The sequence below is a fragment of the Vitis riparia genome, chromosome 13, assembly GCF_004353265.1.
Source record: "Vitis riparia cultivar Riparia Gloire de Montpellier isolate 1030 chromosome 13, EGFV_Vit.rip_1.0, whole genome shotgun sequence".
Taxonomy (NCBI): Eukaryota; Viridiplantae; Streptophyta; class Magnoliopsida; order Vitales; family Vitaceae; genus Vitis; species Vitis riparia.
This window is the reverse complement of record NC_048443.1, coordinates 4,716,118-4,835,407: the sequence shown is the minus strand read 5'-3', so window position 1 is coordinate 4,835,407 and position 119,290 is coordinate 4,716,118. Positions and strand designations below refer to the sequence as shown.

At 33.0% G+C, this 119,290-nt stretch overlaps 6 protein-coding genes across 10 annotated transcripts; 4 read left to right on the top strand and 2 right to left on the bottom strand.

Annotated features, from left to right (window-relative positions):
* Positions 1-2,868: 2,868 nt before the first annotated feature.
* Positions 2,869-7,375, bottom strand: LOC117929136 (F-box protein SKIP5). Of its 2 annotated transcripts, none has more exons than XM_034849354.1 (5): positions 7,099-7,375; positions 5,155-5,299; positions 4,992-5,070; positions 3,818-3,876; positions 2,869-3,373 (listed from the first exon to the last, which is right to left on the bottom strand). In XM_034849354.1, the coding sequence occupies exons 1-5, from the start codon at positions 7,232-7,234 to the stop codon at positions 3,025-3,027; spliced, it is 768 nt and encodes a 255-aa protein (XP_034705245.1). In that variant the 5' UTR covers positions 7,235-7,375; the 3' UTR covers positions 2,869-3,024. The 2 variants fall into 2 exon arrangements, with proteins under 2 accessions (XP_034705245.1, XP_034705247.1); XM_034849356.1 differs by having other exon boundaries at positions 5,155-5,330; positions 7,099-7,241.
* Positions 7,376-20,350: 12,975 nt separating this feature from the next.
* On the top strand, positions 20,351-24,826 carry LOC117929020 (putative disease resistance RPP13-like protein 1). The gene has a single exon (XM_034849207.1). The coding sequence runs from the start codon at positions 20,680-20,682 to the stop codon at positions 24,652-24,654; it is 3,975 nt and encodes a 1,324-aa protein (XP_034705098.1). The 5' UTR covers positions 20,351-20,679; the 3' UTR covers positions 24,655-24,826.
* Positions 24,827-26,378: 1,552 nt separating this feature from the next.
* LOC117928728 (DNA-directed RNA polymerase V subunit 5C) lies at positions 26,379-39,251 on the top strand. 3 transcript variants are annotated; one of them, XM_034848722.1, is made up of 5 exons: positions 26,379-26,734; positions 30,162-30,269; positions 31,735-31,848; positions 32,288-32,369; positions 39,189-39,251. In XM_034848722.1, the coding sequence occupies exons 1-5, from the start codon at positions 26,483-26,485 to the stop codon at positions 39,230-39,232; spliced, it is 600 nt and encodes a 199-aa protein (XP_034704613.1). In that variant the 5' UTR covers positions 26,379-26,482; the 3' UTR covers positions 39,233-39,251. The 3 variants fall into 3 exon arrangements, with proteins under 3 accessions (XP_034704613.1, XP_034704611.1, XP_034704612.1); XM_034848720.1 differs by having other exon boundaries at positions 26,382-26,734; positions 30,096-30,269; XM_034848721.1 differs by lacking the exon at positions 39,189-39,251 and having other exon boundaries at positions 26,383-26,734; positions 30,096-30,269; positions 32,288-32,562.
* LOC117928727 (putative disease resistance protein RGA3) lies at positions 34,196-37,758 on the top strand. The gene has a single exon (XM_034848719.1). The coding sequence runs from the start codon at positions 34,337-34,339 to the stop codon at positions 37,610-37,612; it is 3,276 nt and encodes a 1,091-aa protein (XP_034704610.1). The 5' UTR covers positions 34,196-34,336; the 3' UTR covers positions 37,613-37,758.
* Positions 39,252-42,266: 3,015 nt separating the features above from the next.
* On the top strand, positions 42,267-45,944 carry LOC117928115 (putative disease resistance protein RGA3). Its single transcript, XM_034847971.1, has one exon. It carries the CDS (start codon positions 42,282-42,284, stop codon positions 45,702-45,704), a length of 3,423 nt encoding a protein of 1,140 aa, XP_034703862.1. The 5' UTR covers positions 42,267-42,281; the 3' UTR covers positions 45,705-45,944.
* A 10,475-nt stretch (positions 45,945-56,419) lies between these two features.
* On the bottom strand, positions 56,420-110,288 carry LOC117928116 (protein LNK2). Of its 2 annotated transcripts, XM_034847972.1 has the most exons (9): positions 110,011-110,287; positions 78,578-78,884; positions 78,316-78,445; positions 77,548-77,857; positions 77,356-77,445; positions 75,122-75,850; positions 74,878-75,035; positions 56,829-57,219; positions 56,420-56,732 (listed from the first exon to the last, which is right to left on the bottom strand). In XM_034847972.1, the coding sequence occupies exons 1-8, from the start codon at positions 110,032-110,034 to the stop codon at positions 56,853-56,855; spliced, it is 2,115 nt and encodes a 704-aa protein (XP_034703863.1). In that variant the 5' UTR covers positions 110,035-110,287; the 3' UTR covers positions 56,420-56,732; positions 56,829-56,852. The 2 variants fall into 2 exon arrangements, with proteins under 2 accessions (XP_034703863.1, XP_034703864.1); XM_034847973.1 differs by lacking the exons at positions 56,420-56,732; positions 56,829-57,219 and adding an exon at positions 73,491-73,956 and having other exon boundaries at positions 110,011-110,288.
* Positions 110,289-119,290: the final 9,002 nt, after the last annotated feature.

Genomic DNA, 119,290 nt, shown 5'->3' with positions numbered 1-119,290 from the left:
CTCTTGCACATAGGAAGACATCTTAGTTTTCCCAGTTTCACGTAGTACATAAAATGTACAAAATAGGTTTCACCATATCATGTAATCCACAAAAACATACCTAACCCATCCTACAAAGATTAGGGGTGTGACTGCTCAGTAATATTTTTTAGTTTGCATTACTTTTTGTTGGGGATGACAAAGTTTGATATAATTCATTCTCAAAATCAACGCACTTTTATTCAGTTTGGGTTGAGTATAATTGTATTTGGATCAAATTCATGTCAATTTGCATAATCATACACACCCCTTGCTTCCTATCCTATATCATCTCTTACACATAGACAAACATCTAAGTTTTCCTTGTTTCCACACAGTACATAAAACGTGTAAATGTAATCCATAAAGACATACTTAACCCATCATATAAAGAATAGGGGTGTGACTGTCTACTCATACTTTTGAGTTTTGAGTTTGTATCACTTTCTTGTGGGGACGGTAAAGTTTGATATAATCCATACTCAAACTCAATGCACTTTTATTGGGTTTTGGTTGAATATAGTTGTAATTGAGTCAAATTCATGTTGACTTTTATAACTGTACATGCATACCCCTTGCTCTTCCCATCCAACATCATCTCTTGCATGTAGACAAGCATCTCCATTTTCCTTGTTTCCATGCAGTACATAAAACATACAAAATGGGTGTCACCATATCATGTAATCCACAAAAACATACATAACCCATCATATGAAGATTAGAGGTGTGATTGCCTACTAATACTTTTGAGTTTTGAGTTTTTATCACTTTCTCATAGGGATGGAAAAGTTTGATATAATTCATTCCTAAACCCCAAGACACTTTTATCAGGTTTGGGTTAAGTATGATTGTATTTGGGTCAAATTCATATTGACCTACATAATCATACATACCCCTTGCTTTCCATCCAACATCATCTCTTGCACATAGACAAGCATCATCATTTTCCCTATTTCCACACAGTACATAAAACGTACAAATGTAATCCATAGAACCATACCTAACCCATCATATGAAGATTAGGGATGTGACTACCTATCAATACTTTTGAGCTTGTATCACTTTCTCATTGGTGTAGCAATGTTTGATATAATTCATACTCAAACCTAACGTACTTTTATCAAGTTTAAGTTGAGTATAATTATATGAGTCAAATTTGCATTCACTTCCATAATTCATATTGACTCCTTGCTTCCTGTCCAACATCATCTCTTGCACATAGTCAAACATCCTAGTTTTCCCTATTTCCATGTAATGCATAAAACGTACAAGATAGTGGTCACCATATCATGTAATTCACATAAATATACCTAACCCATCATATGAAGATTAAGGGTGTGATTGTTCATTGATAGTTTGTATCACTTTCTGGTGGGGGTGGCAAAGTTTAATATAATTCATACTCAACCCAACACACTTTTATTCTATTTGGATTGAGTATAATTGTATTTAGGCCAAATTCATGTTGACTTGCATAACTGTACATACCCATTGCTTCCCATCTTATATCTCTTGCACATAGACAAACATCTCAATTTTCCATGTTTTCTCACAATACATAAAACGTACAAAATGGGTGTCAACATATTATGTAATTCACATAAACATACCTAACCCATTATATGAAGATTAGGGGTGTGAATACCCACTGATACTTTTAGTTTATATTACTTTCTAGTGGGGTAACAAAGTTTGATACAATTCACACTCAAACCCATCTATTTTCATGCCGTTGGAGTTGAGTATAATTGTACATGGGTAAATTCTTGTTGAATTGCATAATCTATACAAACCCCTTGCTTCACATCCAACATCATCTCTTGCATGAAGACAAGCATCTCAATTTTCCCTATTTTCACGCAGTATATAAAACATATAAAATAGGTTTCATCATATCATGTAATCCACAGAAACATACCCAACCCATTATATGAAGATTAAGGGTGTGATTGTCTACTATTACTTTTGAGTTTTGAATTTCTATCATTTTCTCGTTGGTATGACAAAGTTTGATATAATTCATACTCAAACGCAATGCACTTTTATTGGATTTGAATGAAGTATAATTATATTTGAGCCAAATTCATGTCAACCCGCATAACTATACATATCCCTTGCCTCCTATCTGATATCATCTCTTGCACACACATAAGTATCTTAGATTTCCTCGTTTTCATGCAATACATAAAACCTAAATGGGTTTTACCATATCATATAATCCATAGAAATATACCTAACCCATCATATGAAAATTAGAGTTGTGATTGCCCACTAATACTTTTTGAGTTTGTATCACTTCCTAAGTTTGATACAATTCATACTCAAACCCAACATATTTTTATAGAATTTGGGTAGAGTATAATTATATTTGGATCAAATTCGTATCAACCTATATAACCCTTTTCATAAATAAGTTATTTTTGCATCTATATGTATAACACGAATTTGACCTAAATTGACCTATTTAATAATCACGTTAATTAACCTAATTACAATTATAAAATATTGAACTCGTATAACTTATTTTAAATTTACTTTTGAATAAATATGTCGATTGAATCATAAACACTTCAAATTAAAAAATTAATCACTTAAACTTATACAATACTTAATCCAATTATTAAATAAGAGAACCTTATTATTGAATATGTTAAATAAATTACAAGATGTGTTATCTATTTAATAATTGGACAACATTTAGGTTTATATTTTTAACCGGATTATTATTCATATCGTGTTTGAATTGACTTATTTAATAAAATGTGAAACGGATATGGCTCATCAACATGAATTACCCCCTTCTTCATCAGAACTGACTTGAAGCCGCTACCCAGGAAAACAGACACTAGGTTTGCAGTGATAATCACTTGGATCCATGCTTATAAACTCATAAAAATCCATAAATTTTCAACCATGAGAGAACCAATACAACATTAACAAGAAGAAACACAGGTAAATTGGTCTAGGTAGTTCACAACTCTACAATTTTAGGACAAATATTAATAATCATCTACGATCCACATCAAACCAGAAAAAGATAGAAGTTCGAGCATAAATGACTCGGACTCGTTGCAATGCCAGAGATCCACTTGTCACAACAGCCTTTGCACCTCCTTCAATCCGAGTTCGAGAAACAGAAACACTATCACCATGACTCTTCACAGATGAAGTTAGTATCTCAGGGCCAGCTGCTGTACTCACAATTGGGCATGATAAATAGTCCAAGGGGTTTGACTCACACTGAAGTATGCACCCATCTATAGTCAGCCTTCCGCTCCTATGCAGCAAGCAGCAACCAAGCTCGGCCTTCACCGTTAAGTTTGCTACTTTGCAGGTGGACAGGAACTCCAGTGCACTGCTCAAAGACAAGGAAAAAGGCATTACAAACTACTTGTTTTGTGGTAAAAAGCTGGGATGGTTATTTTCTAGGAGTCCACTCTACAATGTGGATGGCTATTTCTATGATTGGATTGAAATGGAGATGAATTCAATTTCAAATTTGAAGGGAAACTTTGAAACTGAGAGATCAGGCCTCTACAGCCATTGTGCACCAAATAAGGTGCTCCAGGAGTTTAGCCATGGATAGCAACATGTTAAAACTATATATTATAATTTCATTTCAATTGGACGCCTTCTTATTTTTCAAGAAACACAGTTATAGAAGCCTCTTAATTTAGGCGATGCAATATTTAATACAATGAAATCCTTGTTTATTATCAAAAGAAAAAAATTATTGTAAAGAGGACTCCCATAAAATCACCAACTCTAAAAGGTGGAACATATTGAAATTTTTGCAAACCTGTCTGAACCCCGAGAACAGAGGAGGGTGGTATCATCTGGCAGCTCACCTCCACCAATCTGAAGAAAAGAAGTTTAAATAGAAAAAGGCAAACGTTGACTGCCATTAAAATAGATTTTTTATTCGTTAGTAAAATGACTCGTGAGATTAGGTCGGATATCCTAATCTGAATAGCAATCTACCATTAGCGTGTTTGGTATGGACACAAAACCAGAATGCCAGCACATGTGTTGCTTTTGTTCAACTCACCAATGCTAAAAGCAATTTTGTAGGTTCGGACTGGAGGCTAACTTCTTATCAAAACAAAATAGAATAAAATAAATTACTGCAGTTAACTCTCTAACTTCATTTTAATATCCACAGAATTAATAGGAAAGGTTTTTTCAGCTGTAAATATTCAGGGCAAATGCAATATCGTTTTCTACAATTTCATAAAGATTCATTAACTAAACTTGGAAAATTGACTTCAACAGGATTGCAATTGATATGCAAGTAGAATCAGAATAATTTTTCTCGATGTTACCCACATAAAAATAATAAACCTATGATGAAAGTAGAAAGGTCAGGTAGTAGCAATTGGCAAGAATAGGTATAAACTCAATATGGGAAAGAAATTAAAATAAAATATAGACAAAGTGAAGACATTACTTTTCTTTTAATCAGCAAAATAAAATTGAAATGCATCTTATATAAAAAATAAATAAAAATAAATACATAAACAAATACATAAATTGAACACTGGAAAATTACCTAGACCAAATCATTTGTTGGTCTTAACTATGCACACAAAATGAAGTAACCCCTTGCCACTTGAACCCGGACATCAAAATGTAAAAATATACCCTCTCGCTAGCCATATTTATAAAATAAAGGGTAACTTGCACCCTCCACAACAATGTCTAATAGGAGTATTCCCTTCTTAAAGATTAGAAATTTCTCTTTTTTTTTTTTTTTTTGATGAGTAATTTTTTTTTTTTTTTGGATCCCTGTTGAGACTCAAACCTGAAAGCCCCCACAGCCCCATCCCAATCCCAATCCCTTGCCACTTGAGGCAGGCCTCAAACACCAATGGCCATATTAAACTTGAGTGCGTTTCCCTTAGTGTTTATAGATAGCTTTGCATGGGCAACAACTGAAACTGAAACATCTCATGGAAAAGAAAACATTGACATACCAGGCAAAGGGGCTTTTTTATCTGAATATTAGAGGCCAGATGACTCCCACCTGCTGCAATAAGAATGGTATCGCCAGGCCTACATGGAACAAACCCTCAATCAGTTTATATTGCCTACCATATGATAAAGGGAATCAGATATGTGCAAATGTAATTTACTGACCTAGCAGCAGAAACAGCCATTTCAATGCTTGGGAAAACTCCAGGCTCAGATGAATCTTTGACAGACCGATCTACTCGCAGCCATAGACGTGGGTGACATGCCAGGTAATGCCATCTGTGGCAAACGAGGGCGGTGTTATACCGATCTGCAAACTCAATGGCAATCCATGACAGAGACTGTATGATATCATATATGCATGGGGCAACAACATCTCTCAGGGAGGGTTAATGCAACAGCAGTATCGAGAATGAACTCATCTAAAAGTTACAAAATCATTGAGATCAACTGACATTGAAAATTTAAACAACTAAAGCACATAAAAATTTGAAAGAGACAGAAATAATAAAAGGTATCCCAAAGTGTTATGGTCAAATTGTCTATTTCCACAGGTCTTATTGAACAAGGCAACTCCTCTACAATTTTAAGAAAAGAAACCCATAAATTAACAGTATCACTCTAATTTAAACATAGTATCATCAATAGAAGGAAAGAACACACCATTTAAGACAAAGAGAACCCATTTAGTTGATCAACCTAACCAATGGGTAAGAAGAATAATTGATGGAATTTATCGAGTAGATTTTCATCAAATCTTAAAAATTATAAAACAATTAAATAATATAGATATGCAATTAGACAGTAAAATGACCTGATTACGCTGAAATATTTGTTAAAATTGATCTGATGTAGGACTGCATGATTTTTGTAATGTAATTATGGTGATATTTAAGGGGATATAGAAATCATTATTCATTAGAGGCATTTTACGACATAGGAGCCAATCTTGGCTTTATTCAAACCAACCCATCACAACCAACAACAACCACTCACCCCCAAACCCCTTAACACCACCCCTCTCTCCCCAACCTAAGTGCCTATTCTTCAAGAAAAGAGGCAAATCTATAATTAAAAGTGATCAATGTAGTTAGTTGGCTTATACTTAAAATGTTACAGATCCACTTTTATACATTATATTCCCCCCTTATAAGGGCCATACATCCACTCTTCAAAATCCCAATTACCCAATATTTGAGACCATAAATATTGAACATCACACTGCTATTCATGGATAATATTTAGTCTCCAATCATCTCAAGAAAGAAAGTGCATAAAACTTATATGTGACAGGAAAATGCTTCGATGCGAACTAGCAGAGCTTTATCACCACAGAAGCACATGGTCAGGACTATTATTAACATAAGCAAGATACACTCCTTGACTAAAGGTGTGCATAATGCAATTACATTAGCTGATTTACAGATTCAACCAAATTCAATTTAATAATTAACATTAGATTATGATTATAAGTCAAAGAATACTTGATGGCAGCTCCAGTTATCTCTCTTACATTTTAGTGTTACCCTAGTCTCTGTTTCAACACCTATCATCCTAACGTCCATCTTGTCACTTCGCAAGAACATATCACCATATACATGTTTCTTCAGTAAGGTAATCAAATCCAGAACACACAAGTTACAAAATATCAGTTCTCCCCTCTTTCCACTCCCATCCCCCATAATATCTAGGGTTCCTAAATTTCACTAAGACCCACTAAAGTTTTGAAATTCTAAAAAAATTGGGCATTCAGAAACAAAATAGAGAAACAAAAAGTTCCAGAATTTCATAAAATTTCCCCAAATTTCTTCCCATCCAAACGGCACAACACAGTAATTGACACTTCCACTCAAAAACATTCTTCTTCCACCCTAAGAATTTTCCCTTGGGTTGCTGAGAAACTGCTTAAAACAAAAGACAACAGAAACCAAAACCCCATTTTCACCTCAACTAAGCCTCACAGTCGCTGGACCCATGTACAGCTTCACATACAACGAGAAATTCACGACGGAAACACGCTTTCCCCGCAACCCAGTAGAGAAGAAAGGAAAAAAGAAAAAGAAAAGAAGGAATCAGAATTAGGGTTGGGATTAGGTTAGAAGGAAGTACCTGGAATAGGGGATAAGAAGCTGAAGATGTGCATGAGACAACCATCATCAAGATTGTGTATGGAAGAAGAATTTGAATTTGGAATTGAAGAAGAAGTGGATGATTTTCTATGCTTCCACTTTCTCTTCTCTTCCATTCTTCTTCACTCCTCCCTGGTCTCTGTTTCTCTGTGCAATATGAATGTTATCATACGATATCATCACCCTTCCAAGGGAAACGCCTTCTTTTATTTTACCTCAATATCTGATACCATAGATTGATAATAAAGGAAAATATTTTTCTTTCCAAATTTTTTTCAGGGTTAGGGCTAATCACATGCCAACCAATTTTTTTGGGAATGGCGCTTTTCTATACACTCAAATAAAAAAAATCATAAAAAAAATCTAAAATTTATAAAATAAAATTTTCATAATAATCTAAAAATAATTAGCATTTCAATATTATTTTTAAAAACTCAAATTTATAAAATACAAATTTCATACTATAATTTAAAAATAATTAGTATTTCATATATTTTATTTTAGTTAAATAGAGTGTCTTTAACCATCACATACCATCTTACAATGATATATGTATTACCTTTGATCATCTTAAATGCACTATATTTTATTTAGTGGATATGTAGAACTTGAATTATTTTTAAAATTTTTTTATTTTATGATTAATTTTATATGAGTGTATGAAAACTAATTTTAATTTTTTTTTTTACATATAAAATATGATTTATATACAATGAGTGATTGTATTTTTTTTAAGGAGAATTATGTTTTCAACCCGCTTGGGTTTGATAATTAAGGTAAGGTCCTCCAACTACCCATAATTGATTACAATGATATGAGATAGTAATTTACTAAAATACCCTTTGACTCATTTTTGTCTTTATTCTACCACTCTTCACATGCCATTGCTAGCAAATTCTCTTTTATATTAACCATTTTTAATTTTTTCGTTATTTTTTTAAACTCTTTCATAAATAATTGAAAAATCAATATTATTTGCTATTTTTAAATTATAAATAAACAAAAATTATACTAATGATTCAAATACTATTTTGGAAAATACATTTTTAAAAAATATTAATTTAAATAAATAAAAATTATATTACATTTTAGAAGTGAATAATTTAATGATTAAAACACTATTTTAAATAAATATATTCACTATTTTCTTTTGTTTTATACTAAAAAGTATTTTAAAGTTTTTTTTTACTATTATAAAATAAAAAGTTCAATTTTTTTTAATGTTCTTTCTTCCTTATTTTAATAACTTTTTGAGCATGACTTTTAATAATAAGTTATATGAAATGTTGCAAATTTGTTTACTAAATATTTTTTTAATGATTTGAATTACTTGAAAATTTATTAAAATAAGAAAAATAAAAAGAAAGAAAAATGATGGATGAATAGTTTTTATTTTAGATACCCAATTAAAATGTTAATGTATATTTACTCATTTTAGATGAAAACAAGTAGTTAAAAATTATATAGATTATATTTGAATTTGGTTTGAAAATATTTTTCTAGTTTTTATTTTTTATTTATTTTTAAAAATAATTTTTATTTTTATATTGTCTCTTTTTGAAAATACATTTAATTAAAAAATGAAAACCTTGTTTAGTACTATTTTTTTATATGAAATTAATAAAAAGAATTAAATTTTATTTATTTTTTTATTGTATTATTGTACAATGGTATTACACTAATTGTACAAGGAAAATGTACTAAGTGTACAAGGGTATACAAAACTACTCTTTATGAAAGATTTTAATCAATTCTAAACCATTCTTTTATTTTTCTTATCATCCACGAATTGTACACATATGTTATGCACTTTATTTAATTCTCATATGGAAATTCCAATAACTTTTTCAATAATGATATTTGGGAAAAAAAATTTGATCTTAAGTCATCCATCATTTTTTCAACTAAACCGTTGGAAATATAATTAAACACATGAAAATTTCAATACTTTCCTCATATTTGAGGAAAAAAAAATTGATCCTAAGTCATCCACCATTTTTTCGACTAAACCATTGGAAATATAATTAAACACAAAAAAATTTGATCATAAATCATCCACAATTTTCTCAACTAAACCATTGGAAATATGATTAAACACACTATATGGACACATAACTTACAAGGGATATGAAATTTGTGCCACTGTACAAGGGTATTACACTAACTGTACAAGAGAAATGTATTAAGTGTATAAGAGTGTACAAGACCATCATTTGTAAAAGATTTCAATTGATTTTGAACAACTCCTTTATTTTTCTTGTCACCCAAGGGTCGTACACTTATGTCATGCACTTTATTTAACTTTCACATGAAAATTCCAATATTTTCCCCAATAATGATATTCAGGGAATTTTTTTTTTTACCCTAAGTCATCTACCATTTTTTCAACCAAATCATTGAAAACATAGTTAACACATCTGCATGGACACATAATTTAGGAAGGATATGAAATTTGTGCCAAGGTATTACACTAATTGTATAAGGGAAATGTGTCAAATATACAATGGTGTACAAAACTCCTAATAGGTTTTGTACGATTTTTAAATAACTTGAGTTTGATATTAAGATAATTATTGATAGGATTTTTTTTTTTTTTTTTTTACCAAACTATGCCATTAACACATTCCCCACAAAAATTAATACATAGAAATAAAATTAAAATCAATTATGTTTGAAATGTTCATTATAATTAAACTAAATGAAATATATATTTTTACTATTTTGTTTTTATAAACATAATTTCATTGTTATCAATAGAGATTAAAAATTATATTTAAATGGAATTAAAATAAACAAAAATTATTTTCATAACATTTTTATTTTTTTAAATCATTAATTTAAATTATGAAATTAGTTTTAAAAGTAAAAATATTTATTGTAATTAGAGGTTTGAAGATTTCATGATTTTTATCTTATTACTTTTAAAAAATCGCTTTAATAAGAAAATATTATAATAGTTTTCAATATTTAAATCTTTATTTAAAAATATTTAGGATTAGTGTGGGAAGCAATTAGGTAATTTTGGAATGGAAAAATTTTGAATATCTTGAAGACTTTAATTATGCCCATTACTAGAAATATTGTCTTCTTGATTAATATTATATATATATATATATATATATATATATATATATATATATATATATGCATGTGAGTGTTTACATTATTTCTAAAATAATATGAGAAATAATAAACATCATCGGTCTAATTTGCAAGTTAGAAATAATAATAATAATAATAATAATAATAATAATAATAATAATAATAATAATATTTTATGAGGTATTTAAAAATTATTTATTATATATATTATATAAGTTTGAAAAAAAAAATTTGATGTCTAATTTGCAAGTTAGAACAAATAAAGAATAATAATATTTTACGAGGTGTTTAAAAATTGTTTAATATATATGAGAAATAATATAAGTTTGAAATAAAAAATAATATTTATTATATATTATGTAAGTTTGAAAAAAAAGAATAATATTTGATGAGGTATTTAAAAATTATTTACTTCAAAAATGCATTTGGCAATAATAATTTTTAACAATTTATTTTTCATATTTAATTTAATGGAGAAAAATGATTGGGAAATAATTCAACTTAATCCCACTAATAAATAGGTGAGAGAAGGATAAAAGAGTTAAAAGAGAGAATGAGAAAGATAAGGTGACCTAGTTTTTTTATTTAATAGTTAAGAGTATTTTAGGTATTATTTAAAGGTAATATCATTTCTCTCAATTTCTACTCTTTCATTGGGTTTTGAGTTTAATTATGGGTTAAAGGAGGATCTTAACTCAATTACCAAGCCTAGTTGGGTTAAAAACACAATTTTTTTTTTTATTGTATTTTATAAAGGAAAATGCATGTATCCTTTCACTTCAAATTTGAAAAAATAAAATAAAAATAAAATAAAATAAAATAAAAAGAGAAAAGGTCGAAGGGACAACATCATTGGTGACTAGGCCCCATAAATTTGAAAGGAGGCATGTGGGTGTGAGAATTTCTCACACTGGTTTAATTTTTAATTTTTTTAATTATATTAAGAATAAAAATATTTAATAAATAAATAAAATATTATAATTTTTATAACTTATTTTCTAGAAAATATTTTTATTATTATTTTATATGTATTAAAATGGAAAAATAAAAAACTTTAAATCAATAAAACCTTTATAAAATAATACTAATATGATTGAGAGAAATTATTATTTTTATAGAGTTATTTATTTATTAATAAATGAATAAATTACTAATTTATGGATAAGTGAATATTTATTTATATATACTAATACTACGTATAAAAGAATGGATTGTTTGTTATGAATAACTATATAATTATTTAAATGAAGTATTTACTAATTTATAAATAAGTATATATTTATTTAAATCATATGTTATTTAATTATTGATAAAACTAAAATTCATTTAAATATTTGATATTTTATAAAATATTTTTTTTACTAATAGTTTTGTTATTGTTTTGATTCTAAGAGTTTTTCAAATATTTAGATTTTTAGATTTAATAAAACATTAATTAATTGAAGTAGTTTATTACAAATGTCATTAAGGCAATATTGATCCCACCCCAACCCAACCCAACCCAATAACAAAAGGGAGTTTTCACCAGTTTGTTGAGTCGAAAGCTTTAGTGTAAACAAGGTTAATCCAAAAACACAAAGATAAAACAATCAACACAATGATATACAAGGTTGTAATGTGGTTCAACTAGTCATGCCTACATCCATAGATGAAGGAAATTTTTTTCACTATACAATAGAGAGCATTAAAGAGGGTAGAACCAAATGCAAATATTGGGTTTCCAAAATATCTTATGTTTTTCTACTTCTTGTATCCATACTCTGAACCACAAGACTTCTTGCACCATCGGATATCTCCGGTTCTTCCTCATATCTCTATCCTCCTCGTATAGTCTCTACAAGCACATCTTCATCTCATAACTTTTTCCCCGTATGACCTAGAATATTTATAGAGATATTGCTAATAACTTTTTTTTATTCTATAAGGAAATGTAATATTATAATGATATATCAACTAAGGAGATATTCTACACAATATTTCTTATAAAAAGAAATCTATACTAATTAGGAAATTGCGATACTGTCCAACACTATATTGGAGCCAAACCATCCTAACTCATATGTTTTTGTTGTTGGGTTGAGTCTTATCAAGCAAGTCAGGTACTCTTTTTTAAAATTTATTAAAATGAGTCTTTCATAATTAATAACAAACATATTATATAAGCATGAAAAGGCTAGTCATTGCAAGATCTTTAAAGGACAAAGATGGTGGGAAATGCATAAATAGGCTTTTCACATATGAATCAATTTTACATCGAATTTTATTTTTCCATCACATAAATGGAAACAGTGATCACCCCATTATTAAGGTACTCCCATAGTGTCATTCACATTAGAACTCTTATTATCCTTGAGTTGCTAGTGAGAATCGATGAAAATGTAGATCCACCAACACCCAAAGATGAAAATATTTGTAATCACGGATATATCAGTACTTAGATTTTATAGATATATTGGCGGATATTTTGACACAAAATATTAATAGACCAAAAATTGATCAAAACTTATGAAAATGTAAGAAAAAAACTCTTAAAAATGAAATTAGAAGTACAATAGATATTTTAAAGTTGTTTTGTTGAAGAAATTGATATATGTATGATATGATTTACGATATTAAATTTAATTATATAGTATCAGTTGATAAGAAATGTGAATTTTGTAAATGTACACTCATTATGAAGTTAAATTATTACAAATATACTAATTATGTGATTCACATATATTACTATGTTAAGTTAATTTACTTACCTCTATTGAAAAAATATTAATTAATTATAAAAATGTATTAATTTAAATTTAATACTATACTAATTTAAAAATGTACTAAGTTAATTTATTCTCAATATACTACTATTACACTTGAAAATAAAAAATAAAATAAAATTATTAATTTAAAACTAAATTATTGCAAAAAAAAATGATAATTATATGACAATAATATATGTGTTTCAATGTTGTCCTTAAAAGGTGTGGGTAAGACTTTTGAAGTTCTAGAATAAGGTAGTTATGGTTGACTATCAATAAATCTTTTAATCATCAATTTGTATACAAAAAGATAGTAAATTATGTGTCAAAGTCTTTACTATGATGAGTTTCTAATGAAAAAAGAATATAAATTTGAAGCAATAAATAAATAGCATCTCTTATCTTCTATGCTTTTGTGGTACATTTTATTTTCTTTAGTGTTTTTAATTGACGATGAGACCTTTATTTTCCTTATAATATCCTTATTATATGATTTTTTTTTTTTTATCATTCATATTTCTCAATCAATTCATTATGACATTCACATTCCAAATTTAAAAAAAAAATAAAAAAAATAACCTATAATTGTCACAACCCAGGATTTGAAATAATGATTTAACATAAAAATTCAAGTGTAATCCATTATTTAAGCACTTTGAACTATAAATTAATAGATAATTAAATAACATTATAATATAATATAATAGATCATTTATTTTCATGTTTAAGAATTTTCATTCTAGTGTAGAGGGGGAAACCAGCAAAATCTATTTTCTTTTTATTGAATTATTTAATCATTATATACCTTTTTTTAAATAATAATCATATTAACTTTATTTTATAAGTTTTCAATTTAATTTTTTTGTATTAATAATATTCATAATAATTTTATATTAGTGAACAAATCGCTTGCTGCTCATGATAAAAAAAAAAAATTCCAACTTTCTCATATAAAAAGTAAACATAAAAAAAAAAAAAAAAGTTTTCTTCGCTATCTTGAGCATTGACCAACATTATCCAAATGTCTTTACTAAAACTTAACATATCATATCTACAAGGAACATCATCAATTAGAAGTTCAAAAATGTTAAGATATGTTTGGTTCCCAAGAAAATGAAAGGAAAATGCAAGGAAAAGAAAGTAGAGAAGGAAAGAAAATAAAAAATAGCATCAAAGTTAATAAATTATTTTTGTGTTACTTCAAACTCATTTCACTCATTTTAACTTTTGGATATAAAGATTAAATAATTTTAAAATGCATGAATTTCTACCTAGTTATAATTATATTTGATTTTCATTGGTATTTTTCATAATACAATCAAATATGAGAAAATAATTTTTCTTAACAATTTTTTCTTTTCTATGCTTTTTAAAAACTAAACATAACTTTAAAGTCTGGATTACTTATTCTAAGTCACTATAAGATTTAAAGAGATGCAAAAGTTCTAGCTTGTTTGATTTTTAGCCAGAGAAAGTCCAAATTAATTTGGATGCTAAGCATAAAAAACGTATTTGTGCTAACAATTGAAGAATAGTTTGTTACAACTCTTAAAACTTCTTGAAAGACATCTATTTTTAACTATTTCACTATGAGCTATAATTCTATTCTCATGTTTTAACTTTAAAAAGTACTCACATACTAATGATGGTTCTAGATGAGGACAAGCTCAGTTATATATATATATATATATATATCAGATTTTGTAGTTGCCTTCTCTATTAATCTTTCTGAAATGCAGATCATATTCTTGCCACTCATGAATCTAACATTATTTATCCATTTCCTTTCATAAGTTATTTCTTCATTTAATTGTTATTGTTATTTCTTTTAGATATGTTGAATTAAATTGTTACTGCTAGATCCACTTTGTGAGGACTATGTTTTCATTTACAAGAATCCAAGGATTGCATACGTTTTCATTTACAAGAATCCAAGGATTGCATACACTTCCCATATTTCTATTTTTAAGATCAAAAGCTTTATATAAAAGCAATCATGTCTCGAAAAATCGCTTTTAAAAAGTACCATAACTTTTTAAAACCAGTTTAAAACTACTACTTTTTCTACTTAAGTCTTTAAGAGTTTTGTACTTTATATAAAAGTTATTACAATTTCTTATTTCAAAGCTAAAAACAAGTAATATATATGTAAACAAAGACTAAGATAATAATGAATCATGATGAGTATCGAAAATTGGTAGAGTTCAATTGACAAGTACTATGTTCTAATATGAATTGGTATGTTACTTTTGATTCTCATCACACTATAAATATGAAATATATATATATATATATATTAGCTACAATTGAAGTAGTTTATTACAAATGTCAATAAAGCAATGCTGATCCCACCCCAACCCAATAGAAAAATGGAGTTTCTATATATTGTGCGAGCGGAAGCTCTAATACCAGTTTGTTGTGCCAGTAGAAGCTTTAATGTAAACAAGGTTAATCCAAAAACACAAAGATAAAACAATCAACACAATGATACACAAGGTTGTAATGTGGTGCAACTAGTCATGCCTACATCCACGGATGAAGGAATAAAATTTCACTATATAGTAGAGAGCATTATAGAGGGCAGAACCGGATATAAATATTGGGTTTCCGAAACATCTTATGTTTCCCCACTTTTTGTATCCACACCCTAAACCACAAGCCTTCTTACACCACCAGTCTCTACAAGCTCATCTTCATCTTATAACTTTTTCCCCTTATGATCTAGAATATTTATAGAGATATTCTTAATAACTTTCCTTATTTTATAAGGAAATGTAATATTACAATGATATATCAACTAAGGAGACATTCTATACAATATTTCTTATAAAAAGGAATCTATACTAATTAGGAAATTGTGATACTGTCCAACACTATATTGGAGCCAAACCATCCCAACTCATATGTTTTTGTTGTTGGGTTGAGTCTTATCAAGCAAGTCAAGTACTTTAATTTTTTTTTTTTTTAATCAAAATGAGTCTTTCATAATTAATAACAAATATATTATATAAGTGCAAAAACGTTGGTCATAGTTGCATGATCTTTAAAGGACAAAGATGGTGGGAAATGTATAAATAGGCTTTTCACATATGAATCAATTTTCCATCACATAAATGGAAGCAAAGATCATCCCACTATTAAGGTACTCCCATAGTGCCATTCACATCAAAACTCTTATTATCCTAAAACCCAGTTTCTACTCGAATCTATTGTAGTTTTTGATACATGTAGAAAGAAAATGAAAAAAGGTTCATTTCAAAACTCATCAGCTATAAATGCAACCTTTTAACACAAATTAAAGGGTTCTAAATCAAAATATGCACTACTTGAGGTTTTTCCATTTTCTACTTTTTATCTTTGAATTTTAAAGGGTCCTTATAATTCTTTGCTTGATTTAGAACCCAAGAGATATGGTGTTGGAAGTCTATCATTATTATTGTTGTTATTATTATTTGTCCTTCGTGGGCAATGAGAGAAGATTTAAGAATTGTGCGACAAAAATGAAACCAGTGTAGAATATTTGTTATCCCCATTGCTATTATTTTTTTGGTTTGAAGGAGAAAACAAAAGCAAAGGCCAAAAGATGTGGGTATGGATATTGTCATTGGTTAATGCCACATTTTTATTATCATTCAGCTCTAGTGGAATGGTTGGATTTATCATTGAATTCTTAATGGGCACTTTTTATTTTTATATATATATTTTTTCTCATTAAATCTGCATAGTATTATACTGTTTGGGCATATGGATAACAGATTCCTCTTAAGAAAAATACAGAAAAACCCAATACTATTTAGAGTGTGGAAAGAAGCTGATGGCGCCAAAAACAGGGTACCTGAACCAATTCTAGTTAAACAAATACCCACTCATTATTATTATTATTTGAGCTTGGAAAAACAAATGGGAGGGAGTGGTCTTGGTGGGTGGTAATAAAATAAGGAAGTTTAGGATAAGATTCTCCTCGGAATGATTGAATTAAACCAAGGAAGAAAGGACAAGTGATTGAGCAATCTTCTAGCCGAATTTATTAATGGATGAGGTTGGGTTTAGGGGAGTCCCAAGCCCTAATTTCTTCTCACAAGTGAATGCTACCAAGAACCAAGAGATGGTTTTCCTTTTTGATTGTTGAGTAAACTTGATAGGTTTTTTCTACTGTGTAGACTGTAATTTTCATTCCATTGTGTTTCCACCATCAACACAATTGCTTCCTAGTTATAATTTCAATGGAGTCATGAAGTATGGTTTATTGGTGGTTGAAGATTCATGGCCATATCTAAAATGGATGAGCTTCAACATGTGCCATATGATGACTTCTTTACCAGTTGGTAGCATAAAAATCAGGGGAATTCTAGGACATATGGCACTTCAAACAGAGTGCAACTCAGAGGATGTCAGTGCTGAGCTTTTATGGTTGTGATCCATAAAAGCTGTCCTTATACATTGCTATGTAAAAACTGTCCTTAGCAATTTATCAAGGAAAATCAAAGATAAATTGCTATGTAAAAACTGTGAGCTCATTTTTAATTTCCACTTTCTGCCTTCACGACGTCATTATTAAAAAACATTTTCTTTTATTTTAAATAAGGCATTCGTGTCCACTACCAATAATGCAAAATTTCCTGTACATCCTGTTTGGTCACTCACCATTACCAATAAGAGCAACTCCATACTGATACCAACAAGTGGGAGAATATTTTATTAAACGCCTCAAAACCGACGAATTGGTGAACTCCAAAAAGCTAAACTAAGTCAAGTTGCTCAAAAAAAAAAAAAAGAAAATAAAATTTATTAAATTGATTTCATATAAAATCAAAAATTTCAATTATGATATTCCACATCGGATATGAGAGAAAGTTATTATGATTATATATGTATAAACTTCTCTTAATAATGTAGATACGTTTTAAAGTCATGAAGGTTCCTTTAGATTTAGAGTAGACAATATCTACAAAATTGATAGCATATTATAAAAAATGGTATTAGAGTTTATTTTCAAATTGTAATTCCGTGGGACACAACAAAAACGTTGTATCTGTATTGGAAAGTGCTTGTGATATCCCATATGGAATAGGGAACACTACAAAAAAAAAGATATATGGTAACATTTATGAGAACCCCTTTGAGCCAAAAGCGGACAATATCTATATGATTGAGAGTGATTCGTTATATCAATTTTGTTTATATGGAATAAGTTAACAATTTTTTTTTCTTTCTTGTGCTTTTTAGGAACTAAACATAACTTTAAAGTTTGAATCATTTATTCTAAGTGGGTATAAGACTTGAAGAGATGCAAAAATTCTAGCATGTTCAATTTAAAATAGATGAAATCATCCCTAATTTGTAAAACCAATCCTTCACTTTTTTCTTTCACCCTGAAAAATACTTATTTTAGATAAAAATGCTCTTACTTTTTTCTTGCAAAAATAATCTTTCCTTTTAAAACATATGTAAATAATCAAAATATTGAAAGATATCTATGTCAAAAATGAGTTACTCTTCAAGTTCAAAAATGAAAAATGTTAGATTTACAAATTTGACATCTTTTCATCATTTTAATCAATTAATTCAAAAAATAAAAAGGGATCTTTTGTTCAGTGTGTTACAACTTTCAAAGCATCTTGAACACTCTCAAAACATCTTGAAAGACATCTATTTTTAGCTATTTCACTATGAACTATAGTGATAGCTCTAGATGAGGGCATACTCAATTTTTATTTTTATTTTAAATCTGATTTTGTAGTTGCCTTTTCTATTAATCTTTCTAAAATGTAGATTATGTTATTACCACTCATGAATCTAACATTATTTATCCATTTCCTTTCATAAATTATTTCTTCCTTTAATTCTTATTGTTATTTTTTTAGATAGGTTGAATTAAATTGTGACTACTATATCCACTTTCTGAGGACTGTGTTTTCATTTATAGGAATCCAAGGGTTATCTCCTAAATATTGGATACACTTCCCATTTTTCTATTTTTCTTCAAAAATCACTTTTTAAAAAAAAATCAAAAGTTTCTTTAAATATTGTTAATATTGTTTGACCGTTATTCTTTGAAAATATTTGTAGAAACAAAGTGAAATAAAAACTGTTTTTAGATAACAAATAGAAGTTATTTTCATCAATTTTTTAAAAATAAAATGAAAACATAGAGAATTAAAAAAAAACCATAAAAAACCAAATAAAATTAAACATGATATCAACCTCTTTCATTCTTCCATTTAATATCAATACCAAAAATCTTCAAATATTATTATTGTTTTTTAAATTACACGTGTTTTTCTAAATCTTTTTTTAAAAAATGTTTCTAATGTCAAACATCCATACTTTTATAAAATACCAAAAAATCATTTTTTATTCTTTAACTTAAAAACAAATTTCATAAAACATGATCAAACAAACCCTTACTTTTTCTATAAAAGTTCTTTGAGAGTTTTTTTATTTTAAAAACAGAAAGCAAGTAATATATGTAAACGAGCTCTATAATAATGAATTATGAAAATGATGAGGATGATGAATACAACGATAATGGCCATAACGATTGTCATTCTATTTTATTAAAGGGGTAATTGGTAGAGTTAAATTAACAAGTATTATTTTCTAACATGAATTGGTAAGTTAATTCACGCGAAAGGTCTAATTCTCATCTCAATTATAAATATGGGGACATAAACCATTATTAACCATAATTAAAACGGTCTTAATACAAATATCAATGAAGTAGGTTCAAGCAGTAACCTTTACGCCGACCCCATCCCACCCCAAAAACAGAAGGGAGTTCTCATATTGGGGCCAAGCTGCCCCGACTCATGTTTTAGTTGTTGGATTGAGTCTTATCAAACAGGTCGGGTACTCCCTTTTCTCCTGCTTAATACATGTACTTAAACATCTGTGAGTGAAGAGCGTAGAGAGTGCTCCATGGATCTTGTAGAGAGGGCATTGCCCTATACCTATAAACCCAATGAAATGACATAGGTACAAAGGAAAATGGGAAAGTGGGAACCTCAAAGAAGTAGGTTATTTGCTTTTCCATATTTTCGAAGTGTTGAAAGGCAGTAGGACCATCATCAACCTGACATACCCATGTGAGAGTCACTGTCAAAAATTGCTTTTTCTATTGAGAATGGAATCAATATACTTTTAAAGATGCTTTTTCTATGGACAGGAGACTCGATGCACTTATATTAGTTTTTGACCTTTTCTTTTGGAAAATTTTATTATTGGACAAGCATTTTAGCTAACCTCAAACCTGTTCACAAGTATTATACTAAAGTCAAGACCAGTCAATCAAAATATCTAACAATAAAATTGAGGTAGAATGACGGAAAATAACTGCAAACAAATGAAATTTAGATGAAAATAAATTTACCTGAATCATGGGACTTTGATATTTCAACACTCCAAAAATAATTTCGAAGAGTCCAAGAGTCACATGAATTGCCCTTCAAAATCACTCTTAACTGCTCTGTATGATACATAGCCAAAGCCAAAGCCAAAGCCAAAGCCCCTTTACAGTAGGATCAAACTGCCTTTCTCTGTAGAATAAGATGACCCTTCCCTTATTTTCTTTTTCTTTTTAATTTCGTATAGTGGGTGTTTGTGTCCATATCTTCTTGTGAGTTGAACCGGTCGCTACAACAACAATCTTACAACCTGTGGAAACTTTCCCTTCTCCTATCTCTTTTGCTCTCTCCTCTCTCCCATTTACTGAAAACATGTTTGTGGCTGAGGCAGTTGGATCTTCCTTCCTTGGTGTGTTGATTGACAAGTTGATCGCCTCCCCGCTGTTAGAGTACGCTCGCCGGAAAAAAGTTGACACAACACTCGAAGAATGGAGGAGGACGTTGACCCATATTGAAGCAGTGCTGCATGATGCTGAGAACAAGCAGATCAGGGAGAAAGCAGTGAAAGTTTGGCTGGATGACCTCAAATCTTTGGCTTATGACATTGAAGATGTGGTGGATGAGTTTGATACTGAAGCCAAGCAAAGGAGTTTGACAGAAGGCCCTCAAGCCACCACAAGCAAGGTACGCAAGCTCATCCCAACTTTTGGTGCTTTGGATCCTAGAGCTCTGTCATTTAACAAAAAGATGGGTGAAAAAATAAAGAAAATCACAAGGGAGTTAGATGCGATTGCCAAACGGAGACTTGACCTTCATCTGAGGGAGGGTGTTGGAGGGGTGTCGTTTGGAATTGAAGAAAGGCTACCGACTACTTCTTTAGTAGATGAGTCTCGTATTCATGGTAGGGATGCTGACAAGGAGAAGATCATTGAATTGATGCTGTCAGATGAAGCAACCCAGGTCGATAAAGTTTCTGTCATTTCCATAGTCGGCATGGGCGGGATTGGCAAGACAACCCTCGCTCAGATCATCTACAATGACGGCAGGGTGGAGAATCGTTTTGAAAAGAGAGTTTGGGTTTGTGTTTCGGATGATTTTGATGTTGTAGGGATGACTAAAGCAATTCTCGAGTCCATCACAAATCGTCCATGTGAATTTAAAACCTTGGAATCGCTTCAAGAAAAATTGAAGAATGAAATGAAGGAGAAAAGATTTTTCCTTGTTCTAGATGACGTATGGAACGAGAATCTCAACCATTGGGATGTCCTACAAGCTCCTTTTTATGTCGGAGCACAAGGCAGCGTGGTCTTAGTAACAACTCGCAATGAGAATGTGGCATCAATTATGCGAACAAGGCCTTCTTATCAGCTTGGTCAACTAACTGATGAACAATGTTGGTTATTGTTCTCACAGCAGGCCTTCAAAAATCTAAATTCAGATGCATGCCAAAACTTGGAATCGATTGGTAGGAAGATAGCAAAAAAATGCAAAGGTTTGCCTTTGGCGGTGAAGACTCTTGCAGGTTTATTACGCTCTAAACAGGATAGCACTGCTTGGAATGAAGTGTTAAACAATGATGTATGGGATTTGCCAAATGAGCAAAATAGTATTTTTCCCGCTTTGAATTTGAGTTATTATTATCTCCCTACGACATTAAAGCGATGTTTTGCATACTGTTCCATATTCCCCAAGGACTATGTGTTTGAAAAGGAGAAGTTAGTATTGTTATGGATGGCTGAAGGCTTCTTAGATGGCTCCAAAAGAGGGGAAACTATAGAAGAGTTTGGTAGCATGTGTTTCGATAATCTATTGTCAAGGTCGTTCTTTCAAAGATACCATAACAATGATTCTCAATTTGTGATGCATGATCTGATTCATGATGTGGCACAATTTACATCAGGAAAATTTTGTTTTAGATTGGTGGGCGAACAAGAAAATCAAATTCAAATTTATAAGGAGATTCGACATTCTTCGTACATTTGGCAATATTACAATGTCTTCAAGAAAGTTAAATCATTTCTTGACATCTATAGTCTACGGACCTTCCTAGCACTGCCTCCTTATTCTGATGTTGATCCTAAAATCTATTTAAGCAAGGAGGTCTCACATTGTTTGTTGTCAACATTGAGGTGTTTGCGGGTTTTGTCTTTGAGTCACTATGACATTAAAGAATTGCCCCACTCAATTGAAAATTTGAAACACCTACGCTATCTGGACCTCTCTCATACTCGAATTAGAACACTACCTAAATCAATAACTACTCTTTTCAACTTGCAGACGTTGATGCTATCAGAGTGTAGATTTCTTGTTGATTTGCCAACAAAAATGCGAAGACTAATCAACTTGCGTCATCTCAAAATTGATGGGACTCAGCTAGAAAGGATGCCTATGGAAATGAGTAGAATGAAAAATCTTCGAACGTTGACTACTTTTGTTGTTGGTAAGCATACAAGATCAAGAGTTGGGGAATTGAGGGACCTTTCACGCCTTAGTGGTACACTTGCCATTTTGAAGTTGCAAAATGTGGCGGATGCTAGAGATGCGTTGGAGAGTAATATGAAGGGTAAGGAGTGCCTTGACAAGTTAGAATTGAATTGGGAAGATGATAATGCAATTGCCGGTGATTCACATGATGCAGCAAGTGTGCTGGAAAAGCTGCAGCCTCATAGCAACCTGAAAGAACTCTCCATTGGATGCTACTATGGTGCAAAATTTCCAAGCTGGTTAGGGGAACCTTCATTCATCAACATGGTGTGTCTACAACTCTCTAACTGTAAAAATTGTGCATCCTTGCCACCTCTTGGACAGCTACGGTCTCTCCAGAACCTCTCCATTGTGAAGAATGATGTTCTGCAAAAGGTGGGGCAGGAGTTTTATGGGAATGGGCCCTCTTCATTTAAGCCATTTGGAAGCCTGCAGACTCTGGTGTTCAAGGAGATATCAGTGTGGGAGGAATGGGATTGTCTTGGAGTGGAAGGGGGGGAGTTCCCTCATCTCAATGAGCTCCGTATTGAGAGTTGTCCAAAGCTGAAAGGGGATTTGCCCAAGCACCTTCCCGTTTTAACAAGTCTGGTAATTTTAGAATGTGGGCAATTGGTGTGTCAGCTTCCAGAGGCACCGTCCATTCAGAAACTGGATTTAAAAGAATGTGATGAGGTAGTGTTGAGAAGTGTTGTCCACCTGCCTTCAATAACCGAGTTGGAAGTGAGTAATATTTGTTCCATACAAGTGGAATTGCCAGCGATTTTGCTTAAGCTCACATCTCTCCGGAAGTTGGTTATCAAGAAATGTCAGAGTCTTTCCTCTTTTCCAGAGATGGGGCTGCCCCCCATGCTTGAAACCCTTCGAATAGAAAAGTGCCACATTCTAGAGACCCTACCAGAGGGAATGACTCAAAATAATACCAGTCTCCAGAGCTTGTGCATAGAAGATTGTGATTCTCTTACATCTTTGCCCATCATCTCTCCATTGAAATCACTTGAAATCAAGCAGTGTCGGAAAGTAGAGTTACCCCTTCCTGAGGAGGCCACGCACAACTATTACCCTTGGCTTACCTATTTATATATAGATGCAAGTTGTGATTCTCTCACGTCCTTTCCATTAGCCTTCTTCACAAAGCTTGAAATTCTTGAATTTTGGAATTGTGAAAATCTGGAGTCCTTTTACATTCCAGATGGACTTCGCAACATGGATCTCACATCTCTCCGAAGAATCAACATCTGGAATTGCCCGAATCTGGTGTCTTTTCCACAAGGAGGATTGCCAGCTTCCAACCTGAGATACCTTTTGATCGACAATTGCAAGAAGCTTAAGTCACTGCCCCAACGGATGCACACCCTCCTTACATCGCTTGAAATGTTGGAGATATTTAAGTGTCCAGAAATTGTTTCATTTCCGGAAGGGGGTTTGCCGACTAATCTATCTTCACTTGATATATGTAAGTGCTACAAGCTTATGGAATCTCGGAAGGAATGGGGCTTACAAACACTTCCCTCCCTTAGATATTTGATCATCAATGGAGGTACAGTAGAAGGGTTGGAGTCATTTTCCGAGGAGTGGCTGCTGCTGCCCTCCACTCTCTTCTCTCTCAGTATTTGGAGTTTTCCAGATCTGAAATCCCTGGACAATCTGGGGCTTGAGAACCTCACATCTCTCGAACGCCTCTACATTGGTGAGTGCGTTAAGTTAAAGTCCTTTCCGAAACAGGGGCTGCCCGCCTCCCTCTCTGTTCTCGACATTCGTAGATGTCCTGTGCTGAAAAAACGGTGCCAAAGGGATAAAGGGAAAGAATGGCGCAAGATTGCTCATATCCCCTACATAGTTATGGATTACGAAGTCATGGACTGACGAGGATGGCAAGTTTGAATCAGGTAGTTGACTTGAGTCTAAAATTTGAAGAATTGAAGTGTTGAATTAGAGAGAGATTTGTTATGATTAGAAAGGTGAGGGCATATTTATTATTTATAGAAATTGGAATGATATAAATAGAGATAATAAATAAAGAAACATATACTTATTAGTAGAAAGACCTAAAAACACCTATCAATATAAACTAAAAATTCAAATCTAATATACAGTAAAATATGTACAACAGTTTAAAGTTTTATTTATTTATTTATAGTGAGAATGAATTATCATGCATTCATTTAAATACTGTAATTTTAGATATTACATAGAGACAAGTAACTTTACGTATGTTGGGAAGTTGTTTTAAAAAAACACACACACGTGGCTAGCACAAATGTGGTTGGATACGAAACTCAGCAATGTCCATCCCCAAACACCACCACCTAAACGTCACCAAATCAAAATGGAAATGTGTGCAGAACACTACTGCTCCATTTCTGGAAATGCCAACTCAGATTTGCTAAAGTAGAAAAAACACCATACTCGCGTTCTTTTGACGACACTTGGTATCTGAGGCCAATCTCAAACGTTGAGAAATTTAGTCAATTTCCTACTCAATGTTGAAAACTTCCACAAGCCAAACATAACGTTAGAGATAATAAGACTTAAACATTCATTAATTTTTTTCCTCAAAATTGAAATGAAAATAAATTAAAATTTAATTTGTCTAAATTCAGACACAATTATAATTAAAATAAAAAATTAATTTATTAAAACTAAACTTTTATATAAAATTAAAATTCTATTGTGTACCCAAATTTTTGAGAAAATTAAAAATTAAAAAGAAATTAATAATAAATTTAAATTTAAATTTCTTGTAATATTAAAATTCAATTTCTAACACAAACTAAATCAAACTCATTTTTAAAAATTTTGAATGATAACAAATTTAAAAACTAATTAAACTACTTTTAATTTTGTGCAATTTAAATAAAAATTAATTACTTAACTTCAATAAGAAATTAACTTTTTAAAAAAAATCATCATTAAATCAACAACTTCTATTATTCAATTACCAATTTCCTTCTAATTACCTAATTAATCATTATAAAATTTTCATTACCGTAGCAAATCCTTATATTTTGCAATATTTATAAATATGTTAAATTATTCTTTTCAAATTATTAAAATAAATTTAAAAATAATAAAATAATTAATTTCACATATGTTTTTAATATATAAATTTAAGTAAATAGAAAATAAAAATTCATTAACTTTTCCCAAAATTTAAAAAATTTGAGGAAGTGAAGAATTTTTTTTCTTAAATTTTAAAAATAAAAAGTAAAGCATTATGTCCATATTGGTAGTATTTGTTTTTTAATTGAATACAAAAAATTAAAATATTTAATTTTTTTATTTAGTTAAAAAATAATTTATTATCTAAGGATATAATCAAAATAAACTTGTTATTAATAGTTTCGGTTTAATTAAGTTAATTGATATTAATATGTTATTTTTAATTATTTTTAGGTGAATAAAAAAAATCAAAATATTTGATTTTTTTTATTAAGTGAAAAAAAACAAAAATCACTTAATATTTTATTTTCCTTTTTGAAAACATCTAAATTAAGAAAAAAAAATAATTAAAACATTAATCTAATTGAAAAAGGAAGTGGGAAAAGGTGGAAAAATAAGAGTTGGGCGATTAAAAGAAAGAAGCGAGTTGAAATAATTGAGGCAGCCTCACGAGTATAACAAAAAAACACCAAAACGATCTTTAACGCATTCCCTCCCTCCAAATCAGTCTTTCGTGTCGGAGTCGGGGAAGATGGAGAGCCAAGCTGGAATCCATGGCAGTGGAAGTTGCATCACCGCCGATATGGAGCAAGGCAGCATAGAGAGTTACAGATTCTACCTCTCTCGGAGAACCCTCTTCCAGATGCTCTCCGACCGCGGCTACAACGTCCCCCACTCCGAACTCACCTGCTCCCTCTCCGACTTCCGTGCCTCCTTCGGTCAGAACCCCGACCCTAGCCGTCTCCGCATTTGCCTTCCTCTCATCTCCAGTCCCTCCAAAAAGGTATGTAAATAATCAGTTTTGTTTGGTGGCTGAGAAAAAGGAGGAAATTAAAAAAAAAAATGAAATAAAAGTTGCATTAATGGTGATTTTGATTTTTTTTTTTTGGAAAACGATGTTTGACTCCATCTTAGACTTGTCGTTGTTATCCTTTGGTATCGGAGTTGCTTCAGGTTCAGAGTGCACATACAATGTAACAGTAGCGTAGTAGTAGCCCCAAGGCTTACCATTTTTTTCTACATAGGAGGCTTACATCAGTTCTAGGGCTTCCGATGTACTGCTCGACTTTCCCCAACGTTTTTGTTTTCTTTTAATATTATTATTATTATTTTGTTTTTCTTTCTTCCTTTGACACCAAAGAAAGAGGTGTTCTTATATTTGTTGAAGATCTCTTTAGTCAGCTGTACTGAAATGTTGGAAAATTTTGATTTCCAGAACTTTGGTTTCTTTTGTTTCGGTTTCTTCTTATACATATTTTTTCACTGACCCAACAAGGGTTTGAGAGGTTTTGGTCGACGGCAGAGTTTTGTGTGTTGATTTTTTATTTTTATTTTTTGGTTTACCTTTTTAGGTTTTGTTTGGTTACTGAGAAGGCTGAGAAAAAGAGGAGGGTGTTTTGGTTCAGGTTTTTGTTTTCTTGGGTTTCATATGACAAATTATATCTTTAAAAATTTCTTCTAAAATTTTTTAAAATTTGAGATAGGAAAATATTTTTAATGTCTCAATTTTTCAAAACATTTTTTGAAAGTGATTAACTTTTTAAGGTAAGGCTCAAAGAGTTCTTGCATTTGACATAGAAGTTAATATCATTTTCCGATTTAAAAAATCCTTTTTTTACAGTTGAATCATCGTAGTTCAGAAATTGTCTATTTTGATTTGTATTCCGACAAAGGCCAAAGTATTAGTTTCGCAATTTTGTTTTGTGGAAAATTCTGACTATCTTTGAGTCATAGTAAATTTCTTCATGGAATGTAAGTCTCACCTCTTCATGTAAGTAGGAACAAGCAGAATTTGTGTTTTTGAGGCTATGGCAATTTGAAGCTCTGTTGTTACAATTTTTGAAATTTCCTTTAAGCAAAAGCTCCCTTAATTTGTAATGTCAATTCTGTAAAATAGAAGATTGGTTATGTGAAGCAAAAAAAAAAAAGGCTAAATCATAATGCAGAAAAGCAAATTGTAAGGGTTTTTATTTTTATTTTTTATCTGATGATAGGGGTTCTTGGTGGAATAGGAGATAAGCCATGGGACTAGTAAGATGTCAAGCTTGATGAGGGGTTGGGTTGTGGGGTGTGGAGGAGCAATTGGCAATAATCCCAAGGTGGGACGGAGCACCTAGGAGGGGACTCTTGGAGATAGGCTCAAGAGCTCTAAGGAAACATATACCCAAAGAATGATTTTGGTTGGCTGTTCCCCTATGTTCCCTTTCTTTATAAATGAATATCTTCGGGCCCTTTATATAGCAGTCCAAGGTTGAACCACATTGGTTGGTAAGACTTGATGAATAGATGGTTTGTATAGACTTGTCTCAATCAACCCATGTAACTGTACCCTCATGCTTATGGTGATACATGGCAATGCATAATGATGGAGCCCTTAGTGGAGACATGCCTTCCTCTTCGCTGTTAGGTTGAATTGGGTTCGATGTAGGGTATAACCTATCTTGTCTTGACAAGCCTCTAACTCCATCCACTAAACCATGACCCCCAATCCATCATAAGAGCTTGACGATAGGTAGACTAAGTCCATCAAGGTGCACCTAGTCCATGTAAGAATCCTCAAACTTGGCACTGATTCAAGCAAGGCTAATGCATCAGGATGCCACATCCTAAGTGTGACTTCTTCAAAGAAGTTTGAAAACCAAGTGGAGAGGCCATGGAGTGATACAAATGTGGAGGAAGTGACCCTTATTGAATGAGGTTGTTTGTATCAGAACCATCAATGTGAAAGGTTAAGTGGACACCATCCTATGAGGGGGAAGGGTCATCTCTACATGGCCCATTTAAGAGGTTGAGTCGACACTGCCCCCTCGATGGCAGACATTTTGTAAATTGAAAGGGGATGACCTTCCTCCCTCATTTTTGTGTTGGAAGAGAGTTGTGGTACCTCATTCAACAAGTATCCCCACTTAAAGGAGAGAGGCACACTCCCTTGTCATCCACCACTGGTATGCATCAACAATGTAGACATCCACTATAGGGGCTAGACATTTGTGCCAAATGTAAATTCTAGCCTAGCATGGGGCGCATTAGTGCAGAGCATGCATGTGGCAGTGCAAGTAGTTGGAGTCATGAGATTACAAAATTACACATGGTATATGCATATGTCCCACGTGATTGCACAAATTTGGACATCAACAGTGACACATGTTGTTTTCCAAATATTTCACTTTCTACTTCCATAATTAATAATGCTTTCTTCTAAAGAACCAATTTCTGTTCTACTTATAGCTATTAACAACTTGAACAAAATGATTTTTGTTCTTCTCATTTTCAAGGATACTAATCATTATTATTCAACATTATCATTGTCTTTCTTTGGATTTTCTTCACATGCAAGCATAACTTCATATGCCTAGCTGATTGAATTATTTTCAGATTTACAGATTGCTGAAGTTATTGTTATAATTCATTTCAAGCCAGGCATCTTCAGAGTGCAGAGGTCTAGTGTAGGGAAAAGATTATGAAGTCCTGCACATCATTTGATTAGGGAAATATGCATTGAGCAGTAAGGACAATTAAACCAATGGGAAAATTTTAGAAGAACAGGGTCATGACACTAGTGGCTGTTTTATTGGAGCTTCATATATTACAAAGTCTTCTTTTGCTCTTAACAATTTCCACATCTTAAATTTCCATGATGTTGAAATTTGTTTTCTTTGAGCACTGCTATAAACGTAGGTTGACAATAAAAGATACTGATTGCAAATGTTAAGAGTATGAATAGACTTAGAAGGTGAAAATAAACAGTCCTTTGTAGTGACTAGCAATTGAAAACGAACCATTCTTTTTAGTGATCTCACAATAGAAGTGGAGGATGCTGTATGTCCTTTAATTATCTATCAGTTCAGATTTCTTTCTTTAGTATATTAACTGGACATAAACATAACTGACCAACAGTTTGTGCTGTACGTGCTACTTGTTGAGAAAGATAAGTTATTTAATGATGAAAACATCCCTTTTGTCCTCATATAATGCTTTTATTTATCTTTTACATAGTATGTTTCTCATAAGTCGTACATATAGATTCTTCCTAACTTTTTAAAATTTTTTTTATAAATATCCTGCCTAGACAAAGCACCATTTTGGAAATCTTTTGTGCCTCTTGTAATAATGTAACTTCATTTTCTTTTACTTCTATTTTGCAGATTCTAGTCGTTTTTTGTGGAACAGATGAAATAAGAAAGGCTGTAATTCGTGTCATTTTCCAACAGATTAACAGAGAGGGTTTGCACCGGCTTATATTAGTCTTGCAAAGTAAGATGAATTCTCACGCTCGAAAAGTAGTGGATGAATATCCAATTAAAGTTGAGCTTTTCCTAGTAAGTCACTTATAATAATGCAACATTTTCATCTTCTCATGTTTACTTTAGTTTTGACCAGGTTTCTTAAGGGAATATATGGCATCAACTAGGCATTTTTCTTTTAAACTCTGTGATTGTGATAACAGAAAAATCTGTTTAGTTTTTCTTGAGCAAGAAAATAGGTTGCTACTATGACTATGCCCGTGCTGAAATGAAATGCAATTCTGCATTATCATTAATCCTTAGAGGATCTAGATTGGCATTGAATACTTTGGCTGTCTACTTTCTAGCCTATGGGTGGATATACATATAAGAATACTCTGGGGAAAATTGTAACTGATTAGCATGGTTTAATGAGAAGAAGTCGCAGTGATGGAAATGGTAAAGGAGTCCAAATGCAAGAGATGATGATTGGAGCCAAAAACAAAGCCTAGATGCCTTAACATGGAGAATTAGTTTAGAGATAATTTTTGCTTTAGGGAGGTTACTTCAGGTTATTTCATGGCCACGTGGGTGACAAATTTACTTCATATTGAGACCTTGGGTGTCTTCATTTCATTACCTTGGTGCATGTTCTGTTGGGCTTTTCCTTGTCTTTATAGCCCTCTGCAGTTATTTTAAACACGAGAAATGTTTTTTTATTGCTATTTTAAACAGTTTTTAATTGCATTTCTAAAAGTGGATCAATGACAATGTTTGCAATTCTTTTAGTCTTCTTCATGTTGACAAACTCCTCTCATGTCTTCCTAGATTTCACTCATCAAGCAGAAATAAGTTAAGAAAAGAAATTGGGGGATGATAAGAATTAAGGCCCAATATCTCCAAAATTTTGAAGTTACTTATTGAAAGTATAGGTGGATTTCATTTCCTAAATGATTGCCAATCAAGACAAGGATTTTATTTCCTTATTATTTTTAATGAATGTTGGTAAGTTACTAGGTGGAATTCTATGACATATCATTTGGGAGGTTATTCTAAGGTTGAGGTGTTAGGGCAGGCTTGAACAAGCCTTTTGGGTCTGTTGGCTGGGCTGAGCTAAAACTATTAGGCTCATTCAGTACCGGGCATTACGCAGGCCAGAAATAGTTCTTTACCTTTCAACAGTAATTTATACAAATTTGTATTAATATATATTTGATTTCTGTGAATATATGTTGCGATGTGCTTTATTGGAATTCATGAGGCAACGTCAATTGAAGATTTCAGTTACTGAGATCAAGATCTCAAATGATACTGGACGTGCCAAATTTCACAAGTAACACATTTGAAAATGTCAGTTGTTTCTCCATAAATTTATGCTTATGAATGCTGAGCAACAGTGACAGATTCTTACGTCTCCTTCCTATAACTTTTTGACTCTAAAATTGGAGGATGTCTCTATCTAACTTCTGTTCATCTGGGAACTTTGTGGATTGATATTATTGTAGATTCTAAATTCTGTTTCAAGTTACTAAAGTTTCATGTTGGCTTACTTTGCCTTCAGATCACGGAACTTTTGATTAATATTACAAAGCATGTTTCGGTGCCAAAGCACGAGATTCTGAGCGCTCAAGAAAAGAGAAAGCTGGTAAACAAATACAAGCTGGAAGATAAGCAGGTAAGAAATTGCTTTTCCTTGTTTAGGAACCCAAACTTCTAACAAAAGAAGATATTTATTTTATCTAATTAAGAAAACCAACCCTCTGACCATCTAGAGATGAGGCATGCTTGTTCTTTTGGGTGAAAATTTTTCACATTCTTATGAAGGATGACGCTCTCATTACATTGAAACTACTGCTAAACTATGGTAAAAAATTTTAACATCACTTCTATTATGCCTGAACATCTTTTGATTAATTGATCAAGCTAACATAAACTTGGGCTCTGTTTGAAACACTTCCTGAGCAGAGCCCTTGTTTTATGTTTTTAAGAACGGAACTGTTATATGTTTTCTAATTGTCAAAAATATTTTTCTATTTTTTTTATTATGGAGATTAGAAGTGTGTTTTCAAAAACAAGACCTTTCATGTTTTCATTTTATTTATTTTCCTGTTCAGTTCCCTATTATGCAGAAAGACGATGCCATTGCACGCTACTATGGTCTAGAGAAGGGGCAGGTGGTGAAAATTACATACAAAGGCGGAATGACTGATTCTTTGGTTACCTACCGCTGCGTTTCTTGATGCCTCCACAAACATGCTTCCACATTTGTGTGGGGACTGACATGCTGGAAATCCTTTTATTCTGCACAAATTTAACAGATATTCATTATGTTAACATATTTTTACACTGATATTAATGGAACCTAAAGGCTTACTACCTAATTACTCATGCTTGATCTCTCTTTTCTCCTACTCATTAGGCATTTTGAGTCCACCCCATTGGCTGATATACTCTGCTGCAGCATAGCTTGTGACTCAATTCAATGAGTATCCAACTTTGCTAATTCTACTTGGAGAGCTGAGTTTTTGGGTTGATAAGAAGTTCATAGGGGAGTAGACCTGATATTATCTCCATCATATTTGATCTAACTTAACATCGAGGGAGTATGCTCTCCCTTTGTTCTCTTTTTATTTTTCTCAGGTCCAAATATAGACATGGCAATCGAGTCAAATTCAAACAATAAAAGTATGGTAACATGCAATTTCTTCTTTTCATTTTTTGTAATTGGGAAAATTATGTAACCATACATGTTTTTGAGAACTTTGAGCTCATATGATCATGTTTTCCAAACTGTTTTTAAGATTAAAAAAACTAGAAACATGATTGGATGAGTTGTTTTTAAAAATTATTTTTCTATTTTGATTTTTTTAAATATTGTAAATTCAATTTATATAATATTAATTATTTTTTAATTCAATTCTTATTAAAAATGAAAATAATTTTATAATTATAAATAAATTAAAAAATTAATAGGTTTTAGTAAAAAATGAATAATAATAATGTTATAATAAAATCATATAATTTTTTTTATAAAAAAACTATTTATAATATGTTAGAAAAATATGGATATTAACATTTTAGTAAAAACATTTCCTTTTTGTTAAAAAAGAATAATAATAATTGTTATGGATATATTTAGTACTAAATCATGAATATGTCATTTGGGAAGTGTTTTGATTTAATAGATAATTAGTTGAATTAGTTTTTTGAATTTTAAATTATTCTTAAGAATTTTAAAAATCATTAAAGAATTAAAATTATTAATTACGTCTCATTTAATTTAGAATCTATTTATCTAGTGAGAAAATTCAAAAAAATATAGTTGTATATAAGAGAAATAATAAAGTTATGACTCATAATTTATTAGTTTTGACTTATTATTTTTTATAGTGATTAAATCTATATATTTATAATTATGTACAAAAAAATAATAATAAAGTCATTATAAATCATTTTTTATCAATAAATTAGGAGTATTAACAATCTCACTATTTGACTTTCAAATTATTATCAATTTGGTTAATGAATCCAATAAATTAACTCTTATTTAATTTGGACTTTATTTACTTAGTGAAAAAAAAATGATTTTATATAAAAGAGAAACAATAAAATTTTTATAAACCAATTTTTATTCACAAATTTTTGCTATTAATTTGATTATTATTTGAATTTTAAGTTATTTTTAAAAATTATTAAACTCTTTAATGAATATAATATATTTAAGTCTTTGATTTGAAATTTATTTGTCTACTAAAAAAATGGTAAAAATGTGATATATGTACAAAATACGCTAAGTTTTGACTTTTTTTTTTCCAATGTTACTGAGTTTTATGATATTATAATATTAATTAACTCGAAAAATTTTTAATTTCAAATTATTTTTAAAAATTAATAAATCTTATGTATAAAGTTTAAAAGTTGTGTATTATTATTGTTATTATTTTTAATTTCAATGAAATCGTATTTTGGAGATATGATTTCAGTAAAATATACCAAAATCGAGTCTTCAAGTTACAACATCAACAAAATGCACTAAAATCATATCTCCTGTCGGCATTGACTTCTATTCCATGAACCTACAAGTCTCCCACCAGTTGAAGTTCATTAGATTATACAGAAATTAAGATCTTATTCTTGAGTTTTGCTTCTCTCTGAAAGAAACAATGGCAGTGGGGGAGATATTTCTATCTGCTGCCTTTCAGATTACTCTTGAAAAATTGGCTTCCCCAATGTCAAAAGAGTTGGAAAAGAGTTTTGGAGATCTAAAAAAATTGACCTGGGCTTTGTCCAAAATCCAGGCTGTGCTCCGTGATGCTGAGGCAAGGCAGATCACCAACGCAGCTGTGAAGCTGTGGCTAAGTGATGTTGAAGAAGTAGCAGATGACGCGGAGGACGTGCTGGATGAGGTCATGACCGAAGCTTTTCGATTCAAGCAACAAAACCCAGTAAGCAATTTTTCCTCTTTGTCAAGGGATTTTCATTTTGAAATTGGGTCTAAATTGGAGAAGATTAATAAGAGGTTGGATGAAATAGCAAAGAAAGGAGATGAGCTGGGGTTGAAGGAGAGAAGCGGAGAGAAACGGCATAATGCAAGACCACCGAGTAGTTCTCTAGTTGATGAATCTAGTGTTTTTGGCAGGGAGGTTGAGAAAGAGGAGATACTAGAATTATTGGTATCTGATGAATATGGTGGAAGTGATGTTTGTGTTATTCCCATAGAAGGCATAGGAGGCCTGGGCAAGACAACACTTGCCCAACTTGTCTACAATGATGAGAAAGTGACCAAACATTTTGAGTTGAAAATGTGGGTTTGTGTATCTGATGATTTTGATGTTCGTAGGGCTACAAAATCAGTCCTAGAGTCTGCTACCGGGAGAAATTTTGATCTCATGGATTTGGACATACTCCAAAGTAAACTCCGGGACATATTAAAGGGGAAGAGGTATCTGCTTGTTCTAGACGATGTGTGGACTGAGAAGAAGAGTGATTGGGATCGCTTGCGTCTTCCTCTAAGAGCAGGGGCAACCGGAAGTAAAATCATAGTAACTACCAGAAGTGGAAGGGTTTCATCGGTTATGGGCACGATGCCCCCTCGTCATTTGGAGGGATTATCAGATGATGACTGTTGGTCACTTTTTAAGCAAATAGCGTTTGAGAATGGGAATGCTGATGCACATCCAGAACTGGTACGAATAGGAAAGGAAATTCTGAAGAAGTGTCGAGGTTTGCCTTTAGCAGTGAAGACAATTGGGGGGCTGCTGTATTTGGAGACGGAAGAATATGAATGGGAAATGATCTTGAAAAGTGATTTATGGGACTTGGAAGAGGATGAAAATGGAATTTTGCCAGCTCTAAGGCTGAGCTATAATCATCTCCCAGAACATCTCAAACAGTGTTTTGTCTTTTGCTCTGTATTCCCAAAAGACTACAACTTTGAAAAGGAAACTTTAGTCTTGCTATGGATTGCGGAGGGTTTTGTTCTTGCAAAGGGAAGGAAACACCTGGAAGATTTGGGTTCGGACTATTTTGATGAGCTGTTGTTGAGGTCTTTCTTTCAACGCTCCAAAATCATTTCTTCCAAGTTCTTTGTTATGCATGACTTTGTTCATGATTTGGCACAATATCTAGCAGGGGATTTATGCTTCAGATTGGAGGAGGGTAAGTCGCAAAGCATCTCGGAAAGGGCTAGGCATGCTGCAGTGCTACACAACACGTTCAAGTCAGGGGTCACATTTGAGGCCTTGGGTACCACAACAAATTTACGTACGGTTATACTGTTGCACGGTAATGAAAGGAGTGAGACCCCTAAGGCAATAGTCCTACATGATTTGCTGCCAAGCTTGAGATGCTTACGTGTATTGGATTTGAGTCACATTGCTGTGGAAGAAATACCAGATATGGTAGGAAGACTGAAACATTTAAGGTATCTCAACCTCTCCAGTACTCGTATTAAGATGCTGCCTCCATCAGTTTGCACCCTTTATAATCTCCAATCGCTGATTCTTATGAATTGCAACAACCTTAAGGGGTTGCCTAATGACATGAAAAAACTTCTAAATCTGCGGCATCTTAATTTAACTGGATGTTGGCATCTCATATGCATGCCTCCACAGATTGGGGAACTTACTTGTTTACGAACATTGCATAGATTTGTTGTGGCAAAAGAGAAGGGTTGTGGGATTGGCGAATTGAAGGGCATGACAGAGCTTCGAGCAACACTTATAATCGATAGGCTTGAGGATGTTTCCATGGTTTCAGAGGGCAGGGAGGCGAATTTGAAGAACAAACAATATCTTCGTAGGTTGGAATTGAAATGGAGCCCTGGACATCATATGCCGCATGCAATTGGTGAGGAGCTTCTTGAATGTCTTGAACCTCATGGGAACCTCAAAGAATTGAAGATTGATGTCTATCATGGTGCTAAGTTTCCAAATTGGATGGGATACTCCTTGCTATCTCGCTTAGAAAGGATCGAACTCTCCCAATGTACCTACAGCAGAATCCTCCCGCCCCTTGGACAGCTACCGCTTCTTAAGTATCTCAGCATTGATACAATGAGTGAATTGGAAAGCATTAGTTGCGAGTTTTGTGGTGAAGGTCAGATTCGAGGGTTTCCTTCCTTAGAGAAAATGAAGCTTGAAGACATGAAGAATTTGAAGGAATGGCACGAGATAGAGGATGGTGACTTCCCTCGCCTTCACCAACTTACCATTAAAAACTCCCCCAATTTTGCTAGCCTTCCAAAGTTTCCATCACTTTGTGACTTGGTTTTAGATGAATGCAATGAGATGATTTTGGGGTCAGTGCAGTTCCTCTCATCTCTATCCTCATTGAAAATTTCGAATTTCCAAAGACTGGCTTTATTACCTGAAGGCCTTCTACAGCATCTAAATTCACTGAAAGAACTAAGAATTCAGAATTTTTACGGGCTTGAGGCGTTGAAAAAGGAGGTAGGCTTACAGGATCTCGTGTCTCTCCAACGTTTTGAAATTTTATCGTGTCCAAAGCTAGTGTCACTTCCAGAAGAAGGGTTATCATCTGCACTTCGATATCTCTCCCTCTGTGTATGCAACAATTTGCAGTCCCTGCCAAAAGGACTCGAGAATCTGTCCTCCCTTGAAGAATTGAGCATTTCCAAGTGTCCTAAGCTTGTGACTTTCCCTGAAGAAAAGTTACCAAGCTCACTCAAACTGTTGAGAATTTCAGCTTGTGCCAACCTGGTATCACTACCTAAGAGACTTAATGAACTCTCAGTTCTTCAACATTTGACAATAGACTCCTGTCACGCACTAAGATCCTTGCCAGAGGAAGGATTGCCAGCCTCAGTTCGATCATTATATATTCAAAGATCTCAATTGTTGGAGAAAAGGTGTGAAGAAGGTGGTGAAGATTGGAATAAGATAGCTCATATCCCTCACAAAAGGATTGCTCGATTTTAAATCAACTCAAGATCTGAAATGGAGCTGTGCTAGAAAACTAAAGCTCCGAGAGTGACACGGTATCAAGGTTTTCCTTCAATTCATTATCCATGCTGTATATTTTTTCTTTTTATCCTTTTTTCCTTAATACGAATGATTTTGTGTCATAAACTCAAGTCTTTAGATGCTATGAACTGCTCAATGTTGTGGATGACATGAATGACTCCGAGTCGTGAGCTTAGGGCTCAAAATGCTATCAACAACTCATGGTTGTGGTTGATCTGAACAACTTCTAGTCGTGAGCTCAGAAAATTTGACATCATAAGGAACTTCTTTTATAAGTAACAGCTTTTTATTGGTTCAAGTCATGTTGGGGAACTTTGTTTTAAATGGGAAATCATTGTTCAGATCTTGGACTAGAATTTTCTGAGTTCTTGGGAAATTTTGAGGAAAGACATCGGAAATGTTCAAGAAACTCTCAGGATATTTCTTTGTAAGCATTTTGGAAAAGTCAATCTCTTCCTCCTTCATCTTGGAAGAGCTTGAGTTCTCACATGTGAAATGCTCAATACCCCATTTAGGCCTACAAAATTGGTTATAATCTAGCGCTTTCTAGGTCTTCTCATTAAGAGCTATCTGGAGCAGCAAATATAGAAACCAGCTCAGGTGCCAAAGCAAGAGATTCTGAGTGCTCAAGAAAAGAGAAAGCTGGAATAAAATTGCTTTTCCTTGTTTAGGAACCCAAACTTCTAATAAAAGAAGATATTTATTTTATCTCTATTAAGAAAAACAACTCTCTGACCATCTAGAGATGAGGCATGCTTGTTCTTTTGGGTGAAAAATTTTCACATTCTTATGAAGGATGATGTTTTCATTACATTGAAACTACTGCCAAACTATGATAAAAATTTTTATCATCACTTCTATTATGCCTGAACATCTTTTGATTAATCGATCAAGCTAACAAAAACTTAGGTTCCCTTTGAAAACAATTCTAAAAAATAGTTTTTAGTGTTTTGTTGAATAAAAATATGTTTGAAAACTTAAAATGTTTTTAACACGTTTTTAGTGTTTTAAAATATTTTTTAAAATTACTTTTATATATAATGATTTATTTTTAATCATTTTCCATATATGTACAATTAACTTTTAAAACCGTCCTTGGAAAACAACTAAAAATATTCTTATAAGACATCTTGGTCTTATTTGAAAACTATTTTTTAAATTAGTTTTTTTGTTTTCCAGAACAAAAAAAAAAAAGGAAAACATATTTAGTAACTAAAAAATAGAAAAACATTCTTCTGTTCTTAAAAACAAAAACATTGTATTTTTAGGGAACATTTTTATATCCTCCAAAAATACCATGTTTTTTAGAACTGTTTTTTAAAACATTTCCAAAATAGAGCCCTTATTTTCTGTTTTTAAAAACATAAAACTTAAAAACAGAAAACTGTTTTATGTTTTCTAATTGTCAATATTTTTTTTTATTTTATTCATGGAGATGAGAAGATTGTTTTCAAAAACAAGATCTTTTATGTTTTCATTTTATTTGTTTTCCTGTTCAGTTTCCTATAATGTAGGAGAATTACATACAAAGGTGGAATGAGTGATTCTTTGGTTACCTACCGCTGCGTTTCTTGATGCCTCCACAAACATGCTTACGCATTTGTGTCGGGGTTGACATGCTGGAAATTGTTTTGTTCTACACATATTTAACAGATCTTCATTATATTAACCTATTTTTACAGTGACATTAATGAAAGATTACATCTTTCTGGTGGAAATGAGACTAGATTAGTTTTGAAATGTAAAGATTATGTTTGGTTATTGGAAAATGGGAGAAAAAAAAAAATAGGATAAAAGGAAAAACGAAGGAAAATAAAAAAAATAGATTTAAAGTTAATAAATTTTTTTATATATTATTTTTTATTTGTTTCATTTATTTAACTCTTCTATATAAATATTAAATAATTTGCAGTATAATTTTTTAAATAATGTTAATTATATTTCACATTTTTTAGAGTAAAATCAAATATATAAAAAAATATTTTTCTCAACACCTTTTTTCTTTACTTATTACTTTCCAAAATCAAAGATAGGTAGCGTAATCGCTCATGTTTGATATCTCTTTTCTCCAACTCATTTTGAGTCCACCCAATTGGCTCATATAATTATAAATAAATTTAAAAATAATAATATTATAATAAATATATAAATTATTTTTTATTAAAAAACTATTTAGTATATGTTAGAAAAAATATGGATATTAACATTTTAGTAAAAGTATTTTTTTTTTTGTTAAAAAGAACAATTATTTTTTAAAAATAAATAATTTTTACTAAAATATAAATAATAATAATGATATTATAATAAAATATAAATTATATTTTTTATTGAAAAACTATTTAGTATAAGTTAGAAAAAAATATAGATATTAACATTTTAGTAAAAGAATTTTTTTGTTAAAAAGAATAATAATAATTGTTAATAATATTTTATTTAAAATGAATAACAAATAAATTAACATGCAAATCAACCAAGGTTTTCATTACGTGTAGATATTTAGCACTAAATTATGAACATAGTAATCGGAAGTGTTTTGATTTAATATGCATTTAATTGGATTGGGTTTTTTGAATTCCGAATTATTCTTAAAAATTTTAAATTCATTAAAAAATTGAAATTATTAATTATGTCTCATTTAATTTAAAATCTATTTACCTAATGAAGAAAATTCAAAAAATATATTTGTATATAAGAGAAACAGTAAAGTTATGACTCATAATTTATTAGTTTTAGTTTATTATTTTTGTAGTCATTAGATTAATTTTTTGAATTTTAAATTATTTTTAAAAATGGTTAAATCTATTAATGAATTCAATATAAAGTGTTGTTTGATTTTAAGTTTATTTCTCTAGTAAAAAAATTTATAAAAATATAATTTTGTGCCAAAAAGAAATAATGGAGTCATTGTAATCCAATTTTTATCCATAACATACTGGTATTAATGATTTCACTATTTGACTTTCAAATTTATTTTAAAAATTATCAAACTAGTTAATGAATTCAACAAATTAAGTTTTATTTAATTTGGAGTTTGTTTACTTAGTGAAAAAATTGGAAAAATATGATTCTATGCAAAAGAGAAACAACAGAATTGTTTTGAACCAATTTGATCTTTATTTGAGTTTTTACTTATTATTACTAGATTCTTTAATGAATCTAATGTGTTAAGTGTTTGTTTAATTTCAAATTTATTTGCCTAGTGAAAAATTTTATAAAAATGTGATATGAAGTTTTGATCAATGACTTTCTAATGTTATTGAGTTTCTTGACTTTCTAATATTAATTAACTCGATTTTTTTTTTTGTTTCAAATTATTTTTAAAAATTAATAAATTTTATGTATAAAGTTTAATTTGATTTGAAATTTATTTGTTTGATAAAAAAAATTTAGAAAAGTAAAAAAAAAACGAAAAAAAAAATACATGTAATTTAAAGGAATACCATATTTGAATATTTTAAGTTTCAATACGGGATCATAGAGATAATGCTTAATTTTATTTTATTTTTTATGATTTTTTTTAATTTCTTTATATTTTCTTATTGTTTTAAAAAACTTGTGAAAACAATTTTTTCTTGTTCACTAAAAACTGTTTTTTGTTTCACTTTGTGATAATTGCTTTTTAATCACATAACCAACACAAGCTCTTTAAGGTTAGAACATAATATTAAATTATATATATATATATATATATATATATATATATATATATATATATATATAATATGTATAATTTTATTATTTTATGATTTTTTACATTTCTTTTTACTTTTTTTTTTGTTTTAAAAAACTAGTGAAAATAATTTTTTCTTGTTCACTAAAAACTGTTCTTTAATTCACTTTGTGATAACTGCTTTTAAATCATGTGATGAATCAAGCTCTATGAGGTTAGGATATAATATCAAATTACATATATATATATATATATATATATAGTAGTTATAAATGATATATCATATTACTAATAATTGTGAATAAGAAAATAACCATTATAACTTCTAAAAAGGAGATATCAACTATTTTTCTAACTTTTTAAAATAAATTTATTATTATTATTATTATTATTTCCAAAAAGTTGTGTATTATTATTATTATTATTTTCAATTTTAATGAAACCTTCATTTTTTATATTGAAATCGTGTTTTGAATATATGATTTCAATAAAATATAACAAACTCGTGTCTTCAAATTACAACTTCCACAAAATGCACTTAAATCATGTCTTCCGGTGATGACTTTAATAAAATACACCAAAAATTTATGTTTGTGTCATAGATTTGAAAATATTTTTAAAAGCGAGATATTTTAAAACATGTTTTTTAAAATTTGGGTATTTTTTTTAAAATGTCCTTGTCCTTTTATCTCTATTTCTTTTCCCATGGGGCACATAAAAACTCCATTGATTTTGGTTAATCAGGTCCAAATATAGACATCTGAATTCACTCAAATTCATAAATAAAGTAAAGGGTTAAAAGTGCGGTAATATGCACTTTTCAGCTTAATTTCTTCCTTACGTTTCATAATTTGGTTTCCATCGTCAAATTCATAAAGTAACGGATGGGGTTGGTGGTATGTGGCTTTGGGCTTATCCTCACCTTTCAGCCAGCCTTGTTTGCCTTTTCCTTGGATGTGGACATCCCCCACCTCTCCTGTCGGCATTGACTTCTATTCCATGCACCTACAACTCTACAACCACCAGGACAAGTTGAAGTTCATTAGATCACACAGAAAACTAGATCTTGTTCTTGAGTTTTGCTTCTCTCTGAAAGAAACAATGGCAGTGGGGGAGATATTTCTATCTGCTGCCTTTCAGATTACTCTTGAAAAATTGGCTTCCCCAATGTCAAAAGAGTTGGAAAAGAGTTTTGGAGATCTAAAAAAATTGACCTGGACTTTGTCCAAAATCCAGGCTGTGCTCCGTGATGCTGAGGCAAGGCAGATCACCAACGCAGCTGTGAAGCTGTGGCTAAGTGATGTTGAAGAAGTAGCAGATGACGCGGAGGACGTGCTGGATGAGGTCATGACCGAAGCTTTTCGATTCAAGCAACAAAACCCAGTAAGCAATTTTTCCTCTTTGCCAAGGGATTTTCATTTTGAAATTGGGTCTAAATTGGAGAAGATTAATAAGAGGTTGGATGAAATAGCAAAGAAAGGAGATGAGCTGGGGTTGAAGGAGAGAAGCGGAGAGAAACGGCATAATGCAAGACCACCGAGTAGTTCTCTAGTTGACGAATCTAGTGTTTTTGGCAGGGAGGTTGAGAAAGAGGAGATACTAGAATTATTGGTATCTGATGAATATGGTGGAAGTGATGTTTGTGTTATTCCCATAGTAGGCCTGGGAGGCCTGGGCAAGACAACACTTGCCCAACTTGTCTACAATGATGAGAAAGTGACCAAACATTTTGAGTTGAAAATGTGGGTTTGTGTATCTGATGATTTTGATGTTCGTAGGGCTACAAAATCAGTCCTAGAGTCTGCTACCGGGAGAAATTTTGATCTCATGGATTTGGACATACTCCAAAGTAAACTCCGGGACATATTAAAGGGGAAGAGGTATCTGCTTGTTCTAGACGATGTGTGGACTGAGAAGAAGAGTGATTGGGATCGCTTGCATCTTCCTCTAAGAGCAGGGGCAACCGGAAGTAAAATCATAGTAACTACCAGAAGTGGAAGGGTTTCATCGGTTATGGGCACGATGCCCCCTCGTCATTTGGAGGGATTATCAGACGATGACTGTTGGTCACTTTTTAAGCAAATAGCGTTTGAGAATGGGAATGCTGATGCACATCCAGAACTGGTACGAATAGGAAAGGAAATTCTGAAGAAGTGTCGAGGTTTGCCTTTAGCAGTGAAGACAATTGGGGGGCTGCTGTATTTGGAGACGGAAGAATATGAATGGGAAATGATCTCGAAAAGTGATTTATGGGACTTCGAAGATGATGAAAATGGAATTTTGCCAGCTCTAAGGCTGAGCTATAATCATCTCCCAGAACATCTCAAACAGTGTTTTGTCTTTTGCTCTGTATTCCCAAAAGACTACGACTTTGAAAAGGAAACTTTAGTCTTGCTATGGATTGCGGAGGGTTTTGTTCTTGCAAAGGGAAGGAAACACCTGGAAGATTTGGGTTCGGACTATTTTGATGAGCTGTTGTTGAGGTCTTTCTTTCAACGCTCCAAAATCAATTCTTCCAAGTTCTTTGTTATGCATGACTTGGTTCATGATTTGGCACAATATCTAGCAGGGGATTTGTGCTTCAGATTGGAGGAGGGTAAGTCGCAAAGCATCTCGGAAAGGGCTAGGCATGCTGCAGTGCTACACAACACGTTCAAGTCAGGGGTCACATTTGAGGCCTTGGGTACCACAACAAATTTACGTACGGTTATACTGTTGCACGGTAATGAAAGGAGTGAGACCCCTAAGGCAATAGTCCTACATGATTTGCTGCCAAGCTTGAGATGCTTACGTGTATTGGATTTGAGTCACATTGCTGGGGAAGAAATACCAGATATGGTAGGAAGACTGAAACATTTAAGGTATCTCAACCTCTCCAGTACTCGTATTAAGATGCTGCCTCCATCAGTTTGCACCCTTTATAATCTCCAATCGCTGATTCTTATGAATTGCAACAACCTTAAGGGGTTGCCTATTGACATGAAAAACCTACTAAATCTGCGGCATCTTAATTTAACTGGATGTTGGCATCTCATATGCATGCCTCCACAGATTGGGGAGCTTACTTGTTTACGAACATTGCATAGATTTGTTGTGGCAAAAGAGAAGGGTTGTGGGATTGGCGAATTGAAGGGCATGACAGAGCTTCGAGCAACACTTATAATTGATAGGCTTGAGGATGTTTCCATGGTTTCAGATGGCAGGGAGGCGAATTTGAAGAACAAACAATATCTTCGTAGGTTGGAATTGAAATGGAGCCCTGGACATCATATGCCGCATGCAATTGGTGAGGAGCTTCTTGAATGCCTTGAACCTCATGGGAACCTCAAAGAATTGAAGATTGATGTCTATCATGGTGCTAAGTTTCCAAATTGGATGGGATACTCCATGCTCTCTCGCTTAGAAAGGATCGAACTCTCCCAATGTACCTACAGCAGAATCCTCCCGCCCCTTGGACAGCTACCGCTTCTTAAGTATCTCAGCATTGATACAATGAGTGAATTGGAAAGCATTAGTTGCGAGTTTTGTGGTGAAGGTCAGATTCGAGGGTTTCCTTCCTTAGAGAAAATGAAGCTTGAAGACATGAAGAATTTGAAGGAATGGCGCGAGATAGAGGATGGTGACTTCCCTCGCCTTCGCAAACTTACCATTAAAAACTCCCCCAATATTGCTAGCCTTCCAAAGTTTCCATCACTTTGTGACTTGGTTTTAGATGAATGCAATGAGATGATTTTGGGGTCAGTGCAGTTCCTCTCATCTCTATCCTCATTGAAAATTTCGAATTTCCGAAGACTGGCTTTATTACCTGAAGGCCTTCTACAGCATCTAAATTCACTAAAAGAACTAAGAATTAAAAATTTTTACGGGCTTGAGGCGTTGAAAAAGGAGGTAGGCTTCCAGGATCTCGTGTCTCTCCAACGTTTTGAAATTTTATCGTGTCCAAAGCTAGTGTCGCTTCCAGAAGAAGGGTTATCATCTGCACTTCGATATCTCTCCCTCTGTGTATGCAACAGTTTGCAGTCCCTGCCAAAAGGACTCGAGAATCTGTCCTCCCTTGAAGAATTGAGCATTTCCAAGTGTCCTAAGCTTGTGACTTTCCCTGAAGAAAAGTTACCAAGCTCACTCAAACTGTTGAGAATTTCAGCTTGTGCCAACCTGGTATCACTACCTAAGAGACTTAATGAACTCTCAGTTCTTCAACATTTGGAAATAGACTCCTGCCACGCACTAAGATCCTTGCCAGAGGAAGGATTGCCAGCCTCAGTTCGATCATTATCTATTCAAAGATCTCAATTGTTGGAGAAAAGGTGCGAAGAAGGTGGTGAAGACTGGAATAAGATAGCTCATATCCCTGACAGATACATTATAAGATTTTAAATCAACTCAAGATCTGAAATGGAGCTGCGCTAGGAAACTAAAGCTCCAATAGTGACACGGTATCAAGGTTTCCTTCAATTCATTATCCATGCTGTATATTTTTTCTTTTTATCCTTTTTTCCTTGAAAATTTGACATGAAAAGGAACTTTCTTTTATAAGTAACTGCTTTTTGTTGGTTCAAGTCATGTTGGGGAACTTTATTTTAAATGGGAAATCATTGTTTGGATCTTGGTTTAAAATTTTCAGAGTTTTTGGGAAATTTTGAGGAAATACATCGAAAATGTTCAAGAAACTCTTAGGTTATTTCTTTGTTAAGCATTTGGAAAAGTTGGGGAAGCTGCTGGAGAACTGCATTTTCCATCTGTTCCTCCTTCATCTTGGAAGAACTTAAGTTCTGACATTTAAATGCTGAATACCCACCATTTAGGCCTACAAAATTGGTCATATTCAAGTGCTTTCTAGGTCATATCATCAGACCTTCGAACTTTTATCTATTTCCTCCTCCCTTTCTCTCTCTCTCTCTCTCTACTCCTTCAGCCTGACCCTTTATCTGATCGTTACGAGTTTCTTTTGAGTATTCCTTAAATTTTACATTCCAATGTCTCATATGGCTTTTCTAGTATTTCATTCCCAATTAGTTCTCAATTTGTTCCATTTTGTTTCTGAGAACCTTTTTCTTTCTGAATTGCTGTGTTGGATGGAACCTGATTAGATTGTGTCTGGGTTGACATTTCTCAACTATTATCAAGTGGCATCCAGGTTGCATTTCTTTCAGCCCATAGTGAATGTAACCAAAGAATATCTGGCTGGACCAGGCAAATTGCTCCCTCGATGTAAGAGTGACAATGTTAGCTTATGACACTAAGGAGGAACCTAAGTTTTCTAACCTAATTAAGAGCAATCTAGAGCAGTAAACATAGAAACCAACTCAGGAGCTAAGTCATAAAATTTGGTTTTAGACTTCTAGTTATGATTAACTAACAAACAACACTCAAAGTAAGAGCATCTCCTTGAGGCTAAACCCAGCCTCATATCCCCTCTCATTCAACTTTGTTTGTGTGTGTGTGTGTGTTTGTGAGTATGCACACGATGTCTACTTGGATGGTATACAGATTTATAAATCCTAATCCAGTCATCAAATTCATAAGCAACCATGAGAACAGTATTTCCTTGAAGCTGTTGCATTATGACTTTGAGCTGTTAGACAGTGCTCTGCATGAAATTACATCCTCAACCTTTTTTTTTTCCTGTTTGTTTGTAAATTTTAGAACCTCCAGAATTTGTCCATGGGAAAAACAATGGCCTTGAGGCCTAAGATATTAATCTCTTCCAACAAGATAATAATGTACTTCCATGGGAAAGAACATATTAGACTAATCAACGACAAATGCTCGTGAGTAATCCTTGGCCACTAACTGCCTTAAACAGATGTATTGGACTATGAGGATTGCATTTTCTATGTTCAAGGACACCCAACATCTTCTTTACATGGAGCCAAATACGTCGACTTCCATATGCTTTACATGGAGTCAAATATGTCAACTTCCATACATTGTTTTCTATGAAAATTTTTTGCTTAAAAGAAGTCAATGGGGAGAAGGATATAAATAGTGACATGAAGTAAGTTGGGATGTAAATTGAATTTCTATTTTCGTTTTTGTTTTTTAATAAAACAAGTTAACAATTGACTTAATGTTCTATCATTAAGAACAATGAAAACATTCAAATATACAACGGTAGCATATAAGAGTATCGTGTAAGATTGCTATTTTGAGTTGGATACCAGCATGAAGAACCTAGAATGGACTCAAGCATTGATTATCGATTATATAAGGAAGAAAACATGATGGTGCTTGCCTATTCAGGAAGCTCCATATTCTGAAGCAAAAAACAATAAACAGTGGAGGACTAATAATTTTAGAGCTGGGATATAGTGCCATTTTTTCGCAGCTACCTTGTTGGTAAAGATTTTGTCCATTCATCGACGACCGATTAGAGAAGAGATTGGCGGTCGAAAAACACATGGATAGAAACCACATTATTCAGTCTCATTGTGGTAGAGGAACTTGTGAACTTACAGGTCCTACAATAAGAATAAAGATAAAGTGAATCCATGCATAAAGAGTTTGGTCAACCATGATCATGAGATAGAATCACTTCATCGTACCATAGAAAATATTATGAGGAAATAAAAAACAAAAATAGAAAACCAAGTCTTGAAATGATTTTATGTTTTTGCATCCACTATATGTCCCCTATCTCTCCCTCACATCTCTATACGTTTGATATAAGAACACCTCCATCTTAAGGGGATTTATTCCTATAAGTTCAATGAAATAAATTTATGATACAAAATTCTCCATGAAAAGGAATTTTCATAACTTGAGACACTTTTCGAGAGGTCATACAATACATCTAAGTTGACAAACAACTTAATGGCTACCTTTAAGCCGTATACCCATCTAGAAAAAAGAAAAATAGAAAAATAGAAAAAAAGAAAAAGAAAAAAGATATTTGCTTGTTTTTGAAAAATTGCATTACTTCACTAAAAGATTATTTGATGTAAAATGAGAAATACCTTTTATCTGTTGAGGCACTTTCTTGATTGACCTTTTGTTGTAAAATTTACTTTGATTGACCAAGGAGTAGCCAGATCAATAAATGGTGCATCTTGCTAACATTTGTAAGGCATTTTATTTTAATTAAAACTCCTAGAGGGATACTTCCACGAATCAAGAGTTGGTTTGACAAAAATTTGTTATATTTAATTGAAAACTCGATTTTGGAAGTTTCTAATTTTGGTTAAAAAACTACTTTCTAATGACTTAGGCATTGATTTTTTTCCTCCCTTTTGTCATTTATTTTATTTTATTTTATTTTATTTTATTTTTACTGAAGTTTGAAAGGAACTTATCTTTTAGGTTTTCAGTTGCATTAACATTTTAATTTATCACTTTTTTTTTCTAAGACAATTGTCTAAATGGAAAAGAAAAAAAAAAAAAACAACAAAGAAAATTTTCAACTTTTGCCTTGATCTAGAAAAATAACTTTTCTAAAAAAACGTTCATACAATAGCTAAAAGACATTTAATTACTAATTTTCAGATGTTTCTGACATATAAAAACAAGCACGCTTAACACTTTAAAACATTCGTGCATCAATAAGGGAAACACATTAGTGAGATTTACAAATTCTATTGAAAAGTGTTTCAAATTCTTTTTTAAGTCAATTTGTATGCCATTAATATTTTCCCAATAAGACATATTCCTATAAGAGACTTTTTTATTATTATGAAAAAAGCCTATTATGAGATTTTCTTTTAAGAATATGTTTTTGATGGTTATGCGATTAGTTTCCCATAAGGAATATTCCTATGTAATTAGGAAAAACATAGGAAGAGGTTTTGATGGAGTCTTTTTTGGTGTAATTTAGACTCTAAGGTTTAAAAGTTCTTGGATTATAATTTTCTTAAACAATTTAGAAGTTCTTTTTCATCTTCACCCATGGATGTAAACTTTAAGTCAAATCACATAAATTGTTGTGTGCTTTGTGTGTTTTGTTTTTCGTTCTTTATTTTCTTCCCCGTATTATTGTTCTTTGTCATGGTTTTCCACAACAAACTGGTGTTAGAGTTTAGGTTGTCAAATTTGAAACGATGACAAAGTTTAAGGTTGAGAAGTTCGATAGAAGAAAGGATTTTAATTTATGACGTACTAAGATACGTACTTTGTTGGTTCAACAAGGATTGTCTAAAAGAAGACTCTAACAACAATGATGCTTGGTGAAGAGAATAATGAAGTTATGAAGAAAGCATACAATACTATTCTTTTAGGTTTGGGTAATGAGGTACTTCATTATTCTATTTATAATAAAATCATAAATTATATTTGTTTGATATATATATATATATATAAACTATTTTGTATATGCTAGAAAAGCATGGGTTGGTTTTTTGAATCCTAAATTATTCTTAAAAATTAAAAAATCATCAAAGAATTAAAACAATTAATTATATCTCACTCAATTTACTTAGTGAGAAAATTCAGCATGCTTGTTTGTTTAGTTAGCTTTAATTGGAAAATAGATTGATGAATCATGTGATTAATTAGACTTATCTATACACTTGGAGCATGTTAATGGATTGAGTTTAAGAGAATTAAAATATTTATAGTATACTAATTAATAGGGGGATATAAGTATGCATGGGAAAGATTGTTTAATTCACCTTAAATTTAACTTAAAAACTTGCAGGCATATAGATTAGAGAAAGTAGATATTAAAGTTATCAACATTAAATTATTGAAATTAGTAAAAAGGAAAATTATTGAAATTACTTCCTAAAGACATGAGGTTAGTCTTGCCCTTGGGTTGTAGTCTTAAACACGAGGTTGGTCCTATTCTTGGGTATGAGTCCCAAAAGACATGGGATATGACTTGTCCATGGGTAATAGTCCTAGAATAGTAATTATTTATGACCGAGCATCTTTGCAACATTGATGGTTGATATGTACATTGGTGGGCATTAGCAATTGATCATGTGTGAGAGAATGGATGAGGCAAAGTAGGGATGAAACCATCAACAACATGCATGCATATTTGACATTATTACATATTTGTTAATGGTAATAAAATATTTATGATGCATGCTAATATATGTTTAATTCAAGGTTTTTAAGGATATGCATAAGATAATTATAAACTTTCCGTTTGAGTTGTGAACTCACCCTATCCCTTTCACTTTTAAATGTAGGTCAGAAGACACTTGCTAGGTTTAATGTTTGAGCTTTGCATATGTTGTTGATGGGATGTTGTTTTGCTCATGTTGACAGTGTTTTGAGGCTTTTGCTTTTGTATTATGGGAAGACAAAATCAATTTGAAGAAATGATGTAATTTATGCTTGTTTTGTACACTTGTAGTATGGGCTACTCTTAGTGAACCAGGGGGTTTTGATATATGTACAAAGTAATATTGTACGGGTTTTTTTTTTACATGAAACAAATTATATTTTGTTAATTAATGGTTCTAAAGGTTTATTACGGGGTACATACTTCTTTATAATAGTTTCTATATCCTCATTTTGCACAAAGATTTACCTTAAATTCAACATTTATTTTTGTCTCCCAAGTTTTGAGAGCACTAATTTTGTATTTGAGTATTAATTAGTAAGTCTAAAATCTAGGGTATGACACTATATTTAGAAATTGTATACATGTTACAGTATAATGAATAAAAGCTAGATCGTTCTTCAAACAAGTCTCATTCTACATAAATAGATGCAAGAGGTGTAGGTACATTGGAGGATTGTGACTAAACCTGCAGGATGTTCTAATCTCTAAGATGTTTTGAATGCTTCCTAAGCATATGCAAGAGCAGAATCGGCTGAAAAGCAACACAACAAAGGCAGTAATGATAATGGTTTCAACCAATCTAATTATGGAAGAAACAAGGCATCTAAAAGCTTGCAACAGTTTAGTGCCTTTCAATTGCATAGAGGGGTCCTTTTCCCAATGGTATGAGTTAGAAGGCATTTGATGATTTGCATAGAGGGGTCATTTTCTTCTAAGTGAGACTCCTAGAAGGCTTGGTAAGACTATTTCTATCTCTTCTTTTTATCTTCTTTCTTTATATTTTATTTTGCTACCATAAACCTTATCCCTTATTCCTCTCCTTAAAACCTAAAAGATGAAACCTCTAACCCATCTATTTTGTTGTAGCAACTATTCTAGGGTTGTCCTACATCAATTATGGTACTAGAGCCAAAAGTTCTTGACTTGAAGGTATATGCAATTGAGGAGCGAAGCAACTTATGCAAACATTAGTTCAAAAAATACTTCTAACAATCAAGATGCTACTACAACATGCTTAGAGGAAATTTTTGCCACATAACAATCCCATCGAGATGCTATAATACAACTAAATGACAAACTTGATGAGATCATGAAATTAGTAGAAAAACGATCAATTGAATATGAGACTACAAGCAATCAATTCGGACAATCGCTTGTAGACAATGTGAAGAATAAGGAAATTTCCACATGAAGAATAAGGCAATTTTATGATGGAAATCAAATTAAGAAGGGGCAAAATCATTGAGCAAGATGATGATGTGACAAAAAAGGTATGCCTTAAAGTAGCTTAATTTTATGGAAAATTATATCCAACGGTGTTTTTTATTTTTTTTATTTTATTGGATTATGTCAATGAGAGATTACTTTGATTGGTAAGCTATGCCCAAAAATAGAAAAGCTCATTTCGTGAAGGGAAAGTTGAAAGGAATGGCACAACTATGGTGACATAATATTAAGAATCAACTTTGTAGAACTAGGCAATCACTTATAGGCACATCAAACAAAATGAACTTGAAGATGGAGCACTTTCTCCTAGTTGACTTTGAATGACTCATATACACAAAATTATTTCCTCTCAAATAAGGCATTAAGTCAATTGAAGAACATACAAAAAAATTCCACAAGTTGAACGCTTGGAATCAAGTGCAGGAAAATAAGGCTCAACTTATAGCCTATGTATAAAGTTGAACTTTGAATGGAGATTTAGCTTGAGATGATAGTTATGCATACTTATACCGTGGATGATATTTACCATCTAGCCCTTCAAATAGAAGAAAGGCTTAATTTTTTAGCTTCTAGACGTAAGTTCACAAATTGGGAGCACTTTCTCCAACTAGAAAGTAAGCAAACCTTTAAGCGTAACAAGCTTTAAAACTTCTAGTCATGTGAATGGTCGGGGCAACAATCAAAAAGCTTCAAATGTGTCTAATAGAAATGTTAGTAAAGGTAAAACTTTAATTAGTATTGGAGATAAAAAGGTAGGCGTGACTCTTTTATGATTTAAGTATGGTGGGCATGGTCATTATGTTGTTGCATGAGCAAGCAAAGGTTTAAACTTTTGTGTTGAAGAACCAAAATTTAAATTTGAGAGTTATTCAAAGGAAGAAGAGACCCACAATGAAGATGAACTTAGTAAAGAATGTGATTACTTTGATGGTATGACAGAAGGCTATAATCTTGTAATGCGACATTTATTAGTTGTCCCAAGGGTGAGAGAATAAAATTGGCGACATACTAGCATTTTTCATACACACATCCCTTGTCAAGGGAGGTTATATACCATGATCATTGATGTAGGTAGTATCTTGAACATAGCTTCACAAGAGCTTGTTGACTAAAGCTTAAAACAGAGAAACATCCAAATTCATTCCAAATGGCATGGGTTAATGACACCTTTATTCCGATAAATTTTCGTTGTTTCATCGCATTCCGTTTTAGTAAGAACTTTGAAGAGTTTGTATGGTGTGAAGTCTCATCAATAAAAGTGAGTCATATTTTTCTTGAAAGACCTTGACTTTTTTATTATAGCATTCAACATGATGACCACAAAAATACATATACTCTCATACACAATGGGCGTAAGAAGATTCTTCATCGAATGAAAGAAGTTCTACTAGTTAAGAAGCCAGACAAGGCACAACAAAAAAAAGTGCTTACTATGTGTCGATTTGAAAAGGAGAGCATAAAAACTAAAATTATTTTTGCTCTAATGGCTTAAGAAGTGGATGAATTGAAAGAGAAAGATAAGGAATATCCAACAAAAGTACTGAATATTGTTGATGGTTTTTCTTACTTGTGGCCTACATAATTACCTAATAAACTTCCTCATATGCATGACATATAACTTATCATAAGCTTATTGATGACATATAATTATTTCGAGAATTATCAATCAAAACATTGGAAATTTTTTTGAAATTTGGTACTTACCTTGTATGAAATTGAACAAGTTCAAGGGATCTTGAAATCTTATCTTACCATGGTAAAGAGTTGACGAAGAAAGTAAGGGTGGAAGGCATTGCTCAGGATTTCAATTAGCCATGAGAAATCACTAAACTTGAGGTTGAGTTTTTTTCCAATTTAGAAGGAATTGATAAGGTTAAATCTCCAATATCTACTTAAGAAAGAAAAGAAAAGAAATAAACTCTACGTAGGATTAGTATTAGTTGAAATTAAATTTGGATTAGTATTTATTGGAGTCAAATTAGTATTAGCTAATTAGGTTATAGGAAAATTAGAATTAGAGTCATAATATATTATTAGAATCCTAGTAGAATTCGGATTTCTTATAGAAACTTAGAAATAAGGCTAATTAATGTAAACCAAAGTATGAATTAGCGATTAAATAATTTTATTTATTTTTTTTTTTTTTGTGCAAGTGTTGTAACTCTCAATTAAAAAACTCTATTGATTTTCTTCTAAGTGAAACTCCTAGAAAGCCTTAGTGAGACTCTAAGGTTTCTATCTCTTCTTCTTCTTATCTTCTTTTTTTTATATTTTATTTTGTTACCATAAATTTTATCCCTTCTTCCTCTCAAAATCTCAAAGATAAAAACCCTAATCCAACTATTTGATTATAGCAACTATCCTAAGGTGATCCTACATCAATCCCCTTGGTTCGAGCATAAGAAAAAGGAAAGGCAGTGAAGGATGCAACACTAGGGTCCAACTAAATACATTCGCATGTCAATATATGACACATGTTCATGGTGCTTACAATTATTATATTTTGTATAGTTTTGCTCACAGGACATGAGAACTTGATCTTCCACTTTTGAATTAAGGTTCTAGTAGCTTTTTATAACCTATTGCAAGCTCTAAATCCATGTAATTGATATTTTGCATTTAAAATCTCTTTCAAGCACTTTCCTTCACAAATTAGTTCAAATCTCAAGATGATCTTACAAAATTATACTTATTATTCAATCAGTGACAAACTAACCTACACAGCTGTCAGTAGTTCTAAAAAGAGGGACAAACATAAAGCCCTACAGTAGATTTGCTTCATTAAATCAGAGATATATACAACAAGAAAGGACATGAAGAAACATATCACTTCATATATATGACCCTTCTTTGCTGACACAAAATTTAGACATAGCAAGCATATAAAATTACAAAGTGATATTCTAGGTGACTCATACATACTGGTTCTTCTGGAAGGTGTGTACATACTACATTTCCACACTGTACAGTGGTTAGGACCCTTTGGGATATCGTCTTTGCCTTATTTGGGGTTCAGTGGGTGTTTCCAGAGAAGGTTAAAGAGGCGTTGTTCTGTTGGCGGGGTTCTTTTGTGGGCAAAAAAAGGAAGAAGATTTGGAAGACCATTCCGTTATGTATATTTTGGACGGTGTGGAAAGAAAGAAATAGGCTAGCTTTTAGAGGGGGTCTCTTGGCTATTCAGACTCTCAAGACGTCTTTTGTAAGTAGTCTATGGAGTTGGGCTAAGTTGTATAGGGGAGAGGAGTCCTCTTCACTTATAGGCTTCTTGGAGTGGATTGCGGTCTCTTAAGGGCTGGTGAGGTGTTTTTGTTTTTGGTTCTTTGGCCTTGTGGCTGCTTTGTATACTTCCTGTATGCGGTGTGGCCTTTCGGCCTTCTCTAATATATTTTCTGCTGTTGCTTATAAAAAAAAAATACTACATTCAAATAACCAATTGATGTCACATCTATCATATAGAACTATTGCATGAGTGCTACAGCAAACTCAGAAGTTTAATGTTTCGGCATTCTAATTTTTTCTTCACTACTATTAAAAATAACAATAACTCAACCTTCCAAATGGAACTGGCAGGGCAAAATTGGCTATTCAAGAACTAAAATTTCATGTTATAATCTGATGGAGTGTTCTTCTCACTGTTTATCATCATAAACTGTGCAAGATTCTGTGGTACAATTTTCATACTGATGTTTTCTCAAAATTTCTATAGGAAGAGGACAGTCTCCATGCAATATTTCCCAATGTTTGCAGGTGAGTTATTGACCTTTCCTAAACATTTAATGGGTCTGTTATTTTATTTCATCGAGTTCTTCCACAATCTTCTCCTTTTGACACTAGGTGCCCCAATATGCAAGGAAGGCGCCAGTCCTGATAATATATACTTTTTTCTAACCTCAGCAAAAAGTAGGTTCTATATTATTTTGGAAGGTTACATCCCCAGGAACTCATATTTATATGGGGCATACATTCCACTCAAATAAGCGAGATTAACTACCACATTAAAGAACAAGGAGAAATATAAGCGAGAATATGGAGAACAAAGAAGATATAGAAAAGAAAGGATTAATTATGTACTGTAGATCATATCACATACCTTATGTATTTGGTACTTCAATGAGAACAAGGCATGTTCATCTGAATGAACTTAGTTCCAAATGGTTTGCTGCTTGATAGAAGAGTGTAAACCTCTACTCCAACTACCTACTATCATACCTGTCAATTCCATTATATTTGTCCATCCATACAGTTATACAACACATGGGCTTGACATTAAATACATGTAAATTAAGAAAGATGAATTGAAATGATAGTTTGAATAACTAAAAATATACATAAATGCGCATGCACACACACACACACACATATATATATATATATACATATATATATAAAGGATATAGAAACCTCCACAAAAGAACACATACTTCATCATGACGCCCAAAGTTTCTTGAAAACAGTAACTCAAAAAAGAAAAATACAAGCAGAGGACAAAGAACTCACAGAATTAGCACATAGAAAAATGCCAAGACACACACACACACACATATATAAAGGACACATACTTCATCATGATGCCCAAAGTTTCTTGAAAACAGTAACTCAAAAAAGAAAGATACAAGCAGAGGACAAAGAACTCACAGAATTAGCACATAGAAAAACGCCAAGACTTATTAAAGTTTGATATGAAGCAGCATAATTCTGCAACTCATAACAGTAAGAGCTGATTTCTGATTAATACACACATACTACAGTTGCACCTTGAGTTTGTTACAGATACAGAACAGTCAATAGATACAGAAGAGTCAATCTTTTGGGAGAAGATACATAGCTACATTAATTTCATACATCTAACATGCATGGATGCAACTTCTTGCAGATATTGAGATACAAAAAACCTCCCCTGTGGTTATGATCTTGAAGTCTCCTTAACCTATACTTGATAAAGATCCAGTGGGCTGACAATGAAAGAAAATCTCCCCATTACAGTAGATCCATATAATCATGTAAGATAAGCAAATAAATAGCACGGAATAGATAAAGGAAGGAATTACCCATCTATAGTTTTAGAAACTCTTTCATTGAGAAGGTTCGACTTCCATAGTCCCATCTTCGGCAGTCTCATTGTTTGATGCATTCTCCGAACTGTCTATGCAAGGGCTGTTTTTAAACTGATCACCCTGCTGGGAATCAGCTATCCGGCAAGGAGATTTTGGTCCTTGGTAAAAGAAACTTTGTTTATTCTTAGAACCCTCAGGTGAACACCCCATTGGTGAGTTAACTAAGCCTGCAGTTTTATGTTCACAAGGAAGCCTACTAGAGAAGGGCGATTCAGGTGCCTCTGGATGTCTTCCTGGTAGCTCTAATGGCCTGTGAAAAAGCAAATGCGCAACAGTTCGATCTATGGGGTTGGTTTCTGTTTCCATATCCCCCATTCTGACATATCTGCAACACCAAAAGTTTGAACTAAAATGTAGAAGAAAATTTAAGCTTGTCATAGAACATAGTTGAGCTTAACCCTAATAGAGAAGCAATCATTGCTTGCACATATAAAGCATTGTTATAGTAACTCAAGCAAATGAATTTGAAAATAGCAAGCTACTGGAATGACAATATGCAATTACAATTGGTGCCTAAAAGCATAAAAAGGTCCAAAGAAAACTTACAAGTATAGAGTTCTTAATAGTCATCCTCAATTGGAAGCTATCAATAGAAGCTAGGGAGGTGAAGCAGTGAAAAATGAAAACAGTCTTAACAATAAATTTTGTCATTTATTTACATGATATTTAACTATTAACTAGAAAAGAAGAAGGAATAACTCACAGAAATAAAATATAAAAAAATAGAGTCAAATTAATAGAAACAAAAGGAGAACATTCTTCCCAGAATTTGATGATGAATTGGAAAAACAATGGATAGGAACAAAAGAGGAAATATTGTCATAGTTTAAGTTATGAAAAGTTCCATTCACAATTTCTTCAGCAATTGAGTTTTGGAAGACCATTTTAGTCATGTTTTATCCTTTTCAGAGCTTTCTACAGCTCATAGCTAGCTATATATATATATATATATATATATATATATATATGTGGTTCAGCAGAAAAAGCAATAGTATTTGCCGTTCAACATGAGAAAACTTATGTGACCCAGTTTGACAATAAGATGCTCCAAATAGACGGGTGAAATGATGTTTTTGATTTCATAACATTCAAAAAGAGGCTTCATACTTCCTTGGATCTTTTTCAGTATTCTCAGACAAGATTGTGGTCAACTAGGAGGTGCAGAGCAATCACTTATGTGGGTTAAGGGAAGATTTGGCAGCCTTGATGCCTTAGTTATGATAAGTTGACATGCATCCTATAACTCTTGGAATTTAGGGAACTGAGATATAACATGCTGGGAAAGTGAAGTAAGGGCAATAGAAAAACAGGGTCCATAAAAGGCAGAAGGTTGGGAAAGCATGGTGATAACTAAACTCCAAACTGCATTGACACTTTGTACAGAGCTTAAGGGGATGAACCATACGGATAAGTACTAGTGGCCTGCTCCACTTTTAGGTAACCCGGCTTAAAGAGACTAGATGAAGTACTGAAAAGAGGGTTTACCACTGTGGATTGCAGAAGCCTAAAAAGTGTGATGACCTCCTCAAGTGAGGGTGGACAGCTAAAAGTTGATAGCTATTGATACCCGTACCTAAGGTTATAACTTTCTGTTGGAATAGTTGACTTATTGTTTTTGTCTGTAAATAGGCTGCACAGATATGATTGTAATTTAGATCCTATAGTTTAGCTCTTAATTTAGGGGATTAGGATGTTTCCTAGTTTAGTCTAACATAGGTCAACTCTTGTATTTTTTTATAGCTGTGTAAGTCTTTCAGAAAAAGAAGAATCAATATTTTTGCTCTTCACAAATTCACATGGTATCAGAACCTATCTAGGTTCTTTGGGAGTTTTTTTGATGGCCTTCATTTTTTTTCCCACACAACTTTCATTGCCCTTCAATGTTGTTTCCACATTTCTTTCTGGCCCTCATCGCCGAGTGTGGCTGTTCGATCATTTATGTCTGAAACACCCAAACCGATCAGCCTAATCATGATGTCACCCTCCAACAGCCAGACTTCCATTCACTCTGAAAACCCATCCATGTGGATCTCCACTTCCAAGTTAAATGGAAGTAGCTTTATGGAGTGGTCTCAATCAGCCAAGATTTCCTAGTGAAGTTAAATGAAAAAATGAAGCATATAACAGGATCTGAAAAGCCCCCAGCAGAGGATGATCTGAAGTACAAAAGTTGGGAAGCTGAGAACTCCATAGTGATGTCTTGGCTACTACGTTCAATGCAACCAGAGATCAGCAAGAAGTATCTACTCCTGCCTACTGCCAAGGACATTTAGGAAGCAGTCATAAGAACCTACTACAAGGCAGGCTTTGCATCTCAAATATTTCAACTAAAGAGGCAGATTATCATAACTCATCAAGGTTCTTCACCTGTCACAGAGTATTACACTGCTCTCAAAGGCTGTTAATGGAATTGGATCTCTATCAAAACATGGAGATGGAATCAGCTGCAGATATGAAGAAGATAAAATACATGATGGAAATGGAGTGGGATTCCAGTTTTTTGTGAACCTAAATCCTAAATTCGACCAGGCATGTGGTCAAGTGTTGGGTAGAGATCCTTTTCCCAGCCTTGATGAAGCTTTCACTCATATCCCAGGGAAGAGAGTCGTAAGGAACTAATGGGTGGTAAATCTGGAGGTCTGAGAATTCTGCACTTGGAGTGTCAAAACCAGGCGCCAATACAGCAGAAAGCAAAAAATCATTAGACAAAGAGAAGTGGTGCGAGTACTGCCAAGTCTAGACATATGAGGGAAATGTGATGGAAGCTACATGTGAAACCTCAAAACCTGAAAGTCTTGGCAAAAAAGGAGGGAATTACGCAGAAAAACCTGGAAATCCTAATCAAATCACCACAATGGAAGAAAACCAGGAGACTTCAAAATTTAGCAAAGCTGATGTTGAAAGATTTAGGAAAATGCTGAACCAACTTGAGGAAAGTAACACAACCTCAGCTCCAAATTCATTTAGGGCTAACATTCAAACATTTAGGTCTAATAATGGTAAGGAGTACTTAAACCAAGAATTAACAAGCTATTTGGAACATGAGGGTATCTTGCACCATTCATCATGTGTTAGCAACCCCACAACACAACACCCCCCCCCCCCCCCCCCCCCCCCCCCCCCAAACCACCGCCCCCCCGGCCCGGTGGAAAACTGGGTAGTTGAGAGAAAAAATAGGCATCTATTGGAAGTAGCTTGAGCACTCTTGTTCCAAATGAAAGTACTTTATGACTATCTGGGGGAAGCTGTCCTAATAACCACATATCTCATCAATAGGTTGCAAACAAAAGTTCTTGAATTTCAGACACAATAAAAAGGCTCACCACCTTATTTCCAAATTTCAAAGTTGGATCATTATTACTAAAAGCCTTTAGTTGTGTCGCATATATGTATGCTCAACAGAACTTACAAGAAATGTTAGGTCCTAGAGTTGTAAGATGCATGATCTAAGGGTACTTCACACAAAAAAGGATACAAGTGCTATCATGCCCCACAAGGAAGAAATAGGTCACTCTAGAAGTGACCCAAAATATTGTTTGAAGATAATGTTGCATGCATTGCATAGATAAAATAAGGTTATATTAAAGGAGATAGAACTAAACACATTTCACCAAAATTCTTTTATATACATGAATTCCAGAAGAGTGGTGAAATAGATGTTCAACAAATACGCTTAAGTGATAATCTAGCAAATTAATTCACAAAGTCATTGCCAACCTCAACATTCAAAAAGTTAATACACAAGATTGGAATGCGTTAACTCAAGGATATCGACATGAGGGGGAGTATGCTTGTAAAAGGGTGTTAGTATACTATATTCTTTTTCCCTTCGTCCAATTTTTGTCCCACTGGGTTTTACTAGCAAGGTTTTTCAACATTTGTACAAAGTCAACCTTATTTTGGGGACTCCTCTCTTAAGGGGGAATGATTTAGAAATGGAAGACCAGTGGTGGAATTTGGAAATTCATGAACCATAGATGTTGGAGAAACAAATGGGAAGATTGTAGATGGAAATAATTGAGTTGTGGAAACTATGGAAGGCCCTAACCTGAGTGCTATTCCTCATTCCCTTCCTAGTGCCATTTCCTACACTGAACCTGTTACTGCACCTCCAAAAAATCCTCCCACAAATGAACATAAGCTGAGAGATCTAAGATTCCAACTTTCAACATGTACTCTAGGAGGAAAAAGTCCATCATCACTTCACTAGCTCCAACAATCAACCTCGAAATAGGTTATGAAAATAATTCAAATTCTAGTACTAGTTTGGAATTTTGGTCTAATAACTTCATATGCTCATTGCTCTTAGAAAAGGGTTCAAACTTGTACTCGACACCCTATGTCTAACTTTGTATCCATGCAAAAATTATTACCCCTATATCAAACTTTTCTTTCTCAAGTTCTGTCTCAGCAAGTTCTCATATCAGTCCAAGAAGCTTTAACCTCAAAACCATGGAGGAGGCCATGAATAAGGAGATGAGAGCGTTAGAAAAAAAATTAGACTGGGGAAATTATTGATTTACCAGAAGGAAAAAGAACTGTGGGTTGCAAATGGATTTTTACACTCAATTCCAGAGTTGATGACACTTTGGACAAATCCAAGGCAATGAATGGTCGGAAAACTGATCTACTTGTCACATAAAATAGCTGTGCAGTTACTATAGTGAGTTAGTTTATGCATGCCTGATGAAAACTAAATAACCAATACAGTTTCTATCCAAGTAGTTTACAACCAAGTTACTTCAAACACTATCGAAACTAAGATTTCTTAAAGGAGAAATCTGGGAAAAAAACCTTTCCATTAACTGAAACAAAAAATTTCTAGATAACCACTCAATATATTTCTTTTGGAAAATAAAAATTAAAGTCTTTACAGTGAGTAGGTTCTTCCCTTTTATAATGTTAGCCCTTAACTACTTTCTTATGGTTTCTAGAATATAATTTGTTAGTGTGAAGAGAGAGAGAAAAAAGGGAGAATCCCTAATTATTGTTATTGAAAAACTGTAAAGAATACACATTGGACTTGGGTATATATATACATGCTAGTGGGACCCACAATACAGTAAGGAAAGAAAAGGAAAAGGAAAAGTAAATAACCTAAATAACTATACATTATCTAACACTCCCCCTCAAGTTGGAGCATATATGTTATATGCATCAAGCTTGTTACAAATGTATTTAATTCTAGGACCTCTGAGAGATTTAGTAAAAATATCTGCTAGTTGATCATTTGAATTGACAAAACTAGTCGACACACATCCTGATGCGATCTTCTCTCTAATGAAGTGACAGTCAACTTCAATGTGTTTGGTCCTTTCACGCAAGACTGGATTGGATGCAATATGCAAAGCGGCTTGGTTGTCACAGATGAGCTTCATCTGTTCATCCTTTCCAAATCTCAACTCCCGAAGAAGATGTTTCAACCATATGAGTTCACATTTTTAGCTAAGAGGAGCATCCATATCAAGTGTTGAAAGATTGTTTATTGACTTTTCCTTTATGAATTTCACTAAGAGATTGAGAAGTTTAGGCTGTATAGGTCTTCTTGGGTACTAGATCTTCTTTTTTTTTTTTCCTTTCGTGCTTGCACCCTCTTTATACCACCCCCCCTCCTCCCCCAAGAAATATAGGCTTGCCTGCCATCCACACCAGAATAAATGTAGTTTTCCCGTTTTGTTAGGCGCCATTTAATCTAAGTTTTTGTTTGCCTATAAAAAAATGGAATGTTAAGAAAGATCCAAAAACATTGACGATACTAGGTCAGATGGACACCATTTTGTGGTTGAGGCCACATAAGTCATCTTCTATTTAGAATAAGATCTCTAAAAAAACTTGTTACAATTACAAATAACTAGTGTTTTAAAAATTGGACCGGACCAGCCGGTTCAACTGATCAAACCATCGACTAGACCCTAGTCCGATTCGACTTTTGAACCACTAAAGGCTTTGAACCAGGCACAAACCAGACAGATCGCCAGTTGGACTGCTGAATCAGTGAACTGGTCACTGGTTCTAAGTTGATTGGAGTTTCTATAGCCAGCAACACTCTAGTGCCTCTTTCGGGTGAAGAAACCATATTGAGTGTGGCAAGCCCTAAACTTGACTAAGACCATTGAAAAAAAAAGAACGAGATATTTTAGCTTAAGAGAAAAAACATAATTAATCAAAATTTACAAGCTTCATCCATTATAGCCTTATCTATAATAAAGACTCCAAATTTTACTCCCACAACGAATCATCAAGAAATACTTAAAATTATGAGAAGTAAAAATTATTTTCAAATTGCCCAGAACTATATGATCGAGTCAAATTTATTAAACTAGTAAAGCCTAAAAAATTCAGACTCATGTAATTGTGGGTATGAATCAAAATGGATTTGCTAAGGCTGAAAATTTTCCAAAAATTCTGTAATTTTTGACAGCCAAAATGACCTATTTTCAAGTTTGAATACAACCCAACATCAGTTATTGACTGATCAAGAGGATTCCAACAATAAGTTTCTTGTTGCATAACTTGACCAAGATCTAAAGTTAGGCTCATTTTACATGCTGTTGCAAATTCAGGGTGTGCTTTCCTCTTGCACTTTTGACATACTATATGCTCCTGGAAGACCATGAATAGTGGCTCCAGATTGTAAACATAAAGAATGAACCTGTGATCAACTTTGATCCTCAACTAGACAAAACCTTGAATCCACACAATATGGATGTATTTTATGACATTCCACAATAATAAGAGAGAAGTTCTTAGCATTCATAAGGGTTGACAACTCTGAAATATGTGGATGCATTTTAAAACTTGTGAGGCTAGTGAGCCCAAAGCAAACAATCATACAAGAGGGCATGTCATTGCTGGTGGTATCAAAACCAACCCTTTGTCAAAAGTGTGTGGATTTAAGCACCTCATGAATCATGGGTCGACAAGGATGTCAGACACAAGTCACTCTCCCACATTATTTGGGAAAGACAAGTTCCTTGCATTAACAAGGAGTGATGCTTCTATGCATGGACACATTCTAAACGCCATAGGGGTAGTGCGCCCAAAGTGGACAATATCCAAACAAGATGGTGCCATGACATATTTTGTCTAAACTTATTTCCATTTTGAGAGGAAATGTTAATGCAATCAAACACTTATGTTTGATAAACTTTCTCTAGCCTTGGTTTTCACTAACAATGAGGGCACAGTACTAAGTCTTCTTACACCATCATTGTTCAACAACTTTTAGCAACTACAACTTTTTCAATGCATTAAAGCACCCAAGGATTGTTGTTTGGAGTCACCTAATGGTATTTGATCATCATTAGATGGACGTTAAGGCAGATTAGGTGCTAGAAAGACAAGTAATACATTAGTAGTGAAAAAAAAGGGTAAAGTGAGGAACATGAACCTACCCTCTTAAGAGTCCAATTCCTTCTAGTCAAGGTATAAGAGATACTGAAATTTCTTATGATAGTTTGTTTAATCTTGTTATCGTGTTTCACTTTCCTTATTGATTTTCATCCACAAAAACCTTTTCCAAATTTCTGAATCACATTTGATTGACTATGAAAAGGATGTAACAGCTCCATCATCTCCAAAATTTGTTTTATACTTTTTTGATAACACATAAAATATCTATTTGATCAGCATGTCTTATTTCATATTGGGCTAACTGAGGGGAAAGATGGAAAAATATCTATTAATTTGATTCTCACAATTGTGTACATGATTGTTGTTAAATATATACATGTGTAAAGGCAAGGATCAAGGCTAAAAACTAGTAAGAAATCTCCGAAAAAATCTGTAAAACTCCAATATATAGTTTATAGCTATAGAATAATCTAAATATAGGAACAAATCAAGCTAATCAATCCCTATATTTTAGGTTTGACAACAAACTCCTTTAAGCTATATGATCTGATTGGATTTCAGATTCTCAACACTCCCCCCAAGCCAGTTCGTAGACATCAATCATTCTAGCTTGCCAAGGATTCCTAGGAACTGTAGCTTCAGTGGACCCTTCATTAGCACATCTGCTAATTGTTTTCTAGTCAACACGAATGGTGTACAAATCAGCCTATTATCTTATCTTTTCTTTAATGAAATGTCCATCAACTTCAATGTGCTTCGTTTTATCACATTGCACCATATTGTGAGCTATACTTATGGCAGCCTTGTTGTCGCAGTACAGCTTCATAGGTCTATCATTCTCCATCTTTAGTTCCTTTAGGAGGGATTTTAACCATAAGAGTTAACAAATTCCCAAGGTGATTGATTTAAATTCAGCTTCTGTACTAGATCTCGCCACAACTAATTGTTTTTTGCTTCTCCATGTCACCAAATTGCTTCTACCAAATGTGCAATACCCAGAAGTAGATCGTCTATCATTGATATAACCTGCCCAGTCAACATCCGTATACTCCACCTCTAGGTTGTTGATTTTTGAAAATAGGAGTCCTTTCCCTGATGCTCCTATGAGATATCTCGGAATTCTCACCATTGCATTCATATGTTCTTCATTTGGTTCATGCATAAATTGACTAACAATTCCAACTGCAAAGGCAATGTTTGGTCTAGTATGTGACAAATAAATTAGCTTACCTACTAACCTTTGGTAACTCTCTTAATTCACGATTGAGCTTATTGCTAATGTTCCTACTTTGTGATTGACATCAATTAGGGTGTCCACTGGTTTGCATGCAAGCATTCTAGTTTCCCTCAATAGATCTAGTGTATACTTTCTTTGTGACAAGAAGATCCCCTTCTTGGATCTAAGCCACCTCAATGCCTAGGAAGTATCTCAAGTTCCCCAAGTTCTTAATTTTGAATTCTATAGCAAGGGAATCCTTCAGATTTCCAATTTCAGTCAGGTTATTTCTAGTCACAATTATATCATCCACATATACAATTAGTATAGTCACCATACCTCCTTCATGTTTGTAAAACATTGTGTGGCCAACTTAGCTTTGCAAATATACTTTATCATGGACTGATTTGGTAAATTTTTCAAACCAAGCGTGTGGTCACTGCTCTAATCTGTAGAGAGATTTTCTTAATCTACAACTTTACTTCTCCCAAATTTTTCCTCAAAGTTAGGTTTCAATTCTATGTATACTTCTTCCTTTAGATCTCTATGAAGAAAAGCATTCTTTACATCTAATTAGTGTGGAGGCTAGTATTGAGTGGCAGCAAGTGAGAGTATAACTTGAATTGTATTCATCTTCACAACCGGTGCAAATGTTTCTTGATAGTCAAGCCCGTAAATTTGAGTGAATCCTTTTGCAACCAGCCTAGCCTTGCATCGATCAATTTTCCCATCTGATTTGAATTTACCTTGAAAACCCACTTGCATCCTATGAGCTTTCCAATAAGGAGATTCACCAAGTCCCATGTCCTATTTTTGTGTAGGGCTCTCATTTCTTCTTGAACCGCTCCTCTCCATTTTTAATCCTACAAAGCTTCCTAAATAGAATTTGGGATACTCGCACTAGAGAGATTAGTGATAAAGACTTTAAAGGATAGGTTAAGCCGACTATAGGAAAGAAAATTAGAGATAGGGTGTTGAGTGCAAGTTCAAATCGAGCAATGGGAATATTCAAATCAGATGAAGACCTACAAACTGATCTAGAACTTGGTAAATTTGGAGAAGTTGGGGAATTTAGGCACTCACTTGTGTTGTTTAAGTTTTTCCATGTTCTGTTAAGGGGATTGGCACTGAGAAGAATTGGTAGCTCCTTTATTCATTCTCGAATACACTTTTATCTTTATTTGTTTTCCTGGTCCGTTTTCCAAATCTTCTCCTCTTATATGATCTTCCTCATTTGGTATTTCATAATCTAAGATGAAGTTGGGAATGTTAAGGCCAATGGGGGTGAAGTTTTCAATAATAGTAACTGGTAGGATTTCCCAAATCTGATCTTCCTCTCTAAAACTCTCCCCCTGAAAAGAAGGTTTGGAGTAATAAGGTTGGTTTTCAAATATTGTTACATAGAATTTCCAACACTCTGGATGAAAGCATTTGTATCCTGTTTAGGTTGGTGAGTACCCTACAAAGATATGCTTAAGGGCTTTTGGATCCAATCTACTCTTAGTATGGTTATAGTTATGAACAAAAACAACACAACCAAAAACCTTTGGTGTAAGGGAGGAAAAAATGTGGCTAACACTAGGGAAGAATTTCTTAAGCATGTTCATGGGGGTTTCAAATGCAAGAGTGCGGGATGGCATTCTACTAGTGAGATATAAGGTTGTCAAAATGGCTTCTCCCCAATATTGTTTAGGAACCCCCATTTGAAATATTAAGGCCCTAGTAACCTTAAGGAGATGTTTATATTTTCTTTCAGCCACTCCATTTTGTTAAGGTGTTTGACATATGATGATTGGTGTATAATCCCATCGACATCAAGATATTTCCCAAAACTCTTCGAAAAATATTTTGTTCCATTGTTGATTCTAAGGATCTTAATTTTGGTTTGGAATTGGTTTTGAACAATTTTGTGGAAGGTTTGGAAAACAGTCACAACATCTAATTTTTTCTTTAAAAGATAAGTCTAGCACACTCGAGTATGATCATTAATAAAGGTAATGAACCACCTAGCTCAGGATAGAGAGGTTACACAAGAGGAACCCCACACATCACTATGTATAATGGAAAAAGGATTAGAAGGAGTATAAGCATGAGTATGGAACTTAGCTTGATGATGCTTTGATAGTTAACACACTTCACATTGATAATTTGTGACATTTTTATTTAGAAATAAAGAAGGGAACAACTTCTTTAGGCAAGCAAAGATTGGATGCCCTAGTCTAGAATGCCATAGCATAATTTCATTGTTGAAGGATCTTTCACATTGTAAAGCCTTTGGAATTTTCTCAGCCTCTTCCTCCAAAATAAATAAGCCTTCCAACTCCTTAGCATTGTCAATCCTTGTCCCCGAACATAGCTCTTGAAATACACTATGAGTTTGAGGGAATTTAGCACAACAATTTAGATGACGAGTAAGTTTACTGATGGAGATTAAACTACAAAACAAATTGGAAACATGTAGGACTGATTTTAGGACAAGATTGTTTGAGAGGACAATAGTTCCTTTTCCAACAACAAAAGAGAGACCCATATGCTATTTTAACCTTTTGATGTCCCGAACTTGTAGTATAAGTGGAGAAAAGATTTAACAAACCTGTCATATGATCTAAAGCCTCTGAATCTGTGATCCAAGGGTTGGATATTTTTTAGTGCAGGGAAGAGAGAAAATTACCAACTTGAGTTACATTTCTTGTACACGGAGAAGGGGCTATGAATTTTTGGAGAAACTCCAATTGTTCCTTACTGAAAACTGGGGCTTCAAATGCAGTAGGCTGTCCAATCTTTTGCTGGTCAGCCACTTGAAGTCCTCTACTATTTCCCCTTGTTGGTTTGTTTCCTCACCCCGATCTTTGTGGCTTCCCATGGAGTTTCCAGCACATATCCCTGGTGTGGCATGATTTATTGCAATGATCACACCATAGTTTATCCTTGTCATCATTCTTCTTATTGAAACTCCGTTGATTATTGACAAGTGCACTTTCTAATTTTAGCATTGAACCTTCCCTTGCTGGATTTTCTTTTATCATCAACACCATTAGCCTACTCTCTTTTATTCTTATTGCTGAGTAAAATTCTCTTATTGATGGAATGGGCTTTGTCTTCGGAAGTCTCCCCCTAAATTGGTTAAATTTTGCCTTCAAACCAAAAAAAAAAAAATCAAAAACTCTTTCTTTTTCAATTACCTTCTTATACAATGCACTATCCTCAACATTCTTTTAATCAAGGTCTTGATAAAGGCCCATCCCTTGCCAAAGTGATTCGCAGCCTTGAAAAAACCCATTACTGTTTGGCTTCTTTGCTTGATTTCAAGATCTTTACGTTTCATATTGTACGACATCGAGTCATTGTCTATATTTGAAAACGCAATATTAATAGCATCCCATACTTCTTTTGCAGCTGACAAGAACATAAAACCCTAGTTGATTTCAGTCTCCATGGAATTGACTAGCCATGACATCACCATGAAGTTCTCAGCATCCCAAATAACATAATCAAGATTAGTCACACTTTGAGCCTTTTGTTATCCTTCCAAATATCACATTTTGCCTCGACCTCTGATGAAGAACTTTACTGATTGTGCCCAATGCAAAAAATTTTTGCCCATTGAGCCTATGAGTTGTAATTTCAATAGTGGGACCTTTTGTAGAACCAGAAACTTGTCCCATTGTGACTTCCTTCCACTTAGATATAGTTTCGGACATAGTCCTCTAGCAACACTAGCAATGAAGGCTGAAGAAATTTGAGGAAGAAATAAACTACTTTTTATTTTCTTACACCTTTCAAACCGATTCTTGCATCGATATTTATATATGAATGGCTGAGATCATCTGCCTTAGATAAAGAAAAACTAATCCTTGATTTTAGGAGAAAATCCCTTATAAAATCAGGAAATAAAAGAAATAAAAAATAGAATAGGCAACAACTATATCACAGTTGTGCATATAGCTGTGACACAACTTTAACACAATTGTAACACAACTGTGGCCCAACTGTGCATGTAACACAACTATGCATACAACTATACCTTATGGATTTCCTTCTAATTTCCACACTCCCCCTCAAGCTAAGTTGTAAATGTTAATCATTCCCAACTTGGATCTCAAGTCTTTAAAGTTGGTTCTAGAAAGTGCCTTGGTAAGAATGTCTGCTGTCTGGAGTGTTGTTGGAGTGTAAACCAATGAAATCGTCCCTTCTTCTATCTTCTCCTTAATAAAATGGCGATCTATTTTCACATACTTTGTCCAATCATGATGAATAGGGTCCTTAACGATACTTATGATAGCTTGATTGTCACAAAATATCTTCATAGAATCTTCTACTGAAATTTTCATCTCGCTTAAGAGTCTCTTTAACATTCCTTCACAAATTTTATGTGTAATAACTCTAAATTCTGCTTTTGCACTGCTCTAAGCTACAACAGATTGTTTCTTGCTTCGCCAAGTAATCAGATTCCCCCATACATAGGTGCAATATCTTGAGGTTGATCTTTGGTCAATTATAGAGCCAGCTCAATCTGCATTTGAAAAAATTTCAATGTTTCTCTTCTATGTACTTTTGAAATAGAGTTCCTTTCCTAGAGTCATTTTGAGATATCTTAAAATACGATACACAACTTTTATATGTTCTTTAGTTAGATTGTTCATGAATTGGCTAGCCACACTGACTAAAAAAACAATGTCTAGTCTTATGTTTGTACTTCCTTTAACTGTTCCTAATTTAGAAGTGTAGTCCATAGGTGTGTCTGCAAGTTTACACCTAAGCATCCCAGTCTCCTTTAACAAGTTTAGGACATAGTTACATTCGGATATCACATACCCATTTTTGATCTAGCAATTTTCATCCTAAGAAAATATTTAAGATTCCCTTGGTCTTTAATTTTGAACTCAGGGGCAGGAAAACTCTTGAGTTTGCCTATTTCTTCTTCATGATCTCCAGTTAGGATTATGTCATCCACATAAACAATGATAATGACATTCTTTCCTCAACAGTGTGTTTTACAAATAGAGTGTGGTTAGACCGATACTAGAGTAACCAAACCTCTTTATGGCCTTGCTGAAACGATCAAACCAAGATCGAGGAGATTGCTTGAGACCATATAGGGATTTTGTTTTTTAGTCTACAGGCTTTGTTAATGTTTGTCTCAGTCTCAAGACCTGAAGGAATTTCAATGCACACTTCTTCTTCTAAGTCACCATTGAGGAAGACATTCTCGATGTCCATTTGATGAAGAGGTCAATCTCAGTTAACAACTAACGACAACAAAACACGAATTCTATTCAATTTGGCAACTGGAGCAAAGGTTTCTTGGTAGTCAATTCCATAGGACTACGAAAAATCCCTTAGCAACTAGTCGAGCTTTGTACCTATCAACACTCCCATCTGCTTTGCACTTAACTGTGAAGATCCACTTACTCCCGATCGGATTCTTTCTTTCTAGAAGTTCTCTAAGCTCCGATGTCCTATTCTTTTCAAGAGCTCAGATCTCTTCCTCAATGGTTGTCTTCCATTTAGGTATTTGTAGGACTTCCTAGATATTGTTGGGAATCCGAATACCCATAAGACTAGTAACAAAAATCCGATAACCTGGTGACAAACTCTTATAGGAGATAAAGTTATAAATCTGATGATTTAGGCAACATCTTACTCTTTTCCTTTTGACAATTTGCAAATTGAGCTCATCATCTTCTGACTCATTAGTAGTAGAATCAATGTTACCTGAGTGTGTCTCTTCTGGGACTAAATTCAATTCAGTTTCATGTACTAGTTCGGGATGTGTTCAGTGCTCTATATCTTCTTGAGACTTCTTTTTCCTTGAGTATACAATAAACTCATTGCTATTGACAGTCTGAGATTAGTTTAGGCTAAGAGGAGCACTTAGCTCGGTGTCTACAAATTTAGTAGTTTGGAGTGGGAGATTTGGAGCAAGAAAGATAGGGTTAGAGTTGTGACCAATAACAAACTCAAGTGTTTAAGGTTTAGTCATGGTTTCTGTTTCCCAAAACTGGTATTCCTGAATTCTATTATCTCCTTGAATATCGGTTTTGGAGTAATAAGACTGATTTTCAAAGAATGTCACATCCATGGAGGTGTGGAACCTTTTTGTGACAGGAGAGTAACACTTATAGCCCTACTGGTTTGGAGAGTATCCTAGCAAAATACTCTAGCATCAAGCTTATTTTGATGTTGTTAGGGAATGTGAACAAAGGCTGAGCAACCAAATACCTTTAGTGAAATGGAGGAAATGAGCCGAGTCCTAGGTTATGATTTGAGAAAGACTTTGCACCGTGTTTGGAAACTCAAGACATGAGAAGGCATTCTATTGATGAGATAGGCTGCAATAAGTACAACTTCTCCCCAAAAATTCTTTAAGACATAGGAGGAGAGCATAAGAGCCTTTGCAACTTCTAACAAGTGTTTATTCTTTCTCTCGGCTATCCCATTTTGTTGAGGAGTATCAATGCAAGAACTTTGATAAACGATACATTTTTTTAATAAGAATTCCCTTATGATAGAATTGAAATAATCTCTTGCATTGTCAATTTTCAACACATGTATTTTGGTACAAAATTGGGTCTGAATCATGTTATAATTTTTTAAAAAAATTTGACCCACTTCTGATTTTACTTTCTGCAAGAATATCCAAGAAATTCTAGTATGATTATTTACAAATGACATAAACCATTTAGTCCCTGTTATGTTATTTATCTTATATGACCCTCAAACATCACTATGTATCATGGAAAAAATGATGAGATGGTTTGTATAATTGAATTGGATAGGGCTTGCAAACAAGCTTGGATAATTGACAAATTTCACATTGAAAACCATCTGAACTTTAGTGAATAATGATGGAAAAAGTTTTTTAAGATACAAGAAACTAGGATGTCCTAGACGATAGTGTCATAACATGACATCACACTATCTTTATTAGAACTAAAGAAAGAAACAAACCATTTTTCACCAATTGTCAATTGAGATTGTCTTTCAATATAATTAGTCACTTTGAAGATATAGAGTCTTGAACACAGCTCAACACTACCAATCATCTTCCTTGAATTCAAATCCTAAAAAACATAATGGTTTAGGAAAAATTTAATAACACAATTCTTTTCTCGAGTGAGTTTACTAATGGACAACAAATTGCAATCCAAGTTTGGAACAAAAGAACAGAGCCAAGGTTTAGGTCCTTAGAGATGACAATAGAACATATACCATCCACCTTTGAGAGAGAACCATCAGCTATATGAATCGTACAATCCCCAAAATAAGGTGTATAATTTTGAAAAATTGTGGCATCTCCAGTCATGTGATCAGAAGCTCTTGAGTCAATAATCCAAGGACTCAAATTTTCCTTTTTTATTTTCAGAGCAACAAGAAAATTACCTTTTCAAGCAAAGTATCCGAACCTGATGATAGAATTAGAGGAATTTTCCACATGTTGGGACTAGTTGAACACTTTTTGCAACAATTCCAATTACTATTTGCTGAATGGACTGGAATTAGGTGGTGTTGGGTTGTCTACAACAGTGACATGGTGTCCTTGGATTTCTCTATCATTTTGAGGACGTAACAACTTCCAATTCGTTTGTTTCCCATGGATTTTCCAACACGTGTCCTTGGTATGACCTAATTTTTGGTAGTGATCACACCAAGGTCTCCCTTTCTTGGTTAATTGTCATTAGAAGGATTGAGAGGACCCCGGGCCGCTAGGATAGAACCCTCAATGATAGGTTGGTTGGTTGGTTGGTTTGTGACCCCAACATGACTTTCTTTCTATTTTCTTCCCAGCGCACTTCTGAGGCAACTTCTCAGATGTTGGGTAAAGGTTTAGTTCCTAATATTCTGCCTCGAACTTCATCCAGATTTTTGTTCAATCCCAATAAAAATTTGTAGATTCGTTTCTACTCAACGATCTTCTTATATTTGATTGCATCCATTGGGCTATTCCATTTAGTGGTTTCAAATATGTCTAATTGTTGCAAATGGCAAGTTAAAAGATTGAAATATTAAGTGACATACAACTCACCTTGGCATAAAGCATGGAGGATCCTTTCTATTTCAAATATCTTTGTTGTGTCTTCTGCATCGAAATAAGTCTTCCTTGTTGCTTCCCTGATTTCTTGCATTGTTCCATAGAGTATGAAATTTTCCCCTATGTCATTGCTCGTTGAGTTAATTAACCAAGACTTGACCATATTATTCTCAGCCTTCCATCCTTTGAATTTCGGATCTTCTTTCGTAAGTCGAGGCACTGCATTGGTGAGGTAGTCATCCTTCCTTCTACCACGTATGAACACCATGACTGCATGGGACCGCTGAAGATAGTTTTGCCCATTCAGTTTGTGTCTAGTAACGAGAAGAGCAGTACCATCTGATCCTCCACTGTTGCTTGGAATAGGAGCTTCTTAAGTGGAGGCAACTTCTGAGGTTGAGGAGTGCTTGGTGGCTATTCCGTATTTGGTCATGGATGGATTGAATGGTTCAGAATTAGCTCTGATACCATGAAGAAATTTGAGGAAGAAAAAAGAACTTTTTATTTTTCTCACACATTTTAAATCAATTCTTGCATCAATATTTATACATGAATGGCTGAGGTCATCTACCTTAGAAAAAGAAAAACTAATCCTTGATTTTAGGAGAAAATCTCTCATAAAATCAGGAAATAAAAGAAATAAAAAATAGAATAGGAAACAACTATATCACAGCTGTGCATACAACTGTGACACAGCTCTAACACAGCTGTACCTTCCGGATTTCCACAAAGGCCACTTTTAAAATAATCTAGAACCCAAAAAAGGGGCTTTAATACTGTGAAAAGAGAGAAAAGGGAGAATCCCTAATTTTTGTTATTGAAAAACTGTAAATAATGCACATTGGACTTGGGTATATATATACATGTTAGTGGGACCCACAATACAATAAGGAAAGAAAAGGAAAAGGAAAAGTAAATAACCTAAATAACTGTACACTATCTAACAAATACCATGGGTGAAAAGATGAAAAAAATTCTATTAATTTGACTCTCACAATTGTGACATGATTGTTGTTAAATATATACATGTGTAAAGGCTAGGATCAAGGCTAAAAACTAGTAATAAATCTGGGAAAAAATTTGTGAAACTCCTATATACAATTTACAGCTATAGAATAATCTAAATGTAGGAATAAATCAGGCTAATCAATCCCCGGATTTTAGGCTTGGCAACAAACTCCTCCAAACTGTATGATCAAATTTGATTTCGGATTCTCAGCACTAACTTTTTAAGCTATTGACAATCTAATCACAATGTAATTTTTACCAAGAGAAATTATAACAGTTTCTGCACTGAACTTTTTTATACATAAGATACAAAAAAATTGTCTAATTTGCATATGTAAACAATATAAGGAAAAAGTGCAGTTAGGTTTACAAACCTGTTATGACTATTGATTTCTTCTTTAGCCACGAACTCATGGTCATCCCTGCTATTTTGGTTGGTGCTGCTTGTGTCACAAGAAAAATGCCTTTGCATTGCACTTTGAGACAGTCGAAACAAACTATCACGAATACAAAGTCTTATTCTGATGTCCAACTGCAAAAAAACATTGATTTGAAGGTAAGATTGTAGAAGTGAACATATTCCACCATGGAGAGATTGCACTTGCAAGTCAAACATACCTTTAAGACAATATCTTGAAGCCGGCTAAGTATTGTGTCCTCTGCTGAATATGCATCAATTTTCATAGAGATTGTACTAGAATCATCCTGTCCCATAGGTGAGTTCGGATCAAGAGAAGAAAGAGCACTTAGATTTTCCTCAATTTCACCATCAGCACTCTCCATATGCATATTTTGGTTTTCCTGGGAACATCTATGAGTGATGGAAGGATTGGTGCATGAGACTTGATGGTTAAACTGCTGCTGCTGTTTCTGAATAGCAAGCATTGCTCGGATTTGCTGCCGCCTCCTTAATTTTTCAACTTTTTCCTGAGGTGTCATGGTCAGAGGCTTTACTGGAGCATCCAGTGATTTATTTAGAGGATTTGCATTATCGCGGGGTACTTCATAACTAGAAAGCAGTTGTTGATGCTTATCCTGTCCACTATGGGTATGTGGCAAAGCAGGCATGACAGGAGTTTTATTTGAAAGATCCGTATAAGCAGAAGAAGCTGTGAATGGACTGGAAATATGCTGATAATGCAAAGATTCATGCCCTTGAAGCTGCCTTTGTTGACTGAGGACTGAAGAGGGACAAGTTTGCACTGAAGTAGGAGCAAATTGAATCCCATATTGTTGGAATTGATTTCCAGGTGGACACCAAGTACCATACAAGTTCTGCAACAACTTTCCTTCATTCTTTTCCTCCAATTTTTTCTGAGATTTCAACAATTTCTTTTGCCTATTTGCCTGTACATACAAAGAAACAACTAGAACAATACTCTGGTCTTCCAACAAAGAATTCACACATTATGTCCTATTCACTTCATTTTTCTGCAAAGATATATTCGAAGCTCAAGCAAAAGAAATCCTAAGCCTATTATATGCTCGATAATTGATATCCAAAAAGTTGATACTCGATCACAAATAAAACCATATTCAGTCCAAAAATTCTTACAGCCTTATTTTATATGGTGTGTGTATATATGCTTCAAATGAAAGCACAATTAATTTCTTTCTTGGATGTTAATCCCAAGCTGGAAACAATCTGTGAACTTTTGATATGCAAAATTGAATTACACATCATCTGCAGGTGGAGTTCAAACAGAAAATTGCATTCCATTTCCCTCCAACTCACCGTTGTTTTTTCCTGTTTTTTTACAGTATTCCAGATACTGACTGGTTGAGGCAGTCAAGATCATTGTGACAGACATGCACTTTGCAGAGAGTCCAAGTTAGTTTAGACTATTATAGGTTTAATTTGGAGACTATCCCATCAGTGTACTTGAATATCCAGAATTTAGCTTTTCTTCAAAAATAATCTAAAGCAACAGTCCCTTGTTAACCATGCAATATTATTTGAAAACAAAAGGCATTTCCATGCCAGGGCAAGGCTTTAAGATGCAAGAGCATTTGAGTAAGTAAATATGACATGTACAACTACTTTTGACACATATTATCCTCAAAATGATTCGCATCAGGTTTCCATAAATGGTTAAAATCATTTAATGGAACAATGCAGTTTAGAGAATATCTTGTTTGTTACTAAGGAGGCAATGCTTTCATAAATGATTGGCACAATAAATGGTCCAACAGTTTGGATGATGAAAATTTCATATTTCTTTGAAAAAAACATGTCCTATATGCCATGTGCATCAACATGCCAGGTAGTGGTAGTTCAGGAACAGGTCCTATCATTATTTAAAAAGCATATCAGGACCTGTCCTGGCAGGCCATTTTTCCCTTTTAAATATGAAAAATGAACTCTGCTACAAGGGTAGAAAGTGCAAGGGGGAGAATGAATCCTTCAAGCAACAAGGCAATGGATACAAAGAGAAAGGAAAAAACCAACACAAGTTTCTCAAGTCATTGAAATGACCCCTAAAAGGTTTCTGAAAGGAAGCACTTGATTTGGCTAGTCTCTCTGCCAGTTGATTGGAAGACCTCCCAAATGGTTATTTGTAGCTATTTTAAATAAATTCATTGATAACATGATTATTGTGATATACACAAACAAAAAAGAAAAAAACCCTGATAAAATCATCCCTATTAGGTATCAAAAATTATTCTCAATATACAGACAGCTTTACTTCCATAGTGTGAATCCTGAATTTTCCAATTTCCCAGGTACTCTTTTTGGGGAGCAAGAGACAACAATAGATCATTCATTTTCAGCAAAGTATTAATCCAGGCCCATTACCTGTTTCTGGTATGTTGGGTAACTGGATGGTTAGAGATTGAAAAAGATTAAGTACCTTGTCTGCAAATTTATTCGGGGTTGCAGCATTTTCTGCAGCATACTGAGAGTTTAATGTTGTGGTCTTTCCAACTATGTCAAATGCTATCTGTAGAACCAATAAAAAACTTATTATTTTCTTTGCTCTACTGATTTAAATACATGAAAGAAACTTTAAGCACTAATCATATAGTACATTTTCAGTTCATACCTGGTCCTTCATTATGGGCTTACTTTTACCTCCACCATATTCTACTTGATCCATGGTTGCACATGTATTTTGTTGACCATGAGATGAGGGATGATTCATTATCCCATAAGCAGGGGTAGAGGACTGATCTTCATGTTCTACATGCTCTGTTTTGATTTCAAAATGCTCTGATGTATTCCTCAGAGCTCCTAAGCCCAAACTTGGTGAGTCCACAGATAATGGAAAAGATTTCACAGGGCTATTAGTTGAAGATGACCATAGTTCATCTGCATTACCAAGACTAGCATTTCCAAACACTGGAGCATCATTGCTGCAAAATCATCACTTGTGAGGATATTAGTTCACACGGATACCTTTGTTTATGGCTAAACAAGACTTATTGACAGGAAAGGATGACAAAACTTTTACAAGTTACACAATCTCTCTCAAACTTGACAAATTTAATCCTGTTGAAACTTCTATTATTCAGGTTTAAATATTATTTTACAAAATATGAGAAATAGACAGCAGTATTTATACGGCCAAAAGCTACTGTCCCAAGTTTCTGTTTTAAGGGGTTATGTTCAAGGGTAAATTGGTTTTAAATAAAACATTGTGCAAATTATAAAGGTCCCTCGTGCTTTTCATGACAAGATCTAACATATGGAGAACAAGATTAAATTAACCTTTTTCTGAATGATCACACAAATAGAAAGTTTCAATACAAGGGTTTTGCCAAGATGATGTTAAAGTAGGTGTAGGGAGAAGGATATGGATAACGTGCACTACCTAAATATTCTATCAAGATCATCAAAGCTTCCAATGTTAGCCCAGCCATAGTCAACAAAATCACCTTGCTCATTTTCATCATGCTGGTTTCGAAAAATCTCAGGATCTTTATCAAGTTGAGTTGTCTCAGCTGTAACAAAAATTATCATTAGAACTGACAGCAATATTCAACATAATACACTACCTGATGATCTGGCAGTTGTGCCACATCTTGATGTATCATATTCAATAATTTCAATGAAATTGCTTGAGATTTTAGTACCCATGGAGTCCTGATTAGTTTTGGCAGCATTTGATGAAGACAAATCAGACCATGAGCCCATGGAAAATCCTGTCCCAGGCAGTCCTTCATTTATGTCCAGGTTGGTACTATGCTCCTGCTTGTTCCCATGGAATTGGATTTTAGCTCCAGATGCTGTCTGCTCAGTGGGCTTAATGTCAGTGACTTCCTGATTCCAGTCCTTGTTATTAACCCCAAATGTAGCTGGAGGTTTTTTTTCATTTTCATTAGGATAAGGTACAGTATGGTCATCACTCTCACCAGCATCACCCCATATTATATTTGCAAGCTGAAAATAAAACAACATATGAAGCATCACCATAACATGAGATAAAAAGAAAAGAGACCAATTAAATAGAGAATCTTTGACCAGTTAACAAGAATAAGTCCACAAAATAATAACCCTGTCAACTCAGTCCTATGTTCCTGGGATGTGCGTGAGCGTGTGTATGTGTGTGAGAGCGTGTATGATAGAAAAAGATAGAGCAGAACAACATGCTATACAGGAGCATTAGAGTAAAGAAACCAATTGCAAAAGTGTAGGGAATGATAGAAACTCCCATTTTTCATGGCTCCATTGTGTCTTACATGCATTTCAACTTTCAAATATATCATGTAGAGTTGATGTATAAATAAAATGGGAACCATCACTGCAACTGGTGGCATAGGATGTAAGGGAAATGTGGATCCCTGATTTCAATGTTTCTAATTATGTGACTATTCTTTGTAATGACCCTATTCTGGATGCATTTATATGCAAAATGACTTAATATGTGGCACAATTTAATGCCAAAGAACATCCCATATGTGCCCTTAATAAATTGACAGGAGTAAGAATATAGAAACTTTAGTTCAGGCATAAATTTTGGGTCACAGTTGACATTTTAAATTTTATTTGCAAAATATTTAGTTAAGGTGGTGCCATAGTATATAGATCCTATTTAAAATTCCATAGTCTTACTACTTTACTTATTTTGAGAGCAAAGGCCAAAAGTCATAAAGTGTTTCCAAATAGATCATAACTCAGGAATACGGAATTCATTCTTCGTATTGCATATTAAAAAGCTTAAAAAAAAAAAAATCTAAACTGGAGTAGGAAAGTCGTTAACTTCTTCCCAAACTGAAAATGGACCTTTTTAACCTTGAAAAAGCGAATGGCTAAGCAATCAAAACACATTTTATATCAAAGATGCATCATCAGAGGTCTTCAATAAATGTAGCTGCAGTTTCTATAAATTCAGAAATAACTAAGATATAAGTAAGAAACATTGTTTTCAAAACCAAACGGATCATTGAACTAGAAAAGTTACCTAATCATGGTTGATTGGTTGAATCAATGACTCAACCACAATCAAATAGCGATATCAATTTGACATTATAAATATATAATTTATATATTAGTATTATTAAAAAATAATTTCAAGAAGTTATTTATATATATTTATAACTAAAGATTTATTTATCTTTAACGTTAATAGATTAAATCACGATAAAGATAAAATATAAATATATTAATATTTTAATTTTCTTAAATAATAGAAGTATAACATTTAATTGTAAAGAAAAGATATCATATATCCAAGAATGAAAAAAAAAATTATTATTTAACTTTATCCACATTTTAATAGTTATACATTCAATTATTTTATTATCCTAAAAATTCTTATGACATTTTACCTATATTATTTCCATCAATTATTATATTAGAAATTAATATATATAGCCTTTTATTCTAAATTTTTATAAGTAGTGTCATTCTGAAGCAAGTAACTAACATTGTATTTTATTAACTTAAGTTAGTAATATAACAAAACAATAGCTTAGCTCATTGGTTGGTTCTCCCTCTTTTTCAATAAAAAAAAGGTCCTACTGTCAAATCCCCCCAACACCTAGTGAAAAAGAAAATTTAAGAGTTTGTTTGATTCTTTCAAAACGGACTGGGCCTGTTGATTCATCGATTTGACTGGCAATCAATTAGTCCATTGCTGGCCCAATAACCAAATCGAACCAGAAGGTTAACCACTTGATAGTTTGACCGATCTAATTAACCAATCCAATTCTATTTCGAAAATGTTGGTAAGAAGAAGTAAATTTAGTCATATATAGAGAATATTAGTAGAAATACCTATGAGATTCCACTCTATGGTGAGATTGAAGATTTAAAAGACAAACAACAAATCCCAAAAGGACATGATTGAAGTGGCAATAATGGATTCAAAACATACTTGGCTTTCCAGCACTTTGATTATGTTTTGATAGATGTCTAGTGTTCAGTTTATAATTATGAGAATGACTAAACTAATGATTTTTCATTATTATTCAAGTGCTATCATTGACAGCATAATGAAGATAAGTCAATCGTTATTAATGAACTTGTGATTATAAAAAGCATCTAAAACATATTGAATGAGGTGTTATAGCACCAAAAATTACTTATAGTTGAGTGAGGAACTATAATGGAAATAGATATGATTATAGTGTTGTATGACATGTGTTGGAAAGTTGAATATCTCGGCTGAACTATTGTCGAGATTCTAGAGATTTCCTAGCTATATTATATGTACATATAGGAGTAGTCAAATTTTGTAAATTAGAGAAGTTTAGTCAAAAGATTGCATTATACAAGCTCTACAAAATTCAAAGGAATATGGTGTACAAGTTCAAATTTCAGAATTTGATGGGGAGATGGAACCAGAAGAGTTTGTGGACTAGCTTGACAACATTGAAAGCTATTTTGACTGGAAAGAAGTAACAAAGGAGAGGAAAGTTAAGCTTCTTAGAGCTAAGTTGAAAGGACCAGCTCCGACTTGGTGGAAACATTATCAAAATGATAGAAAAATGAGGGGTAATGGAAAAAAAACAGATATTGGAGCAAGATGAAGGATAAGTTGAGAACACAATTTTTTCCTTGAGACTTTTTTTTTTTAAATAGGTAAATTTGTGTCCTCATTAGGACTTGAACTTGGAACCTCCCAAAAGCCCTCCCCAACCATTTTTACCACTTGAGTCAGGCCTCAAGGACTTTTTACAGTGAAACTATGAGCAACCATTGTATCAAAGGGGGCAAAATTTGTAGCAACATTACAAGACTATGAAGTAGTATATGCAAGATTTCTATCAAATTGACATTGAGAAGCAATATGGTTGAAACTACAACCCAACAAGTTAGTTGTTACATCAATGATTTCAAATTGGCCATTCAGGATCAAGTGAGACTTTAGTATCCATACAAGGTTAATGATGCTTACCAACTTGCTGTCAAAGTTGAAGCCCAATTTAATCGAGGTTCTTCCCAGAAATCTAGACCTAAATGTACTAGTGCAATAGCTAGTAAAACAAATAATATTACTCAAGGAGGATAGAGAACAATCCCTGCAAGAACAAATGGCACATGTGGAAAAACAATTCAAACACACAACAATGCTCAAGGAAAATTTTTTACGAAGTGCTATAGATGTGCAGAATTTGGGCATTGATCTAAAGAATGTCCAAAGAGAAAGTTTGATGTTCAAGTTAATTTTGCAAAGATCAAGATGAAGGTTGTAAAGATGGAGATTTGTGGATGCTATTTGAGACTTGATTTTCTTTTTCTCTTCCCTATGGGCCTCAGTCACCAAGCCTTTTGCAAATATTCCATTGTATCTTTTAATTTTAGATTGAAAGAGTCCTTGCTACTCAAACAGTTTGAATCAAAAGGTAATGATTGACTAGTTACCCACTCTAGTAGGTTTGATGAAGTTAAACCTTGATGGATGTCCGATGGGTTGCCTTGGACAAATAGGTATTGGTGGTGTGATTAGAAATCATTTTGGTATAGTATTGAGAGCTTTCTCTAAGCATGCTAAAATTGGGTTAGCCATTAAGGTAGAGATATTAGCATTATAGGAGGGTTTTTTTTTTTTTTTTTTTGATGAGTAAAAGCAATTGTATTAAGAAAGCCTGAAGTACACCTGAAAGTATACACGAAGTATACAAGGCAACAAGGCCAAAGGGAGAAGAAAAAAGCAAAAAAAAGAAAAAGAAAACCCTTGCTTACAACCCAACCAATCAATGAAATCGAAAATGGACCATGAAGTACAATCTACATGCACCTTAACCCAATCTGAAAACGTATACAAAAAAGACCGTAAAATAGCTTGATCCGCTAATTCAGTATCTTCAAAGATTCTTCTATTTCTTTCCTTCCATAAAGTCCAAAATAAATATAAAGGGGTTGCATTCCATGCCTTTTTTCTTTTCTTTCCAACAAAGGTGCCGTTCCAACCAAGAATGGTTTCCTTGATAGAATTGGGCAAAACCCAATGAACACCAAAAAGAGCAAAAATAAGGTGTCAAATCATAGCTGCCTTGGGACAATGAATAAGCACATGATTTGCTGATTCTTCATCCACTTTACACAAATAGCACCTACTTGGTAAGACCCAACCCCTCCTTTTTAGTTGATCCATAGTTAGAATTCTTCCCCACATAGCCTCCCAAGCAAAAAAGTTGACTCTCTTTGGAACCCAAGGATTCCAAACTAAGCTTGAAGGGAACTCTCTACCGATGCATAGAACTAGGGATGAGAAGAAAGACTTAACTGTAAAGAAACCTTTCTTTGAAACCCTCCAAAACATGACATCCTCATCACCCCTTCTAAGCGCATGACTATGTAACCTATTGAAAAAAGTTTCCACCTCTTCCATTTCCCAATCATTGTTAACTCTTGTGAATACAGGGTTTGATGTAGGCAAAAGCTTTATCTCTATCCAATCTAATTATAGAGGGAGACTTTGCCATTGTAATATCTTTGGTGAATAATAAGGAAAGTGGTTCTTCATGAAAGTTTAACAATTGGATGCGCAAAATCATAGATACTGTAGATGAGTTAGGTTGTTATTTCTCTTAGATTACTCATTTAGCTAACCAAGTTGCAGATCAATTAGCCAAACAAGGAGGAAAGCCTATGGCCTCCTTTGTTGGAGATCTCCTTCCCCCTTGAGTGTCTAATGTTTTTTCTCTAGTATATATGCGGGAGGGGTGGCTAGTTTTTGTGGTTATATTTCTTGGTTACTTTCTAACATCTTGTATACATCTTTGAAAGATTGTTTATCCTTCTCATATCTATCAATTGATTAATGAATGAAAATGTTAGTTTCTGATTAAAAAAATAAAAAATTGTTCTTTCACAATAAAATTTATTTGCACAAGCACATCTAGGGTTTTATTGGGTCCTGGATTTTTGCCAATACCCCTCCATAAAATGGCATTTCCAAATTCTCCTACCTTAACTTTAACTTGCTTGGTTAACTACTTTTCTTAATGCTCCAAATATGATTATTTCTCTATTGAAAAAACTTATTCATGTGTATCAACAACAAAGAAATGACTAAATTATAACACAACATTCATCAATAAAGACAGGGTTATCTACAAACAATAGAATTTGTTTCTCTTTCTTGATCAGAAACAATACTTTCATGGCATCAAAGCAGAGAAGTACAAGAATGATGAGTTATCTTTCGAACCAAAATAAAAGAATGCATGAAAGAACTGCCTAAAGGAATCTTTACGATAGCCCAATACTTTCAGCAATGATACAACTCAGAAAGGCTTGAAATCCACTGCAAAAGCTTGTAAACTAATAGCTCCACAGGCAGCTAAAGAATCTGATGATTGATTGGCAAAACATGTAACCCACAAAAACGAGCCCCCCAAATATGTAGACAGATCTGAAATCCTGTGCAATGGCAAAACCAATGACACAACTCAAGGGCCTTTTTTCTCTTACCTAGGAGATAACTGTTGAAGACCCATTCTCCATGAACATGTTAGTGAGGCTTATTGAATTTGCCTAGGTCAACCCTTCCATCTAATACCTCAGATTCCAGCAGGCATGAAGAAAGCTTCAACCAATCCTTCCTTATTACTCAGCTGATACCTAATTGTTCTAATTCTCAAGAGAATAACCATCAAAGTTAAGCTTCAGGAGGAACTCAATGAGAGTGCACTGCTACAGATCTCCAATTCTCTTAAACATGTTGCCTCCTAATCCAACATAAACCCAATGGGGAGCCCAACAACTCTGAAGAAATTGGTATATAAAGATAAGGAGAATTTATCACATCCCATACTAACTTTAAAAGGCCTTTTACCTATTCTCAAAGATACTGGCATTTCATCACCAAACAAATAACCCACAGTAGAGCTAGTGTGGTCACACTATATGGTACCCTACCCTAGCTGTCCCCCAACCTAGGAGAAGCAGATCAATTTAGTTTGCTTGTTTCTCATTCATTGATTGTTATGCTCACTTTTTTTTAACATTTCTCCTACAAATAAGCTTCGAAATTCCTTACTGGGATGGAGCTACATGTGCAGGAATGAGTTCTCAGAAAATGATATACAGGGCAAAGCACCATTGTTATTGATGGTAAATAGGTTTTCTTTAATCCTTCTCATGGCACCACAGAGAGGTATAAAGAATATCTCAGTAGAGTATTTGAGTCTGTGATGAGGGATAAAGAAATCTTTGCTCAAATAGCTTGAAAAGCTATTGATAAAAAGTTAGGATTTAGAGGCTCAAGACTAAGGTTAAAGAAAGACTGATTATACACGAGCAAGTAGCAAAAAAAATAGAATAAAAAAGAAGAAAAAGGGTGTCCATCAGGTTTTGATGGAGGAATTAATTAGGTTTCTCATCCTCTTCTCCAAGTCTTGTCTAAAGACAAATTAATGAAGCCTCACCACAACAAGGGCACAAAAATGTAAGAGAATTCTCATTATTTATCGACTGATTAATAGAATCCTACAACTCTCCTATAGAGATGCCTAATATTCTAAATCCCTTCAGAAACTTTTTAAAGGGAAAGATTTTCTACCAAGAAAAATAAAACAAGGAAAAGAAAGTACAAAATTGATACCAGACCAGGGTAGTATATCATGCAATTCCTCGTAAGATTACCAAGTAGGAAAGCATTTTTACATCCATCTAGTAAGGAAGCCAACCTACACCAGTAGCCAATGATAACAAAGCACATATATAAGTCATCTTGGCAACTAGACTAAAGGTTTCTTAACAATCTTTGTTGTAAGTTTGTATAGACCCTCTAGCTACCAATCTGGATTTATGTCTTACTAACATCATATGAGTTGTTTTTCATTTTAAACACCCAATTGCAATCTTCTGGTTCCTTTCCTAAGTTCCAATTTATTTTAGGAGCTATCATCCTTTTCTTTATAGAAAAAACAGAAATTCACATAATCATGATCAAAAGGAACAAGAACAAGCAATCCTTCAGAAACAAAAACCAAGAGTATCAACTGAAACCCCAAGATGCCATTGAAACATAAACAAGACGACTGCAACCTGAAAAACCAACTGAAGACTGATGCTAAAACTATAATACAGAGCTTGGGGAGGTAAAAATTCCCTCAAGTATATCTTATGATACACACCTGGCTTAGCTAGTCTATCCACTGTTTGGTTGGCCCAGTGACAGATACAACTGAAAGAACAACTCAGCTTGGAAAAGAGAGAAAAATTTGTGCATCCAGTTATCCCACTTCCAAAGACTTCATTTTTCGGAGAAACCCAGGTGAAAACCAAGATTGAATCACCTTCTACTAAGACATCATTAAAACCTATCAAAGAAACTAAGATGAGACTGTAAATAATGTCAACAACTCTGCCCCAATAGCCAACCTACCCCTATAGGTTTGGGAAAAGCACTAACCAGCCTCCTACTATAGTCCCAAATGACTCCATCAATGTTAAACTTGAGATGACCTGGTGAATGAGGTATCCACACAGCTACTGAGTCTATTTTTCTACTGGAATGGCACTTGGACCTCCAATCTGACATAATCAAACCAACCAAGGTACCCAAAACTCAAATAACACCCAAAGAGAAGAAAGAAAGTAAATGAAGCCCCATAATGACTCATCTAGTCTCCACTTATTGTCAAACATTCTGCCATTTATCTCTAACCAAATCACCAAAACCAGGATGTAAATGTAGGCACTCTCTAAAGAACTTTTGCTCCTGCTAGTCCTTCCAAAACCCTGCAGTGAAATCATCAACATATCAATCGCAGATGTAGGAGGAACCCTAATCTTAATGCCACTATGCAATGAAGGACAAATACGCCACTCATAGTTCAATCCCCTGTAAGGCCTTCTAAGCTACAACATGTCCTTGGTGTTGACCTTTTTGCTTGCCACCAATCATGTGAAGGCCTTAGCTTTAGACAAAGGTTTAGCTCTCTGAATGGTGCCAGGTGAAATGAGACTAGAGTCAATAAACTAGACAAAGCTAGAAAAAGGGGATGAAAGGAAAATAACCCAGAAGAGGAAAAGGACCATACACAGTTTTCAGGAAAAAAAGGCAAGAGATAAACATGCAACAACAAGAGCAGCAACAAGGACAGATCATCAATTTAATGGTCCAATAGGTTATAATAGAAATTAAAATTCCTAAGAACTGGAATAGTCAAAATCCTTGATCTGGAAATCAGATAAAGATCAGGAAATTGAAAGAGCAAAGGTTGATCTCCCCACTAGTATCTTCTTGAAATGAATCTTGGTGCCATGAACAACAAAAAAGTGCATAAAGCGAGAAAAATTGGGACAAAGAAAATAAAAAGCAAAAACTAGTGCAACAGCCTTCCAAGGATAATGATATGACCACATAGCCTAAGTATTAACATCCCACCATTGCAGTTTAGCCCAAAAAATACTCCCAAAAAACCAGTTCTTGATAAATGTAACTACCTAGGGTGGTAAATAGGTGGTGCTCCCAAATTTTAAAGCTACCAACTTTTAATTATTAGTCTGGTGTAATATATTGATCCCAATACAATTAACTAAACTATTTAAAGCTAGATTTTACATGGAAACCTTCACAAGACAAAAAAGCACAAGCTTAAAGCTGCTGAACAAATCCATTAAAATATATATCAAGTACAAAGATCTACCAAACAATCTACTCCCCAATCCAATCCTTAGATCCTTTCATGGTTCTTGCACTAGACCTCAACCACTTTGTCACCCTTGACAAAGCCATGAATCTTTCCCTATCTGCACTTTAGTAGGTAAACCTTGAACTTCCTTAAGGCAAGCAGCTTCAGCATCATTGAATTCCTTCAAGGGACAAGGTCTCCCCACATAGATCACAACATCAATATGATAAACAGTTGCAACTTGAGAGAATTGGGGTCATTAAGATTTCAATACATTTACAATGAGAATGTTGTGCTAGTTTTGACAAAGATGAATAAGAGCAAAAATACAATACAAGAAACTCTATGCTCTAAATTAAATCTCTAAACTTTTCTTCAAGAAAATAGCATTTTATACTCAAAAACCACTAAGATATGACCTACCTTAATTTTTCACAAAAAAAAAAAAAAAAAAAGAAAAAGAAAAAAGATCCATGCTACAAAGGACCTGAAAAGAATTTTACTATTGAAAAAGCACATGGTTGAATAGATCCGAATGTAGGGCTTGATAAATCCAACAATTTGATCAATTTTTTCAAAAAAGAACCTAAGCTTTGATCGATCTAAGATTGAACTTCAATGTTTTCAAGCTTAAAAAAACTTTAGATTTGAACAAACACTCACCTTGATAAATCCAAGGTTATATCTAGATCAACCAAGCTTTTAAAAGCCACCTTTTGCAAATTTCATACTTCGATTGACCAAACACATTGGCTCAATCAATGAAGCTATGTTTTCATGCAAAACAAGTATGATTTTGCTACTGACAAAAAGCCCACATTTATGCATCCAAAAACCACATATATATATATATATATAATGTAGAGAATCTCGAATCCTCCTTATTCCTTGAATAAGGATAAAATCCAAGATTTGGTTTATTTTCTAAATATAGGAGATTTTGTTACCTAATTTTATTTCTAATTGCTAGTTGTAATATGGTTTGAATAATTCTTCCCTTCAAATCACAACCACAAAAATGAATAATCAAAACTTCCTTCAATGGTCTTGGTTTGCTTTAATGGTGATAAGAGGACAAGGCCACCTTGGCTATGTAGATGGTTCAATGAAAAAACCCGATCCAAGAGATCCCTCTTTTGGGACATGGGATGCACAAAACTCTATGGTTATGGTTTGGATTGTTAACTCAATGGAAGAAGATATTAAGGAATCTTACCTGTATTATTCCACCACTCAAGATCCATTTGGTTTTCAAATTTCAGCCGAGATCTCCAACCAATCTAGTCCTAGTTCAAAGCAGAATGTTTCTAGAGAAGGTACACAATTCTCGCTTACTAAAGAGCAAATGGAGCAGCTTTACAAGCTACTCAAACCATCACAGGACACCAATACTTCATTACTAGCACAGAGAGGTAATTTTTTCTCAGTCCTTAGTAGTTACAACAATGATCCGAAACCATGGGTGATAGACTCTAGAGTCACAAATTACATGATAAGCTTCATACAGTCCTTATTCAGGAAATTTCAAAGTTAAAATAGCAGATGAATCTCTTTCATCAGTGGCAAGAACTAGAACAATTAGAATTAGTCCTAAAATTGAACTACCTTTTGTTTTGCATGTTCCAAATATGTCTAGCAACCTTCTCTCTATTAGTAAGTTGACTAGAGATTTAAAGTGTGGTGCTCATTTCTTTGAGTGTTCTTATGTGTTTCAAGACCTGACTTCAAGGAAGACGATTGACAATGCTAGAGAACATGAGGGGCAATACTATTTTGAGAAGGAAGCTGAATTGAATAAACAAGCTCAAATTGTGAGTTGTGAGTCTCTTTCTAGAGAACAAGAAATAATTTTATGGCATCGTAGACTAGGCCACCCAAGTTTTTCATATTTACAAACTTTGTTTACATCACCATTTCATAATGGAGATTTCTTTCAATGTGAATTTTGTCAATTAGCCAAGCATGTTTGTCACACTCGGGTTTGTTAGATATGTCTCTTGAAAAAAAAATCAGAAGCAAAACAAGCATTCAAAAATTTTTATTCCATGATGAACACTTAATACAATGCAAACATTAAAATTCTCATAACAAGCAATAGAAAATAATATTTTAAATCAAATCTATTCTCAAAAGTTTTCTCTATGAGAAATGCATTATTCATCAAAGCTCTTGCATAATAACCCCACAACAAAATGGTATTGGTGAAAGAAAGAATCATCAGCTTCTAGAAATAGCTAGAGCCATTATGTTCACAAATAATGTACCAAAATACCTTTAAAGGGATGTTGTTCTTACTGCCTGTTATCTAATAAATAAAATGTCAACTTGGATCCTCAATTGTGAAACATTGTTAACTTGTTTCCTCAAAACCTATCCTCACATCTAATTTATCTCTCCACTTCCATTAAGAGTCTTTGGTTGTACTTCCTTTGTACACAACCACGATAATGATAGGAGCAAACTTGACCCTAAAGCTTGAAAATGTATTTTCTTAGGATACTTTCCCACACAAAAAGGTTATAAATGTTACCAGAAACATGCAAATATTACACTTCTATGGATGTGACATTCTTTGAAAATCGACCTTTTTTCACCAAAAATTTCCCTTAGGGGGAGAAGTTAGTGAGAACAGAAATATATGGGGTATCATTGCTCTTATAGTTGCTTTACCCGAGCCTAAACAACCACAAACACTACCACCTAAGCCTGAACATCCGCAAACACTACCACCTAAGTTTGAACAACCACAAACACCCTTTGTCGAAACTACTATGACCATGAACAAGGGTTCAATGATGGGAGACTTGCAACTCCAATCTCCCAAGCTACTTGTTTATTCAAGACGAAAGAATACCCAAAAAGTGGAGCACCTAATGAACCTCTTACAAAACCATGAATTTAAACCAATATCAGGCACTCAAACTTCTAACCCACGAGTTACTTCTCGAGGTGATGATCTTAATGTTCCTATAGCTCTCAGGAAAGGAACCCGATCTTGTACTTAACATCCAAGCTCCAAGTTTGTGGTCTACAATCACTCGTCACCATCTATTCAAGCTCTTGTAACTAATCTAGCAAAAATAGAAGTTTCAAAAACTATATAGGAAGCTTTATCAATATCAAAATGGAGAAATGCAATAAGAGAAGAAATGTTATGTCTGGAGAAGAATAGAATTTGGGATGTTGTGGAGATGTTGAGGGAAAAATCTCCCGTTGGCTGCAAATGGGTTTTCACTGTTAAATATAAGTCATATGAATCCACTAAGCACTATAAAACGAGGCTAGTGGTGAAAGGTTTTTCTCAAACGTATGGAGTTGACTATCAGGAGACGTTTGCACCAATGGCAAAGCTAAACGTTGTTTAAGTACTCCTATCCTTGGCAACAAATTTCGATGGGAAACTCCAACAACTTGATGTCAAAAATTCAGTCTTGAATGGTGAGTTAGAGGAAGAAGTCTATAAATTGCCACCGGGATTCGACGAGGTTAGAATTCATGGAAAGGTTTGCAAGCTCAAAAAATCTCTTTATGGACTAAAACAGTCCCCACGAGTTTGGCTTGGTAGATTCATGAAGGCTATTCGTCAGCAAGGGGGTAAGACTCATAATCTAGTTGATGATATAATCTTGACTAGTGATGATATTGTTGAGATGGAAAGACTCAAAAATATTCTTGCGGTAGAATTTGAAATTAAAGATCTAGGCTTATTAAGATATTTTCTTAGTGTGGAAGTAGCAAGAAATAGAAACGGCATTTCAATTTCTCAAAGGACGTATGTCTTAGATCTCTTGAAGGAGACAAGCATGTTAGGGTCTAAGCCTACAGATACACCCATAAATCCTAATTTGAAGCTAAGGGAATAGTCTAAAAGTGCACCAGTTGATAAAGGTCGATACCAACATTTAGTAGGAAACCTTATCTATCTTTCCCATACTAGATATTGCCATTGTAGTAAGTGTCATGAACCAGTATATGCATTCTCCTTGTGAAGAACACATGGAAGCCATGTCTTAGATTTTGAGACACCTCAAAAGGACTCCAGGACAAGGTCTATTCTTCAAGAAAAGTGAAGAGAGGAGTGTTGAGGCTTTTATAGATGCAGATTAGGTAGGATCAATGAAAGACAAGATGTGAACAATCGGATATTGCACCTTTGTGTGTGGAATTTAGTGACTTGGAGGAGTAAGAAATAAATAGTGGTGGCTAAAAATAGTGTTGAGGCAAAATTTAGAGCTTTAGCACATGGGATTTGTGAGGTACTTTGGTTGAAGATATTGTTTGATGAATTGAAATTTATGACAAATGAGCATATGAAAGTTTACTGTGACAATAAGGTTGTTATCACCATCTCTCATAACCCAATTCATCATAATTAAACAAAACATGTAGAGGTGGACCTCCACTTTATCAAGGAAAAGATCGAAGAAGGGAGCATTTGTGTTGTGTATATGCCTTCATCACAACAAACTGGGGATTTTATGACTAAGGGATCATTCAAGCTAGTATTTGAGAAGTTGGTTGACAAGCTAGGTCTATTCAATGTGTTTAGTATAACTTAAGGGGGAGTGTAGAGAATCGCATATCCTCCTTATTCAAAGGATAAGGATAAAATCCAAGATTTGGTTTGTTTTCTAAATATAGGATATTTTGTCACCTGGTTTTATTTCTAATTGCTAGTTGTGATATGGTTTGAATATCCTCGATTCTCTTTATTTAATTTAGATAATTTCTTTCCTAAAATAAAGGGTTGTGGTTACAAAACCTAGCTTATAAATCTGCTTGTATTGAAGAAAAAAAATATAAGATAAGCAACCTCCATTTTATGGTTTATGTTTTTTGTAGTGTTTTATCTTTTTTGTTTCATGCCCAATTTCATATTACAATATTGAAACACTATGCATTAAGAACCTAAAAATGCACATTAAACACAACAACAATGTATTACAAAATAAATATGCATAAAAAGTTATCAATTGTAACTTAAATGACCCTTCACTTTGTGAATAATCTTTAAGGTAGATTGATCAACCTGGGATCTAGAATCAAGTAATAGGAAAGAATGAGTCCTAAGGGTTTGCCCAAGGAAGGTTCCTTGGTTATCAAAAAAAAACAACAACAATAGGTTCTCAAAGGATGAGCACCCCTAAAAGGCTTAGCAACACATAGAGGTCGAAACTCTAGGTGTAAATCTTAACATTTACCCTTGTTTACTTAGGTTGATTCAATGTCATGCCTGTTATTTTTATGCCAATGATGGTCAACACTTCCTCGTATGTTCTAAGTTTGATACGATTCTTCTTCACAATATTGCATTCTCCGCTATTAGGATTTAAAGCTCACTCACTTGGGTGTGATCGAATTCTCATTCTAAGGTCTCATCCTTTAAGTATTCTCCAAACCACCTAGCACTCACAACTACACCGCTCGATGGGGCTCACTCACTTTCTTCTTAGCTCACTCCTTGTAAATGTTTGTTTCATAGTTTGCAAAGGCCACGACAATCACTACATGATCATATCAAGTTAGGAACCCTATCTTAATCTTTCTCCATATATGAAAGCAATGGGCCCATTTGTAAAAGGTATGTCTCATCCTTCAAACACATAAGAAAATTCAATTAGTTTTTTAGCATCTTCTCATGTTATGGTGTTATGATCTCAACGGATGAGTGTCCTTAGAAGGCTTAGGGACACATAGAGGTCAAAACTCTATATGTAAATCCTAACATTTATCCTTGTACGCTTAGGTCGATTTAATGTTGAACTTGCACTTGAAATCTCAATCTTCATTACAATAGGATCATGAGTTGAATGTGGAAGGTTATTCATATTATCAAATGCAACCTTAGACAAGAATTGTCTACACTAAAAAAAATAAAAAAATAATAAAAAAATTATCCCTTAACAACTCCTAATTACCATACAAGAGCTACCATGCTTTTACATATTACCTTCCTTTAATTAGGTAACAAAACTCTTAAGACCGTAAAGAAACAACATTTTTACACTAGCAACCTCTATGATTTTGTACATCCAGTTGTAAAACTTCCATGAGCTTCTCTCCTTATTAGACACCTAAGATATTACAACAAAAAAATCTCCCTCTATAATTAGCTTAGATCAACATAAAGCTTTAGTCTATAGTAAACCCTCCACTAATGCCATCTATGCCTCAATGGCCAACCCTACTCCTACATGCTTAAAGTAAGCTCTCAACATTGTACTTGAAGAATCTCTAATCACTCCTCCAATACCTGTCTGTCCAGAATTACCTAAAGAACATTCATTAAAGTTTAACTTAATTGAACCTACTGAAGGGAGTCATAACTTTCTTCTTTGAATTATTCAAGTAGCATGTCCTCTTCCAATCTAGCATTAAAATATTCAGAGGAATATCCACAACAGGCTTGGTAACAAAGGACCAAGAGGAAGAGAAAAATATGATCCCAAATGGCATCCATAAATCTCTATCAATCCTCAAATATCCTTGCATTATTTGTCAACCATATGAACTATATCAAACATAAGACCACCTCCTATCAAAGAGTCTTTCCTTTTAGTAGACCACCAATGCCCTTAAAGGAGATTCCCAACATCTTTGTTATGCCTCTAGGAGGAATACACTCAAGATTGACTATGTAGAACAATTTATGCCAAAGTTCTAGTGCAATGGGACAATGTAGAAAAAGATAATCAGACAATTCACTACTCTTTGAGCACATAACACATTGGTTCAGGTTGATAGCTTTTAGGGTCTCCTCAATTAAAGCAAGTTGTTGGTATTAACCTTCTTATTAGCCACAAGTCAAGCAAAGCTCTAACCTTTAGTGGAACTTTTGAGTTATAGATTAACTTAGTAAGAGCAAGAAGAGTCAAGATAAGATAAACTAGATAGATTGAGAGGTTTTTATAGAAAAAGCTCATAAAGAAAAGTCATGAGGGAGTCAAAGACCAAACCCTTTCATCTAAAAAGAAAGGTGATAGGTACACATGTAGCAAAAAGAGAAGAAGCTATTTAGGTCCTCAATCTTTGAATCAGAAAAGTTTTGATGAAAATTAAAATTCCAAGATGGACGGGTAGATGATCGATCTACAGATGATGATACATGCACATTTCCACACCTTACAACTCAGAAAAGATTTGGAAATTGAAGCTTGAAAGGTCATTCGCCCAACTGATATCCTCCTAAAAACAAATTTTAGTACCATTTCCCAACAAGTACTAAGTAAATATAGAAAAATCATTAAAAACTTGAAAAATAGTTTTCCAAGGGTAGGGATGCAACCACCTAACAATAGTGTTAGCATCCCAACCATTGGAGTAGGGGTGGCAATTCATGTTGATGGGCCATGTTTGTGTCATGTCAAAGCCTAGGTATTCTATTACATTGCTCAGCCCAAACCCAACACGAATAATAATAATGTCAAAACATAATCCCAAAAGTGGGAATAAATGATAAACATGATTGCACAAGGGGTTTTCCACCTCCTAAAGATATAAAAGCTTTCTTCCATCCATCTAACTGACACAAAATCCTATCTAACTCTAGATCCCAAAAAGAAGCCACTCCAGGATTACCCCCTCAAAGGAAGACCCAAGTAGGTAAGAGGCCAATCAAAAATCGAAAATAATGAACCATTTCAAACTCCAAGTTCACCCTAAACAAACCAAATAAAACACTAAGAAAATAAGGGCATACTTATCATTGATAAGTGGCTCTTCACTTAATGATCCAATAGGTTGAAAAAAGACAAAAAAACTAAGAGTACACGTTTAATACCTAAATGTGCAAAGGAAGATGTAGAAGTGGTTTATTCTAGTTGTGCACGATAGCTATGGAGTCGCTCATACTCTTTTATAGATAACACAATCTCTAAGGTAGATTGACTAACCTTTTAGATCTATGATCAAATGATAGGGAAGAAAAAACACCATTAGCAATTGGTTCTCAAAGGAAAAGTACCTCTGGAAGGTTGAGTTGCATGTAGAGGTTGAAACTCTAGATATAAATTCGAACATTTATCCTTGTATGCTTAGGTCGAGCCAATGTTCATGACACAAGTTTATTTTGATTATCACGAGTAAGCACATATTCCTTGACACCTCAATATCCAATATCCCCATTTTGATTACCTTTAATGGACACAAATTATAGATCTAAGTGATCCATAGGTGTGCTACAATGAAATGCTAACATTCACCATTCTGTAGTCAATACCTGAATCTTTTTTACAATGGTGAGGTAAAGAGACTTCTCTATTTCCACAATTTTTGTACCCTCATTCCCCTCATCTTAAAATTTTAACTTTCGCTGAACTCTCAGGAATCATGAATTTGAGGAATTAGCTTGTTTAATGTCTTCTAAAGCACATGTATCTATCACTTCCCTACCCTAATGTGAGGGTTTGGTCTTTTGATCTCATCAAGATTGTTCTAAGTTAGTTTTTCTTCAAAGCCCTTTCACATTCATACTCCTTTATTCCTTTCAATCTAGCTATATTCATTTGGAAATCTATAGCCCCCTCTAAAGTAAAGGCTTTTACATTAGCTTGTGGATAGTAAGAGGATTAATACTAATGACATGCTCCACAAATAAAGGCCTCTTAGGACTCTAAATGTAGAGTGGTTTATCATGTGCAAGGAAAGCACAGACTATTCAATCTTGTAGGAATAGATTAGATACCGCTATATTCGATAGTGGAGATGATGACCATTTTCCTTCAAAGGTTTTGGGAATCATGCAAAAGAAAAGATTGTATAGGGCATTGCAAGCCTTAGTATGATTTGGCAAATTTAAGGGGAAAGGAATGTGAGGATTTTATAAGATACTAGAAGGACAACGGATGTAGTTTGGGACTTATTTTACTCTTCTTCCTTTGTTTTTGCCTATACTAGTAGGGTCTTCAGAGACACCACTTGAGCCTTATATTCTTAGATTTGTGGTTTATATGCAAGTTAAGGAGGTTGGTCAAAAAGACCTCACAAGTTTGGTTGGCATCAATTGAAGGAGTAGTTAAATTTAACTTTGATGGATGTTCTTTAGGCACCTTAGGACAATGTGGGATTGGTGATCTACTTAGGGATCATCAAGGTTATAGAACTTCTAGAGCCTTATATAAGCAAAAGCTTTGGGTTTGTCTAGTTTTGTGGTGGAGGAGGATTTTGCTACAGTTATATCATAGGTGGCTAAAAGAGAAGGAGGTTTATGGAGACTTGATGGGTGGTTGTGCCAAATATTCAACATCTTTACAAGGTTAGGATGCTCCATTTGATGGGTTCCTTGCTTAGCTAATTAGGTGGTAGATGGGCTAGTTGAAAAAGGAGCAAAGCAATTGGTATCTTCTGTTAGAGATCATGCTCCTCCTTAAGTCTATCTAATGTTTGTTTTGAATGTTGTTTCATTTTTTATAATTTTTCTTGTTCGTTCAAGAGAATGGATCCATGTAAAGGTATCCATTCCCTTGTCTTGATCTAAATTCGTACATTATGGAAGGATGTCTCCTCTTTCTTGATCTTTTTAATTAATGAAAAGATCTATTAGGCATTTTGAGCAACAACAAAAAAAAAAAAAACCTTAGGACGACTCTCTTCCTCTTTAAGGTAACAATAAGCATGTTGAAATGCTATGAAAGGACCATATCCTAGTATTTAAGTCCTGACTTGCTCACACTTTAAATTTGAACTATGTAAAAAATCACAAACGTACTCATGTTCAAGCATCTTCCTACAATTTGTTGCCTTTTTAGGATAAACTAGAAAATCTTGTAAACTTGAAGATGATAAAATGTCTACATCATCTCAAGGTAAAGAAAACAAAACTTTTGCTGATGGAAGAAAAATTTTAAGCAATACCAAATAAAAAGACTTAAATATTACTTGTAATACTTGTATCAAACACATTTATACCCATTCTTTACGAGTTTCAATATTTTCAAGTGTTGCACAATGGCCTTATTATCAATGTTATTACAAGTCTTTATCAATGAACAATGTCAAGTAATTGTTCATCCATTCAATTGCACTCAAGTTTATCACAATATTAATAAATAAATAAATAATTATTCTATCTATAATAGTAGTTGCAACTAGTAGTATCAATGTTAATGTCATTACTAAGTAAATATATAACTAATAAGTATGTTTTTGTCTAATTCATTTTTTGTGCAATATTTCAATAATTCATTTTGCATCTGCCTTAAATTACAAATCATTTCCATCAACTAATCAAGCATTTTAGGGGAAAAAAAAATCAACCACAAACCCATTCAATCGATTAACACTCTCTCATGAAATTGGAGATCAATCCAGTCCTTCTAACCTTTAAAAATCTTCATTGAGATTGGAATTTAACTTTTTAAAAAAACTCAGGATCTCCTCAAAGATACTTTCAATATCATCTAAAGTTGTCCCTTCCACATTCACCAAGAACTAGATGAACTTCCTATTCCTCCTTCCACTAGCCAACCAATGGAAAAACTTGAAATTGTAATCCCCTTCTTTGAGTCTTCAAGGGATGTTGATTTATATTCAACCTCTCCTACATCTATCTAAGCAAAATGAAATACTCATGTAGAGATCTTCCATGATGTTTGTTTTTAAAATTCTTTGTATACAAATTTTAAGTAGTAGGAATATCCTTATCTTGTGAACATGTATCTCTAACAGCTTTCCGCAATAAGTTCTAGTGATATTCTTATCTTGTGAAACAAACAAAATTCAACTTTTCTTCCCTTTATAAGTGTTTGATTTACAACTATATATATAAAGGAAATATGGAATATTAGAAGTACCATGAATCTTAGATAATTAGAAAATATTAAGAATCTCATGTATTAGGAGAGATATCAAGAATCCTCCAAATACAAAAATACCTAAGTTACCAAACCATTTTTAACATTAACCAATCATAATCTTTTAAAACTAATTATGACTTTGGTTTTAATTTTTAAATAATTGTAGAATTTCTAACATAAATTTATGCTAAAAACAACAAAGTAAAAGTTCATGTTAAAAACAACTCAATTAAGTTTAATACAATTTAAATATTTAGGAATAAGAAAATTAGAAAACAATAACCTATAATTATTTAAATAAATATAATCAACCCAAACATGGGCCAATTACCCATTTTGTATTAAAACATTATCCAAACTTATTTTATTTTTTTTTATAAAAAACAAAGACGTATTAATTATAAATAAAAAGAACACGAGAAGGATGAGGGGTCCTCTTTCTAACATAAATTTATGCTAAAAACATCAAAGTAGAAGTTCATGCTAAAATCAACTCAATTAAGTTTAATACAATTTAAATATTAAGAAATAAGAAATAAGAAAATTAGAAAACAATAACCTACAATTATTTATTAAATAGATGTAATGGACCCAAACATGAGTCAATTACTCATTTTGTATTAAAACATTATCCAAACTTATTTTATTTTTTTATAAAAAATGAAGATGTATTAATTATAGATAAAAAGAACACAAGAAGGATGAGGGGTCCTCCCCATAAAATACAAGAAGTTGATCAAAGTATGAATAAACTCCACCATACAAGGAGATCTATACAAAAAGTTTAGTCTACTTAAGGATATACATCAATTCTGAACAAAGCTCCACTCATTGTTGTCCAACCCTTTTAAATTACAAACGGAAAGCCAATTGAGCTTAATAACAATTATGCATATTTATTATCCATTTTGTATCAAACATTAAACACATATACTACCCATTTTATATTAATATATCACAAGTACTCATTATCACTAACTCATATCCATTATTCTTTTTCTATTAAATATCTCCTATGTCCAATACCTAATACTTAGACCCAGATCTGTACCGACTCGCCACTACCTATCCAACTATTAAAACATTCATTCCCTTTTCTTTTTTTTTTCATTTCACTTGTTTGAGAAGAGAAGATTTGAGAAGAGATGTGCTACAGGGAGACTTTTTTACTCCTACTTCAAGCTTTTGGTAGCAACATCAAACACAAAATCTCATGTTTTAATCATGGAAGTGTTGTAGGTGGAACTCGAGTAGCAAGTATGGTTTTTAAAAAGTCAGGAAAAATGAGTTTCCCCTCAAATATTTTCTTTCTTAACTATCCATCATAATCCAATCACACTTCCCCCCCCTTTTTTTTAATTACTACAGCGAATCTCTAAGAACTACAGAAATCCTTATATTTTCTCAGTTTTGTTTTGGTGTTGCAACTCTCAGTGTGAGACCTTGATTGGTTGTCTTGATCAATTTGTAGAAAAATTCAAATCAATTTTTAAACTTGCATCAAGTACAATTATTTCAAATATGACTAGGCCAAGTCCTCTTAGAATCAATTGATACTTTGAACCATGACAAGATATAAAAATATAAATTAATAAATCCACCCCTCACTAGTAGGCGCCACCTTCCATATATTTATACATTAAGGATTAATCTCATTAACTCCACCCAATTTTAAAGGACCTGTTGAATTGAACACATGGCATAATCTTTCTCATTAAGTATCAAAATGATCTACTGGTAAAAAGCGTTCACACTCATGTACACTTTGTACATGCGAGGCAAAATAATCACAGCTATCACTAACCAAGAAAGAGTAAAACACAAGATTAGCAAAGCATCATGAGCTTCAATCCACATGCAATTTCAAAAGGAGAACCACCAGGAGTATGGTTATTAAAACAATGCCAAGATGTTGGCCCAAGTTGCTGGTGAGTCACTCAGAAGGCACATGGAAGAGAGTGTCATGACTACGGTTAACAACTTCCAATAAACATCAATTTGGAGATGAGCATATGAATATTCATTCACATACCCAACATAGCCCACAGCATGTTCCAAAATAACTCGTAATTTAGAACAACAGATAGACAACACAAGCTCCATGCTTTGTATGATATAAAGTGCTGGGGAGTTGAATACAAAGATTCTTGAGGAGAATATATATAAAATTTCTGTGGACAAGGTAAAATTTTTTGAGCCCTTCACAGCTGCATAGAACTTAGCACTATATATGGAGCGTCTCTTTGTTGTATCATTGAGTTCCCACAAAACTAAGCCACTGCATGTCCTTTCAGCTTAATAATAGCTCCAATGTTCGTTTGTGATGCATTGATTGCCACCCAACACTTTCTAGAAGTCCAGCAAGTGTAGAACAGGAGATTTGATCATCTTAGATATGATATACAAGAAATCATTATCATAGTAGTCCTGAGATTTCTAATAAGCCGCTGATGGAATGTGGCCTATCTCCTTTTTGGTGTCATTGAGTTCCCATTAAAGTGAGCCACTGAATTTTGTTTTAGGTTAGGAACAGCTAGAATGCTCATGTGTAATGCAGTGCATGCCACCAAAAACTTTCCTGAAGTCCAATAAGCATAGAACAGAAGCTTTAGTCATCTCAGATTTGATGCACTTGCTATTGGTTCCATAGTGATGCTGAGACTTCAAAAAAACTGCTGATAGAATGTAGTCTGTCCAAGGAAACTTCATACTTTTTGGATGCTCAAAGGAATAAAGGGCATAGAGACCATCACCCTAGATCTGATATAATTGCTAGATTTCATAGAGGTGCTGAGATTTCAAATAAACAACTGATAGAATGTGGTCTGCCCATTGAAACTGCATAATTTTTGCATACTAGAAGGGATAGAGAGAGTAGAGACCATCTATTGAGATGGAAAGTTGTTGGGTGCTGTGGGGGCCTTATTAGCAAATGGCTGTGGAGAATCCCCAAGGCATATTACTATCTTTAGCGGTCTCTTATGCTATTCTAGTGAATGGAAATGCTAAAGGGTGGGTCAAGGCATCTAGAGGTTTAAGGCAAGGTGACCCTTTATCCCCTTTCCTGTTCACTATTGTTGCAGATGTGTTGAGTAGAATGTTGTTGAAAGCTGAGGAAAGAAGTTTGCTGGAGGGCTTCAGGGTAGGTAGAAATAGGTGTAGGGTGTCCCATTTGCAATTCGCAGACGATATCATCCTCTTTGCTAGCTCTAGTGAGGAAGAATTGCAAACTCTTAAGAGTTTATTGTTAGTGTTTGGTCAAGTTTCTGGGCTTAAGGTCAATCTTGACAAGAGTAATCTTTTTGGCATCAACCTTGATCAGAATCATCTCTCTAGGTTAGCCTTGTTGCTTGACTGCAAGGCTTTAGATTGGACTATACTTTATCTGGGTCTTCCTTTGGGAGGGAATCCAACTGCTTATGGATTCTGGGATCCAGTGATTGAGAGAATCTCTAGGAGATTAGACGGGTGGCAAAAGGCTTACTTATCTTTAGGCGGTAGGATAACTCTCCTACACTCATGCCTATCCCATATCCCTAGCTACTTTCTTTCTCTGTTTAAGATTCCTGTTTCAATGGCTGCAAAAGTTGAGAGGATGCAAAGGGACTTTCTTTGGTCAGGGGTTGGGGAAGGTAAAAGAGATCATCTTGTTAGTTGGGATGTAGTGTGTAAGCCGAGGGTAAAAGGGGGTTTGGGGATTGGGAATATTCCTTTAAGGAATCGCGCTCTTTTAGGGAAATGGTTGTGGAGGTATCCTAGGGAGAGTACAGCTCTGTGGCATCAGGTCATTCTTAGCATCTACGAGACACACTCAAATGGTTGGGATGCCAACACTTTAGTCAGGTGGTCACATCGTTGTCCTTGGAAGGCCATTGCACAAGTCTTTCAGGATTTTTCCAAGTATACTCGGTTTGTCGTAGGAGATGGGGAAAGAATTCGCTTTTGGGAAGATTTGTGGTGGGGAGACCAAATCTTCAAAGACCAATATCCAAGACTATTTAGAGTAGTAACGGATAAAAATATTCTTATATCTTTTATTCTTGGTTCGGCTCGCCCTTTGTCATGGAACTTTAATTTCCGTCGTAATCTAACCGATTATGAGATAGAAGATCTAGAACGCCTCATGCGCTCTCTCGATTGTATGAATTTATCCACCTCCGCTTCAGATGCGAGATCTTGATTCTTATTGTCTTCAGGACTGTTTACAGTCAAGTCTTTCTTTACAGCCTTGTCCCAAATGCCTGATTCATCTCCTTTTTTCCTCACTAAGTTTGTATGGAAATCTCAAGTCCCCTTCAAAGTGAAGGCCTTTATCTGGCTTGTAGCACACAAGAAGGTAAATACCAATGACTTGCTACAATTGAAGAGACCCCACAAAGCTCTTAGCCCTGACATTTGTAAGTTGTGTATGGAGCAAGGAGAATCAGCGGATCATCTCTTCCTTCATTGTTCTGTGACGTTGGGGTTGTGGCACAGACTATTTCAGCTAGCCAAGATGGATTGGGTTCCTCCGAAAAGCATTTCAGACATGATGTTCATCAATTATAAAGGTTTTGGCAAGTCCAAGAGAGGGTTGGTTTTGTGGCAAAACGCGTGCATAGCTTTAATTTGGGTTGTGTGGCGGGAAAGAAATGTTAGGATATTTGAGGGCAAAGCTAGGAATTCAGAGAATCTTTGGGACTCCATTCATTTCCTCGCTTCGTTTTGGGCTTTTTGCTCAGCGGGTTTTAAGGGCATTCCCCTTAATGTTTTACAACTAGATTGGCTAGCAGTGTGTAGTTCCAATGGGACGGTGTAGTGTCATGTTATTTTTTAGTGTTGTTTAGTTTTACTTTTGGCGGGAGGATTTCTCATCCTCCTTATGTACTATTTTCTTCTATCAATATATTCATGCGTGGTTTCCTATCAAAAAAATATTACTATCTTTAGCATTCAAATGGGTAAGGCTGCCAACCTAGTGGTCAAAGTATCACATAACTAACCATGGAAAGTCATTCTCTTAAGGCTTCCTGGACTTTTCTTGGCATGCCAATCATATTGTTGGAGATGGATACAGAGTCAGACTAAGAGAACACCTTTGATGGGGAGGTCAACCTTTGTGCTCCTCATTCCCCCAGCTCTGCCCCACATCTCTTTTTTCCTCTCGCACAGACAATTCACCATATGGAATTTGACCTTATAGGAATCTTAATGATCATGAACAAGGGGATTTAACTTCCTCATACTTGTGCTCTAAGAGATGTTGGTCTTTTGAAGAGATTAGGCACTTTTTCCTCTGAATCCCTTTTTAAATTTTCTCTGAATGTCAAAGCATCAAACTAGTTTTTTCTCAGTCAAATTGATATGAAATACTAATGAACTTTAAATCAGGAGATTTTTTAAACACCTTGCTTAGATAAACATGTTTTATGCAGAGAGTCTGATGAGAAAACTAACCATTTGTTCCTCCAGTGTCCTTTCACTTATAGGCCTTTGCAGCATCTTCTCCCTTGCAGCCTGCAGGCATTAGGTGGATGGTCCCAACAGAGACCCAGGGTCCTTTTTTTTCGTAGGCAAATAAGAAGACTATTAACAGAAAGACACCTAGAGTTCTTAACTACCTCCTTTCCAGGTTTGGCAGTAAACTGAGGAGTAAAGTTCTATGACATTGAGCTTGGTCAGACACTTTATAGGAAATCCTTTTAGAGAGGAATACACTAATATTTGAGGATCAACGGAACTTTATTCCCAAGATATAGACTAAGATACTCCCATTCTATGGACCAACAGAATTTTATCTGTGTGGTTTTATGGTAGAAGAGGTCACAGACTTGCTAAATTTCTTGATTTAGAGGCATTGGAAGGCAGGATACTCCTATTCCATGGAGAGAAAGAGTACTAGTTGTTAGTGTTCTCCTCCTTTTGGCAGTAACAGACTTAGTTTTGATGGATGTCCCTCTTAGCAACTTAAGTGGATTCAGCACTGCAGTTTCTTTTACAAACATAGGAAAGCCTTGGTCCAGGCTCTTATGAAGCCAGTTGGAGGGGGTTTAGGTCACTAAGGTTGAACAAATAGCACTTCTGGAAGACTTGAAAAGGCTGATAATCTTATTGGTAGAGATGAATTCTTTACAAATAACGAGTCATCAACTCTTGCACTTCTTGCTTCCGTATCAATAGATTCCTTGTTTCATGTTATATGTATGTACGTATATATGCCTACATACATATATACATACACACATGCGTGTGTTTATATGTATGTATGTATGTATATACATGAAAGAATAGGCAAATCAATCAGAAGTTTAGATTTGTTTCAGCTGCTTTTACACCTTCAGAAGACATAACAAAGCCCAATATATAACACCAGAACTCCTGAAGGTGAAGGTGTACTTTTTCGTGTCAACATAGCACTTCTCAACCCTATGGTATACCAATGCCAAGATAGCTTTTAACTTTTTTCTCAAATGATGAGTTCCAAATAAGAATATCATAAAAATATAAAATGAAAACTCTTCCAATAAAAGAACTTAGCCCTGTGCCATGACCTACATAAATGTGCATGGAGCATTATAAGAGCTTTTATGTAGGTCATGGGGATAAGAGCTTAAAACCTATTTTATTTATTTAGTTATTTAGTTATTTTTATCAGAACTAAACAATTCATTTTTATTAAAAATTTACTTAAAATAATTCTTTTGAATTCAATAGGTTTAATGGCTAAAATTTCATATGGACTAAAAAGCCAATTATTGATTGTATGGACTTGGTTGGACTCCTAAAAGGGCCCCAATATGTTGGCCAAATAGCTGATTTGCAATGCTGATAAGTAGCATAACATTTGAATCATTAAACAACTTAATAATTAGAGAATTTTAAAATTTACTTAAAATAATTCTTTTGAATTCAATAGGTTTAATGGCTAAAATTTCATATGGACTAAAAAGCCAATTATTGATTGTATGGACTTGGTTGGACTCCTAAAAGGGCCCCAATATGTTGGCCAAATAGCTGATTTGCAATGCTGATAAGTAGCATAACATTTGAATCATTAAACAACTTAATAATTAGAGAATTTTTTCAAAAAGATAAGGGAGAAATAAGACTCAGCTTCCCTCCACTTAATTTTAATCTGGAAAAATCTTGATTTCTGTTAAGAGTCTTCTTTCAAAGCAAGGAGGAGAGTAAACTTGAAGAATCCAGGACCGCGGTGGAACAAGGAACACAGAAAGGTAGTTTTTATGAAAACAAGGGGGATTATTGTTTTTGTGGGGAGCTCTTATTGCTTAGTCATTTGCATATCCATAGATGAAGGGAATTTCTCCTTTCTTACATCTTCTGTTTATTCAATATAACTACAATGATGGTTTCTGATAAAGAAAAAGAGGCAGGTTTTTCCTCTTCTTTGGTTTAGGAAGGTTTTCTGCCCACTCATCAACAATTATTTTGTTGTTCCTTCTTATCTTTCCTAAATCACTTTAAGTTGAAAAAATCTAAATGATTTGTTGTGCCTAGATCTAAGTCTTTGAAAACAGTTCACAATCCTATTATTGATTATTGATTTCTTGGATCCATATTTTATTAATTTAATCAAAATCATGTTGCATTGGTGTTCCTTACCGGATAATAAATGTTAAATCTCCTACCTCCATGATATTGTGAGTTTGGTGCAATGCCATGGTTATGAATTTTGTGCATACCACATTTGAGTTAAAGAATATTTGGATTCATATCCATGGATTATCTCTTTAGAGACCCTAGATTGCAAGGATCTAGTAATGGAAGGTGGAGATTCTCAGGTAAGAATCCCAAATGAGCAAGGTAGGCTAGACACCCTTGGGTTAAAGGCCCCAAAACCCTCAAGGAAGACTACATGACGTGGATTTAGCTTTTGAGGGCATAACCAAGCTGGTGGAATAATTAAGCCATGTAAAAGTACACACATTCTTTGCTCTAGGTTTTGTTGGTTCTTGTATCTTGGATTTTATTGAATGGTGCTTTAAGCATTTTGCTATTATTGAACACCATGACTAAAATGTTTCATTATTTTAAAAAAGAAAAAAAAATTATCATGCATTCATCATGTTATTGGACATTGACATTGTAATACATGCATCAAAATTGATGTGTGAATGGAAATATTTTCCCTTTAGGTCTTCACAGCTTACCCCCTTCTATTCTCCAAATTCATTTCGTGAAAATACAAAGTTAAGGATGTAGCAAAGTCTGGAAGTCTATAGATTGTTCTAGATATTTGTATTTATTTTGATACGTTGAAATAGGATAAACATGAATTTTATCATGAAATTTTATCTGATTTGGACATATTCAACCCAAATAAGTTGGGATTTCTCTATTTTTCAGATACTGAATGGCATAATTTTATATCAGGAGTATGTTTTGGTATGTACTGTATTTTTAATTTACCTATTGTTTCAGTTAACCTGAAAGCAGAAACTTTTTCAATCATGGTAGACATTTCAAAAACTAATATCAAAATTACATCTTGCAATCCAACTTTCTATCGTCTCTCATTAAAATACTGACCTAATTCTCTGACATGTTTTGAAATTGTGGGACATACTTACAACATCTCCCAAATTTTTTAAGTGCTCACTATTACCGAAGTTAGCATTGATCATCACAATGATAATTATGATTGAATGTTAATTTCCATAATGCTATCCTTGTGCTGGAGAAAAATCCAGAACCTTTTTCAGTAAGCTTTCACTGATAATTCACTTCACAGAAAACTATTGCAAAAAATTAAATTTTTGGTGATTTATCCATTAATCCATATTGGTGCAGTTGTTTAAAATCCTATAACACATAATACCTGATAAAATAATCCTGGGGTAGGTAATACAATTTTGACAAAGATTTTTATGAGGTAATTTGTTTGTAATTAAGCTAATTACACAGTTACAAAGCATTCTGAATCCATTTTCTAGAAAGGCAAATTAGGTAAAGAAATAAATTCCCAGAAAATCTTTGATTAACCATCACTCAAGTCTGATAAAAAATTTCTAGAATTACAAACCTTTTCTAAAGTTTATGTCCAAAAATAATAAATAATATATTTATCACGTTTTTCATTTTTCCTAGAAACTTTTGTTGAGAATGGTCCCAATTACCAGGTCATAACCTTGTGTATCGACAGCTCAGATCATATACAATAACAGTCTAGATGTTTAAAACATACAAAGAAATGTTTCTAGACAATTATTCCATATAATCTGAACTGTCAATATTCATTAATTTTGTTTCCTTCAGTAAGTTTTTGAGATTGCCTGTGGATGGTTTTAAGAAGGAAGTTGCCTTCCTTTTGAGGAAGTTAGAAGCTAGAAAGGGTCGCACAGGGGGGCCTTGGATTTTAAAAGGAGATCTTTGTCTACATCTCTTTTGATAGGGAGCTTTGGAAGTTGGAGAGCTCGGTTAATTACTTTCAATCAAGCAGACAAGAGAGAAGGAGCCAGAAAAGTGGGTGGAAAGTGGTTTCTGAGGGTTCAAGCTAGGGTTGGGAAAAGTGACTTGAAGGTTGGGTCAGGTCTAGGCTCTGTTTAATTAGTCATTAGCAGTTCTGGTTTAGGTGCATGCCGGACGCATGTGTTTTTTTTTTTTTTTTTTTTGCACAGTGTTTATTTATTTATTTTCCCTTTGCTTGTCTTTCAGCGCATTTTCTATGCTCTGTGTGTACTTAGGGCGCCTTTTCCAAGCACCTTTTAATACATTTTGCTTTTTACCTATCAAAAAAAAATATAAAAAATCATTAATTTATAACTTGATAATTGAGACTTCAATGAGAGGATGTAGACCTAGGTTCCCTTAGGCCTCCTCTCCTCTTAAGTTCTATTTTTGTGCCCTTTCTAAGTGTGATCCCTTACCACCTTTCCTCAGGCTAATTTTATTTGGGGAGTTAAACCTTCGCCTAAAGTTAAAGCTTTTGTATGGTTAGTGGCTTGAAAAAGGGTAAATACTAACACTTGTTACAGATCATAAGACCTTAAAGCTTTCTGTCTTGAACATTATTCTTATTTATATTTTTTATTTTTTGACTTTCACTGAAGTGAGTTGGTGGATATTATCTTTACTCCACTACCCCATTGCTTTGGGGTTATGGAATAGACTCTTTCAGTAGGAAGGATTTCTCAGGCTCTCCCAGAGCGGTTGCAGATTTGACATTCATTACTTTTAGAGGTTCGGCAGACAGCCAAAGAGGTAGAGTGATTTTCCAGAAAGCTATGTTTGCTACTACATGTTTGGTTAGAGAAAATGCCTGGACTTCCAATAACAAGCGTAGGCCTCAGAGTTCCTGTGGGAAATGTAAACTATTTTACCTCTTGTTTGGGGGCAGTTTCCTCAGAGTTTAGTGGTGCTCCTTTTAGCTTTGTTTGAGACAAAAGTAAGCAGAGCAGCAAGACTAAGGCCTAGGCTGAGGCTTCAGTAGTTTGGATTTTGGAATCACCATTCCTTAAAGAGTTCAAAACTTAATCCTGACAGCTACTCTTTGGAGCATTCAGACCAGATAAACACTGGGATGTACTTAGAAGGCACAAAGGTAGTATAATAAAGGCTTACTCAAAGCCTGTAAATTCCTAGTTAGCTTTAGAGATACAGATTCCTTGTGGGAATGTTTTTGAGAGATGAAAACTTTGTCAGATTCGAATCTATTTATTTATTTATTTATTAGTAGGAAAAGACTTTCTCAGGTTTTTGAGGTATGTTGATGGATTAGGCAGAGTCAATTAAGTAGACAGAGGAATATTGACACTTTATGGAGGAGAAACTTGCATGCAGGCATCGTTCTCCATCTCTTGTAGATAATTGCAATAAAGGCCATCATAGCTTAAACTGAGCCTTACTAAAGGTTTTCTTTCAACCCTTTAGGTAATTTATCTCATCCAAATATGTCCTCCTAACTACTTTTTAACAAGCTTTTCATGATGCTCAATTTTCAATTCCTCTCATCTCAACCTCTTTATCCACCAACATGTGCTTACAGGCCCTAGCTTTCTTGAAAATCAATCATCTTATTCTGCACAACATAAGCTTATTCATCCATAAGCTTTTTCCTGATATCATCATTTATTTCCAAACAACATTAATTTTTCTCCTTTTGGGTTCTCTTTCACCCCAAATTTCTCTCTTTTTTTTTTTTTTCCTCTCCATCTCCAAATGTAAACATCTAATGCCACTACTCTATGGTTTACAGTCAAGTCCTCCCCTAGTATAACATCAAAAGAGTGTATTTTTATAATTCAATTAAGTGATCTATTCCCATTTTTTCTTCTTTCTTGTTTCTTAACTAAAAAATGTCCAAGCAAGTCAATGCTTCAAGTCTCTAATTAAACACCAACCACACATCCCACCCAATTTTCAACACTCCTTAAAAATCACTCATTTCGTATTTCCAACGCAAACACTAAAATTTAAATTTTTCAGAATTTACTCTAACAACTTGTTCTGTTCAATGCATTTGAATGTCCAAAAATCCTAAACCATGAAAAACTCTAATTATTCTTCAGAAACTATCATTTGGAAAAACAAAGAAGCAAGCAAAGCAGCGCGTTTTGAATGCAATTCAGAGGAGAGCTCAGCTACTCCTAATCAAACACACAAAATTTTTCCCCAAAGCAATAGGAAGCAACTCACGAACTCAACAATTCTCCGACAAATTATCAAAATTCCAAACCAGCGTACCTCCTCGTCGTTCCAATCAAACATCTCCGAAGGATCCACAGCAGACCTGAACGCCAAAACCCAAATCCGAGGTGCACGCCCAAACTGATCTGAACATCGCCGAATCCACAAGAGACTTTCAAATCCGATGCTGTCCGCAGAGAAACTGAAGCAAAACGGAGGATTCAGAGGGCATCAACAGCTCGCAGGGACAGAAGGAGAGGGCGAAGAGTAGAGAGAGAAGGCGAAGAGGCTTGGGGAGGGTTCCAGAGGACAGAGAGAAGTGGGTGTCACGTGGGAGGAGTGATGGTTCGTATTTTTTGAATGGTTGGGAAATGTGGTGACACGTGTACTGGGGCGTATCTCAAGTTGTGGTGAGGAAGCCAGGATCTAAAGCTGCAATGTGATTGGGTGCAGGTCATTTCCCTGGGTTTTAATCCTCTACATCGTCTAAAACCCATCCCTCCCTCCAACTTCTTTATATCTCCGCTCATCTTCAAACCCCATCAACCGAGCTTTTCCACCGTTCAATGAAATCCCATTTAAAACACACTTTAAAACAAAAACGGTTAGATCAGACCAGTTCCACCGTCCGATTGCAATCCATCTTCGTTCTAGATCCGTGTACGTCCGTTAAAAGATATGATCCAAATCATATGGCTAGCATGATGCAAATGATGTGGTGTTTGAGACTATTGTTTAATTAAGCGTGATATGTGATGCTATCAGTTTTATCACGGTTTTTATTTTATTTCGGTATGAACATAAAGGTATGGCAAGATAATGAGTCCTGTTTGGTCATTTCAAGCAATAAGGAAATTTGGCTTCCTTCGTTTGGTGGGGGATGGGGACCATGTGCCACCTTGATCTTTATCCAATTTGTGGTTAGGGTTTTTCTTTCAAATTATTATGACAAGAGGTTATGTATGTGACAATATTTTTCTTTTTGAGGTTGATATTGAAAGTGACAAAGAGTTTAATTTCATTTATTATTTTTTAAAGAATTGAAAATGAATATTGGTTTCATTTAATATTACTAATAAAGGAAAAGAAACATGAATTCGTAATTTAAATAAAATATTTGTCTAAATAATTTAAATTTATCATGAAACCGACTAAAATGATGTATCAAATGTGATTCAAATTTTTAAGTTATTAAATACAATCAATTTGTCATGCTAGTATCGAGATATACCTTTTCAATATGTATCGAAAATGTAATATCATATATTAAATAAAAAAATAGATTTAAAGTTAATAAATTATTTTTATATTATTTTAAAACTCATTTTACTTAATATATATATATTCATATTTTTCATTGTGAAATTAAATATGAGAAAATCATTCTCCTTTACATTTTCTTCTTTTCTTAGTATTTTTTTGAAATCAAATATAGTCTAACATTTTTTTTCTTTCTTTAATATTTTCTAGTAATCAAATATAGCCAAATGCTTCGTTAAAAAAAAATATATAAAACAAAGTAAATGCGGTTTATCATATTTTTGGCACTAAACTTTTCTATATTATTATGGTAAAAGTAAAAAAGAAAATAAAAAATGATGAATCTTGTTCGTTTAAGCAATAGAGATGAATACTCTAGAAGTACGACCATGTCTTTGGTAGCAATGGATATGAATCCACCCTACCTTCTTCAAGAGGAGAACTAGGACCATTTGTCTAGTATCTTTTATGAAATTCATCTCTATTAGAAATTATTATTATTATTATTAATTTGGTGTTAGAGGTGATTACTTTTGAAATAAAAGGGGATGATTTTAATATTTTGGAATATTGAATAGTATTATAAACAACAAAAACACAATAATTTTATCAAATCAACTTTGTTAATAGTATTTATTGGATGCTTATTTTAAAAAAAATTATTAAAAATGTTTATTAAAATTATATATATAATGTCATTCACATAATTATTCAATGCAATATAAATTTAATTGATGAATTTTGAGTATATTTAACAGCGTTTCTATTCGAAGTGTTTTTAATAAATATGTTTTATCTAAAATTATTCATGAGAGATTGATTTTTCAACCTTTTTAAAAATACTTATTAAAAGTACTTTTTAAATTAAGCTGTTAATAATATTTATTAGAAAAACATTTATTGAAATCACACACACACACACACATATATATATATATATATATATATATATATATATATATATAAAATGTCATTCATATAATTATTCAATTCAATGTAAAATTAAACGATGAATTTTGAGTGTGTTTGAAGGTATTTCTATTCATTGTGCTTTTAATAATTTTTTTTTTGTTTAGAACTATTCATGAGAGAATCATTTATCAAATATATACTTCTTTAAAAAAAACATTATAAATGATTTTTCAACTTTTTAAAAAATATTTTTAAAATTTTACCACTTGATGTAATTTTTTTAAACATTTTTATATTAAAAGTAAAGTGTATTTTACAGTAATTTTAAGAAATCTTTTTAACATTTCTAACATTTAAAATTTTTTATTTTTTAAGTGTTAGAAATAGTAAAAACACTTTTCAAAATCAATATCAAATGCAGTTACACCAACTATCAGACAAAATTTAATTCTTTGAGGAAGGATATAATTAATTTTTTATACTTCTCTAATAGTTAATATTTTATATATAATAATTATTATTTCAATTATATAATAATTAAAATAACCTAAAGTGTTTTCAAAAACCGATGTATTTTATTTTATTTTTTCAAATTATCAATTTTTGAAATGTTGCTTAGAAATTCAGGTGCTTTGAATTTAATAACTAATTTTATAACAAATAGGTGATAATCAATATATTATCTCTATACTTAATATTTTATAAGCAAATTCATAATTTTTTAACAATAAAGTTTTATCCTCTCCCCTTCCTCCATCTCCCTGTTCCACTTCTACACTTAAACCTTCTTCTTCAAATAAATTTGAGAATTTTTTTTTTTTTTTTTTCTGATTTCCCATACGTGAATGCTTCAATTCCTTTAGGCTATGTTTGGTTCTCGGAAAATTTGAAGGAAAATGTGAGGGAAAGAAAATACAAAGAAAAAGTAGAAGGAAAGAAAAAGTGAAGGAAAATAAAAAAATAGATTAAAAGTTGATAAATTATTTTTTTTTGTTACTTCAAACTCATTTTATTTATTTTAACTCATCAATATAAAGATTAAATAATTTAAAAATACATAAGTTTTTAATTAGTTTTAATTATATTTGATTTTCTTTGATATTTTTCATAAGACAACCAAACATGAGAAAATCATTTTCCTTAACATTTTTTTTCTTTCCTTTGTATTTTCCGGGAACCAAACATAGCCTTAATTTTTCCACCCTAGTTAGTTCTTTTATTACACCTTCCACCCTTAATAAAAGAGTGCAATGTGTGAGATACATGGGCATAAAGTTGTTAATCTCACATTGGAAAAACCTCATGTAACTTATATTATATTCTACTTCTATAATCTCTTGACCTTGTAGAAAGAGAAGTACAACTCTCATACTTTGTGTTTAGCTAAGAGTACCTTTGACATTGTCTTGAAAGTGTTTTTAATAAAAATATTTTTAAAAAAAAATATTTTTAAAAGAATAACTTATAAAATATTTCTTTTAAAAATCATATAAATGATTTTTCGGGATTTTAAAAGTGTTTATTAAAATTTATCAAATATTCAATATTTTATTCGAAAACATTTTTTAGGTTAAGTGCTTCTTAGAATCACACTCAAAACAAATTTTAATATGGGTTGTTATTAAGTCTTAAAACGTGTTAATTAATTAATTTATTGTATAGGAGCGTCAGTCATATACACAGTTTTGGTGACTGTTGCTACTCTTTTTCTCATTTTGGTGGCTCCATGCCCGACGATTCCTTTGCTGTAACACCACCTTGTTTCAAACGTGGCGCCACCTTGCTGTCAGTGCTCTTCTTCTCATTCTAGTGACTCTATGCACCATCTTGTCATTGAGGCCTGTTGCTGAGCTCTGGCCCAAAATACCGTGTTTTTAAAAAAAAAATCATAAAGTATCCCCATTTTCAAAATAATGCTCAATCTAATGTGTTTGTGTCACATAAATTGCCATGTCATAAAACCGTAGTTGATAACTACGGTTTTACATTTTAAAAATAATCAAAACCGTAGTCACCAACCACGGTTTTAATTTTCCTTTACCTTTTCCCCCTTTCCTAATTAAATTTATTCATTTTTTCAATTATTTTTCTAAAATTTATAATCTAAACCTCCAATCAAAATAATTTTTTTAAAAATTGAACATCCACATGATTTAAAATTTGAACTTAAAATATTGGTTTTAGGTTTAAATTTAAAGTTATGATCACCAACTACTATTTTGACTATTTTTATAAAAAAAAAAATCAAAAATCATGATTACCAATTACAGTTTTGTTATGTGAATACCCACATGAATAAAATACATATCACATTAAAAATTATTTTGAGAATAAAATTATTTTATGAATTTTCTGTTTTAAAGAAGTTATTTTTGCCCAAAACTTCCATTAGTACTCAATAAGAAACATTTTTCTTATTATCAATGAATTTACAAAAATATTTCAAAAGCATTTTTATCTATTTACCAAAACAATTAAACTAAATAGTGAATTGATTGGAAAAACAAAGGTATTTTTTTTCTACAATTCTATATTTTAAGAAGTGGAATTTTAAGCCTTTCCATTTCATTTTGATCCCATTTTGAAAGGAGAAAAATGGAAAAAAAATTATTTTTGTTGTATTTAAGTAATTTTTTTGAAAGGAGAAAAATGGAAAAAAAAAATTATTTTTGTTGTATTAAAGTAATTTTTTTGAAAGGAGAAAAATGGAAAAAAAAAATATTTTTGTTGTATTTAAGTAATTTATTTGAAAGGAGAAAAATGGAAAAAAAATTATTTTTATTGTATTTAAGTAATTTTCCAATTATTTACCCACTTGAAGTCATATTATATTTTATACAAGTGCATAATTGCCTTTAATTTTTGCACAAAGTTACAAAATAATATAATATTATTCATTATGAGGGTATAAAATAATATATTTATAACTAATTATATTTATATTGAGTGTATTGTCAAATATTTTAATAAAATTATCAAAATATATTTTTATATCAAATCGAAGACATCAATTATTTAATTTCATATATTACTATTATTTAAATAATGAGATTAATTAAAGTTAAATATTTTTATTACACCACTTACATATTTTTAATCAATATAAAATCAAAATAATATAATATTTTATTTAAAAAATTTAAAGTTATATATATATATAAAATTAAAGTTAAAGCCGTAGTTGGTGATTACGGCTTTGACTGTTTTTAAAAATAGTCAAAGCTGTAGTCACCAACTATGGTTTTAAACTTAAAGTTAAAACCGTAGTTAGTGACTACGGTTTTGATTATTTTTAAAATGTAAAACCGTAGTTATCAACTACGGTTTTATGACATGACAATTTATGTGACACAAATACATTAGATTGAGCATTATTTTGAAAATGAGAGTACTTTATGGATATTTTTTTTTAAAACGCGGTATTTTGGGTCAAAGCTCCCTGTTGCTTTTGCTGCAGCACTACTTTTCTCATTTTGATGACTCCTTTACTGTAAAACTACCTTGCTATAGGTTGTTGTAGGCTTATAGCCCACCATTGTTGCTTATGTCCTTAACATCTTCTTGAGGAGTATCTTAAAATCCATAAGGGAATGTTTGGTTCATAAAATTTGAGGAAAAATACAAGAGAAAAAACATATAAAGAAAAAATAGAAGAAAAAAAAGTGAGGGAAAATAAAAAATAAATTAAAAATTGATAAATTATTTTTTTGTTACTTCAAACTCATTTTATTTATTTTAATTCATCAATATAAATATTAAATAATTTAAAAATATATAAATTTTTAATTAATTTTAATTATATTTGATTTTCTTATAGGACAACCAAACATGAAAAAAAATTATTTTTTTTTGTATTTTTTTTATTTCCTTGAAAACCAAACATAACCTTAGTGTCTTGTCCGATCTAGTTTGAGTTGTACATTACTTCACCCAAGGAGTTCACCTGAGGCAAGTTTTGACTATCGAGTCCCGGAGGTAGGATGGTAATCCTTACTCTATCGAAATTGATATCTAAGAAGGTAGATCTGCTTTAAAGACAATAATCCGTCATGTCTCAGCCACTTTAATCTTATAAGTGCTTAAATTCAATATTTTATTGTTGGGTTTGGCTGCCCACTATAGTATTTTTCCAACATAATGCTTTCTCTTTCTCACAAGCACTTCAAAATCCATCTACTCAAAATCAATGCACCAAAAAAGACCATATTGTAATGGTTTAGACTTCTCCTCTCGAAGATTTCCAGGTGACTTCATATCAACAATCCATTATGAATAGAATCCTTCCATGAGGATTTTACCTTTTTCCCTAAAGCCTTAGATAAGAACCGAAAATTTTATGGATACATTTTGGTTGATGTGAAACCAGCTAAAATTAAACATAAGATTGATGAGAAAATCCCACTAAAACAATTTTTTTTTTCCAAATATAAGATTTTAAAGCTTATCTATCCAAAGAATTTATAAGTAAAAATATAATTTATTTTGCAATACAATTTTCATGTGTAATGGCAATATAATTTGTTCATTTAATATTCATAATATGTAACCATTTAATTAATTCTTACTTAACATTTATCATATATGAGCATTTCACTAATAACAAATATGTCAGAAATAAAATTAAATGCAATAATTAAATAATAATAATTTTTTCTTAATTAGTATGTTTGCTTTGCTTGTTGTAACTGAGAGATTAATTAATTATTCTTTTTTAGTTTTTGAAAATTTTAAAGCAAGAAAATGATTCCCATGGTTTAAATGAATCTCTGTTTAGCATTACTCATAGATGGTGAAAGAAAGGAAACTCAAAATAATGAGGTTTAATAATTTAATTGAAAGCTTATTTCTTTAATAGTTAAAATGATTGGAAAGTGTCTCAAATTCATAATTAGTAAATATTTCTTTTTATAAATAATATTATATAGAATATTTTTTAAGTTGATATATTATTGTAATATTATATATAATAAGAAAAGTTATTAAGAATATCTCTATATCTAAGTCATGATGGGAAAAAATGTTATGAGATGAAGATAGACTTGTGAAGACTATACAAGGTGATAAAGGTGAGAAAGAACGAGAGATATTGGTTAGGCGAGGAGGCCTATGGTTCAAAGTGTAGATACAAGGAGTAAGAAAACATAAGATGTTTCAAGAACCCAACAATTGTATTTAATTTTGTTTTCTATAATATTTTTTATAATACAATGGAAAAAATTTCTCTTATTCATGGATGTAAGCATGATCGGTCAAAACACGTTAAAGTGTACCTTTGTATTGATTGTTTTATCTTTGTGTTCTAGAATTAATATTCTTTGCATTAAAGTTTCCGTCAGCACAACAAAACTTTATTATGAAAATGATGAAAACTTATTATCATTCAAATATTTATGTAATCTAACTAAATATACATATTAAAAAATTTATTCTAATTCTTATTTTATCATTCGTATAAAAATATAATTCCTTTCTTTTCTACTTCTTCGCAAGAAAATCTTTTCCTTTGTAAGATAATTATTATTTGAGGATTTCGTTTATGAGGATGATTTTATTTTTTAAGTAATTATTAAATGTGGTGAAGAGTTTAGGTGCTATTTATTTAATTACATTTTTTTTAAATTTTCACTAAAATTAAAATTTTATTTTATTTTTATTAAAATCGATAATATAGTTTTAATTTTTTTAATTGTAAAATTTAGTAGCAAAGTTTTAAAGATAAAAATTAGAATTCTTTATTTATTTATTTATTTTTTAAACTTTCAAACAAACTTGAATATATGAAATAACATATATCTTATATTATATATTTTGCAATATTTTATTTTAATTTTTTGTAAAACATGTATAAAAGTTTCTAACAAATTTTGAAAATTTTGAAACGTTGTTACATAACATGTTTTAGCTTTTTTATTTTATGTTCCTAAAAGTAACAAAAAGAAAAATGTTTTGTTTTTCTTGATGCTATATTCTTGTCTTGTTTTTTAAAGAAAAAAAATGATATTGATTGCTTTTTGATAGATCCTCTTTAGTACTTACCAACATAGAAAATAGTGATATTATCAAATCAAATGAGTTCATAATAATTTGATTCAATTTTAGTAGTTAAAATTTGTTAAGAAAATTTTATTGGACTGATATGTTTAGAGTTCGTTGCTAGTGATTCAAAAAAATGTTATTGGCTTAAAAAGTGTTTTTGAAAATAATAATAATAATAATAATAATAATAATAATAATAATAATAATAATAAAGTGCTTGGTAAAATTTAAAAATTTTTTTTTTAAATTTGAAAATAATAATAATAATAATAATAATAATAATAATAAAGTGCTTGGTAAAATTTAGAAAACATTTTTAAAAATTTGAAAAATCACTCATAATATTTTTTTTGAATAAACACTTGATATGTCATTCTCCTAAAAATAATTATAGAGAAAAACATTTCAACTAAAAATACTTTGTATAAAAATACTATCAAACATAATCTTAAATCTCATTTGGTAGTAATTTTAAGAAGCGCTTTTAATATTTCTAATACTTAAAATTTTTTATCATTCAAGTGTTAAAAATACTAAAAACGCTTTGTAGAATAACTCCCAAACACACTCTTAATGTCTTTCAAATAATACTACATTTTACTTATTTATTAAACCAAACGAAATATTATACAATTAATTAAATCCTTCTTCCATACTACTATTGAAAAAAGGAATCAAAGCATAATAAACCTTGCATTCTATTTAAAAAAAAATAGAAATGAATCTATCTTCTACCATTGGTGAGCATGGACCATTTCTTAAGTCTCTTTCGTTTGCTTTGTGATAAAAATTTTCTTTGAAATTATTTTTACAAAATTAGTAGGCATGCTCATGTTTAGGACCACCACTCAAATTTTAATACTCTAAATAGGGATGTAACATAATTCATGTTATAAAAATTCCAAATATTTTTTTTTATAGTTATTTGAAAGTAATTCTAAATTTTACATAATTATTAGACTAAGAGTTTGTTTGATGGTGATTTTAAAAAACATTTTTAGCCTAAAAAATATTTTAAAAAATAATAATTAAGTATTTGGTAAAATTTAGGAAACACTTTTAAAAATTTGAAAAAACACTTATAGTGTTTTTTGGAGAAACACTTAGAGTGTGTTTAGCAGTTATTTTA

Bases quoted from the DNA above. Each gene is read 5' to 3' on its own strand.
- LOC117928115 (XM_034847971.1), top strand. From the start codon at position 42,282: ATGTGGACATCCCCCACCTCTCCTGTCGGCATTGACTTCTATTCCATG.
- LOC117928728 (XM_034848720.1), top strand. From the start codon at position 26,483: ATGGAGAGCCAAGCTGGAATCCATGGCAGTGGAAGTTGCATCACCGCC. The intron at 30,270-31,734 runs GTAAGTCACTTA...CTTTGCCTTCAG, and splicing joins TTAAAGTTGAGCTTTTCCTA to ATCACGGAACTTTTGATTAA. The intron at 32,370-39,188 runs GCGGAATGACTG...TTACATACAAAG, and splicing joins GGTGAAAATTACATACAAAG to GTGGAATGAGTGATTCTTTG.
- LOC117928727 (XM_034848719.1), top strand. From the start codon at position 34,337: ATGGCAGTGGGGGAGATATTTCTATCTGCTGCCTTTCAGATTACTCTT.
- LOC117929020 (XM_034849207.1), top strand. From the start codon at position 20,680: ATGTTTGTGGCTGAGGCAGTTGGATCTTCCTTCCTTGGTGTGTTGATT.
- LOC117928116 (XM_034847972.1), bottom strand. From the start codon at position 110,034: ATGTTTGATTGGAACGACGAGGAG. The intron at 78,885-110,010 runs GTACGCTGGTTT...TTTTATTTTCAG, and splicing joins TTGATTGGAACGACGAGGAG to CTTGCAAATATAATATGGGG. The intron at 75,036-75,121 runs GTATGTTTGACT...GTTTTTTTGCAG, and splicing joins TTCAAGATATTGTCTTAAAG to TTGGACATCAGAATAAGACT.
- LOC117929136 (XM_034849354.1), bottom strand. From the start codon at position 7,234: ATGGAAGAGAAGAGAAAGTGGAAGCATAGAAAATCATCCACTTCTTCT. The intron at 5,300-7,098 runs GTACTTCCTTCT...TTGAGTTTGCAG, and splicing joins CTTCTTATCCCCTATTCCAG to ATCGGTATAACACCGCCCTC. The intron at 3,877-4,991 runs GTATGTCAATGT...TCTTTTCTTCAG, and splicing joins TAAAAAAGCCCCTTTGCCTG to ATTGGTGGAGGTGAGCTGCC.